Source organism: Phoenix dactylifera, chromosome 8 (assembly GCF_009389715.1).
Source record: "Phoenix dactylifera cultivar Barhee BC4 chromosome 8, palm_55x_up_171113_PBpolish2nd_filt_p, whole genome shotgun sequence".
Lineage (NCBI taxonomy): Eukaryota > Viridiplantae > Streptophyta > Magnoliopsida > Arecales > Arecaceae > Phoenix > Phoenix dactylifera.
Genome location: NC_052399.1, coordinates 5,687,730 through 5,813,170, shown reverse-complemented (window position 1 = coordinate 5,813,170; position 125,441 = coordinate 5,687,730). Strand labels below are relative to the sequence as shown.

Below are 125,441 nucleotides of genomic sequence, written 5' to 3'. Positions count from 1 at the left end.
GAGGTTTATTAAAGTTCCATTGTTTTTTTTGATAGCAATTGCTGTAGAGAGAGTTGGCAATTTCTTCATAGAATTGTATAAAGCTTGTGGATTAGGATGGATTTGCCAAACCTGAGTAGTCTCAAACATTTCCACAATTCCTTCATTTTTCTTCTTCTTCCCTTTCTTTTTTCTGGTTTGAAGATTTTCTTTTTGCATCATGTTTTTTCCCTTTTAAGATTTTCTCTTTTTTTTTTGAATGAAAGGGCCCTTATTAAGAATGATGGAGGAGATAAAACATGTTCTTACATGCAATGAAAAGTCAATGGATAAGCACTCTTTTCTGGAATAAAATGTCCATGGATAGCATTATATTACACTGACAGTCCAAAAGAGAATTCAGAATACAAAAAACAAAGGTTGTATGGATAAAGAGATGGAACCCTCAAACTTGCAAAGGGAAAAGTTTATCTTTGTCCGGTGGTGTTTCCATGTCTAGGTATGGTAATATTTTCCTTGACCAAGGGATATCAAGGAGAAAACTCTAAGAGATTCCTGGATACTAAAAAAAAGTACTTCTTTCCAAAATGACATTAGTACAACTCTTCAACATAATGTATAGACAAGTTATGGATACTTTACTATTAACAAACAAGAAACAGAGCAAATTAACTAACCCTGTGTGAATAGTAAATCCCTTAAGTGAAAATTATTGCCTGACATATTCTTAGGTGCAAAACATGGTTCAATTATTTCAACTTCTCATCACATCGTTGGGTATATTTAGGAAGTCAATTCATGCATTAGGGTGCCTTATTTCTGACATGGTTCACCTGATGTACTTCCATAAAGCCATGGAAGAAGATTATTTTGACTATGCAGATATAGAGACTCCAGGTTTCCTCACATTATCATCAACAGAGCCTAATCTGATGCAGAAGAGCCTACTTTATAAAACAGTGTGTTGCGGAGATGCTGAAAGATATTCAATTTAGTCATAATGCATTTCTTCATTTACAATAAAAGTTGGCATCAAGAATTAGAGAAATTGTTTTCTGTTGCTAGAAAGTCCAGAATATCTCAAATACCTTAAGCAAATAGCATGCTGCCCAATATTCAAAACTTTCAAAAGGTAGTTTTAGAAGAAAAATCTTTAAAAGGTTGCCATGGCGAAGAGTATGTACCTATTGCAATCTTTCTCGTTTTAGTGGAATTGTCTTCTGCAAGAATGTAAATGTTACAGTTAGTGCAAGATTGACAAAGTCACATAGTAAATCAATCAAAGTATCCTATATCATTTCTATTCTTAATTGTAAGGATTGAAGACTTGAAAGTTCTAGTAACGTAACTACAAAATTTTGGCTACCATTTAATTTTTTTCTCTCTTGTAGTGTAAAATGGGATCCATAATGCCACCCATCAACTTTTTTAATATCTTGTTGTTCTATTTGATCTTACGCTGGTCAAACCAATATTTCATCCTTAGATCAAAGACTAATGAAAATGGTGTCAATACTTAGTCTGTGTAACCTAAACAAAGAGGGAAAAGGACCTGGAAGAGTTAAAGAGGGTGCAGATTAAGGTTCGTTTCAGAGGCATCTTGTTCAGCGATAAAGTTTTAGAGGATTGAATTTATGGCTTTGTTTAAATTTCTTTTTGATGGAATGTGGAGGAAGTAAAGTAAACATTTAGACAAGATTTCATCTAATGAAAAGATAAGAAATAGATTCCATATTACAGCCATAAAGAGGGCAGCCTGTTTCTGTTTAAATTTCTACTTAAATATTACAGTTAAGAGGGCCATAATTACTGGTAAGACTGTGCATTCTCCCAATTTAATTCTTATAGACTCCACCCTGTTGTTCTGAATTAATGAACAAGAAATTGCTTCTTGACATAGGTAAACTCCAAATCGCATAAATTCTACATTCAAAGAAGTCAAAATTATGTTAACGGTCTCGGGCATTATAATCTGGTATTCCAACCAAACGTCAGAGACCATTGACTTTATCAAATAATTCATCTAGAATGCAATTTGCTCAAGATGGTCATGGATAGATGGACTAGATTTGAGCTTCTGTAGTTTGTTGAAATTATTGTCACTCTTTGGGAGGCATACAAGCAATGGAAGAAAGCGAAACAAAAGATTAGTTGGATCAATTTGACTGTTCTTCTCAAAAATAAAAAGAGTTGGATCAATTAGATCGGTTGGTTGGTGCAGATTCTGTAACCCTGACCTGCTCTCCTATATTTCATTCAAGACCCTTGCAAGAGGGCTGCTAGAGAAGTCAGAACATCTTGGCTGAAGTGAGAGGCCATGTTGTGCGTCTCAATCCGATCAGCCTGTTCATTCCAACTCCACGCGATCTGCTTCTTTGTTCCGTCTCTCTCTTTTCTACTTTCTTTTGTTTTTTGTTTATTTCTTTAGTGTCTTTTTCCTTTTTTTTGCGCTGTTTACAAGGGATTTTTCTCCACCCTTACGAAACAGTGGTGCTGTATGCAATTTTCTTTAAAAAGAAAAGAAAAAAAAGGGAAAAATATTAAGGTAATCCTAAGGAGCATCATGTGAGAGGGAGGACAGTAGTAAGAAGAAGGCCTCAGTGGAGCATCAACATGCAGGAACTGACACACAACATCGAAGAAGCGATGCAGGAAAACTGGACCTAAAAACGGGGGATTCAGTTAACAGAAGAAGGTCTACAATTGCAGATCCTCACTCCCTCCAAGGAGATGAATGAGAACTCTGGCAACTGGAATCTCATAACTGCTGCAAGATTCTTGATATTAGGCAGCAAGCCTAGAAGCACAGAACAATGGAACTTGAAGATATCATCATGGACTCAATTGATACAACCGAACTTTTTTGATGACATTTCCTGGAAGTGCTCTTCTTAAGTACATGCAGGATATCGTTGCTTCATAGTTATGGTAGAGGAACTCTTTAGGAATCTAGGACAGAAGACTTACTGCAGATTGTGGAATGAGCTCCATCAGCACAGATGCAGATAAATTGCTGTGTCGTGTTCGCATACCCACACTTGCCTCCACTTGTTGCGCACTCTGTGCAATCGGTGACTGTCCAGTCCAAAAGAAATCCGTTCTTCAGAAGGGTCGCATAATCGCTACTATTAGCTCCTGGATAGGCCAAGACTGGTGCAACGACAGTATCACATTGGCTTGATAAATTTATGTGGCTAGGCATCATGCTACCACCAAGAAAGACAGAAGTATTGGTAGAAGCACAAGGTACTCTATACTGATTCGGCGGTGGTTCTGGGCAATAAGAGAAGAGTAGAGCCTTATTGGCCGAGCTGATGGTGAATGATTTGGGATCAACTGAGAGGTTTAGATGGGCAACTGGGCAACTGTCATCTACGTATTCGGCGTTGGCAACCAACATGGATTGGTTCTGATAGAAGATGCTCTGGATGTAATGATCTTGACCGGATATTTGGATGGTGGGCACGTTGTTGTCGCACGTAAGGCTGAAGGAGGGAAAGCCACAGTAGGATGGTTGTCGTCCGGGGAGCCAGAATGGGTATGAGACGTTTGTTTGCCCGCAAATTTTTGGCTCACAGTCCTCCATCCGAGGGCCTGTCCATTGGCTGGCAGCTAATGTTGCTCCTAGTGCAGAGGAGAGGAGGAAGAATGAGGGGAATGCTACCCAGGTCATTGTGGAGGAGAGGCAGTTTGAAGTAGAAGAGAGTGGAGTAAAATATTTATGTATCTCTTGCATCAAAAAAAATGTTTATATTGCTCTTGCATTAAAAAGAAAAAATGTTTATATTGCTCGGTGGAGGTAGGTAGGAAGGAAAAGGGTGGACTAGGGACTGTAGTACGTATTCTTTGGGAAAAGAACGCTGTTTTCGTTCATAAACAATAATGGTTTCGTTTGGTGAGGGCTAGTTGTGCTAGAGGAATGTGGAACGGTCGTCTTCTTGGCGTAAGATGTGGACCAGTTAGAGTCAATATTTGGACTTAGAGATACAGGTTAGATACGGATATTCAGCGCGCTGCCCGGAAGAGTTTAAACGAGACAAGGGAAAGCTCGGACAACCGAGCAAGAAATTTCTGCCCCTGTTCTGCTTTCAAATCACCGTTTTAAACTAATGCAGAAACAAAATGATCCTCCACGGAAGCCAAATTAAGGACGATATGGCGCATGACAGAATGCAGACACTTCTTCAAAATCTAATCCGATATGATTCAGTCCACACGTTCTTGCAGGATTTTTGAACAGTATCTGCTTCAAATTTTGTGTGGATGCAGATCATAGAATAAAAAATCTACAGAGGGTCCACTGTAATGCATCATATATCATGTAGAAAGCTCTCCGTTGCATGCCACGCTATCCAGAAGGATCCCAAAAGGAGTGGAAAATACTAGGCTTCAGTCAATGTAGCCTCGATTCCAAGGAGAGAGATCGCATCTCAACCAAGACCCCACATTTGCCTCTACGGCTCTACCTCTCTCCGTGCCTCTGGCCGCTGGTCACTCGTAGGCCGAGGCGTGGGGGACCTTCTGATAACGTCCTCCATCTACCTCATTGGCCTTGTTTTACTTCCACACCCTCCTCACGACCGCCACTATCACGCCCAAATCCAACACCTGGGTCCAGCTCGCGACACGCCGCACAATTCCTAGAACAAAGCATTAAAAAAAATGCAAGGCCTAAAAATATATTACAACCTCAATGTTATTGAATAATAATAATTTTAATTCATTCCAAACAACAAAATTTGTCTGATTACAAAATTTGATCATCCAACCAGTATCAGTGATGCTCTGTCTAATCATTCCTCCACTCGTGATCTCAACCATAGCATGTACTATGCAACCTGCAACTCTAAAAAAGAGAAAGAGAAAGAGGTTATGAGCTTTACAACCCAGTAAGAATTTTCACACGTCCACACCAACATAACAATAATATAAGTTTGAAAACTGTAAGAAATCGTTGCACACATAATGAAATTACAAACCGACTATCAATAATGCTCAAATAATCAGTATAAATATGTATATCAAAATTCAATAGAAATCCAGTCACTCAAGAGTGATATATCATATGATATTTCATAAATATTCAATAGTATTTTCAATGCTTTTTATTCCATTCCTTTTTAACTTGATTCGGATCAATTATCTTTTTGACTTTGGGCCAAATACCAGTCACATTTCCAGTTCGTAACAAGGCAATCAATAGTATCACATTTTTAGCTTGTGACGGGGCAATCAGTAGTATCAGATTTCCAACCCATGATAGGGCAATCGATAGTACACATTTCAAGCCCGTGATGGGGCGATCGATAGTATCACATTTTCAACCCGTGACAGGCTGATCGATAGTATCACATTTCCAGCCCGTGATGGGGCGATCAATATTATCATATTTTCAGCCCGTGACGGGGCGATCGATAGTATCACATTTTTCAACCTGTGACGGGGCAATCAATAGTATCACATTTCCAGCTTGTGTCAAGGCAATCGATAGTATCACATTTCTAGCCCGTAATGGAAAAATCAATAGTATCACATTTCGAGCCTGTAACGGGGCAATCAATAGTATCACATTTTCGGCCTGTGACGGGGCAACCAATGATAACGAGATAAGCCCAAAGTCTTTGTTCATTTAATCAAGCTCACATCCACACATCAATTCTTTTTTATTTTCAGCTTTAGACTAACCACGGTCACGTTTTCGCCCGTGATGGGGCAGCCAATACAATATGGTAAGTCCAGAACACCAAATCTATTAGTCTAATCAGGCAAGTGTAACTTATGCTTATATATGCATCCATCATACTATCAATCACAAGCATACGAGATCAAAATATGATTACTACAGAAACCATCATAAAACTATGCTTGCTTCTTACTTATCTAGATCATTAGAATATCATACATTTATAAGTAAAACAATATCTATATCATTCATATCAGTGTACAAGGATTCTTACCTCTTTGCTGACAATCTAGACAAACTAATCACTTGTCACACTGCGATCTACGAACCGAGGTGCATAGAACCCTGCTCAATGTCCTCTTGTCCAAAAGATTGTTCTCCTATAGAACCAAATCAATATAAAAAATTATCCAAAGTATCCGACAATCCAGAACTCTCTACATGTCCACTAAAGGGTCCACCATCACGTAGTAATCTAGGACTAGCCTCCGAGTTCCTTTAACCAAAATTTCCTCAGATTATATAACAACCTAAGACCTCACCCAAAATGGCTAGCCGGAAGGTATTATTTGAGTTCCTTGATCCTGTATAAGTATCCAAGATCTACCCAGTGAATAACCAATGTAAGACTAAACACATGCCCGCACAGGTCCTCACATACTTCCCCCATTTAAATCTTGATGTCCTCGTCAAGTTAAGGATTCAAATCCATTTAAATCTAATCACAATCACCATAATTGGCTCATAGTCAACCTCAATAGATCTGTGTTGCAGTGTCCCCGATATCCTCGTCAGGCTAAGGGTTCAAATTCATTTAAACCTAATCACAAACACAACGATCGGCTCGTGTCCCCTTGTTTATATAGATTATGGGTCAGGTCTACTTTGATACCATTTGTAACAACCCAGGACCTCACCCAAAATGGCTAGCCGGAATGTATTATTTGGGTTTCTTGATTCTGTATAAGTACCCAAGATCTACCCAGCGAATAATCAATGTAAGACTAAACGCACGCCCGCACGGGTCCTCATAGATTAAGCTAGAAAATACCAAAAGAATGAAACAGGAAGAGAGAGAAACTAGAGTATAAGATCTCGTTGGGCTTCTTTCTATCTGAATGGCTATAGCCCCAAACAAAACTAGAGCTTGACTATGAAATAGATTCGTTTAGGAAGATATATGAGGCTAGTTAGATGACAATGCACAATTGTTTGAATCGATCAGCGCAATATAACTCAATCCATCTGATCAAGAAACATATATCAAATCAAGAGAATAGATTAGGGGTTATCAATTATGGGTCCAAATAGTAGCTGACAACAGTCGGGTGCAGAATGGACAAAGTCGACTGAGTAGCAGCGTCCGACAATCCAGGTCGGTCCACTCTGGCAAATCAAGCCAGTTAAATTATGAAACAAGAATTAGACCACGATATAGGTAACACAACAGAAATTCATGATAATAGAGTCTAATGGTGCTCAGTGATGGTCAAGGTAAGGCTAGCGCGACAGGTGGCTAGTCCAGAATTCTCTACTGGGGTCAACCTGAGCCTACAATGAGAACACTGGGACTCTCCTGCTAGGACCATAGAATCATGCAAAGATAGAGAGAAACAAAGAAAGAGAAATAGAGAGAGAGAGAGAGAGAAGAGTGAAGGAGAGAGGAGAGAGGAGAGACAAAGAAGAGAGAGAAGACTCTCTTCTTCTTTCTCCAAATAGGGGGAGCCCGATCTCACCCTCTTCTTCTTGGATCAAGGGGAGTGGCTGCCCAAGGTAGTCGGCCTTTAGCTGTAGCACCACCAACAACAGTGGTCGACCAACGCGAAGAAGGGAAGAAGCAGAAGATTGTCAAAGAACCGATCAAACTCGACATGGACCATGGCTAACTCCGTAACCCGTAGCTGCATGATCATAGAGGTCTGTAGGGCTGGCACAACTCGGGCTATTCGGCAGCCAGCGGAGGCGAAACCCGAAAGAGGAAGCCAAAATAAAGCACCCCTGTTTCAGATCAAATTCGAACGATTTGCCGGCTCAAATCAATGTAGCAACAACTCTAAAATCAGAAAAAGTAAGAGAAGAAGGCGAAGAGCTCTCACCTCGGTCCGGCGAGGTTCCGGCGGCCCTTTCCGGAGACAAATCGAGGATAGGTCGACTTCGAACCTGGCCTATTCGGGCTGGTCCATAAGCCCACAGGTCAATTCTAGTTGGGGTCGGGCTGGGCCTGGCCACTCCGTGCCGGCCCACGGGCCCAAAAGAACCGGGTTATTACAGCCTCCACCTCCTCCCTACCGCCGCCCAACGTCCTTCCATCACCGCCTAACAAGCACCTTTCTCCTCCCTCCTTCTCCTCCAACCTTTTCCGGCACAGTCCCTCTGGCATCCTCAGTCGAGCCGCCAACATGTCCACCATAATCATGGAACTGCGGCCACGTTACCATGGATGGGAATGCCCGATAGATCGATTTCAGAAGCGGCGGGTCATGAACCACCCCACCTTCGTGGGACCCATCCCTGCACCACCGATACTCTCCCCTCCGGCCGCTTCTCAAAGACATTCAATCCTCCTCCGCCGCCTCGTCGCTTCCCACTGCACCACCCACGCAAATTCCCTCATGGACTCCTCGAGCGAGCGACCGGATAGCGATGCCGGAGGCGGCTGGAGGTGGCGCGGTTTTGGCCGGAGACAACCAAGGGGTATGGGAGGGAGAGAGGAGGCCAGAGACGAGAGGTGCGGTCTTAGGTTGGATTTCGCTGCTCGAACGAAAGAGTGGTGGGGTCTCTATTGCTGGAACCAACTGTCGACGGCCAAAGGAGGCAAGAGCTTTGGCCGGACATTACCTAGAATATGGAGGGAGGAGAGGAGGCGGCGAAAGTACCGGAGCGACTCTGTCACCGAACTAACGGAGAAGGCGTTAGCCCCGTCTAGCTTCTCATTGTCATGCTTCGAGAGTCGTGCTTCTTTATGCGGCAAACTATAAAATACCGGCTAATGTGATGCATTATAGAGGTCTCTCTGTGGTTCGTTTGGTTAGGATGTCAGATTATAGAAAAATCTGATAATTTTTAAAAATAATTTATCTAAAATAATAATTGTGGAGAAAAATAAATTTTATTATGTACGGAATAATTATTCTAAAAATGGCATTCCAAAAAGAATTAGAGGTTATAATCTTCTATTAAAATATTATCAAATTCTAATAATACTCTTGAATAAACAATTTAAGTAATAATACTTTTTTCTCAACCCATTTGTTGACTGTTTATAGCTCACTTATATAAACAATATTAGCTATTTCAAATTTTTAAATATATTTACATAAGTTAATAAATATTTCTTTATTTTTTTTATTAATAATTATATTTATAGATAAATATATTAATATATTAAATATATTATTATTTATAACTATTGTTAATAAATATATTAATATATTTATAATATATTGATATAATATTAATATAATTAATATTATTTATACAATATTATGAATATAATATTAATATAATAAAGAGAGGATATTTCCATCAAAATAATAATAATTTCAAATTATGTCTATTTGGTAATCCAATGTGGGAAAACAAATACCATCACTTGGTGATATTTGCATTATCTTTTTTCTCAGAAAAATAGACAAGAAATCCACTTTTCATTATCGCTTATTTAAAGGCATGTATATATCGAACTCTTAACCTCAATTTTTTGGATGCCGATTTACCCATAGCTAGGGATATAAACAAGCCAAACTTGAGTGAGATTGAGCTAGCTTGAGATCAACTTGATAACCAAGTAGAACGTCTCAAGCTCAACACAAGGTGGGAAAGTTCAACTTATTTTCAATTCAAGCTAGCTCGAGCTAGATCTGATTGGCTCACTTGGGAAGCCCATCAAGGAAGGAGATGAGGCAGAGATAGAGCGGCAAAGATAGAGGCAAAATCGAGCCACAAAGATCTCAATAGATCAATAATCACAAGGGGAGCTCCAGTGCTAGATATATCATGTTGCTCCCCATCATTAGAGGGGAAGGTAGCATGGACAAATGAGAAAGCCTCTCCTCACTCCTCTTGCAACCATTAAAGAGAAAGAGGAAAGAACAAAGAAGGAAAAATTTGTCTGTGCATGGTAGAATCATGGCTAGCAGTGGTTTCCCTCCCCTTAACTCTGTTTAAAAAGAGTTTCCACTGATGATCTTTCAGTCCAGTGGTCATAGTAAACTTCATAACGTATATTTAATGAAATAACCAATATGATGCAAAATAAGTAAATACTAGAATAATATAATTTATAATTATAAGTGATTATATTTATGATATTTTTCAATTAGGGTTGTACATATATACCCATGTAAATATATGCTTTTTGATCAAGGAGGAACACTTGACCCCTGCATACCAAATTAGCTATCTTGCATACGTCTAGACAAGATTCGGGAACAAGATCTAGTTAGGATTCAATCTCGAACCCAAACCTTTTGAAGCCATAAATTCCAATCTGAAAGGAGTTTAGCAATACAGTACGATTCAAAGTTAATGTAAGATCAAGATCTATCTTCTATCAAATTCCAAATATTTTTTATTTTAAAAATGTTGGCTCTAACTAGGAGAGGAATCCGATCTAGTATAAATAGAGGATCCATATAATAGTTTTATCATCATTAATGAAAGAAAAGATCTAAACCCTACTTTCAAAACATTCTCCTATTTTCTTTTATTCTTTTTAAGAGGTTCGAGTAGAGCCAATTGAGTAATTTCATTTCTTCTTTCCAGTTGAATCCTTATTACATTTGTACTTCTATAAAATCATTATTTGCACATATGCCCATCATATCATCCTGTTTTTGTATGAGGTCCTTCTCACTAGATTTTAGATTAATGTTGGTGCTAATAAGTGACTTTTTTAAGTGTGAAATGATAGTAGCAATAAGTAACTAAAGTTCCATGATCATTGAGGTGCATCTAGAAATCAACATTAATATTTAACAAATCATAATTATGGGGGGGAAAATCTGACTCTTGGAGTGGTGTTGATAAAATTATAAGTGCACTTGATTTCGACCACCTATGCACTTCACCACAACGTCAGAGATAGGATCTTCATCGGGGGGGGGGGGTGGGGGGCAACCAATAAACATTTAATATATAAATAAACCTTGAAATATATCAGATCCGTAGTAATTTCCTAAGTTAAAATAAGTAGTTCAAAACCAATGATGCTAGTCAAATTTTTTATTGATAGGGCATGATTTTTTTAAGTAAATAAATAATAGAATCTAAGATGACAAGTATACATCGGACCCTATCTAGATCTTATAATGGCAAAAGCCTTATACGCTAGGACCACTTTTTTGGTAATATAAGATGGCAAGAATATGTGCATAAAAGATATTAGTAATTTTGAGAATTCTAAATAAAAGGAAAAACATAAATGGGCAAATACTCATCAATTCGATACATTAAGAAATAGGAAAGGAACAATTGGCTCGAAATGAAAAGATTAACAAAAATAAAGCCAATTCTGGTAAAAACAAATAAAGTGATGAATTAAAAATGTAAATGCAAATTTTAAGTAAAAAACAAAAACAAGTATGAAGGATATATCCAGTCAATATTCATCTATTTTCTTTTAGTTGTCTATTTGCTCACTTTGGAGGAGAGGGGAGAACCTAAATTAGTTTTTTTTGTTAGTTAGTGTAGATCTCTAGATTATTTTACCATATTTAAATACTCATGATTGAGTAACAAGAAGCTAAAAATTCTACCAACGAGCATTGGCACTTGTATCTTATATCCTCAATCTGGTTTCTAGGAGATTCTTTATTTAGAATCTTTTTCTATGTTCCTTATTTACTTCTTCAATGTCCATGGATCGTGGTTGTATCGTTTGCATGAAAGAAGATTTCACCTTCCTTCACACTAATCTACTATTAGATCATCTACCAGTCGCATTGGGATCTATGCAAGTGCACAAATGATGGAGTTCATAGTGCTTGAGATCTGTGCATGGGGTGATCCAATAGTGAATTCGTGCAAGAATTTTCCTTTAAGTTCCACAACTTTTGGGGTGGTTGCCCCCTTTCCCTTTGGCTGCAAAACCTCTGCAACCCTAGCTGCAAGAATTTTATGCAGCCCCAACCTTGAAATCCATTGCTGATTTGCACGTAACATGTATCACGGGGGGCTCATGCAAGTTGGCAATATATGAATGTCTCATCTGGTTAGTCTATTTTAATACATTTTATTTTATAAAAAATAAGAAAAACTCTATTTCTTTATTCTCTTCATTATCTGACGGAGCTGAATCCTCTTCCACTTTTTCATCGGAGCCCACAACAAAACTAGCCAAACATTTTAGAAAATATTCATTTGAGACAAAAAAAAATTTAATGTAAATCATTGTTCACAGATTGGAGAATTCTGCTCAGAATGGAGGTGGGAAGTTTCTTTTCTTCGGATCAATACTACGAGCGCTAAAACCATTTGGATGGCAGCTATTCCGGAAAAGGTGAAGGTATTCTTGGGGCTCACTTTCCATAGTAGGCTTCATACTGGGGAAATTCTGGATAAGAATGGTTAGCATGTCAGTTCTGGATGTGGTTCCATTAATCACTTGCTCATCAAATTCCCCTTTTCCCGTAGCATTTGGACAGCCTTAAAAATTCAGCTGAACATCAGGGGTTGGGGCCATCCAATTTGCATAATACTTGGACTAATTGGAGGAGATCTTCCTTTGATTCTTCTACAAGGAAGGCAGCCGACCAGGCTATGTGCTGGGAAACTTGGAAAGAGAGAAATAGAAAGATTTTTCTTCGTAAGAGCTGCTCTGTCTACTCCGAGCTCCAAAAAGTCCTACATACCTTCAAATCTTGGGAGCACCTTTGCACCAGAAGAATTGTCGAGATTTGGAACAAATTGCTATCTTTGGCTCAGGCTGCACCGTGATGATTGGCGCCTCCCCGATGTAACAACCCAGAACTTCACTCAAAATGATCTACCCAGCGAATAATCGATATGGGACTAAACACACACCCGCATAGATCCTCACATACTCTTCCATTCAAGTTCTAACGTCAGTGTCCCCTAGTTCACATAGGTTATGGGCCAGATCGGCTCTGATACCATTTGTAACAACCTAAGACTTCACCAAAAATAGCTAGTTGGAAGATATTATTTGGGTTACTTGATCCTATATAAGTATCCAAGATCTATCCAGCGAATAACCGATGTGGGACTAAACACACTACGTCTCTGCAGCCTCTAACTACCCCCATGCAGGTTTGGTGCCTCTACGACAGCACAAGCTAATGCCGACTCCGATGGGCATGGAAGCTTTGAAAAGGGACTTTGCTTTAACCGTGTTCCTTCATGGATGGCTGGAATCTCTGTTGCATTGAATCTCCGCTAGCATTGTTTTCTTTTTGCTTCTTCTTCTTCTCCTGTAATCTCTCCTTGGTTGGCCAAGGTTGTAGTCTCTCTGTAAATTTCCATCTTTAATTAAAGCCGGGTGGCAGCTTCTCTGCTTCCCTATTCATCAAAAATAAAATAGAATAAAGCCTTGTTTTTTTCTGGTAGATTGATATTTATCTTAGTTCTTGCAATCCTCTCTCCACGATTCCATCTCCGTCCATGTTGTTGTGGCTCCGGCGCTCTTCAGAAACTTGACAGTTCGTTGCTAAGTTGAGAAGTTCATGCGTTAAGAATCTTAAAGGGTTCATTGCTAGGAGTCACTTTGGAAGCCTCTTAGCCAAAATACATCTGGTTGTCTGGATGTAATTTGAGAATGCAAGATTTTAAGCGGAGCTTCTTTTTTGTTTTGTTGATTGGATCTGGAATTATAGTTTTAGTGATGGTCACATCTAATACTGCAAGTTCCAGTGGCAATATTCGATCGGCGAGGTAGGGGCAAAAGATGGACTCCGGCACCATTAACGGAAGTGAAGGGAGAGAAATAGAGAATAGAGCTTCGTCGTAGAATACCCCTCTTGCTGGTTCCTTTTTTAATGGGTGTTACAAAGTCATGGCCTGTGTTCATATACGTATCACGTGAGCCACTCATGACGCGTATCACGTGAAGCTCAGCTATATGCGTTTAAGGTTCGGGCTACAAGAAATTCCTGCAGCCAAGGTTGCAGCGGATTTACAACTCATGATGCACTTCAAATCAATATAATTTACCAGACATTACCGTACTATACTTAAATTCCATGGCCGCTTGCCACTTTCATGGACTTCTTTCATTTTTTTTATATAATTATAGAACCTCTAACAAAACTTGCTGTTCTCAAATCTGAAGTGTGCGACTATGAGCGGCAATTTTTGATCCGACCCATCATCTCAACTCGCAAACGATCTGCTTTAAATACATTCAGATTTTACATAAATGAGTTTAAGCCATGAATATGCTAATTCATCTAGATCTATTTATTAAACAGATCGACCGATTTAATCTGTTTTGATCTATTTAATAACTAGATCAGATCATGACCTATTAACATGCGTAACTCAAGTTTAACTTTTTTTAAATCTATTTAACCTATTTTTGTCCCATTTAACCCGATCCACTTAATTTATTCAACCGGTTGAAATCTATTTAATCCGTCAAAAATTTACTTAGTTTGTTTAACCTAATCCAACCTATTTAGTAAATGGGTTATCCAGGTGGCGTTGGATTATTTATTTGATAAACAGGTCGAATTTAGATGCGAATTTGAACTTGTTTAATAAATAAATTGGATTTGAGTTGACAAATTTTTTATCCAACTTGCATCCGACCTAATCCATATCTAACCCACCCAATCAAAATTGCCACCCCTAATGTGATCTGCTGTCAATATTCAAGTTCTGACAGTGAATTGAGTAACCAGATGAAAGAAACAACTTGCACGGTAAGGTCCGATTGAATACATACCTTGAGGACATGAGCCGTTATCAATCCATTGCGACAGAAGCAGGGTCGATCATCGTCTGAATTGTACCATAGGTTGCACTGGCGAAAGAAGGCAATTGCATTGACAAAGTGAAGAGGAGAACGAGGAGCAAGGGAAGAAGAAAGAATAAGGGTAGAGGAGGGGACTGGAGGGGCATGTTTTTTTTCTTTTTGGGGAACGAACACACTGTTTTCGTTTAAACAACACTGGTTTCATTCAGCATAGCTGGAGCTTAATATTATGCAAGAGGAAATGGACCAGTTTAAGTTGGTCATCGGACTTGTAATTTTCAAGGCTTCGTTCAGATAATTTGAAACGAGATAGGTGAGATTTTGGACCAGTCGCCAGCAAGAATTTCTGCTTCTGTTCTGTTTTCATAACGCGGCTTAAGACTAGCTCAAATGGAGGGATGCTTCTGGGAAGCCAAATTAGCATAAACACCTGACACAGGAATCCGGAAAAATCCAAGACCTGGTAGGATGTGATCTAGCTCAGGTTCTACAAGCATCTGGGGATCATGGCTTCAACCTGTGTGTGGCTGCAAATCACGTGAAACAAATGTAATAAACAGGGCATGTTGGATTTGATCTAGGCTCTGTTATGCGATATGATGGTGTTCGCTGGAATTTGTGAACTGAACTGCATCCCGATATGATGGCCCCGCATGATATTTTATTGTCTAATTAAGGACTAATGGGCATCATAAGGTGTTGACAACTACTTCCTACCGGTCAAGACTCAATTATTAAATTGTTAAGCAGAGTTTTCTAAGAGAAAGCATCTATACTAACCACCATAATCACTTCCCAACAAGTAGTTGCCCATCACTTATCTAGTGATTTTTGTTTGGGCATGTGGAAGTACCAGGCTTTTCTTCTTGGCATACCAGGCTGATCTATTAATTCTACTCAAAACGAAGAAAAACGAATGTTGCTGGATGATTTCAGAATTAAAGTTGCTAAATTCCATCTACCTCTGAGAAGCTACTTAATATTGTCGTATTCTTTTGTCATCTGTAGCCTAAGTGAAGAGGAGCTTGATGTTATAGTGCTGAAGCATCTTTCTTCACACCCTGAATTTTTGTCAGCATCTTCTCTGTTTCCATAGTTCCAAACTCTGTTTTTTTTCCTCCTATTTGTAGCACAACAAAGCCTCTTTTGATTGCTGCTTCCTCTTAGTAGCAGCAGACTTCTGCATTCATCGACTCAATCAATAAAATACGGATGGTTTTAACCTCCCTTTCTGTCACGCCCTGACCATCGTCAAGTACTATTGCACTCTATCATCATTAGTCCATATTATATTATCTGTACCATAGTTTAATTTCTATTTCATGAGTTGAATAGTTTTATTGGCTAGAGCAGACCGACCCGATCATCGGACACTACTATTTAATCAACCCTGTCTTTCCTTCACCCCGATTGTTGTCAATTATCATTGGACCCATAATTGATAACCCTAATCTATTATCTTTTTCTTGATTGGATATATATTTCTTGATCAGATTAATTGAGTTGCATTGTGCTGATCGATGCGAATAATTGGGCATTGTCATCTAGCTAGCGTCATATATCTTCCTATAAGAATCTATTTTTATAGTCGGCCCTAAATTTATATAAGGCTACAATCATCCAAACCAGAAGAAGCCCAATAAGACCTTATACTCTAGTTTGTAAATCGAAGTAAGGCTCTGATCTTTTACTTATTTTTTAATTAAAAGAGAATAGAGAATATGAAAAATTCAAATATTAGAACACTAAAATTAGATAATTAACGAATAATTGATTTATTAATATGGTGAGTGATTGATAAGGGATAAGTTAGTGTTATATTGATATTAAATTGAATAGACATGTCAGGTGAGGATTGGTAGTGTTGTAGTACATTAGATTGCGATAGAGGTAAGAATTCCTATACTCGGTCACCATATATATATATATAGCACTCATAGGTTGATGCATGGGATAGCCTCCACAAGCTTATGCGTGGGATTGTCTCCACAAGCTTATGCGTAGAATCTTTATAGCGCGATAGACTAACATATGGAGATAGCCTCCACAAGCTTATGTATGGGATAGCCTCCACAGGCTTATGTGTGGAATTTTTATAGCACCTTGGGCTGATACATGGGGATAGCCACTACGGGCTTACGCATTGTATTATGTCAGTTTTAGACTGAGTCATAATTTTGGTTAGTCCAAGCCACTACGGGCTTACGCATTGTATTATGTCAGTTTTAGACTGAGTCATAATTTTGGTTAGTCCAAAGCAAGAAGTTAAATAATAAGAAACCTAAAAATCAAGTTAATGAGAACCAAATGGCATGGCATAAGAAACTATTATTAAACAATTGGTTACATTTTATATATATATATATATATATATATATGGTTCTTTAAAAAGATCATAATGAGAATTTATGAGCATTCCGAGTATTGATACGATATTCATTTATCTAGTATTATTAATTTATTATTTTTTTATTATTTATGGTGTAGTGATTCGGAATTCTTATCGAATTGTAAAGCTCACAACCTCTTCATCTTTTTCTTTTTTTAGAGTTGCAGGTTCATAGAACTTGGCTATGGTTGAGATCACAGGTGGAAGGGATGAATAAATATAGCATCACTAATACTGGTTGGATGATTAAATTTTATATTTGGATCAGTTTTATTGTTTATTATGAATTAAGATCATTTTTGTTTACGGATATTCGGGTTGTGATAATTTTTTCTGGCCTAGCATATTCTTCAAGGCACTCTCCTAGGGAGTGTGCAATCGTGTCGCGTTTCAAATCCGGATGCTAGGTTCGGGGCGTGACACTAACTCCGATCTAACTCATTGCCAAGATCTAAATTGTCCACTTAGAAGATTTAAAGAAATTTGCATAAATTCAGTGAATTATTATACTCCACGGATCTTGCCCCTAATTCATTGACTTAACAGATGCTAAATTTAAGAACCTGGAGACCTAGCATTTAAAATTTTGCTCATCCTTTTCATTCTAGCATCCATATGACTTGACTAGGGGGTATCAATCAATGTTCATTTACAAGGAATTCGTGCTCTAAAATCTAGTAATATCCAAGTTTGATATTACCTCAACTACCATCTTTATGATCCCTGTCCACCCTTATCCGTTCTTTTTGATCAACTACCAAGAATACTCTGTCCTTTCACCAAACTATGCCTCGCGGTCCTGCAAGGTCTTCATCTCATTAAAGAGCAAAGATTACTCCCAACTACCCTCCCTCCAAACCAAAATCCTCTTATGCATTTACGAAAAAAAAACATATAAAGTAAGGTTTGTTTTTTTGCCATGTCTCTCTCTTGTAACGTGCATGTTAATACGGAAACTTAAAAGCCATATTAGGACGAAACTTTTTTACTAACGTAAACCATCCATCTCGTAACTTTAAAAGAATACAAAAAATATGATACACGCACGAAGAGTAGAGACCATCTGCCCACTTTCTCTTCTTCCTCATCAAACCACTCTCCAACTGTCTACGAAGCTTTTCTCTTCCTTCCCAAGATGTGTATAGCTTACTGGTTGACTAATTTGCTAGGTGTGTGTCACCAGACCATAGACTATGCATTGGCGAATATCATGTTCTAGAAATTATTTATCGATTTGCCTTGAAATATATATATATATATTGGGTCGTTGTTGAGTATATATTCAAAAAATTCACAACATATATAAAGTTAATGAGTATGTATCATCTGGCCATGTACTATATACCAGTGAAATGATATTTTCGAAATTATGTATCGATTTGCCTGAAGATATCTATTGTGTGGCCATATACTGTGTACTAGTAAATACCATGTTTCGGTAAGTATGTATTGATTCATCTAAAAGTATATATTGAGTCGCTACTAAGTATGTATCAAAAAAGCTTAAAGTATAGATCAGCAAATTATAGAATATGAATTAGTCTCAAACTCTGCATCACATAATTCCAAGTTCTATATCTAAAAAGGAATGCAAAACTTTTGCGATCCTCAAAATAACCTTGCTATTTCCATTTGAATCAAAAATCCTATGGACGGTGGAGAAGGAAAGCCTCGTGGATGGATAGATGGAAAGAAAGTAAACATCAAAGAGAAGAGGATTCTAACTCTTCCCATTCCGTTCAGGGAGGAGTCGGACCGACTGGTATGGGTGCCGACGGGGCGATCCAGGGTACATGCTAGGGACCTCCGGGCGTTGATTAGTAGGGAGCCAGCTCGACAGATGGATAGAGGTTGGATCTGGTGGATGCGGTCCACCCGCGGGTGGCCTTATTCTTATGGAAGGTGACTTGGGGCTGCTTACTGACCTGGAGGATGTTACCAGGGAGAGGTGTTCGGACCACTCCATTCTGCGAGGCTTGTTCGGACACTGAGGAGATCGTGACCCACATCATCCTTAGCTGTCCTAGGGCAGTGCAGATTTGGGAGAGGTCGTCTGTTCCTCTCCCACATACATGGAAGTCAGTGGAGGATCTATTGCATCATTTATAAGAGTTAGAAGGGCATACCTGGCCTATCACACATGGTTGGACAAGAATGCATGCCTCTTTGAGGGCAGTGGTTCGACTCCGAGGACGGTGGCGGACAGGGATTTTCGGCATGCTGCGGAGATCACCACGGCAACCGCGTCGAGATCCTATGAGATGGCCAGGGACATCTGAGGTACCTGTTCCGCTGTCACAACGTCCAGATTCACCCTATTTTTTTGGGTGCCCCCATCCCTTGGTCATCTCAAAGTTAATTTTGATGGTGGCAGGTCGGCGGATGGAGTTTATAGAGGAGCAGGCTTTGTGATCAAAGATTACTAGGGCAGGCTGATTGCGACAGGAGGCCGATGCACCCCTGGTTCGACCACTATTGAGGCGGAGCTTCGGGCATCCTAGGAGGGCGTCTTCTATGCGAGGAGGGTACTTGGTGCAGATGGGGTCTACCTGGAGGGTGACTCCTCTACGGTGATTGATTGGATATGAGGAGTGGATAGATTTGGGGATGGCCACCCACTGATTCGGGAGACCCACAGATTGGTTAGGGAGATAGATTTCTTTCATGCAGCACATGTGTATCGGGAGACAAACAGAGCGGTCGATTGGGTTGCCTCCTTTGTTGCTCGGCATTCTGGAAAGGTTATTTGGACTAGGAATACTGATGCCCCTGATGCTCTGTTTTATTTTCTTTCTGCTGATGTAGCTCGTTGTACTTATTTAAGAGCAATATGAATCACCGTTTTACCAAGAAAAAAAAAAGAGAGAGAGGAGGATGCGGACAAACAGCCTCAACTCCTCATCTGCATTTTGCAATTTCTTTTTTTATTTTTTTATTTTAAATTTACGAGATGCCACAAACTCGATTAGTAAGTGGAGTACTATCCTAATATAGTTGTAAGTTTCAATATTAAGAAGTACCCTATAAGAGATGGGGCAAAAAAGAAAGCTAGCTCTCACCAAGGTATTTTTGTTCCTCTCCCTCCTTGCGTCCATCTCTTTTTCCCTCCCCAGCCTTTTGTTGTCCCTCCTTTTCCTCTAAAACAATGCCTCGCAGCCCTAGAACCCCTCCTCTTCCGCACGTCGCCCTCCTCTTTCTCTTCTTCTTTCTCTCCAGTATCACAACCAGTATTGCAATCCCCCCAAACGACACCAGCATCTCAAGCTGCACGTCCTTCAGCTGCGGCGGCAAAGGCCCCGACATCCATTACCCTTTCTGGATCGCCCAGAACTCAACAGCAATAAAAACAAACACAAACACCTCCTCCTACTGTGGCTACCCAAGGTTGCAGCTGGTGTGCCGAGACCAGACCCCGGTCCTCCGCCTCCCCTCCGGGGATTATGCCGTGACCGACATCAACTACTCGAGCCGCACCATCTCCCTCACTGACCCCAGCGTCCTTCAAGGCCCTGCCACCTGCCCCACGGCCCACGGAAACGTTTCCTTCGGGGCCAATTCTTCACTGCACTTCACCTCCAACGACACCAACCTCACCTTCTACATCAACTGCTCTTTTGTTCTGCCAATCCGTCTGATTGACTGTTTGGGGAGGGGCGCCGGACTTTCTTACATCTTCTGGAATGGGTCGGAGATCCCAGTAGACTATGAATTGGTGTCGAGGTGCGAGGAGGTCGTGGTGGTGCCGGTGCTGCAGGCGGCGCTGGAGGAGAACGTGGGGGTGCTCTCGGACGCGTTCGGGCGGATCTTGCAGAGGGGGTTCGAACTGGGTTGGGAGACGGAGGGTGGGGACGAGTGCCGGAGCTGCGAGAGGATTAGCGGCTTGTGCGGCTACAGCGAGACCGGTGCCGGAGACCGGGCTTTTGTATGCCATCACATGGACGGATCGCAGGAGGAAGCTTATAGGGCAGGGGCCGAGGTCCGGAAATCCGGTACGTGACTACTTCCCTCAAAACTTCTCTTTTTAACATGCATTCAAAGTTTCACAATTTTTGGCTAGTTATTTCTTTTTTTTAAAAAAAAAAGTTTAGCTAGTTGGACTTCCAATGATCAGTCAGCAAAACTCATGTTTCCATGCTAAAAAATGGACCCAAAATAACAACAAATTTTATTATTATAGTGTTAATTAACTGTTCTTAATTGATTAGGTTGTAGATTTCGTTCAAACATGGATGTAACGTACAATTAGAAACTAAGATGGAGTAATTATCTGGGATTTATTGCCAGTCTCCTCGAAACAGATCACCGGTTGGGAGTTCCATCCGCTTCTGTATATTTTTTTACGGGAACAAGTTAAATTTCACTCGTCGACAAATCTGACATCCAAAACTCCCCCAACACCTTTTTCAATATAGAATAAATCATACTAAACTTGTATTTTTCAATACTATTCATATAAAATATTTATCTATTTATGATTGACAAGGTTCTAAGTTAACTTATTAGAGTCACTAATTTGGATTGATCAATTATTAGATATCTGAGCTCCAGCTAGCCTTTGTTTGTAGAAGTCCCAACGTGCCAGCTATTGCCGACAGAGGTTTTTTTTTTCCCTGCAAGTTTAAGCCTAACTCATCCTGCAATGTTTTTTATCAACTCCTATTCAATTGTAATGATATCGTGGAACATACAATTCGTCTAGAAGCAAGATACCGGGTCGTCAGCGGCTGGCTAGGTGCGTGCCAATGTTGTGCACAAACAAGACCGCCGCGCAGTGGCTGTGTCGATTGACGGACGGGCAACGCACGGCACATTCGGTTTAACTAGTCAGAGAAGAAATATCTTAGAGCCAACGCTGCTTTTTTTTGGGGGGGGGGGGGCGTGCCCGACCATGCCTTGACCGGCATGCTTGTCATTTTATGAATAATTTCTTCCAGCCGCCATCTTCTGTTCCACTTTCCCTTCATTTCTCTTTAACCATTGATAAAATGCCACGTACCAAACAACGTAAGAACCAATTCATCTCATTTTCCTTCCATTCCTTCTCTTCGAGGTTGCTCTATAAATTCCTTAAAGCTGCCGAACCAATGAGCCAAAAGCAGGACAAAATACATCTACAGCTTCTCCTTCAACAAATGTTTCTTCCCTTCCTCCTCGCTCTCTTCTTCACTTTGTCGTCGCTGCCGCCTTCTTTCGCCGATGCAACCTCCAAACAATACTTGGATTGTGCTGCTCGGACACCTTTTACCTGCGGAAACTTGTCGATCGATGTGTCTTATCCGTTTCTTGTGGATGGCCGTCCCGACTATTGCGGCTACCCAGGTTTTAACCTCACTTGCGTCGACCAAGAACCCATGATCAAAATGGAAAATATTGAGTACCAAGTGAAGGGCGTCGACTACTCGAACAGACTCCTGACCATCGTAAACCAGAATTATGTCGGCCAGTCCTGCCCCAGGCCAGACGAGAACACCACCTTCGATCACCTCCTCTTCGAGTACTCCGACCTTGACCTGAACATCACCGTGTTGATCAACTGCAGCAGCTTAAAAAATCCTCCGCTACATGATATCGGCTGCCTCTTTGACGACATCACCAGGCTGTACTGGTATTATTGGCTCGACAACTTTAGTTTGCCAGCCGGGTGTCAATCAACTGTGATTCTTCCGATGAATAAGACGGTTGTGGGGCAATTGGTGAGCGGCGGTATATCCTTCGAGGGCGCGCTGCAGGAGGGGTTCGCCTTGAGGTGGATGGTGGGAAGCGCGTGGTGCGGAGGCTGCGTCGGCTCTGGTGGGATTTGTGGGTACGATTCAGACGATGATCGTCCCTGCTTCTGTCCCGACGGATTGCATAACGGCTCGTGTCATGAAGGTATGTATTCGGACCGTACCCTGCAAGTTGTTCTCTTTCAAGTAGCTACTCAATTCGAAAGAACTTGAAGATCTAAGGCAAATCACACAGCTTTAAGATTCGAGAAACATCAGCTTTGTTATAGGTGCCAAATTTATATAAAAAAGATAAAAATAGTTTCAGGAAAGAGCCAAGAAGCCATGGAATTTAGGTATGCTACAGATCAGGTCTAGTGAATTAGGTTGATTTGAAGTAGTTCACTTTAGAAAAAATGCAATTTGCCTCGAGAAATCTTTTTCTTGAAAACCTGACACATGGGTTGGTAGAGATGAAACAAAGAGGGGGACGGAGATGCGTGGGCTCCACTCCTGGAGCTTATTATATATAGAAAAGATATTGGAGTGAATCAAAAACAAATGTTGAATTGCTAGGAAAAGTATTTTAGGGAGATTGAGTGATGATAATTAGAGTTTCAAGATGGGGTTTATGAGCATATTGCCATGAAGCAAGCAATGTTTCTGAGCACAAAGAATTATCTAAAGCCAATTTCATTTGCTATCAGTTGTTCTTACATATCGTCTCGAGGAAAGACAAAAAAGAGTAATGTTAATGGATGTGATGCAATAGAAAAAAGTATAATAATCTAGAATTTAACTTAAAAAAGTTAATTAAATGGTGTTATTTATATTTTTTTAGTTCTATATAAATATCAAGATCTTTTAAGCACATAATTGATATAAGACTAAATACACATTCATGTAGGTACTTACAAAAAATTAAATTAAATCCATCTTCAACTTGCCCTTTCTGGCGTGTGTAACGCTTTTGGACGCCCAAGGTTTCTCCCACCCCAAGCAACACTAGATCACCAGGCCCCTTTACCCAGGACCAATCCAAAATTGATGTGCTCCAGTTAATGGCCTAGAATTAATGCTCCCGGTCGTCCATTTGATAATTCTCCAAATCCACCCAACCATCACCTGCCAGGTGTTCTATTGGTGGCGGCCTGCCGGCCTGGACCGGAGCACTGCGCTAGTCAATTTCTCAACCGGCAACTCTCTAGAGGAACAAGAAATATTAAACATCTCTCGTCACTCATCACCTGCTTTGAACGAATCAACATACCCTTTTCTTTCTTCGTCCCTAAATCCTATCTCTTTCCAATTGATTAAGATTCCCCAACAATTGACTAGGATTCTCCAACCCCATCTACTCATCTAATCGTCTCCTCTAAAGTCTTAATAACTTTCTTCCCATGCCGAGGTTCCCAACATTCAGTAAGAGAACCCGGCCAGGATGTCCCCTTCATACTCTCTCCTCTCACCCATCCTTCTCCTCATGCTTTCCTTGCTTTCCAAAGCCGATAGCAGCACTCTATTCAAGGAGTGCGCTCCCGCTACTTCATACGACTGCGGACGCAATCGTTACAACATCACCTTCCCGTTCCGGCCACTTGACGGGCCCGAGTCCTGCGGCTTTCCAGGGTTCGAGCTCGCTTGCAACAAGGATCGATCCATTCTGACAATTAACATAAGCAAGAAGTCCTACCAGATCAAGAGCATCGACTACGTGAATAGAATCCTCACAATCATCGACCCGGATCTCACGGGAGAAGGCTGTCCTCGCACCTTCACCAACACCATCATCAACTCCTCCCTCTTCAGCTATGCCAGGCTCGACTTCAATCTCTCTTTCTACTTCAACTGCACCTTGGACTCCTTTCCGGACGGCTTCTATAAAATCGCCTGCCCAACCGGAGGGATTCAGCTGGATTCATACTATAGTTTGCTCGAGCAGCCTCTTCAGGAGCGGTCGAACCCGCTTGGGAGGTGCAGCTCGATTGGGATCATTCCTATAAACCGGACGATGTATGATTTGTTATTGTTCGGGAAGAATTTTGGGGAGGCGATGCAGGAGGGAATCAGCGTAACGTGGACGGTGGAGCAGGGAGTGTGCGAAGGTTGTCAAGGTTCCGGCGATGTCTATCGCAATGCCCCGACGGTGGTCGGCAACTGTCCTGACGGCTGTAGGGGTATGTCTTCCCTTCTTTCTTCTCCCTGTCTTGGTTTTTCATCTTTTCAATTAGTTGGAACACAAAGTTGGTTCGGCCCAGGACGTGTCATCTGGGTTGGGTCAGCGTCCAGCCAACGTTTATGGTTAGGTGTATTTGATTTGGGCGTGATGGAGCGTGTGGAGGTGAATTAGGAATCCTAGATTATTTGATAGGATTAGATATTTCTGATGCGTTAGGAGAGTATTAGTTCCTTCCTAACAGAAACAGATGATGCTTTTGAAAGGCTTTTAAAAGGAGCATGAGTTTGACATTGGAGTAGTTTTTTATTGAAACAGTTCGTTGAGACTGACCGGTGTCATTTTAAATAGAGACCGCTGGCAGGGGCAGTTAAAAAGAAAATGAAGCTTACGGACTTGAATAACTTATTCACAACGCGACGGTAGGTGAAGTTCCTATTATGACGAGCAAACTTACGCATGATATTTTGGTAGGTATGCATAGCTGACAATCAATTTCAGAGTACAATTTTCCGAATAGCAGTTGAAGCACTTGAAAGATAAGTTTTCAAGAGAACAAAGTTGTAGGAGACATTGGCATATGAATTGGCCTTAATAAATTTTGTTTCTCCTCACGAACAATGTAACTGAAATTACAAGGGTAGAAAGTCCGAGTAATGATTCTCGGACAAAAGATATAACAATTGGGATGGAAATTCTCAGAATTGTGGCTAACCTTGGGAAGTAATAAAAGACACACCTGCATGCTCTTACGGATGCAAAGGTGTGCAAAACCGCATGCGCATACACATAGAAAGAGGGGGGAAATTTTGTCCTTTGCATGGATTATTTTGTGCAATATCTTTATGTAAATCGTCTTAAGCAGCTATCTTTGGATTTGTCCTGTCTGTCTTCTTTTGCCATCTTTATTTCTTCTTACGTCGTTAGCTCATATTTATGGTAAGATAAATTAGCAGCTTTAAAAATTTCATAAAGTTATTGTCAATGTTCCTTTAAAAAGTACAAGAAGGGTCACTGTCCAACTAATTTGCCATGATTTTTATTTGTTAATTAAGTCTTCCATTATTGAAGGGTAGGCAGTAGTACAATAATAAGGCTGCATAGCAAGAGTGTCACGGGTCTAGAACACGGAAAACTTTCTTTGCATACATACAGTAATGGGGCTACATACATTTTATCCTCTCTAGGTTCAATTGTACCAAAAGCTTGGTACATTAGGATGCCCTTTAGTTAAATATTCCATCATTATTTAAAATATGTACAACCTTATCATTACTGCATTTTATTTACTAAATACTTCTCAGCATTATTTCCATATTTTATTTAGAGGTATTTTGACTGCGATTAATTAATTAAAACATGCTATAATCGTTACAACCATCTTAATTATTATAAGCCCAGATGATTTTTTCCCTCACTTGACTTGTCAAACATCCAACCAATGAAACCTTAACGAGAGTCATAATACTTATATCAGCCATTTTCTATTTTAAAATGTTAATATTGAAATAATTATTAATACAATGAATGTTATAACAGTGTTATAATGAAAAATAACTGATATTAACAAAAGAAATAATGGTGCTTTCTTTTGTTTTGTTTTTACTAGATAAAATAATTATATTTTGGACCATGCAACTATTTTGGGAGAAAAATTTGAGAAAATTTTTTTAAAAAAATTAAAATTTGAAATAAATATTATTGTATATAAAGAAAGTCTAAGTGAAAATAATGATTGTTATTATTTTTATATTATTTATTTCAATGATATAACGTGAGGTGATCGAAACTGTTATGACAACTGTTATAACAGTTATAATGTGTGTGTATTTTTTTTTTGATTAAACGGTCGCTCAAGTTAATCTGGCGTAAGTACAATCAACTAAGTCAAGATACAAAATGTAACTAAAAAAAAGAAGAAGGAAAAAAAAAAAAAAAAAAAAAAGGGTATAACACCGGCCTATGTCCATGAAGCATGTTTGATGTGGTTATTTAATATCATGATCCAGCCCACCAAGGGGCTGCGCTTGCCATGCGCGTGAAGCATGTTTAACGGAGGTTTCCAAATCCTAGCTCAGCGACGATGACATGAATGGTCAAACTCGCAACAATGCGGAGAATGGATTCTTCCATGACAATAAAAGGCGTCTGTCTTGGTGAGTCGCAGCCCCACCGACGCACTAGGAGAAAAAATAGGGTATTCTGCCATCCTTCTGGCCGGTCCCGTGGTCCAGCTCCAAAGAGAAGTCAAACCACTCATCTTTATTACTTTCAAGATCCCACAGCTTGGCCCTGAGTTACTTGTCTGACTTTGATAGATGAATTGCATCCAGAGAACCATTTGTCTGCTGTCCCATTCAAAATACGACTTGTTAGTCATCGAATTGAAAAATTAGACTTCCAGAGACTGGTCAAACCACTCAACCATCACCCACCTTTTAAACTTCGCTCTTTCTCCAGCCCCCTAGGTCTCTGTATCGCTACGCTCATCCCAAATGAATCCCAACCTGCTGCTACAATTCAGAGGGATCTTCTCCATCTCCTTTTTCTTCATCAACATCTACTGTTTGGAGAGAACAGCTATAGCTGCCGATCCAAAGATAGGGGATTGCGAGCCAAAGAGTTGTGGGAGCATCAAGAACATTAGCTACCCGTTTTGGATTGAAGGGCAGCAACCAGACTACTGTGGCTTTCCCACTTTTATTGTGAACTGTTCTGATGACATCCCTTATCTCCAAACGGCCTACGGAGATAGGCAGATCCTAGGCATCTTCTACAACAACGAATCCATTTGGCTTTCAGAGGCCAAGCTCTCAGACTACGTTTGCTCGAATTCATCTTCTATTGACGATTTTTCCTTCGCTGGCACACCTTTCAGTATCAGTGCTGTCAACAAGAAACTTCTCCTCCTCCACAATTGCCGGAGAGAGCAGACCGGTTCCTTCGAATTACCTTGCAATCCTAATAAAAGTTATGCTGCTTATATCGGCGACGATTACTCCAAGCCAGACCCCCAGATATCAGGGGATTGTCCGACCACGAAGGTACCAGTCTTGGGGTTTGCAGGAGCGGAAAGCCGCGATTATAAGGCACTTCTGGAGCATGGATATCTGTTGGATTGGGAAGCACCGAATTGCACGGAGTGCAGAGCAAGCAAAGGCCAGTGTGGATATGATCATAGCGAGAACGCGTTCATGTGTATTTGCCGCGACCGGATCCATCGGATAAGTTGTAGTGAGTTTTTCAGACAACTTTGAGTTCCATTTTAATACCAAGATAACGGCCAATTAGGTTCTAGGTTTTGCTCGGTTTTGTGCATTTTATTAGCAGTTCACAATGATATAACCATCAAGCCCTCTACCAATTATTCAAAACTTAGATAAAAAATAATTTTTTTTCAAGTATGACCGGAGAATTTTAGAAGTAAGGAGATAAGCATTGGAGCGACACTGATCAACTATAATACTTAACATTTTTAATTTATGTTACATGCTATACTTATTGTTTCTCTTAAGAGCCTGTTTAAAAAATCCAGCAGGATTAGAATAGATTTCTTATTGAATTTATGGAGTGGGCAGTCTATTTGAATAGAGCCCATGTAGACAAATACACCCCTTAGCTCAAATTCTGTAGAAGAAATAAGAAAACTTTCATGGATCTTTTTTCTTTCTGCAGTCCAACAGGCTTACAAATAGGATTTAGACTAAGATTAGGATAGGCCTTTATAAGACTATAGGTTTGGATGCCCAACAGGCCCAATTGATACAGAAAATTCGGCCCAATCTTGTTGAATTTTTAAAACAGACTAAATTTTTTTTGTAATCCTCTACTTTCTATCAACTCTGCTAGGATTTTTGGTGGTTAGATGAGTAAAGCACATTTATCCTTTCATTATCTTAATGAATTGATGGTGAGCTCTCCTTGTTTTGCTCAAGCAGAGCTCCTTTTGGAAGTCAATGTTTTTCAGTTGCTTCAATTCTTGTGCATTCATTTCTTTCATAGCTTTCTTTTTTATGAGGAAATAATGTGCACGTCAAGAAATATAATAGAAAGGGTTTAGTACTTTGACATTTTCTGTTTTTTGATGAAAATTACTTTGACATTTTTATATGAAGAAATCAACTTAGCTGATGATGAAAGATAAATTGATGTCTTTTGGGTGTTTTTTGTTTGTTCTTTCTCTACGCAGCAAAATCTTCACAGCTACTTTAACAATTAGACCGTAAATCTTGTCTTTGTTTTATAAATCATGTTCTATTTGACAATAGCTACTTTCACCATATATTGTTATCTGTAAAACAATGCTGAGGGGTCCTTTTATCTTTGAACCATATAAACATCTCTGTTTTACTTCCAGCATTGTTTACCAGCAGATCCTTGCACAAAACTGTTAAGAGAAAAGGTAGATTAGCCATCCTGTCAAAAAAATCAAGAGAATAGGAAGACAGTCTCTATCTCTTTCTATTCTCCCTATCTCCCTATCTCTTTCTATTCTCCTCCTTGCCTCTCCCTGTTTCACTCTCTTTTCTTTCAGACTCTTCTCTATGCTGGTCTTTCCTGCCTTATACTCTCCTATTTTCCTAAAGAAAGCAGGTTACGGTTATGTAAACAGCTTTGGGAAAATTTCTGAAAGATAGAATAACTATTTAGAACATGAAAAGAGAAATGATAGATAGGAAGATACTTCATCCAGCAGCCCAACCAGCACACTGCAAGGACTTCAACTACTTAGAAGAAACCTTTCTATTTTTTGGATGAATTGCTTAGAAGAAACCTGGCAAGGTCCATAAGGTCCTCACGCTTCTTTCCCTCCGCGAAGCCCAGAACATCCCAGAAATTGCTCCATCCTACTACTGCTCAAGTACAGCTTATAATAGTTACATAATAAAATAAAACTACAACTACTACTACATAGTGCTGGAATTCGCAAACATAAGCAGCGACTAACCTTTGTCGTTCTTGGATGTAAGAACAGCATCCCCCAGATGACTCTTCCCTCAGATCATTCTCTCCACATTTTTATGGCATCATCAAAGGCTTCAATGAATAGATATCCTATTATGCTATTAAGTTCCATTTTTTTCTAATTTCAAATAGACAAAGACTCTGATTTTAAGGTGACAATTATGGTAGTCAGACTTTCCTGTCAGGACAAATTGGGTGCAAGGTTTTCTCTGAACGTCCCATCATGCATCAAATTGGGTGCAAGTTTTTCCTCTGGAAAATGATGTGAGGAGACCAGGAGCTTATGGACAACTAGGAAGACTTTGACTAAAGACTTCCATTCCATGATTGCCCACTGACCACTCATGATTCTGTTTTGATTTGTTTTAATGCCTGGTTGGTAGTAAAGATGACAAACAGTTTCTCCATGGTATCCACGCGTTCCCTGCATTACGGTGTACCGCCGCTTTTGCTCTATTGATGTGAAAGGCTTTGACATTTTCCAAGTCTTTTCAATTGCCCAGAAATCTGCAGGATTTCTGAATGCTGTTTATCTCCCCTTACCAAAGTTCAAGAATTTTTAAAAGCATTGCCGAAATTTCCAGGAAGCTCGCCTCTTCTTTCTTTCTAACTCCGACGTGCCAAGCAAGAAAGATTGTTTACACTCTCTGTCGGTCCTCTTTTTGTTTCCCACTTTCCCCAGCTTCTTCGACAGGCTTGTGGAAGTCAAGTAGAAGGACAAAATTTATTTTTCCCCACTTTTCCCCAACTTCTTGGGCAGTCTTGGAGAGGTCTGAACGCAAGGACAAACTGAATGGAAGCTCCTCTCCCTCTCCCAGTTCATTTCACATGGGCGCGGTGGGGTTCAACGTTTTGGTTTTACCACGCGTCTTAGTCCTCCAGTCCAAGTCAAACAGATGGTCTTGCATGGAATCTATGAAACCACAGACTCTCAGCAATCAGGGCAGGGGAATGAGATCCCTTCAAAAAAAAGGGCCGTGGTATAAGAGGGCTGGTTGTTGTTAGTGTGTTGTGCTGCAAAGCTCGTGGTGTTACTTACTATGGCTCTTTCCTTTTCCTGCCTCATAATCCCCTTCATCTTCCTTGTTTTCCCCAATCTTTCTTGCTCGTCCCCATCGAATCCAAAGAGTCTACCATGCGGCAGTCCTTCCTCTGTAGGAATAAGGTCTCCTTTCTGCACAAACACCACCACTTCTGAATGCGTAGGGCATCATAAGGTCTCCTGTAATGGCTCCACACCTATCATTCAATTTCATGGGCATGAGCACTGGTACGTCTTAGAAATAATTGACTACGCTCAAAATTTTACCATAATTCAAGACCAAGAGTTCGGCAATGGCTTGCAGATACCAGACTGCAATTTACGTTATGATTTTGATCCTCCAGTTCATCTATCTGAGAATTTGTTCCTTCCTCAGTCTGTCGGCCAGAACCAATCATTCTTCAATTGCAACCTGAGTGATTATAATTGTTCTACCGACATCTTCCACGAAATCTATAATCGTAGTCTTTGCACAGAGTACCAGCTTCACTTTTCCAATAGATTAGAGGATGAAGGACCTCATCATGCAGCGTGCTGGGCCAGTCCCAGCCCATTGTTCAAATGGAAGCTATCATTCGGGGAAGATCGTGATAACCTTTCCCTATCATCTGCCATTTACTCGCATTTACAGGGGGAGAAGTGGGGATGCTTCAAACATGACACTGGAGGAGATTCCACGTGCCTATGCAACAACGAATGTCAAAGTATATTTCTGTAGAATTTTTGCCGATTTTTACAATATTTTTATGCATCAAAGTATTACGGATAGCTACTTGCATTAACCAATCAAATTAGCTTATGAAGTTGCATCTAGAAGTTTAAGGTTTAGATTACTGGCAATTATTTAGAAACTTGTAAATTTTACTAAAGGAAAATGGGCAAATTTTAAAGGAAACAGATATTTCTGAGAGTTTTAATTTCTGATTAAACTGGTAAAATCATTTTCTTTTTGTACTAAACTCTGTTTGTGATGGATTATCTCGTGCAGAAAAAAAAAGCAAGTCATGGAGGAAGATTGCAATAGGTACTGAACACCAACCCAATCTCTTCAAATGTTTTTCAACTTTCTAAACATCATGAGAAGTCGTTTTTTGGTACAGTATTTCAAGGTTTATAGAGTAACAGTTACTTATGATAACTGGAAATCAGTTCTTCAAAACATAATCTCGGATTGGCTCACATGGTATCAAGATCTCTATTTAAGTTACCTTCGCTTTTCAAACAAAATCACTATAAATTGTTGTAGAATAATCATAATGCTAAAAAACCTATCACTATTCAACTCAGCTGAGCAGCTATATAAATTAATACAAATCCCTGCCTATAAGTTGTATGTCATAATTAACACCTTTGAAGCAAAGCAGAATCCATCACACCATTCTACGTACTCATATTGTATAAGTGGAATATTAGTTTTTTTTCTCTTTTTTTCTGAACAAATTTTTTAAGCATTCTGATACCTCAAAATTCTCCTATTTTTATGAAATAATCATGTAGTTATGTAGTTCCTGTTGTTATCATGAGCAGGAGTTGGTGCAGGCGTGGGAGCCATCATCGTTGCAAGCTTACTCTGCCTTGCCTGGTACAAGCACAGAAAGAGGAAGCAGCGTTCGACGTCTTCAATCCTGCTCGGTCGAACCGCCTCTTCCGAGCCATGCTTCAAGAACGACCCTGAATTGGGCAAAAGTGAGTACCAGACCACCATCTTCACCTATGAGGAACTTGAGGAGGCCACTAATTGCTTTAGTGCCTCCAAAGAACTAGGTGATGGAGGCTTTGGTACCGTCTACAAAGGTACAAACAACTTGGTATCTGACGTCATATAAACAGTTTGGTTCCAGATCTGAGGCTAATTTAGCTGCCCTTCTTATTCAAACTAATTCATCTTCTCCCTTCCTTTGTCTATAAGACTCTATATATTGCAGAAATGTATCCATTGAAACTGATGCCTTGCCTTTGTACAGGAAAGCTCCGAGATGGGCGTGTAGTTGCGGTCAAGCGACTGTATGAACACAACTACAGGCGTGTGGAGCAGTTCATGAATGAGGTCAAAATCCTCTCCTGCCTTCGCCACCAGAACCTTGTGTCCCTCTACGGCTGCACCTCGCGCCACAGCCGCGAACTCCTACTTGTGTATGAGTACGTGTCCAATGGCACCGTTTCAGATCACCTCCATGGCCCTCGAGCACAGGAAGGAGGCCTTACATGGCCTATCCGGTTGAGCATCGCCATCGAAACAGCTGATGCGCTTGGCTACCTCCATGCAGTTGAACCACAAATTATCCACCGGGATGTCAAGACCAACAACATCTTGCTTGACGACAGCTTCCATGTGAAAGTAGCTGATTTCGGGCTGTCACGACTCTTCCCGCTTGACGCAACCCATGTATCCACCGCTCCGCAGGGCACCCCTGGCTACGTTGATCCGGAGTACCATCAGTGCTACCAGCTCACCGACAAAAGTGATGTCTACAGCTTTGGGGTGGTACTGGCAGAGCTCATATCATCAAAACCGGCTGTCGATACCAATAGGACCCGTCATGAGATCAATTTGGCTAACATGGCAACAACTAAGATCCAGAATTGCCAGCTTGACCAGTTGGTGGATCCAAGTCTTGGATATCAGACAGATTGGGAGATGAAGACAATGATCACCCTGGTGGCTGAACTTGCATTCAGGTGCTTGCAGCTAGAGAGGGAGATGAGACCTTCCATTAAGGAGGCTCTAGAGGTGCTGAGAGAGATAGAGAGTGGAGAGTACAAGACCAAGAAAGTGGTGGACACTGATGTTCCAGCGAAGGAAGATGCCAGCTTACTGAAAAATATTCTACCTTATTCGCCGGATGCTGTCACAGAGAGATGGGAAAGCAGGTCGACGACGCCTAACACTAGTGGGTGAGGTACTATTATTCTGGATGCTCTAAATAGTGTGTATTCTGTGTGGATCAACGTAGAGAGAGCTGGAGCTGTTTTACCCTTGCATTTTATAATTGACGGGATTGTACATGTATATAGAGTCTTCTTATGCTATAAATATATCCACATTTCAGGGATAGAATGTCATGGATTAGGCTATTACTTTCTCTGTTCTTTATATTCCAGTATCTGTTGTGTGAAATTGAAATAATTATGTTCTTTGTTGAGTACAATTTGATCCCTGATGTAAGTAGCGTGACTTCCAAAACACAGGGCACTCCCAGTTTAGTCTGATTTCTGTTGCTCTAGTGATGTTTTGGAGTCAACCTGTAGGCAATTCATCTTGTTCCAACAGCTTCAGCTCTCTGGGAAACTTTATCTTAATATGAGTGTATCTTGTTTATAGTGGATCAAGAAACAGCATCATTATCTTATAGGTCATAATATATAGGAAATGTGAAATACAGATAATGTTATCCACAAACAATGTGATGTTTTGGTTGACATTTCGCCAATATCTGTAAAACAGGTTTTAGATAACATTTCCCTTTTGATGACAAAGGACTGTAATGCAGCTATTGAACAAATGATACTTTACCATGTGGATTGGACAAAAAATGCAAACAAAGAGAAACCACAATGGAGTACATTTTACATGTCCAACCCAAATTAAATTGCAGCCTTGTTCAACCGATGTGAAGATAATTATTATCATTATGAGAGCGGGTAGAAAGAAAACAGGTAAACAAAGTAACATGTCTCTGTAAGAAAGAACAAGAAATTTTCTTCAATGAAGAGATGACAAGAGACTGTAAAAGAAACTTTTGATTCTGGAGAAGATAGATGGTTCTCAGCTATTTAAGGTTTCTAGGGCACATCTAGCTAGCATGAGTCTAGGTTTCTAGCATTCTACTTGTTTCTGCCCAATAGTAACTAATAATAGTACAGGATCATACAAACTTAAACTGAAACATTGCTGTCAATTACTTACACTGTATGAAGTTTGATTGCAAAGTCATTCTGATGAAATATAACAGAAACCTGTAAAGTGAGGGTAGATAAAAAGAATGAAATTCTAAATCAATGGGCACATAGGAATCAATCAAATAAAATAATGATGTGCAACCATGTGCTTCATAAGTTTGATGTATTTAACTTAGCATAAATATATATTTTACAAGTTATTCTAGCACCTCAGTTTTCAAATAACTAAAACTATAGAATCTATTCACAATCACTATATACAATACTCTCCACTTCCTTGTTCATAGGTAAATTTCCTCTTCTATGCCTTGGTAGCATAATCTCCACTGAATGTATGTGAAGAATTCTTCTCCTTTTATCTTACTATTCTCTCCAAGCTTTCTTGGTGGTTTTATGTTTTTTAAGGTGAATGGCATGAAGTTGGTGGTTTGGACCCTCTTGGTAAAGGGCATAGTTATATTTCTCCTAATCACATCCGTAACTAATAACTCCACTAAATATAATTATTTTTCAAGAGACTTCCTTTTTTTTGACGTTAGCAAATCAGATCAAGTTGGATATGTCAAATCGAGCTAGTGAAATTGGAACAACTATCTTTCATCAAAAAAAAGGGGGGAAATTAGAGCAACTATCGGAAGGTTAAGTGGTTGGACTGAGTTGTGGATGGAGGCAGAAATCAAAAAAGAAAGGGGTCTGGTAGGGGTTATGATTGCTCAACCCTTTTAAGACTAGTAAAAAAAAAAATGGTAGCTTGTAAGGAGTTCAATCCCTTGTCTTTGTTGTGGAAATATGAAGTGTGTTTTTTTTCCCCGGAGAAAACACTTATTTTTCCCTTTGATCACAAGAGTCTCAAAACTCATGTCCCAGAAGCCTAGTCTCAACCTCAGAAGCAAAAATTAAAGATCTCTTGAGGGGAAACTTGATAAATCTTGAAGAAAGTATCAACTCTAACAAATTTAAGAAATCTTACACTTCTGATTTTATATTCCTAGGAACTGTGAAACAGCAGAAACATGCACACACATGCACAAACATGCACTCACACGTGCAGGAACATGTGTGTCCACACGTGCGTGCTGCACAGAGAGAATGTGTCTGTGTGTATTGATGTTCTACCATTCGTATCCAAGAACCTCATATATTATTTTGCTTCTCTTATTATCCCATGCTTTTTTGCAGAAACTCTTATAACTTTATGCTTCAAAACTTTATTAACATGAATGATTGAAGCCTATCTGTATTTGCTTGTTGCAGAAGGAATATATGTATGCCCTTTCTTTGCAGCTTTCATGGTTCGTTAGCAGCTCCATGCCCTTTTTATAGAATCTCTACCACGGACCTGCCTTATCTTTTAGCTGTTGTACTATTGTTTTCATGTGCTTCAACACTTTGACGCGACATAAATTTCTCCACCAACCACCAAATTGGTAAACATCTTTACCTACATCTCCATCTTCTATTACAATAGAAATGCTTAGATTTGCAATCAACACTCGAGTTTAACTCCATTTTTACAATTCTTTAAAGAGTAAATTACAAAAACCCTGTAGAGATTAGGTGTGAATTACACTTACACCCAATAGTTTGAAATATCTATACTTACCTGAGGTTTATTTTTATCTAACACTTCAACCCATAACTTAACAGAATGTTAGTCAAACCATTAACTTTAAATGGAATCCAAATGACACATCGAAAAAATTTATAAAATGATCAAAATAACCTTAAGTGACATAATATCCATCCAATAATATAAAAAAATGTGTGTATCCTCCTCCCAGCTCAAGAATAATTTCGACTTTTTTATATGAAGTAAACAGTTTTACTAATATTATTAATTTAACTGGGTCCTAGAGAACTCTAGAGTGTAGAAATGTTTCGTGCACACAGCAAAGAACATCTGGGAGAAGCATCCCACTTCCTCCATTCCATTTCAATAAAAAAAAAATAATACTTGTAAGCATTTGATAAGAAGCTCGGATATGTAACACATTGCATATAAAAATTTCTTCATGGAACAAGTCAATTTATTATGATTTGATTTCCACCTCTAACTACAGAGATTGGCCCACTGATAGAAACAACTAACAAGACAGAAAAGTGCTGACCTATTAGAAGGGTGGATTGAGCTGAACTTGAACCAAAGGCCACTTTCCAGAAGATGCCACCATTCCCATCATCATCATCTCCTGAAATCCTGAGATGGCCTGATCCTTCCTTAACAAATTACGTGAGACACTGGCCTTAACATCTGTGTTTTCTAGCGATCCCAACGCACCCAACATCCGCGACCTGACCTCCACTGCTCCTTTTAGCATCTTTCTTTCCCAAAAGCAAATCCCCCATCATGATGCCCTCCTCGTGCCCACGTGGCGCAAATTCACCCCTATCTCCTTAACAAGAGAAAAATCCAATAGATTAACACACAAACCCAACTATTAAAAAAAAAAACAACCAAAGAGTGAAAAGGACTCCATTGATGAAAGCAAAAGAACATGTAGAGAAGAAGAAGAAGAAGAAGCAAGCTATCCAACCTTAGAAAGAGAGAGAGAGAGAGAGATGAGAGCACTGCGAAAATTTAGGCTGCTGGCGATGAAATGCGTGGCGGCGAGTACCCCTCCCGGAAGCCCCGCCGCTGGAGGCGGCAGCGCAACCCGGTCATTCCACTTCCGGCGACGGAGAGCCCCGAAGAAGCCCCACAAGATCTTGTCCCTTCGCCGGTTTCTCTGCCGGGGGAATCAATCCGGCGAGGATTCTTTGGAATTTGGGGAGAAAAAGGCGCTGCTGAGCCACAGCCTGAAGGATTTATTCTCGTCGTCCCCGCCGCCGACGGAAGGGGAAGAAGAGGTTAATTGGGGTGGTGGCGGGGGAGGAGTTGAATTGGAAAGGGAACGCGGTGGTTTGGCGAGGATGTGGGGGTTCGAGGGGCGGAGCGTCGGAGGCGCGAGGAGGTTTGGGTCGGTGGCGCGGCTCCGGTATCGGTTGCTTAGGAGGGCTTGGCGACCCGTACTGGTTGCTATTCCTGAGTGAGTAAAATTTCTGAGGCAGGGTATATTTTCCTGTTTTATTGAGTGTAAATATTTTCTACCCTTTTATTTTTCCTATCTACAAATTATGCTAAGTAATCCTTTCTCGAACATAACGTTATTTATAAAATTTTCTATAAAAATATTTACTAATATTAACATTTTCACTGCATTATAGTTCAAATTCTATATCAGCTAAAAGTTATTTTCATTTGAGGCGGGGAAAGCAGCTGTACGAGAATCATTTCATAAATGAATACATCCAGCGCTATTTCAGCCCTCAACCTCCCAAGACAGAACAACCAAATATATATATATATATATATATATATATATATATATATATATATATATATTACTTTTTTATATTGTTTAAATAGATATATAAAATTTATATATATTTTTTTACTTCTACCATTTTTCCCATTGCCTCTTCATCCAATATCTAATTTTTTTTTTTATCCTTGACCATATCTGGCTCCATCCTCATCAAATATTTTTTTATAAATTTAAAAAATAACAATAAAATTTTTATTTTTATTGTTTTAAAGAAATGACAACATACTAAAACGCGAGCGGAATTCGGCAGCTCAGACGTCCCATCAATATCAGGTGATAAACTAATTCTATTTTGCTTTTATTTTTTTCAGAGAGAAGCCCAGTTCAAAAAGGGAGGCGGTTTTCACTTCAAGCCATCAATTATGGCCGTCCATCTGTAGACTAAGTGTCGAGTGTCACATTCTAAGCCATAGTAATAATTTTGAAAATATCAGAATGTCAAAGATATAGAAGAATTATTTAAAAATATGTGCTCGGTTGAAACTCCAGAGCATCCAAACCAACAATGTTACACATAAAGGCACCTGCTGCTATGATAGAATAGCAGTTAACTTTTCAGCATCCAAATCGTCCAAAACTAATACTTTTTAAATGTATTTCTTTATCATTTGGATAAGTCACATCACAGCATAATCAACTAAGGCCACCTTTTTCTTTCATTATTTTCTATTATTATGATCAGTATGACTATCATTAGCGGTTTATTATTTTGTTCTAAAAAATTAAATCAAATATTAGACTAGGGGATGGTGACAATATTAGTGATGAAAGCGATATCGACCCATATGGAAGACTGATACATGAACGCTACGGGAGTTCACCTCTCCAAGCAAACTATTAAGGCCGTCCACCTAACGATGCTATTTTGCCCTTGATCAAGCATCACGCTCGTTAACTGTTCTTTCACGCAGCAGGCATCATCCAGTCGAAAAGGAAATCAACGAATAAACAAAATGCCAATATCCTTGTGACTAATGAATGTACCTGATGCTGGTATATATCTCATAAAGAATTTTCATTTCACCATAAGTCCCATTGGAATATGGGGTTGCCTTTCACTCACTACAAAAAAAGTGATCTTTCCCGACGTTTTTGATATCTTTTGCCGACGCTTATAAGCGTCGGTAAAGACCCACCCCACGCTATGCAAAGCGTCGCCGAAGCGTTGCCTATACCTGAGTGGGAAAAATTTTTCCCGACGCTTTTGAAAAGCGTCGTAAAAGGTTGATTTTTGACGACGGTGTTTAGCGACGCTTTTAAGCGTCGCTAAAAGTACCAAAGCCAACGCTTAAAAGCGTCGGCGTTAGCCATAAATTTTTTAAAAAAAATTATTTTTCCATAAAGAATCAGAGCATACTCGGCAATGGACTGGGAGAAGAAGTCGCCGGCGGGGGCCTACGGGAAGAGGAGCCGGCGGGGGCTTCGCCCAAGAGGCCAAGAACAGCTACTTCCACCTGCCGGCGCGAGAAGCGTTCTTCGCCGGTTCGCCCTCGCGAGTCGCGCCCCAGCCCCGATGGGAGATGTCCTGCGGCTCCTGCCGAGAGAGGAGAGTCTCTCTCAGAAATGAAAAGCCTCTCTCTCTCAGCTCTCTGGCTCCCCTTCTTTCTCTGGAGAGGACCCAACTCCCTCTCCTCTCTCACGATCTCCTTCTCCAGCTACCTCCGAGCCACTTGATTAGTAACCAATTCCATCCTCAGCTGCTAATCCGAACATAATTAGTAACCAAAAAATAAAGAATCAGAGTCCCCACGAAAAAAAACCTTATGTAACACTCTCCGTCCCCACAGAGGATTAGGGTTTGGGAAGCAGAGGTAAAAGCTGGCTAGCAAATTCCTGCGGAAAAAACGAATCTGAGAAATAGAGGAGGGGGAGATAGCGTGCCTTCTTGAGGGCTAGCGCGAGCCCTCACCCGCACGTTCTGCCACTGCTCCTGCGCATCATCCTCGCCGCCATCGACAACCCCAACCCTTTCCTCCTTCTCCCGCCGCTGACGGTGGGGCGATGCTTCTCCTTGTCGGGCTTCGCCGGCTGCTGGCGACTCTTCTCCGGCTCGCCGTCGGGCTTGAGCTTGGTGCGCTGGATGAGGGAGCTGAGGTAGCGGCTTCGGTGCTCGAGCTCCTCCGAGGCACCCTCCATTATCTTCCGCTCCTCTCTCGTCGGGAGCTGAGGTAGCGGCTTCAACACTCGAGCTCCTCCGAGGCGCCCTCCATCGTCTTCCGCGGATCCGCTCTTCGGACGAGGGAGAGGAGAGATTTTTAAGGAATTATGTCGGCGCAGGATCAGCTAGGGCATCGGGAGGGAAGCGAGCGGTTTTGAAGGGATTTGGCCTCTGACGACGCTTATAAGCGTCGTCTTAGGTCCAGACTTTTTCCGACGCTCTAAAGCGTCGTCGATTCTCAAAATTTACCCACGCTTTTTATAAGCGTCGGCAAATTCAGGCGCTAAACTAAACTTTTACGACGCTTCTCCATAGCGTCGGGAAACAAGTGTCGGGAAATCTCACTTTTCTTGTAGTGACTTCAACGCCAACTTTTACAAATAATAATAATAATAATGATAATAATAATAATAATAAATTAATGCCACAATAAATTACTTGTGCGAATAGAAGATTTGCCCTAGAAGTAGCATCTCAATATTACTCACCAGAATCGAACAGTGGTCTGAGGCTATCCAAGATGTCACACCCGGAAGTCGGAGAACCGCTGGACCCAGCTGGGAATGCTCTGTCTATCCTCTCCCAGACACAAGCCCTTCAAAACCTATTGTTGCAACAAGTGAAATGCGAGCCAATGAACCTAGGGTCGACTAGCCCATTAGTCATGAGGAACTCCTGAACTTCCTAACTTCAATCTTGTTAGTGTAGGGCTTCCCCCCCTCTCTTCTCATCCGAACCATCAATGCGGTTGAAGTCTCCTCTTTCTTAACCCCGGGGAGGTCGGCTTTGAAGATGTGGGCCTCCGGGGTCTCCTTCCAGTCGATGCGGGTGTTGGCAAAGGCGGAGGTCTCGCTGACGAAGCTGGGGCGGGACTCCGCGAGGGCGCGGAAGGTGTCGAAAGGGAAGCTGTGGAAAGGATCCCAGACGTCGAGGGAGAAGGGGTCAAAGATGTTGCTCCGCCTGACAACCGACATTCTTCTAAATGAAACTCTACCGGTTGGCGACAATAAATTTGGCTAAGGATCTCTTCACTTGGAGACGTTTGAATGGCTTCTCGATGATGTGTTCGGGATCGGATACTGGAGTATTTATAAGTGAGGAGGAGGAGAGGTCTTGAAGTTTCCAGTTTCCGCTCTTCCTAATATTCTCCATGCGTGTAGGAGCGCGAAGGAACGCCAGAATTCCGGAAGCCTCTAGTTGACAAGGAAATCCTGGGCTGGCCCGGCTTTGTGGCCCATGGGCCTGTTTCAAGTTCCATCTGATGGTGTAGGGATTGCTAGTGACGTACCCTGGACCTGGGTTTGTCATTCATGTATCGACCATGTTTGCATCCTTGGCCCAGATGGGTATCTGCCATTTAGCAGCTCCCGCCGAGTAACTTCTAGCATCTAACGGTTCATGCTTTTTAGTCTTAGAGGTAGAATGAGGAAGAATTTGGCAAGAAAGGGACGTGTGATTCCACAATTGCAAATATTTTGCGGATGGAGAAAAGTACAAGTTGGTAAAACTATATATCAAGAAAAATTTAAAATCACTTAGAAATAAATCTGTTTTTTTTTTTTCAAACTACAAAACCAGAAAAGGGGAAGTTAAGGGACATAATGTAATTGACAGAGAGGGGAAAGAACATAAAAGAAGCATAATAAATAGAGAGAAAGCCCAAAGCCTATCAGCTCACTTGCAACCTTCCGTGTCTTTGTATCATGTGTACCATACTACTTTCTTGAAAATGATAGGCAGCGCTGTTATTATTATTATTGTCCCAAGAAATTACCAATTTTTTGATTATAGGCATCAATAGCAATTATAAAAAAATTTAAATATTCTTAGAAGATATTTCTACCTGAATAAATGTTACCCAACCAATTCTGCGAGCATTATCTTTATTGTTATAATTTTGACGTAAATATGATGTCAAAATGATAATGTATTTGCACTACTATGTAATTATATTTTTTTTGTTCCATTTTGTAAGGGCAACATATCAAGCTTCCCCTTTTTTATATTTTTAATTTTTTTTCTTTTGAAAAAACTTTTAGTTAGATTAACAACATATTTGGTTCTCAGGAATAAAAAAGAATCGAAATGGAATCAAAACAGACTGCAAATAAGAAAGCATAGAATTCAAGATTTTGACTTCATTGTGTAGATGCGATGGAGAAATGCAAAAAATAAAAGAAATATAAGTCAAATTTATTATTTAGGTTGACTGGTTATTTTTCATTTATTATTGTGATTTATAAGTTTTTTATAATATATATAGTTTTACTTTCTATTTTTAATCATTTTTGCAACATTCCTATCTAATAATTATTAAATTTTAAAATTTATTTATATATTTTTATTAAACTTTTTATTCTTATTTTATTCATACATTGTCATTTTTAGTAACTTCAAAATTTATATTTCTAGTATTTTAATGAGATATTCTATTGCTCTTGATTTTCCTAAATTTCTATTATATATCTTCATCCCCATATATTTCTTGAATTAAATTTCTTAGTATTTGTATAACATATTGTTATTTTTAATAATTTGAATATAAATATAAATTATTTCGGATAGCAATTCTCACAACACGCAAATGTAACTAATAATTAATATATTATTAAAATATATACTATTTGATACTTTTAAGTTTTGACATCATCACCATATTTTTATTGGTTAGATATTAGTTAAATTACTTATTTTATTTTATATCATAATTAAGAATAAATGACTTATATCATGTATATCATCTATTATTTTGTACATTAGAAAGGTTAATAATTAGATTTTTTTTTTTTAAGAATTCAATCTCCACTCTAAGAAAAATGTAACTTTTGAATTGATCTGGTCGAAAAGAAAAAAAAATTCAGCTTAAATCTCTCATAAAAAAAATTTGAAATCAAAACTTTTTTTTTATTGATCTTTCTTTACTTTTTAAATTAAAATATATAGTTATAATAATGTGAGGTCGTAACAATTTGAATCAAATTTTTTTAGTTTAAATAAAATTAAATATTTTAAAATAAATATAATTAATACTCTGTCTTTACTGGACGGATGGGATTTCTTGGTGCCATGAAAAAATTATGACTTTACATTAAATGACAGATTAATATCTTCAAGAAATCCAAATAATATCTTTCGGCTAGTCATTTTAGGTGAGATCCTAAGTCATTACAAATGGTATCAGAGCCAATCCGGCCCATAACCTATGTGGACCCGAGTATACTGCAGCACGAATCCATTGGGGCTGACCATGGACTAATCGTGGTGTTTGTGATTAGATTTGAATAGATTTGAACCCTTAGCCTGACGAGGACGTCAGGGCCTGAACGGAGGGAGTATGTGAGGATCCGTGCGGACGTGTGTTTAGTCCCACATCGGTTATTCGCTGGATAGATCTTAAAGATTCTGAGTCATTACATATGAAATACAGTACAGTTACAATGGTCCACTTCTTTTACGCGTGCCAAAAAAATCTCTAAAGTTTAAATTAGAAGAAAAGAGCGCACTGCCCAGTGGATTACCAATTGAAACCCCCTTTGGTTCTTCACTCTCTTGCGGAAACTAAAAAAGAAAGAAGAAAAAACAAAGAACACGGACAAATCTACTTCCTACCTATATCTTCTTAAATCCCATCAAGAGAATTCCAATATCAAAGATAATTTAAGCCCTGAGTCCCTACCTTAACCCTCTCGCAAGACTAGTTAAACATAAAGAAAAAGTTATAAGAGTAAACTATAAAACGAATCTGAATAGAGTACCAGCTCGTCTTCTCCGCAAAAAAAAAGAAGAAAAAAAAGAAGAAAACACAAAGCAAAAGAAAGAAAAAGCTTATTTATTCCTCTAATTAGTAATTGTCAGTTCTCAGACGCATCCCAGAACACACAACTACAGGTCGCAAGCTATAAAGACGTCTCAAATGAGATAAGAAATTTGATAGACTAATTAAGCCCTCATCTCCATCCAAAGAACGTCTAAGAATGAACAATATCCCACATCACTTAGAGGATGAAGACGGCAACGGAGATCCACTGCCGTCAGATGCCTTCCTTCCCCCGCCGTTGCCCATCATCTTCTTGAACTCCTCAAAGTTCACGCTACCATCGCCGTCCAAATCGACAGACCGGATCATCCGGGAGCAGTCCTGAACAGAGCACTTCTCGCCCAATCTCGTCAGCACCAGATGAAGCTCCTTCGCGGAGATCAGCCCGTTCTTGTCCAGATCGTATATCGCGAAGGCGTCCCTCAGCTCCCCCTCCCGTTCGGCGGCGTCGCCCAGCCCGCTGTGGAACGCGGCAAACTCATTCAGATCCACGAAGCCGTCTCCGTCGGAGTCGAGCTCCGCCATCATGGCTTTGAGTTCTTCGTCGGATACCTCAGATCCGAGGGCGCGCATCACGTTGGCTAGCTCCGACGCCGAGATCTTGCCGTCGCCGTTGGCATCGTACTGCGCGAAGACCCGCTCGACGTCGTTCATGGAGGCCGGCTCCGGGGGCTTCTTCGATTCCTGGGGTTTGGCCATCGCGAGCTTCGTATTCTATTTATAGTGGAGTGGACTAGCGGCAAAGAAGTGCTTATGTTCGCGTACGGGCCTAATATCGGAATCCTAACGGCGCTCTCCTTTCTGAAAATTAACGGCCGGTACATATTTGGACGTGCCTTAATATCTTTATGGCATCCGGTCCATATACATTTAACTCAAGATCCTTGGAGGACGAAAATACCCTCCATGTCCAATCGAATCATAAAAGCCAAAATCCGTCCTCCGATTACCATATAGCTTTAAAACTCTTTTTCTCCATTGTATTAACTTATTAGATCTCACCCCATTATTCTAATAAAGTAATAAATCTTATAATTTATTGAATTGATATTTTAGATTTTAATTATAATATTTAATTTGCTGATAAAAAATTAGTAATCAATTATTCTAATAAGATAATAAATTTTATAATTCATTGAATTGACATTTTATATCTCAATTATAATATTTGATTTGCTGGCACAAAATTAGTAATCAATTATTCTAATAAGGTAATAAATCTTATAATTTATTAAATTGATATTTTAGATCTCAATTACAATATTTGATTTGCTGGCACAAAATTAGTAATCAATTATTATAATAAGGTAATAAATCTCATAATTTATTGAATTGACATTTTAGATCTCAATTATAATATTTGATTTAATGGCACAAAATTAGTAATCCATTATTCTAATAAAGTAATAAATCGTATAATTCATTGAATTGACATATTAGATCTCAATTACAATAATTGTTTTACTAGCACTAAATTAGTAATCAATTATTACTAATTTAAAAAATTCAAACAAAAAATTTGAAAATTGGTTAATCCATAACAACAAATTTAAGTTTGCACTTAGGCTTTTCTAAAAATTGAATTTGTGTAATTTTTAGTGACTATATCTACTAACTAATAGTGTTAAATAAAATCTTATCAAAAAGGCATACGTGCCTAAGAAAGACTGGTACTTAAGTGAGTCTAGTGCTCCACCACCGATCTGGAGCTGATTTGGCTATTAGTTTTTGGATATATCAATTAGACATCCAAAGTTCAATATTAATATTAGTGCAATCTATTGACATAAATTTTTTGCCTTCAATCAGGTTTCTGTCTCTATTCTATAATCCTGATTCTGTGGCCTCTAACACTAATGACCACCTTAGTGCCAAACTAGAAAAAAATGATGGCCATAACTTTAGGAGGTGGCAGAACCAAATGTGGTTCTGGCTCACCACATTAAGATTGATCTCCGCCATAAGTGAGAGCACTATTGAAGTTGATAATGGGTTCAACCCAACTACTTCACGATTTGCTACTCACTAAAACCCAAATCCAAATTGGAGTTCATCCTCCTCCCAAACTGAACCTTCTACTTCTACCAGATAGCAAATATGGTCTTGATGATGCTGGGATAAAGAGGTTCAAGGCCTCCGACTTCAATAATTTTAGAATGGTGGACTCAAAGCCTATGAATGAACAAATTCATGATTTTGAAATCCGAATCCACCAACTTAGGGCCAATGGAACCAATTTGGATGAGTCATTCCAGGTAGCCTGTCTGATAGATAATTACTAAATTCCTGGTCTGATTTTGCTAAGACCTTAAGCCATACCCAAAGAGGTCTCACCCTAACTTAAGTTTTGAACTCCATTAGGATTGAAAAGCAACACAGGCTCAGGAGTAAAACCTCTACTGGACACAAGAATAATGCTTATAATATAGAGCCTCCACCTAAAAAAAAATCAGAACCGCCCCTTCAAAAATAAAAATTACAAAAAGAAACCTTACAACCCTAGAAATCCTAACCACCACAATGGAAAACTTATCCAATCCCAGAAGCAGAAGAGGAATGAGGAAAGTGGTGTTCGTTTCTATTATGTGTGTGGTCGGACCAACCATCTATCTCCCCAGTGCTTCTATAAGAAAACTGCACCTCTTCAATCTAAGAAGAAACGTCCACACACAACCAATGCTCAAGTCAACATGGTGACTTCTGGCGCTGGCTCCTCTGATACTGCTTTCAGGTCTATTTCCTTCACTCCTGAAGTTAACATGACTTTACAAGCACTTGATTGGTAGATTGATACCGGAGCTGGTATTCACATTTGATCGGATCGCTCGTGGTTTTCTTCTTACCAGATCTTAAGTGGAGGAGCTATGATCATGGCAAATAGTACGGACGCACGTGTGCTAGGAGTGGGATGTGTAGACTTAAAGCTAACCTCTAAAAAAGTCCTGTCCCTGCACGGCATCCAATATGTTTCGGTCGTTAGGAGAAACCTAATTAGTGGTTTCTTGCTTGTCCAGTAAGGCTTTCGTCTAGTTTTTTAGTCCAATAACATTGTAATTTCTCATGGTGTAATGTTTATTGGAAAAGAATTCCTAAGTGAAGGATTGTTTAAGTTGAACATAATAGTTTCTTCAATAAATGAAAATCCTTTGATCATAAATATATAACCTCCTTCTATTTGGCATGGTAGATTAAGTCATATAAATTATAATACAATTAAGCAACTAATGAACCTAAATTTAATACCAAAAAGTGATCTTAAGAACTATGAGAAATATGAAATCTGTGTAGAAGTTAAACTTTCTAGAAAGCCTTTTAAATCTATTAATAGGGATTTGGATCTATTAGAGTTGATCCATAGTGATGTTTGTGACTCCGGTAGAACTTCTAGAGGAGGTAACAGATACTTTATAACCTTCATAGATGATCTATCTAAGTTTTGTTACATCTACCTAATTAAAAGTAAGGATGAGGTGCTCAGTAAATTTAAGATTTTTAAGATCGAAGCTGAGAACCAACAAGAAAAGAAAATTAAAATCCTTAGATCAAATTGGGGAGGTGAATATACATCTAATGATATAACTCAATTTTGGGAAAATCATGGAATCATTCATGAAGTGACTGCTCCCTATTCTCCCCAATCAAATGGAGTAGCAGAAAGGAAGAATAAGACTTTAATGGATATAGTTAACTCTATGCTTATAAGCTCAGGAGTACCAGAAAATTTGTGGGGGGAAGCTCTAGTTTCAACCTGTTATATCCTTAATAGTATTTCCTCTAAAAATAATGATCTAACTCCATATGAAGTTTGTAAACATAGAAAACCTAATCTTAGCTAGTTGAAAGTGTGGGGGTGCTTGGAAAAAGTAAAAATACTTGATTTTAAGAGAAAGAAAATAGGGCCTAAAACAGTGGATGTCATATTCATAATATATGCAGCTAATAGTAATGCCAATAGATTTTTAATGATTAATTCAGAAGAAAGTGATATTAGCAACAACACTATCATAGAAGCCAGAGATGCAACATATTTTGAAGACACCTTTCCACTTAGGACTAGAGTAGATAGTGGTATAGCTAGTAGCTCTAGTAAAATAAGGACAAGAGAAATAGAAATAGAAGCAGAACCTAGGAGGAGTAAGAGATCCAGGATAGAGAAAATATTTGGAGATGACTTTTACACCTTTTTTTATAGAAGACTCTCTAATTACTTTTGAGGATGCAATGAAATTCTTGGATTCACCTTTTTGGAGGAAAGCTGTAGACAACGAGATGCAGCCAATTATTCAAAACAATACTTGGGTATTGACTGATCTTTCTTCTGGTTGAAAACTATAGATTGCAAATGGATCTTTAAGAAAAAATTTAAGCCTAATAGCCCTGTAGATAAATTTAAGGCTAAATTAGCTACCAAGAATTTTACTCAGAGACCTGGGATAGATTTGTTTGATGTCTATGCATCTGTAGCTAGGATTACGACTATTAGGATCCTTATAGCATTAGCCTCCATTCATAGATTAGTAATTCATCAGATGGATGTCAAAACAGTTTTTTAAAATGGAGACTTAAATGAAGAAATCTATATGGACCAGCTAGAGGAATTTATAATCTCATGCCAAGAAAATAAAGTTTGCAGACTAGTCAGATCTCTCTATGGTCTTAAACAAACACCAAAGCAATAGCACTTGAAATTTGCTGAAGCCATATTGATATTTGGTTTTGAAATCAATAGTACAAACGAATGTGTATACTATAAGAGAGTTGGAAATAAACTTACGATCTTGTGCCTCTATGTAGATGATATATTGATCTTTGGGACAGATCTTCAGATAGTTGATGAAGTAAAGCAATTCTTAAATCATAAGTTTGATATGAAAGACTTGGGACAAGCTGACTTAATTTTAAACACCAAAATAATTAGAAGTACAAATAGTATTAAATTATTCCAAAGTCATTATGCTGACAAGATTCTCAATAAATTTAAGTATACCGATTGTCAGCCTGTTTCTACTCCCTTTGATCACTCTACATATCTTAAGAAGAACTTAGGAACTCCTATCTTTAAAAGCCTATATGCTCAAATTATAGACTCACTAGGATTCCTAGCAAACTACACTAGGCCAGATATAGCATATGCTATGAATAGACTTAGTAGATATACTGTTAATCCAAATAAATATCACTGGACAGTATTAGAGAGAATTCTTAGGTATCTTAAGATTACCAAGTTCTATAGTTTGCACTTTAGTGGATTTCCTGCTGTTCTAGAAGGTTATAGTGATGCCAACTAGATCAGCTATACCTTAGATGTTAAATTCACCACAGGATATGTCTTTCTTCTAGAAGATGCTGCTGTGTTTTGGAAATCTACCAAATAAACCTTGATATCTAGGAGTACCACTGAATCTGAACTGATAGCTTTAGACACTATTAACACTAAGGCTGAGTGGCTCAGAGATCTACTAATAGACTTTCCTACAGATAAGTTATCTTTACCACCTGTCTTCTTACATTGTGACTGTAAATCTGCAATAGATAAGTGCAACCAAGAAAATGCCAATGTAAAAATGAAAAGGCACTTAAAAATGCGTCATAAATCATTAAGATACAAATTGAAAAATAACGTTATTGCTTTAAATTTTGCAAAATCAAAAAATAATTTGGCTAATCAGCTTACAAAAAGTTTGTCTAAAACAATAGTTCTAGTGTCGTCGAGGGGGATGGAGCTTAGCCCATAAAGATAGATCACCACGGTGGGAACCCAACCTTAAAAGGTTCAATGGGTAGAAACAAACTGGAGTGTGACTAAGAGAAACACTGTTTTATGTTTTTCTCATCCCTATAGCACTAGTGCTCATAAAAGTAAGCGGTAGAATAAGTTTGTTTGTATAACTCTTAATGAGTCCAAGACCCAAGAGGCAAGAACTTTCTTGCTAGTTTTCTTATTAGGACTCACCTATATATGCAGTCGTGAGGCCGCAATTATGAAAATGGGTGATTCTCTAAAAAGCACATGAAAGATACCTGCGCACGGCCATATTAGCGCAACCCGCTTAGAACCTAAATCGGGCTATAATATTTGTGCTGTTGATTTAATCTGAGCCATGGACCGAGGGCGTCGATCTTAACCTTTATCTGTGCATGCCCTGCCCGCCGGAGCTAGTCGAAAACATCATCCAATCGCATTGGCCGGCCCGCCACCGCATCAATCTCAAGCAGGGAATCCTTATCCTAGAACTCATGGGGGGAGGTAGGGTAGCCGCAGCTAAACCACCGTTCAACTCACCGTGTTGATTCTTGAGACAAAGTTGGGGCGCCACTCCTCCATCGCTAGCAATTGGCTGGCCACCAACCACGGATCGTTAGCCAACGTAGCATCCCGACCAACCATGCTCCAGAATCTGAAAGTCGTGAGGCCCTCCGCCATCGGGAAGAAATCGACGTTGCACGCCAGCTTGCCCCGCAACCGGAGGTCGCGCGCCACCCACTGCTGAAACCTAGCAGCCCAAGCTCCGAACAACCATTGCCGACGACGCCCATGCCTCTCACTCCCTCCCCACACGAGCAGCCGGTAGCTCCAACACCTCTATAAAAAGGCTTTGGAGCACCGCCAGTTCCTCCGCTGTGATCTGGTGATTGGTCCACATCTGCCTCCAGGGACCCTGTTCCACCTCCGACCACAAGGAGGTGGCCGTCGCCTTCTCCGGCGCAGTGGTGGTCTGAGCTGCCATCAAATCGGCACGCTTGGTATTCGACCGAAGGGCACACTCAACAGCACGGATATTGATGCAATCGGGTCAGAGTGCCCCAAAGCCCCTTCTGTCTTCAGAGCGTCGTTGCATCCACTTTCTGAAAGTAATAAAATTGCATGAATACTCTTCAAAATTGCTATTTGTATTATACTCTTATAAATATTTATTTTTGCATATTTATTTATTAATGATATTTTGTTATTTTAATTTTAAACCAATAAATAGCATGAGTACATATAAAAAAGAATATCTATATAAAACAAGTATTTGTTGAGGATATACATACAAATATTAATTTAAAAAAATATTTATACAAATATTAATATTTAAAAGAATATGTATAAAAAATGTTATTATATATATATATATATTCTTTGTCACTATCTGTCAGGGCATAGCATCCACGATCACCAATGCTCTGGAAAGTGCGCAGCAGCGCCACTTTTTTCCGAAACCTCTTCATCTGACGACTGGCGGGCCTGCGACGCCATGGGTTGACCAGCCTGATGGATTTACATCTTGAGTTGATTTCAGATCAAGAGGACAATCAGTAACTAGGCAGACGCAGCGATCAGCTTCTGCTTCTATTATTTTAATATTATTTTTTGTACAAGCTGCTCATGACTGCTTGTTGTCCAGTTTTTGGTAATAAGATATAAATCAGATTTTCTCATGCAAGATTCAATTAATGATCCTTAGCAGTGTAGCACCACTAAATAATTTTATAGAAACGAAAAAGAATTATGTAGCACAACCTCCTCAAAAAATTGATTTGATAGTTCAGATTTGAAATCAGCCACTCTTTACAAATTGAATTAGAATTGGTGCTTACCCTCCTTACGACCCTCTTTGAAAGCCAAGTGGAATAAAAGCCTAAAATAGAAGATGGCAACGGAAAGGACAACGCCATAGAAGAAGAATATCCAAATATCAAGAAACCGCTCGATCAAGCAATTCCAAAACTTAGGATAATACCATTTTTTTTTTTCAAAAAAGTTCTAATGCAAACTGATAGGAATAAAAGATTCCAAAGATAATTAAATAATCCTTTCCCATTGCTTAACTCCTCGAACTCCAAATTTTCTAAATGAATAAACAAAAGGATTTTTTTTTCATGAATACCTTTCTAAATATCGAATTTCGCATAAATATCCTTCCAAAATTGATATTTACAATATATACCCTCATAAAACTCGGTTATTGTACAAATATCCTTGTTCTAATGATGTTGAAAAAAATCATATTTATATTAATTAAAAATAAAATAAAATTCTAAAATTACGTTATTGTTTCTATTTGCTTTTCCTGCTATTGGGATTACGTTAAGTTTTTAATATCATTAGATAGCATGGGTACATATGCAAAAATAAAAACAAAAAAAAATGATAAAATGACAAAACAAGTATTTTACGATGGTATACATGCAAATATCAATTCTAAAAAGATATTTATATAAAATCCAATATTTAGGAGAGTACTTATGTAAAAAATCTAAACAAAATACCTTTACGTCTAAGAAATGCATTTTGTTTGCGGTACATGATGAGAAACAGAGAGGAACCAGGGAAGCGTCGTCGAGGTGGTTTCAACTGATCCTCTTTCTTCGACATTTTAGCAAAACCTGAAAATTCATTATTAATTACCTTGATAATGGATTGATTAAAATCTTGTTTTAAAAAGCAAAACAAAATCTTGGGCCTGCCATGATGCACCTTGGACTCCCCTTTGATCAAAGACAAAAAAAGAAAAGAAATTGTTGGGGGGAATAAAGTTTCCCCCCAAATGACATAAATGCCCCTAAGAAGCCGTACAACCTCCGACCCCGGACAGCCGAAGTCAGCGTCCGACCTCGGAACGCTCGGCCACAAGACGACCGACCCCGAAACCTCCGACCTAAGAAAAACCCCGATGTCCGAGGACCGTACTCTAACACCCCTCCGGCATTTATTGCGCATGGCCGCTGTAATCTTCCGGCACACTCAACAATAAATGCGGATCTCCGGCTTACTCCATAATAAATGCGGATCTCCGACTTACTCCACAATAAATGCGCATGGCTCCTGACATCTACGGATCCCCAGCTCTCCACGGCAAATCGACCCAGCAGGGTCTAGTCGACTATGATAAGTCTCTGATCTCGGCCATACCGCCGACATCAGTGCAATGATTCGCCTGACCGAGCGCCGACCTGAACAACATGCCAAGCCGTACTACGGCCTCGCCCTGTTACATCACAGGTAAACCGACCCCCGCATATAAAAGGGAGCCTTGGCCTCTCAAGAGGAGGGAGGAAAAAACATTCATACACCCAAAAATCACCGTTTATCTCCTTCTCCCCACTATTTGCCCCCTCCCTGACTTGAGCGTCGGAGGGCCGGCGCCGGAGAACCCGGCCACCGGTTCGTGTGCAGGCACCCGGACGGAGGACGCCGCCAGCCAACGGATCGCCGCCCCGCTGCGAGGACCTGCTGTTCCTTCTCTCCGACCGGCCCGGACGGAGGACGCCGCCAGCCAACGGATCGTCGCCCCGCTGCGAGGACCTGCTGTTCCCTCTCTCCGACCGCCCTGGACGGAGGACGCCGCCCGCCGATAGACCGCCGCCCCGCCGTGAGGACTAACAGTCGTTCCCTCTCCTCGACCGAAGGTTGCCCCCGGGTCCAATTTCCAGCAACAGTTGGCGCTAGAGGAAGGGACCGAGTAGCAGTCATGAAGTTGAGAAGTAAGGGAACCTCTAACGTCTCCCGGCGTCCCCCGCAAAGTCCTGGACACTCCGTCCAGAATTCTCCAACTCCGGCTGACCCAGCTCCTCAGGTCCAGCCGGAACAGTTCAACGCCCTGGCACAGCAAGTCCAGGCCCTGGCCGCCGCCGTTCAGGGCCTGCGGCGCGTGGAGGCTTTACCGGCACTTCCCCCGCAGGCCCAGGCCCCGCCGGAGTGTCTCCCCAACGGCCCGGTTCTCTCCAGCCAAAATTTGCATGGCTCCTCCAGAGCCAACAATGGAGAACGAGCCTCTCCCCGGAGAGAGTTACCGGGAGAAGGTTTCGACCGGAGACCCCAACTTTCTGAGGCGGAGTCAGCCCCGGATTACCGTGAGCTGGCGCAAACCACAGCGACAATCCCACGGGTGGGGGAGCTCGACCGAAAAGTCGAGCATCTGGAGCGCCAGATTGCGGCACTCCACAGCAAGAAGGCAAGACAGGAAGGGGACTTTGAGTTCACTACCAAGTCCCCCTTCTCCCGCCAGATCGAGGACGAGCCAGTTCCCGCGAGGTTCAAAATGCCTCAGGTGGAGCCCTACAGCGGAATCACCGACCCCCTCGACCACTTGGAGAGTTATCGGGCCCTCATGGCCCTACAAGGGTCCTCGGAGGCCATACTCTGCAAGGCCTTCCCAGCAACCCTCCGAGGGACCGCTCGGCTTTGGTTCTCTGGTCTGAAGCCGAACACGGTGTCCTCTTTCGAGCAGCTCGGCAGGCAGTTCGCCACCAACTTTGCTGCCAGCCGGCGCCAGCGACGAACATCAGACTCCCTCCTGGACATCAAGCAGAAGGAGGGGGAGTCCCTCAAAGAGTACCTGGACCGCTTTACCGCCGCCACATGGGAGGTTCGCGAGCTAGACCAGTCGATAGCCATGTCGGCTCTGAAGACTGGGGTCCGCTCCTACCGATTCCTCTTCTCCATCGAGAAGAGCTTCCCGGCCGACTTCACCGAAATGCTGGCCCGAGCCCGGAAGTACGCCAAGGCCGAGGAGGCAGTCGCCTCCAGGCGGGGGGCAGCGGGGCCGGACTTATCCTCACCAGTCCAGATGGAGTGGTGGCCGAGCAAGCTCTGCGCCTCGAGTTCCCGGCCTCAAACAACGAGGCCGAGTATGAGGCTCTCATCGCCGGGCTCAAGCTGGCGAAAGAACTAAAAGTGGGAGACCTGACGGCCTTTAGCGACTCCCAGCTGGTGGTGAACCAGGTCCAAGGAGATTTTGAAGCTAAAGAGCCATCCATGCAAAAGTATCTCCAAAAGGTGCGGAAACTCACATCTGCCCTAAATTCTTTCAATATTCAGTATATTCCCAGAGCGGAAAACCTCAGGGCAGACCAGCTATCCAAACTGGCCACCTCCCGCATGAGCGAGCTTCCCAAGGGAACAGCGCTCGAGTATCTTCGGGTCCCCAGCACGGAGGAACCCGAGCCCACTATGTGCATCGACTCCGAGCCAAGCTGGATCGACGGGCTCGTCTGCTATCTTCAGGACGGAACTCTACCTCATGACGAGACGGAGGCTCGCCGAATCAAGCGCCAGGCTCCCCGGTATGTCTTGTACGAGAATAAACTCTATCGACAATCATTTACTTCTCCCCTTCTCAGATGCCTCCGCCCCTCCGAGGCGGATTACGCCCTCCGAGAGGTCCATGAAGGGATCTGCGGAAATCACCTGGGGGGTCGAGCCTTAGCCCATAAGATCCTGCGGCAGGGATACTACTGGCCCACACTCCAGAAGGACGCAACGGATTTCGTCCGCAAGTGTGATCGGTGCCAACCAATATCCAGCGCCGACCTTCAGCTCTGCTGACCTCCATCATCGCCCCCTGGCCGTTTGCCCAATGGGGGATCGACATCCTGGGGCCCTTTTCCCTGGCCACCGGACAGAGAAAGTTCCTGGTCGTCTCCATCGACTACTTCACCAAATGGGTCGAGGCCGAACCCGTTGCCCGGATCACCGAGCAAAAGATGCGGGACTTCGTGTGGAAGTCTATAATCTGCCGATTCGGACTACCCCGTATCCTTATATCCGACAATGGTCGACAATTTGACAATGTTCATTTCAGGGAGTTTTGCTCTGAGCTCGGCATTGATCATCGCTTCACCTCGGTTGCCCACCCCCAGACAAACGGGGAAACTGAGGTAACTAACCGAACTATTTTGCAGGGACTCAAAGCTAGGCTTGATCGGTCCAAAGGACAGTGGGTCGAGGACTTGTACAATGTCCTTTGGGCGTACCGGACCACGTTCCGACTGCCCACGGGAGAAACCCCCTTCAACTTAGCATACGGCACTGAGGCCGTCATCCCATTGGAGATCGGCTTGCCTTCTCTGAGGGTGGAGCATTACGACCCCGATACCAATTCTTCCCAGCTCAGGAGCAATTTGGACCTCGTCGAAGAGACAAGAGAGGTCGCCCGGGTGCGCATGGCGAGATATCAACAGCGAACGGCTCAATACTACAACTCCAGAGTTAAGCCCAAGCTCTTCAAGGTAGGGGACCTCGTCCTCAGGAAAGCCGAGGCTTCTCAACCAACCGAGCAAGGAAAGCTCGCCCCAAACTGGGAAGGACCGTATCAAATCGCCCGGGTACAACGGCCAGGGGCGTACAAATTGAAGTCCCTGGAAGGGACTCTGATCCCACGAAGCTGGAACTCCGAGAATTTACGAATGTACTACCAGTGAAACCCCAAGGGGTTCAAGATAATCAGGATAATGGACTCAGCTCCTTTTTCTGCAAATATTTCTCTCATTTTGATGACTGTAATCCTCTTCTAATATTGGGTCGTCTGTGATCCTCAGATCCCCCGGCCAAAATCGGGATGCCTCGAGGCTCGACCGTAGAGTCCCAAACTCCCTCGACCTCGGGAAGAATCGCAGGACGGTGAAACATCGACTGGTGCAAGATTCCTCGACTAAGGTCGAGATGCCCCGAGTGTCGACAGTGCGTGCCCAGACCCCTCGACACTTCGGAAAGACGGGGTAGTACCTTCGCAGTCCCCCGTGGCGCTCGACACCAACAACGGGGTAGTACCTTCGCGGCCCCCCGTAGCGCCTCCTCGACTAAGGTCGGGATGCCCCGAGGGTCGACCGTAGAGAACCAGACTCCCTCGACCTCGGGAAGGCGCCGTGAGGGGTGGAAAGGGTGGCTCCACCCGGGGCGCCACAAAGTGGACCCCCGGGAGCGGTCGACGATCCCCGATCCCCGAAGCGAGCGATCCCTCGACTAAGGCCGGGATGCCCCGAGGGTCGACCGTAGAGAACCAGACTCCCTCGACCTCGGAAAGCGTCGCCGGTCGGTAGAGCGTGCCCAGACCAGCCGACCTGACGAACGATCCCTCGACTAAGGTCGGGATGCCCCGAGGGTCGACCGTAGAGAACCAGACTCCCTCGACCTCGGGAAGGCGCCGTGAGGGGTGGAAAGGGTGGCTCCACCCGGGGCGCCACAAAGTGGACCCCCGGGAGCGGTCGACGATCCCCGATCCCCGAAGCGAGCGATCCCTCGACTAAGGTCGGGATGCCCCGAGGGTCGACCGTAGAGAACCAGACTCCCTCGACCTCGGGAAGCGTCGCCGGTCGGTAGAGCGTGCCCAGACCAGCCGACCTGACGAACGATCCCTCGACTAAGGTCGGGATGCCCCGAGGGTCGACCGTAGAGAACCAGACTCCCTCGACCTCGGGAAGGCGCCGTGAGGGGTGGAAAGGGTGGCTTCACCCGGGGCGCCACAAAGTGGACCCCCGGGAGCGGTCGACGATCCCCGATCCCCGAGGCGAGGGACCCCTCGACTAAGGTCGGGATGCCCCGAGGGTCGACCGTAGAGAACCAGACTCCCTCGACCTCGGGAAGCGTCGCCGGTCGGTAGAGCGTGCCCAGACCAGCCGACCTGACGAACGATCCCTCGACTAAGGTCGGGATGCCCCGAGGGTCGACCGTAGAGAACCAGACTCCCTCGACCTCGGGAAGGCGCCGTGAGGGGTGGAAAGGGTGGCTCCACCCGGGGCGCCACAAAGTGGACCCCCGGGAGCGGTCGACGATCCCCGATCCCCGAAGCGAGCGATCCCTCGACTAAGGTCGGGATGCCCCGAGGGTCGACCGTAGAGAACCAGACTCCCTCGACCTCGGGAAGCGTCGCCGGTCGGTAGAGCGTGCCCAGACCAGCCGACCTGACGAACGATCCCTCGACTAAGGTCGGGATGCCCCGAGGGTCGACTGTAGAGAACCAGACTCCCTCGACCTCGGGAGGTATCACAGGTCAGCAAGGCGTCCACGAACCCGCCGACCTGATGTGAGATCCCTCGACCAAGGCTGAGGTGCTCCGAGGTCCGACCATGGGGTCTTAAGCCCCCTCGATCTCAAAAAGGGCTCCAAATCAACAGAGCCTCCCCAGATCCTCTCAACTCCGGCAGGAGTCGCCGGGTCCATGGGAAGCCCGAGCCCCTTTTACAAGTCAAAAATGACTCCGGAGGTCGACGAGGAAGGGAAGCGACCTACTCCACCATGCGAAGCATGACCCCGAGAATGCAAGAGGTACACCCAACTAGACGCCCTCCTTGTCAAATTTTATCTACATATTGCCGAGCGGGATCTCGTCCAATGTTGGAGTCTTATTTTGCCCCAAAGCCGGGCTTCTTCGCTGGGTCGGCTTAAGACCGACCTCCCAACCTCATTATGCCTGCTCTGTTCGTCAAGTCTCCGTAATCCGTACTAAGGCTTCATAAAGTAGGGCCCAACTCGGCTCTTCTAAGTAAACTCCGACGTCCAGCTGGGAAAGTGGTCCCAGCCACGAATGTACCAGCCAAGCACAGGTACCAAGGCGATCTTTGGGAATCCCAGCCTTGTTCACCGAAATCTCGGCAGGGTCCGAGGACGATAACTATGAAAACCTTCGGCAATAACTTGTTTATTAGCCCGCGCTCCCTATGAGAGGTTCGGAGTTGAGTTCGGAAACCCGACTAAACTCCCCGAATAGCGGCACGAATAGACCTATTCCGGTCCCACTTGAAGGGCTAAGGCCCGACCTCGGTGCCTTAAGATTTTCCTAAAGGCCAAACGTGGCAACTCCCACGACTCTAAGATCCGAGTTATAGGACTTAGAGAAATTTTCTAGAAACCTAAGCTCGGAGCTCCCTTTGGTCGAGACGACTGGAATCCGAGAAGGCTAAGATATAGCCAGGGAAAAGGGCAGCTCCGTTAAGCAGCCCAAAGATTAAAATACGAAGTTAGAGGTCGTCGAGGCGGTTAGCCAAGGTTCTAGCACAAGGGGGCGGGCGAGACCTTCCCCCCAACCTTAGTGACAGACTTTACTTCCCACGTCCGAGCCCCACAAGCCGCTCGAACTCGGAAGTCGGGGGGTAGTGTTGGGGGGAATAAAGTTTCCCCCCAAATGACATAAATGCCCCTAAGAAGCCGTACAACCTCCGACCCCGGACAGCCGAAGTCAGCGTCCGACCTCGGAACGCTCGGCCACAAGACGACCGACCCCGAAACCTCCGACCTAAGAGAAACCCCGATGTCCGAGGACCGTACTCTAACACCCCTCCGGCATTTATTGCGCATGGCCGCTGTAATCTTCCGGCACACTCAACAATAAATGCGGATCTCCGGCTTACTCCATAATAAATGCGGATCTCCGACTTACTCCACAATAAATGCGCATGGCTCCTGACATCTACGGATCCCCAGCTCTCCACGGCAAATCGACCCAGCAGGGTCTAGTCGACTATGATAAGTCTCTGATCTCGGCCATACCGCCGACATCAGTGCAATGATTCGCCTGACCGAGCGCCGACCTGAACAACATGCCAAGCCGTACTACGGCCTCGCCCTGTTACATCACAGGTAAACCGACCCCCGCATATAAAAGGGAGCCTTGGCCTCTCAAGAGGAGGGAGGAAAAAACATTCATACACCCAAAAATCACCGTTTATCTCCTTCTCCCCACTATTTGCCCCCTCCCTGACTTGAGCGTCGGAGGGCCGGCGCCGGAGAACCCGGCCACCGGTTCGTGTGCAGGCACCCGGACGGAGGACGCCGCCAGCCAACGGATCGCCGCCCCGCTACGAGGACCTGCTGTTCCTTCTCTCCGACCGGCCCGGACGGAGGACGCCACCAGCCAACGGATCGTCGCCCCGCTGCGAGGACCTGCTGTTCCCTCTCTCCGACCGCCCTGGACGGAGGACGCCGCCCGCCGACAGACCGCCGCCCCGCCGTGAGGACTAACAGTCGTTCCCTCTCCTCGACCGAAGGTTGCCCCCGGGTCCAATTTTCAGCAACAGAAATCATGCTTTCATTCAAAAAGAGGGAGATAAAATATCCAAGTAAATTCGCAAAGACTCTTCTTATTTCATTGCAAAGCGGCAAACGACTAAATTAGATACCCTTCAACAGACGTTCAGAGACAAGAAGGCGCGCTAACACATGCAAACACTTATACAACGACACATACTCGTTATTCCCTCGAAAGAAAGAGGCTGCAGCATCACCAACGAACGCCTCTAGAATGCACCGCTTCTTGCATGAATTCAGCCAGAGATTTCGATGGCTTTCACCTCGGGCTTCTTCTTCTCCTCTTCTTTCGGCACGGTCACCGTCAGCACCCCGTTCTCCATGGACGCCTCCACCCGGTCCACCTTGGCATTCTCCGGCAGCCGAAACCGCCGGAGGAATTTGCCGCTGCTTCTCTCGACGCGGTGCCACTTGTCGTTCTTCTCCTCTTTCTCCTTGCTGCGCTCGCCGCTGATCTGGAGGACCCTGCCCTCCTCTACCTCCACCTTCACCTCCTCTTTCTTAACCCCGGGGAGGTCGGCTTTGAAGATGTGGGCCTCCGGGGTCTCCTTCCAGTCGATGCGGGTGTTGGCGAAGGCGGAGGTCTCGCTGACGAAGCTGGGGCGGGACTCCGCGAGGGCGCGGAAGGTGTCGAAAGGGAAGCTGTGGAAAGGATCCCAGACGTCGAGGGAGAAGGGGTCGAAGATGTTGCTCCGCCTGACAATCGACATTCTTCTAAATGAAACTCTATCGGTTGGCGACAAGAAATTTGGCTATGGATCTCTTCACTTGGAGACGTTGAATGGCTTCTCGATGATGTGTTCGGGATCGGATACTGGAGTATTTATAAGTGAGGAGGAGGAGAGGTCTTGAAGTTTCCAGTTTCCGCTCTTCCTAATATTCTCCATGCGTGTAGGAGCGCGAAGCAACGCCAGAATTCCGGAAGCCTCTAGTTGACAAGGAAATCCTGGGGCTGGCCCGGCTTTTTGGCCCATGGGCCCGTTTCAAGTGCCATCTGATGGCGTAGGGATCGCTGGTTTTCGTACCCTGGACCTGGGTTTCATTCATGGATCGACCACGTTTCCATCCTTGGCCCAGATGGGTATTTGCCATTTAGCAGCTCCCGCCGAGTAACTTCTAGCATCTAACGGTTCATGCTCTTTAGTCTTAGAGGTAGGATGAGGAAGAATTTGGCAAGAAAGGGACGCGTGATTCTACAATTGCAAAATGGAGAAAAGTACAAGTTAGTAAAACTATATATCAAGAAAAATTTAAGATCACTTAGAAATAAATCTTTTTTTTTCAAACGACAAAACTAGAAAAGGGGAAGTTATGGGACATAATGTAATTGACAGAGAAGGGAAAGAACATAAAAGAAGCAAAATAAATAGAGAGAGAACCCAAAGCCTATCAGCTCACTTGCAACCTTCTGTTTATTATTGTGATTTTTAAGTTTTTTATAATATATATTTTTTACTTTCTATTTTTAATCATTTTTGCATCATTCCTATCCAATAATTATTAAATTTTAAAATTTATTTATATATTTTTATTAAACTTTTTTATTCTTATTTTATTCATACATTGTCATTTTTAGTAACTTCAAAATTTATATTTCTAGTATTTTAATGAGATCTTCTATTGCTCTTGATTTTCCTAAATGTCTATTATATATCTTCATCTCCATATATTTCTTGAATTATATTTCTTAGTATTTGTATAACATATTGTTATTTTTTCAATAATTTGAATATAAATATAAATTATTTCAAATAGCAATTCCCACAACATGAGGATTTAATTAATAATTAATATATTATTAAAATATATGCTATTTGATACTTTTAAGTTTTGACATCATGACCATTATTTTTATTGGTTAGATATTAGTTAAATTACTTATTTTATTTTATATCATAATTAAGAATAAATGACTTATATCATGTATATCACCTATTATTTTGTACATTAGAAAGGTTACTAATTAGATTATTTTTTTATTTAAGAATTCAATCTTCACTCTAAGAAAAATGTAACTTTTGAATTGATCTGGTCCGAAAGAAAAAAAAAATCAGCTTGCTCAACTTGAATCTTTCATTAAAAAAAAATCTCTAAATTAAAATTTTAATTTTTTTATTGATCTTTCTTTAGCTTTTAAATTAAGATATATAAATTCTATTTATAATAATAGTGAGGTCGTAACAATTTAAATTAATTTTTTTAGTTTAAATAATATAAAATATTTTAAAATAAATATAATTAATAAATTTAAGAAGATAAAATTTTACATCTGTTTGATTTTTTTTTCTAAAAATGAGCTTCATCAAAATTCTATATAAAAAATTAACTATTTCTTTTCGAAGCCTAAATAATAAAATTTCACCTAAATTTAATTCTTATAATATTAACCTAAAATTATAGATCTTAAAAAAATATTTAATTTTTTTAAAAAATTTCCAATACTAAACTATAATTTCTAAAAATTTGGGATACTAACTTTTCGAAACAATGAATCTGAACAGAAGTGACCAAAATATTCCCCATTAATAACCCTTCTAAATATCCAAAAAAACAAAAAATGTAAAAGCCAGAGATGTTTCTTATTAAGTTTAGTGATCCCTTTCACATTAAATTTGATAATCCTTACAAACACATCAATCAAAACAATACGGTCCTCATAAATCTCAATAAATTTATTGTAAGACCAACAAATTGAATGAAATAAAAATTAAAATTTCGTTTCAATTTTATCGCTTATTTATGTGAACCATACACCACATCCATGTGGTGGCGTTCTCCTATTAAATCGTCGGAAAAAGCCTTCAAATTAAGGATGATATTCGGAAAGCACAGATTATTTTCCATTATATTAAAAAGGCAACCGTACAGTACCAAGACAAAACCAAAACAATCTTTACTCGGCAAACACTATAATTACACGCCGATGACCAGCCCTTAGAAAGGCAAAAAAAAAAAAACAGGAAGCGCACACTTTTGGCAACATGGCACCTGGCGATCTCCATGGCCTTATTCAAGGAGAATACTACGTCTCTATACTTTCGGACCCAGATTTTCGCACTTCAGCCAGATATCTCAATGGACTTCATCTCGGGCTTCTTCACCGCCTCTTTGGGCACGGTCACCGTTAAAACCCCGTTTTCCATCGATGCTTTCACCTGTTCCACCTTGGCGTCCTCCGGCAGCCGGAACCGCCGGAGGAATTTTCCGCTGCTCCTCTCGACGCGGTGCCACTTGTCGTTCTTCTCCTCTTTCTCCTTGCTGCGCTCGCCGCTGATCTGGAGGACCCTGTCCTCCTCTACCTCCACCTTCACCTCCTCTTTCTTAACCCCGGGGAGGTCGGCTTTGAAGATGTGCGCCTCCGGGGTCTCCTTCCAGTCGATGCGGGTGTTGGCGAAGGCGGAGGTCTCGCTCACGAAGCCGGGGCGAGACTCCGCGAGGGAGCTGAAGGTGTCGAAAGGGTAGCCCTGGAAAGGATCCCAGACGTCGAGGGAGAAGGGGTCGAAGACGTTGCTCCGCCTGATGATCGACATATTGCTTAGATTGTGCTCGTCGGCAGTGGAAAATTTGCTTCGGATTTTAAATGCTTTCTCAAATTGGAACGGCTTCTACTCGATGCGATGATCTGCACCCAGTCCTGGTAATTTATAGATACAGCCATACAGGATGGATAGGTCTCGAAGTCTCCGGACTTCATAGTGCGGACCCGCCTCGGGGACACGTGGATGGCTCTGGAATGCTCGACCACGAACCACAGCTTTCCAGAAGACGCTACCACCTCTCTAGCTCTGCCCTGGCCCATGGGCTTGCGATGGGCTATCCGAATAGGGCCCAAAATATGCGGTCCACATGTCTCTCTTCCTGAGTTTGGGGTTTATCTACTTATTTATTCATTTTATTTTTTTGTAACAAAAGTCTCGATGCTATCTCTGGCTGTGAATTCCGTTCGTCCTAAAAAACTTGCAGTCACGGATGGCTAAATTCCTTTTCATAAATGTGCAACACTGATGGCTCACCAAAACTGATTCTGATTCTAGAACTCTGGTATCCATGTTCGTTTTGGGGAGCACTGATACTCAGATACTCCAAGTTCTTCGTTTCTCGCAATCCAATTGAAACATTAAATAAAGATCCTATGTTACAGATTCAAAAAAAGGGCATATATATTTTGTGGTGGAATTCGTTTGAGAAAAACTTTGCTGATAGAATCAATATTGTGTTGATGAGTCTCACTGTCACGAAATAGAATCCAATACAAACAGAGTCATTTCTACATCACAGTAAACCATGTCGGTTCCGTTATTAAAAGAATTGAATACATTGTAGATTCTTTTAGCAGTTCAATCCCATCTTTTTAGCATTATTTTGTTCTTGGATAAAGCATTTTAAAAACCACTCTTGCCCACCCCCCCCCCCCCCCCCCCCCCCCCCCCTCCTGGCCTTGAGAGGGTTCGAGAGCCATCCTAACCAATCCCACCAAAAGTCCGTCCTTTGGCCATGGGTGTGTTCGAGTCATTCTTTGCACTCCCACAAAAAAAAAAAACAGCATCGGCCTAGAAACTTCAGTACGTACCCATCTCTTGCTATATAAATCCTTCAGAGATCCAAGCTTCCTCCCATCACCAATAATCTGTTCCAATATTCAGCTCCAATCAAAGTAGCTCCATGGTAATAAATTCCCACTCTCTCGACCCTAAATACTGCACAACATGAAAGATACAGATCTCTTCCAAGATTCTTGAGCCGATGCAGCAACAACTTCGGTCCCTTCTCTCTCTCAGCCTCTTAAGATCCCTTCTAAGATTTCCCATTTGAAACTCTCCGGAACTGTTTGATTCAGAGGAAGAAATTTTCTTCACTAGAATATTTTTCTGGAAGCTGATGATTCAGTATATGATGGCTGGAAAAGTAGATTTTATATTTTTAGTTGACTATAGAAAAGTAGCATATTTCAGAATAACTTATATTTGATTGAGCATTTATTTTTTTGAAAAAAATATATAAAATATCTATTATGCTCTTAATAAAGAAAACTTTACCTCATTTTATCTAAAAGGCAAAAGCTTAAAGGCACTTTTGGAAAAAAAAAAATCTCTAATTTTCGATTGGATGGAATTAAATTTTTTTATGTCCAATATGAATTTTTCATTTTCATAAAATATGAAAATCTTATTTTTATTAAAAAAACTAATTTTCTATCTCTCCCTTAAAAATTTCAATGGAATATGAGACATTTCTCCATTTTCTCCTTGGCCATACTTTTCTCTTTCCTCTTCTCCTGAATCAAATGAGTCTTTCCTTCTCTCCCTGAATCACTCTCCAATTTCATCAGTGAGACTTCCACTTTTTCCAACACCTGCATTGAATAGAAGGAGACGCCGGAGGCCCACATCTTCATAGCCGATCCCCATAGAGTGAAGAAAGAGAACGTAAAAGTAGAAGCGGAGGAGGGCAAGAATATCCTCCGGACCAGCAGCAAGCGTAGCAGAGAGAAGGAGGAGAAGAACGAGAAGCGGCACCGCGTCGAGAGGAGCAGTAACAACTAACAAGTTCCTCCAGCGGTTCCACTTGGCCGACAATGCCAAGTTTGACAAGGAGATTGAGGTGAAATCTATATGAGATATTAGGTTCAGTGCATAGGTGCGATTCTAGTCCAAAAAAAGAAGATGAAAGAGAAATAAAGATATCAAAAAAAAGGAAAAAAATCTTTGGCTCAGATGTTTGTTACTGTTTGCTTGCATCCTTTAAGTACTATGAGTGTTGGTCAGACATTCATACTTTTCTGCTAGATTTTATACTTCATTGGGCCGGTTAGTTTTCTATGTTAGGCGTGTAAGAGCAATTTATTCGCATGTCACGATCTTTAGGTGGAGATGAGATTAGCGAGTCTTGACAGCTCCAAAGCATCAACAAACCAAACACTAGCTAACTGTCCTCATGATACTAATCCACAAGCTTGATCTTTTATTACCTTCCGTGCGGGATGGGTGCTGCTATCGAGTTCCGAGCAAGGAGTCCACTCTCAAGATCTGTAAAACCATTCTCCTTGCCATCCGAGAAACTAGTAACTATATTTCTACTTGTAGAAATTCCATAGAAATTTGAATCCTTTGAGGCAAATAAGCATTCATGTAGAGCTTTCAAGTCGAATATGGAAGAGAAAGTACCAGCATTGCCCATCGGCAAACCACCTTATCCGTTGTGGGTCAAGCTTTTCTTCATCGTGCGGGGAAAATATGATAGCGACACACAACGCTTTCGGTCCAACCGTGTATCTTTTCCTGTTTTTGGGACACATGTCGCACCTTCAACCACTTTACAGATTTAAAATAAATATGCAAGGAAAGAACCGCTTAAATAATCCGCTATACATGCCGCTGTTACACGAGTCCGAAAAAAGCTGTTACAGATCAGATTTGGACTCATTGTAACCATCCAGATCAAAATTAATGCCTACGATTATTTTGAAAAAAATATGATAAAGAATCTCTATAGAATCATAACAAAATTCAAGAGACAGTCAATATATGGTACTAATTAATTTCTGCTAGTCACACTAATTCACTTATAATCCTGGCAAGAGAAACCCCTTCGTTGTCTCCTGACATTATCCAATAATTTATTTGCTTTCGGTCCAATTTATAATTTATTCTATAACTGGAATTTTTCAATGATTTTTTACGGATTTTAACTAGATTTTTAATATATTTTTTTGCAATTTTTGCTGAATCTTCGAAAAGATGAAGCTTTCCCTCTCCTGTCATTTAATAGATATGGCGGTTTGGGAGTTCTTTTTTTTTCAGAATTTTTGTGCTATTTATACTTTCACGTAAAAAGCCAAATACCTATAGTCTTCTTATTGTGGGCCAATCACGGATGAGCATACGATAGATAGAGCTCATGGAAAAAAAAAAAAAGATGATTCGAAAAAAAGATGATGGTGTGAGGATCCGTGCGGGCGTGTATTCACTACAAAAGAAAGAAGCAAAGCCGACGCTTCAATGCCGACGCTATGGAAAAGCGTCGGCAAATTTGGCCTCCCCTTGTACTTTTGCCGACGCTTATCATAAGCGTCGGCAATTCAGAGGAATAAACGACGCTTTTAAGCGTCGTCATAGTCCATATTTCCAACTCACGCTCGGAAGCGTGGGAATTGGTTATAGGGCGACGCTATTACGCATTGTTGTTCTTCCAGACCTACAACGACGCTTATAAGCGTCGTCGAATGCGAGCACACCACCCTAACCCAGCGACCGACCCCGATCGAGCCCTTATTTCTCCTCTCCGGCGCTGCTCGAGCTTCCGTGTTCACTTCCGTCTTGCTCCTCTCCGGTGCCGGCCGTCCGACTCCAACCCCTTCTCCTCCTCCCTCCTCTCCGGCGCCGACCGACCGACCAACCGAGGTATTTTTCTCCTCCTCTCTGCGCTCCCTTCTTCTCGCTTGTTCTCCTCCTTCTCCGCCTCCTTCTGCAAAGCTTCCGTGTTGCCGAACGACCGACCCCAGGGCCTTTGAGAGGAAACAAAGGGGAAGCTGGCGAAGCGCCCCTGGATTCGGTTCTTCGTACCATATCCAGAAAAAAAATTCCATTATGGAAAAGAAAGAAAAGAAAAGGGGATTCATCTCTAGGGTTTCAAGTTGGGACGGTAGCAGCCTTTAATTTTAGGGTTTTTTGGGCCACGGTAAGGGTATCGTTTGCTCTCACTTCGCTGCTCCCCGCATTCCCATACCCAATCTCACCTCTTATTCTTCACCCTTTCTTCCTCCCTTCTTTCAATCTTCGCAGGGTTACAGTGGATCGATCCAGAGGCATCACCAGTGGCTGGATTCCGAAGCTAATTACCACATCGGAGCTGTTGGGGAACAAGGGTTAAGATTTTGGAACAGATTAACGGCGTTGAGATCCGAGTTTGAAGCTCGCGAGCCGTTGTCTTCTCTGATCTCAGGTATGCACTTCTTTCTTAGGCAAATGATGTTTCTCGGTTTTTCTGAGGATTTTAATCGGGAAAGTATCGGGTTCCGTGTTGTTCATTCATGTAGTTCAAATATTTTTTGTCCATTCAAATTAATATGAGTTATTTTTGGAAATATATGGGGGAATAGGTGTTAAGAGTTTTTTTGTGTCCTGGAATACTGATGGGAATCTTGATTATAATTGCTGCTATGTGGAACAGTAAAAATAATGTATCTTGTTATATGGTAAAAGTGAGGAGCTTGAGGTCTAGCTTACTCCTTTTTTGTTCTCATATCAGGGATTGATTAAGCTTTTCTATTTGTAAAATTCCTGTCCTTCGAATTCTGGTTTAGAGCCGGATTAGGCGTTTCCCTGGTTGTGGGAAGACCGATTCAATTCCGAGAGTGATTTATTTTCTGGTTGGCTGTGTATGAGCTGCAGATGCGTCTGAAATTTTGATTGCAGGATGCGGTCCAAGTTATGTTCCGCCCCGGCTGTAAAATTGATCTCATTAGATGTTGTTAGGGCTTCAAGTTTGATTCTAGGGCACAAAAAGGTATCTGAGTTTGTGGGATCTAGATCTCTAATTTTGAGTTGTACTGTTGAAGATTGAAGCAGGTTATTGGTTGGGTTGGCGAAAGTATAGAGTTGGCCTTGTGGGTATATAAGCTGGTCGAGATGGCTCATCTCATAGTGCGTTTGGCAGGTTCTGAAATTTGCTGTGAACAGCGTGAAAGAGTAGAAAGAATAGTTTCTTTTGTGGGTTTGCAGGTTTTGATGTTTGGAGCATTATCATGCATTTGAAGGGAGATGGAGAAGGCATAGATGTCTAGGTCCTCTATGAGCTTGTTGGCAGGGACAAATGGGTCGAAGTGGCGGTCGGAAAGAAAGCTGGACTTGCAAATGAGGATGGGAGAGGGGTTGAGTTGAAGAGTTTGTGAGGGGATTAGGGGTAAGACAGAAGGTTTCTTGTATATGATTTCTCATAGATCAACCAAGCAAGCTGAAGGAATGTTACTTTCAGAAACTCTTATAGATTTTTTTCAAATGAAGTGCATCCAAAAAAATATTCTGTTTTATGCTATAGTACTCTATTTCATATTACAGAGCATTGGTATTGGAAGACAGGAAGTGTAGATGTTAAGAAACAGGAGAGAAAAACATCAAAGCTGGAAAGGTGGATACAGGTTATAAATGATGAAGGGGAAAACACACATTATTGGATTTTTCTTAACTATATGTGTGGGTCTGTTGGGCCTTTGGTAGAAAACTAGCCTTATTCAAGTTGACTATGTGGCATCCTTAATTATTCTCGTTTTCAAGACCTTATTAGTAATGTTTTGCCATGTCGATGAGCATTTCAGAGATCTCCCTTGGAGGGAGTGATAAGGACTGTTTGATTCCATTTATTTATATAGCAGGATTACTTTTTTCAAGATAAGTCAAGGGCCATCAAGACCAAACTAAAAGTCTTTTAGCATTGCACATTGCAGTACGGTACAAGTACTGCTGAGCCTTTGGTAAGTAGGAATTACACTGTTTATAGCAACAAGTAAATGCTACGGATATAATTTGCTTGAAAGTGATCGCAAGTTCAAAAGCTTTAACAGGTATAGGGATTTTAAGTTTGAGGAATGTTTTTGAAAAACTAAATGACTAGATGATTAGGACTAGGTTTAATGTGCACAATGGTGTCAGTTCAATTTTAGCCGGACCTTTGCTTGTGGTGAAGAACCTATCTTAGCTTCTTTGTCCTAAACCAGCTACACTGAGATTGTAAGTTTGCTTTATGATGTCAAGGAATGCATACCAAAAAAATGTGGTCCAGGCTTCCAAATATGAATATATGATAAAACTTGCTGACACTGGAGACAAAAAGATTGCCTATGCTTCTTATTTTCTTACTCGTTTTTGCTGAATGCATTTTTGATTATTTTGTTAAGCCCTTATATCATTTAGTCCCTTCAATTTTGTATTGCCCTTCTTTATGTTGATACAGTAATAAAACCTAACATTTCACTTTTCTAGCCAATGATGAATTCAAGTAAATTTTTTTTCTTACCCATGTTTAATCGAAAGAATTTTGATTATTTTGTCATGCCCTTATATCATCTAAATCCTTCAATTTTGTATACCCCCTTATGTAGACCAGTTTCTAAGGTTAGTTTTCATGATTATGCTTTTATATGTTCACCTTTGGTTGTAGTCCTCTGAAGATATTCCTCTGTTCTTTTGTTCCTTCTATTCCTCATGAGAGTATGATGCATTTCTTTTGTTCCTTCTATTCCTTGTAAATTGGATATATGACTTATGAAAGTTGGATTATGATGATTCCAGATTCAAGAGCGTGATGAGGGAGCTCTCAAGTATCTAAAGGATATCAAGTGGTGCAGAATAGATAATCCCAAGGGTTTCAAGCTTGAGTTTTTCTTTGATCCTAATCCTTATTTCAAGAATGCCATCCTGACAAAAACGTATCATATGATTGATGATGAAGAACCGGTCCTAGACAAAGCAATAGGGTATTTTCTTTTCTATTTATTGCTAAATATTTTTCTTATAAGTTTTTCCTTCTCTATTTAAAATCTCATGCCGTTGTTCATATGTTGCAGGACTGAAATTGAATGGTTGCCAGGAAAGTGCTTGACTCAGAAGCTTCTGAAAAAGAAGCCAAAGAAGGGCTCAAAGAATGCCAAGCCCATTACCAAAACTGAAGAATGTGAAAGTTTTTTCAATTTCTTTAGTCCACCTCAAGTCCCTGATGATGATGAGGATATCGATGAAGACATTGTAAGTTGACATCATTACCTGCCTTCCTGGAGAAAAATAAGAAACTATAAGGACTAAATCAAATTAAAACAATGGCTTATCTTTTGCCTCTTTGAACAGGCTGAGCAGCTACAGAGTCAGATGGAGCAAGATTATGATATTGGGTAAGCCCTTTTTTCTCCCTCAAGCAGCCAACCAAACCTACTGCAGGTTGAAGAAAAAACAGGTTAGAGGGAGGTGTTGATTATGGAAAAAAAACAAAATCAAGTTAACATTTGCAGAGGCAGTTTTTGATTATCTCATCTCTGACATTTTGGTTGCTAGTTCTTATAATGATTTGCCTATAAGATCAGGATTGAGATAAGCCTTCTGATTACTGTGTAAGCTCATGCATGCTCCTAGATGATGCTGAGTGGGTGGTGTCATTGTCCTGCAGGTCCACTATCAGAGACAAGATTATTCCTCATGCTGTTTCGTGGTTCACGGGGGAGGCTGTTCAGGAGGATGATTTTGAGGACTTAGAAGAGGATGATGAAGATGAAGATGGGGAGGATGACGAAGAAGAAGAGGAAGAGGAAGGAAGGACCAGGAAGAAGGTATGTGTCTGAGATTTCTAAATTTTACTCTTTTTAGGTCTGAAATATTTGAGAATGGTGTGCTTACTTTTGATCTGCTTTATTGTCCCAAGCAGACAGCTACAACAAAGAAGGTGAGATATCTACTCACCCACTTGATCTTAATCTGCATAGTTCTTAATCTATATTCTAAATGATGGTTATCTTACTGCAGAAGAGTGGAGGGGATGGTCAACAAGGGGATCGGCTCGCGGAGTGCAAGCAGCAGTAAGGCTTTTCTGGAATGAAGTATTTTTCGGGCTTTCTAGAGTGTAGGTTGAAGTATCTGTTTTCAGGTGTTGGCTAAGTGAAGTGATGCGTTCTCATTCCATGCTGTTGTTTTATGTGGAAAATATGAGGAAGAGGAAGTTTTGGTGTCTTCGACATTTTTATACTACCTTTAGTTTATTCTTTTACTCGCCTTGCGGGAGACAGTTGTTAGATTATTTGTATGCCTTTTTGGTCGGGGAAGATTTTTGTACTGCCTTTCTAGCGTATACCCGGATGAACTATTAATTGTTATATTTATATATAATGATTATTGTGCCTTCCTGATTTTTGAATATGATGCTAGTATGCTTTCATGGTTCTGAATGTACTGCAGAGGCTTCTGTAATTTATGTTCCTTCTCAAAGTTGTAGAGGGATCCATGGTTTATGGTGAATGCCTACATCCATTCTGTCTTGAGAATTTTGTAATTCCTTTTTGTGCTGTGGTATTATTGTCTTGAATTTTAGGGAAAAATAAGAACAAGACGATGCATTTTTTTTTTGTTAAAAAATAGTACGGAGAATAATTGATTCAAATAGTTTTGTTGTGAACTGTGAAACATGGATGCCCCTTGAATCGACATCCAGTATATTCTCTTCCCTCCCAGGCACATCTACTGTATTCTCTTCCTCTTATTAGTCATTTCTCATAATATGCCAATAAAAATGCTTTGGAGATTCGTTATCGCGGCCTACCTCATGCTATTGCCAATGTTATGTTCAGCTGCTCTCCAAAAGTTACTGCAAGTTACTGCAAGTTACTCCAAATGTTATGCTATTGCCAATGCTATTGCCAATGCTTTGTATTTAATGTTATCGCGGCCATTTGGATTCTAAGGGAGACCACCCCCAAAAGTTACTGCAAGTTGCTTGGCCAATCTTCATACAGCACTCTTGATGGAGCTCTCAATCTTCCCACCATTATAGAAATCTTTTTGGTCTGGATGAAAATACAGCATGCCCACCTGTCTGGAGGACTGCAAGAAGAACTGCCATGCAACGAGTTTCTCGTTCTAACCCATGGTTAACGACGCTTTATTGCGTCGCTCAAGTAGCATACACCGACGCTTTTAAGCGTCGGCATAGTCCAACACAAAATACGGTGGGAAGCGTGGGTTGAAGTACGCCGACGCTTTTAAGCGTCGGATTTGTATAAAATGAACGACGCTTAAAAGCGTCGGCATAGTCCAACACAAATACGGTGGGAAGCGTCGGTTGAAGTACGCCGACGCTTTTAAGCGTCGGGTTTGTATAAAATGAACGACGCTTAAAAGCGTCGGCATAGAGCGACGACGCTTTTTTGACGCGTCGGGTTAAACCCGACCCACGCCCACCTGCCCGACGTCTGACCCACGCTTTGCGATGCGTGGGCTGGAAATTCGCCGACGCTTAAAAGCGTCGGGAGAGACCAAAAAAAGCGCCGGGAGATATCCTTTCTTTTGTAGTGATTTAGCCCCGCATCGGTTATTTGCTGGGTAGATTTTGGATACTTATACAGGATCAAGAAATCTAAATAATATATTCCGGCTAGCCATTTTGGGTGAAATCCTAAGTCATTATAAATGGTATCAGAGCCGACCAGACCCATAACTTATGTGAACTAGAGGATACTGCAGGACGGATCCATTGGGGCTGACCACGGGCCAATCATAGTGTTTGTGATTAGATTTGAATAGATTTGAACCCTTAGCCTGATGAGGACGTCGGAGCTTGAATGGGGGGAGTATGTGAGGATCCGTGCAGGTGTATGTTCAGTCACACATCGGTTATTCGCTGGGTAGATATTGAGTACTTATACAGAATCAAAAAACCCAAATAATATCTTCCGGCTAGCTATTTTGGATGAGATCCTGAGTCATAACAGATGGAGTACAATACATTTACAACGTCCCCTTCTTTTACGCGTACCAAAAAAATCTCTAAAGTTTAAATTAAAAGAAAACAGTGCACTGCCCAGTGGATTACCAATTGAAACCCCTTTTGGTCCTTCACTCTCTTGCGGAAACTAAAAAAGAAAGAAGAAAAAACAAAGAAAACGGACAATTCTACTTCCTACCTATATCTTCTTAACCCATCAAGAGAATTCCAATATCAAAGATAATTTAAGCCCTGAGTCCCTACCTTAACCCTCTCGCAAGACTAGTTAAACATAATGAAAAAGTTATAAGAGTAAACTATAAAAGGAATCTGAATAGAGTACCAGCTCGTCTTCTCCGCCAAAAAAAAAAAAAAAAAAAGCAAAAGAAAGAAAAAGCTTATTTATTCCTCTAACTAGTAATTGTCAGTTCTCAGACGCATCCCAGAACACACAACTACAGGTCGCAAGCCATAATGACGTCTCAAATGAGATAAGAAATTTGATAGACTAATTAAGCCCTCATCTCCATGCAAAGAACGTCTAAGAATGAACAATATCCCACATCACTTAGAGGATGGCGACGGCAACGGAGATCCACTGCCGTCAGATGCCTTCCTTCCCCCGCCGTTGCCCATCATCTTCTTGAACTCCTCAAAGTTCACGTTACCATCGCCGTCCAAATCGACGGACCGGATCATCCGGGAGCAGTCCTGAACGGAGCACTTCTCGCCCAATCTCGTCAGCACCAGATGAAGCTCCTTCGCGGAGATCAGCCCGTTCTTGTCCAGATCGTATATCGCGAAGGCGTCCCTCAGCTCCCCCTCCCGTCCGGCGGCGTCGCCCATCCCGCTGTGGAACGCGGCAAACTCATTCAGATCCACGAAGCCGTCTCCGTCGGAGTCGAGCTCCGCCATCATGGCTTTGAGTTCTTCGTCGGATACCTCAGATCCGAGGGCGCGCATCACGTTGGCTAGCTCCGACGCCGAGATCTTGCCGTCGCCGTTGGCATCGTACTGCGCGAAGACCCGCTCGACGTCGTTCATGGAGGCCGGCTCCGGGGGCTTCTTCGATTCCTGGGGTTTCGCCATCGCGAGCTTCGTATTCTATTTATAGTGGAGTGGACTAGCGGCAAAGAAGTGCTTATGTTCGCGTACGGGCCTAATATCGGAATCCTAACGGCGCTCTCCTTTCTGAAAATTAACGGCCGGTACATATTTGGACGTGCCTTAATATCTTTATGGCATCCGGTCCATATACATTTAACTCAAGATCCTTGGAGGACGAAAATACCCTCCATATCCAATCGAATCATAAAAGCCAAAATCCGTCCTCCGATTACCATATAGCTTTAAAGCTCTTTTTTTTTCATTGTATTCACTTATTAGATCTCACCCCATTATTCCAATAAAGTAATTTATTGAATTGACATTTTAGATTTTAATTATAATATTTAATTTGCTGGTACAAAATTAGTAATCAATTATTCTAATAAGATAATAAATCTTATAATTCATTGAATTGATATTTTAGATTTCAATTACAATATTTGATTTGCTAGCACAAAATTAGTAATCAATTATTCTAATAAGATAATAAATCTTATAATTTATTAAATTGATATTTTAGATCTCAATTACAATATTTGATTTGCTGGCACAAAATTAGTAATCAATTATTATAATAAGGTAATAAATCTCATAATTTATTGAATTGACATTTTAGATCTCAATTACAATATTTGATTTAATAGTACAAAATTAGTAATCCATTATTCTAATAAAGTAATAAATCGTATAATTCATTGAATTAACATATTTGATCTCAATTACAATAATTGTTTTACCAGCACTTAATTAGTAATCAATTATTACTAATTTAAAAAATTCACAGGAAAAATTCGAAAATTGGTTAATCCATAACAACAAATTTAAGTTTGCACTTAGGATTTTCTAAAAATTGAATTTGTGTGATTTTTAGTGACTATATCTACTAACTAATAGTGTTAAAGAAAAGCTTATCAAAAAGGCATATGTGCCTAAGAAAGGTTGGTACTTAAGTGAGCCTAGTGCTCCACCACCGATCTGGAGCTGATCTGGCTATTAGTTTTTGGATATATCAATTAGACATCCAAAATTCAATATAAATATTAGTGCAATCTATTGACATGAATTTTTTGCCTTCAATCAGGTTTCTGTCTCTATTCTATAATTCTGATCCTGTGGCCTCTAACACTAGTGACCACCTTAGTGCCAAACTAGAAAAAATTGATGGCCATAACTTTAGGAGGTGGGAGAACCAAATGTGGTTCTGGCTCACCACATTAAGATTGATTTCAGCCATAAGTGAGAGCACTATTGAAGTTGATAATGGGTTCAACCCAACTACTTCACGACCTGCTACTCGCTAAAATCCAAATCCAAATCGGAGTTCATCCTCCTCCCAAACTGAACCTTCTGCTTCTACCAGATAGCAAATATGATCTTGATGATGCTGGGGTAAAGAGATTCAAGGCCTCCGACTTCAATAACTTTAGAATGGTGGACTCAAAGCCTATGAATGACCAAATTCATTATTTTGAAATCCGGATCCACCAACTTAGGGCCAATGGAACCAATTTGGATGAGTCATTCCAGGTAGCCTGTCTGATAGATAATTACTAAATTTCTGATCTGATTTTGCTAAGACCCTAAGCCATACCCAAAGAGGTCTCACCCTAACCTAAGTTTTGAACTCCATTAGGAATGAAAAGCAACACAGGCTCAGGAGTAAAACCTCTACTGGACACAAGAATAATGCTTATAATGTAGAGCCTCCACCTAAAAAAAAATCAGAACCGCCCCTTCAAAAATAAGCATTACAAAAAGAAACCTTACAACCCTAGAAATCCTAACCACCATAATGGAAAACCTATCCAATCCCAGAAGCAGAAGAAGAAGGAGGAAAGTGGTGTTCGTTTCTATTATGTGTGTGGTCGGACCAACCATTTGTCTCCCCAGTGCTTCTATAAGAAAATTGCACCTCTTCAATCTAAGAAGAAAGGTCCACACACAATCAGTGCTCAAGTCAACATGGTGACTTCCGGCGCTGGCTCCTCTGATACTGCTTTCAGGTCTATTTCCTTCACTCCTGAAGTTAACATGACTTTACAAGCACTTGATTGGTAGATTGATACCGGAGCTGGTATTCACATTTGATCGGATCGCTCGTGGTTTTCTTCTTACCAGATCTTAAGTGGAGGAGCTGTGATCATGGCAAATAGTACGGACGCACGTGTGCTAGGAGTGGGATGTGTAGACTTAAAGCTAACCTCTAAAAAAGTCCTGTCCCTGCATGGCATCCAATATGTTTCGGTCGTTAGGAGAAACCTAATTAGTGGTTTCTTGCTTGTCCAGTAAGGCTTTCGTCTAGTTTTTTAGTCCAATAACATTGTAATTTCTCATGGTGTAATGTTTATTGGAAAAGAATTCCTAAGTGAAGGATTGTTTAAGTTGAATGTAATAGTTTCTTCAATAAATGAAAATTCTTTGATCATGAATATAGAACTTCCTTCTATTTGGCATGGTAGATTAAGTCATATAAATTATAATACAATTAAGCAACTAATGAACCTAAATTTAATACCAAAAAGTGATCTTAAGAACTATGAGAAATATAAAATATGTGTAGAAGTTAAACTTTCTAGAAAGCCTTTTAAATCTGTTAATAGGGATTTGGATCTATTAGAGTTGATCCATAGTGATGTTTGTGACTCCGGTAGAACTTCTAGAGGAGGTAACAGATACTTTATAACCTTCATAGATGATCTATCCAAGTTTTGTTACATCTACCTAATTAAAAGTAAGAATGAGGTGCTCAGTAAATTTAAGATTTTTAAGATCGAAGCTGAGAACCAACAAGAAAAGAAAATTAAAATCCTTAGATCAAATTGGGGAGGTGAATATACATCTAATGATATAACTCAATTTTGGGAAGATCATGGAATCATTCATGAAGTGACTGCTTCCTATTCTCCCCAATCAAATGGAGTAGCAGAAAGGAAGAATAAGACTTTAATGGATATAGTTAACTCTATGCTTATAAGCTCAGGAATACCAAAAAATTTGTGGGGGGAAGCTTTAGTTTCAGTCTGTTATATCCTTAATAGGATTTCCTCCAAAAATAATGATCTAACTCCATATGAAGTTTGTAAACATAGAAAACCTAATCTTAGCTAGTTGAAAGTGTAGGGGTGCTTGGAAAAAGTAAAAAATACTTGATTTTAAGAGAAAGAAAATAGGGCCTAAAACAGTGAATGTAATATTCATAATATATGCAGCTAATAGTAATGCCAATAGATTTCTAGGGATTAATTCAGAAGAAAGTGATATTAGCAACAACATTATCATAGAAGCTAGAGATGCAATATATTTTGAAGACACCTTTCCACTTAGGACTAGAGTAGATAGTGGTATAGCTAGTAGCTCTAGTAGAATAAAGACAAGAGAAATAGAAGTAGAAGCAGAACCTAGGAGGAGTAAGAGATCCAGGATACAGAAAATATTTGGAGATGACTTTTCCACCTTTTTTATAGAAGACTCTCTAATTACTTTTGAGGATGCAATGAAATCCTTAGATTCACCTTTTTGGAGGGAAGCTGTAGACAATGAGATGCAATCAATTATTCAAAACAATACTTGGATATTGACTGATCTTTTTTCTGGCTGAAAACTATAGATTGCAAATGGATCTTTAAATTTAAGCCTAATGGCTCTGTAGATAAATTTAAGGCTAAATTAGTTACCAAGGATTTTACTCAGAGACTTGGGATAGATTTCTTTGATGTCTATGCATCCGTAGCTAGGTTTACGACAATTAGGATCCTTATAGCATTAGCCTCCATTCATAGATTAGTAATTCATCAGATGGATGTCAAAACAGCTTTTTAAAATGGAGACTTAAATAAAAAAATCTATATGGACCAGCTAGAGGGATTTATAATCTCATGCCAAGAAAATAAAGTTTGCAGACTAGTCAGATCTCTCTATGGTCTTAAACAAACACCAAAGCAATGACACTTGAAATTTTCTGAAACCATATTGACATTTGGTTTTGAAATCAATAGTACAAACGAATGTGTATACTATAAGAGAGTTGGAACTAAACTTGCAATCTTGTGCCTCTATGTAGATGATATACTGATCTTTGGGACAGATTTTCAGATAATTGATGAAGTAAAGCAATTCTTAAATCATAAGTTTGATATGAAAGACTTGGGACAAGCTGACTTAATTTTAAATACCAAAATAATTAGAAGTACAAATAGTATTAAGTTATCCCCTACTGACAAGATTCTCAATAAATTTAATTATACCGATTGTCAGCCTGTTTCTACTCCCTTTGATCACTCTACATATCTTAAGAAGAACTTAGGAACTCCTATCTTTAAAAGCCTATATGCTCAAATTATAGACTCACTAGGATTCCTAGCAAACTACACTAGGCCAGATATAGTATATGCTGTGAATAGACTTAGTAGATATATTGTTAATCCAAATAAAGATCACTGGACAGTATTAGAGAGAATTCTTAGGTATCTTAAGATTACCAAGTCCTATAATTTGCACTTTAGTGAATTTCCTACTGTTATAGAAGGCTATAGTGATGCCAACTAGATCACAGGATATATCTTTCTTCTAGAAGATGCTGCTGTGTTTTAGAATTCCACCAAACAAACCTTGATATCTAGGAGTACCATTGAATCTGAACTGATAGCTTTAGACACCATTAACACTAAGGCTGAGTAGCTCAGAGATCTACTAATAGACTTTCCTGCAGATGAGTCATCTTTACCACCTGTGTAACAACCCAGGACCTCACCCAAAATGGCTAGCCGGAAGGTATTGTTTAGGTTCCTTGATCCTGTATAAGTACCCAAGATCTACCCAGCAAATAACCGATGTGGGACTAAACACACGCCCGCACGGGTCCTCACATACTCCCCCCGTTCAAGCCCTGACGTCCTCGTCAGGCTAAGGGTTCAAATCCATTCAAATCTAATTACAAACACCACGATCTGTCCGTGGTCAACCCCAATAGATCTGTGCTGCAGTGTTCCCTAGTCCACATAAGTTATGGGCCGGGTCCGCTCTGATACCATTTGTAACAACCCAGGACCTCACCCAAAATGGCTAGCCGGAAGGTATTGTTTGGATTCCTTGATCCTGTATAAGTACCCAAGATCTACCCAGCGAATAATCGATGTGGGACTAAACACACGCCCGTACGGATCCTCACAACCTGTCTTCTTACATTGTGACTGTAAATCTGTAATAGATAAGTGCAACCAAGAAAATGCCAATATAAAAATGAAAAGACACTTAAAAATGCGTCATAAATCATTAAGATACAAATTGAAAAATAACGTTATTGCTTTAAATTTTGCAAAATCAGAAAATAATTTGGCTGATCAGCTTACAAAAAGTTTGTCTAAAACAGTAGTTCTAGTATCGTCGAGGGGGATGAGGCTTAGCCCATAAAGATAGATCACCACGGTGGGAACCCAACCTTAAAAGGTTCAATGGGTAGAAACAAACTGGAGTATGACTAAGAGAAGCACTATTTTATGTTTTTCTCATCCCTATAGCGCTAGTGCTCATAAAAGTAAGCGGTAGGATGAATTTGTTTGTATAACTCTTAATGAGTCCAAGACCCAAGAGGCAAGAGTTTTCTTGCTAGTTTCCTTATTAGGACTCACCTATATATGCAGTCGTGAGGCCGCGATTATGAAAATGGGCGATTCTCTAAAAAGCACATGAAAGATACCTACACATGGCCATATTAGCGCAACCCGCTTAGAACCCAAATCGGGCTATAATATTTGTGCTGTTGATTTAATCTAAGCCATGGACCGAGGGCGTCGATCTTAACCTTTATCTGTGCATACCCTGCCCACCGGAGCTAGTCGGAAACATCATCCAGTCGCATTGGCCGGCCCGCCACCGTAGCAATCTCAAGCAGGGAATCCTTATCCTAGAACTCATGGGGGGAGGTAGGGCAGCCGCAGCCAAACCACCGTTCGACTCACCGTGTTGATTCTTGAGACAAAGTTGGGGCGCCACTCCTCCATCGCTAGCAATTGGCTGGCCACCAACCACGGATCGTTGGCCAACGTAGCATCCCGACCAACCATGCTCCAGAATCTGAAAGTCGTGAGGCCCTCCGCCATCGGGAAGAAATCGACGTTGTACGCCAGCTTGCCCCACAACCGGAGGTCGCGCGCCACCCACTGCCGAAACCTAGCAGCCCAAGCTCCGAACAACCATTGCCAACGATGCCCATGCCTCTCACTCCCTCCCCACACGAGCAGCCGGTAGCTCCAACACCTCTATAAAAAGGCTTTGGAGCACCGCCAGTTCCTCCGCCGTGATATGGTGATTGGTCCACATCTGCCTCTAGGGACCCTGTTCCACCTCCGACCACAAGGAGGTGGTCGCGTCCCCTTGCTTGTCCTCCGGGGCCGTCGCCTTCTCCGGCGCAGTGGTGGTCTGAGTTGCCATCAAGTCGGCAAGCTTGGTATTCGACCGAAGGGCACACTCAACAGCACGGATATTGATGCAATCGGGTCAGAGTGCCCCAAAGCCCCTTCTGTCTTCAGAGCGTCGTTGCATCCACTTTCTGAAAGCAATAAAATTGCATGAATACTCTTCAAAATTGCTATTTGTATTATACTCTTATAAATATTTCGTTTTGCATATTTATTTATTAATGATATTTTGTTATTTTAATTTTAAACCAATAAATAGCATGAGTACATATAAAAAAGAATATATATACAAAACAAGTATTTGATGAGGATATACATACAAATATTAATTTTAAAAAAATTTTATACAAATTCTAATATTTAAAAGAATATGTATAAAAAATGTTATTATATATATATATACATATATATATATATATACATATATATATATAGATACATATATATATATATATATACATATATATATATATATATATATATATATATATATATATATATATATATATATATATACATATATATATATATACATATATATATATATACATATATATATATACATACATATATATATATACATACATATATATATATATATATACATATATATATATATATATACATATATATATATATATATACATATATATATATATATACATATATATATATATATATACATATATATATATATATATACATATATATATATATATATATATATATATTCTTTTTCACTATCTGTCAGGGCATAGCATCCACGATCACCAATGCTCTGAAAAGTGCGCTGCAACGCCACTTTTTCCCGAAACCTTTTCATCTAATGACTGGCGGGCCTGCGACGCCATGGGTTGACCAGCCTGATGGATTTACATCTTGAGCTGATTTCAGATCAAGAGGACAATCAGTAACTAGGCAGATGCAACGATCAGCTTCTGCTTCTATAATTTTAATATTATTTTTTTGTACAAGTTGCTTATGGCTGCTTATTGTTCAGTTTTGGGTAATAAGATATAAATCAGATTTTCTCATGCAAGATTCAATTAATGATCCTTAGCACTGCAGCACCACTAAATAATTTTATAGAAACGAAAAAGAATTATGTAGCACAACCTCCTCAAAAAATTGATTTGATAGTTCAGATTTGAAATCAGCCACTCTTTACAAATTGAATTAGAATTGGTGCTTACCCTCCTTAGGACCCTCTCTGAAACCCAAGTGGAATAAAAGCCTAAAATAGAAGATGGCAACGGAAAGGACAGCGTGTAGAAGAAGAATATCCAAATATCAAGAAACTGCTCGATCAAGAAATTCCAAAACTTTGGATAATACCATTTTTTTTTCCAAAAAAGTTCTTATGCAAACTGATAGGAATGAAAGATTCCAAAGATAATTAAATAATCCTTTCCATTGCTTAACTCCTCAAACTCCAAATCTTCTAAATGAATAAACAAATTTTTTTTTTTTTTGCATGAATACCTTTCTAAATATCGAATTTTGCATATATACCCTTCCAAAATTAATATTTATAATATATACCCTCGTAAACTTTATTATTGTATAAATATCCGTGTTGAAAAAAATCATATTTATATTAATTAAAAATAAAATAAAATTTTAAAATTATATTATTGTTTTTAGTTTCTTTTCGTGCTATCAGAATCACGATCTATTTCCATATCTACCCATTAAAAATATTTTAGTCATTTTAATTTGAAACCGTTAATTTTTTAATATCGTTAGTAGCATAGGTACATATGCAAAAATAAAAATAAAAAAAAATAAAATAGTAAAATAAGCGTTTTACGATGGTGTATATATATATATATATATATGAATTTTAAAAAAATATTCATACAAAATCTGATATTTAGGAAAGTATTTATGTAAAAAATCTAAACAAAATACCTTAATCCTTGCGCCTAAGGAATGCATTTTGTTTGCGGTGCACGATGAGAAACAGAGGAAAAGAGAGGAACCAGAGAAGCGCCGTCGAGGTGGTTTCAACTGATCCTCTTTCTTCGACATTTTAGGTCTCTAGTCGACTAACAGCATACAGCCACAAACCTGAAAATTCATTATTAATTACCTTGTTAATGGATTGATTAAAATCTTGTTTTAAAAAACAAAACAAAATCTTGGGGCTGCCATGATGCACCTTGGACTCCCCTTTGATCAAAGACAAAAAAAGAAAAGAAATCATGCTTTCATTCAAAAAGAGGGAGATAAAATATCCAAGTAAATTCGCAAAGACTGTTCTTATTTCATTGCAAAGCGGCAAACACATTAGCTCTTTAACAGACGTTCAGGGACAAGAAGGCGCGCTAACACATGCAAACACTTATACAACGACACATACTCGTTATTCCCTCGAATGAAAGAGACTGCAGCATCAACAACGAACGCCTCTAGAATGCGGCGCTTCTTGTATGAATTCAGCCAGAGATTTCGATGGCTTTCACCTCGGGCTTCTTCTTCTCCTCTTCTTTCGGCACGGTCACCGTCAGCACCCCGTTCTCCATGGACGCCTCCACCCGGTCCACCTTGGCATTCTCGGGCAGCCGAAACCGCCGGAGGAATTTGCCGCTGCTTCTCTCGACGCGGTGCCACTTGTCGTTCTTCTCCTCTTTCTCCTTGCTGCGCTCGCCGCTGATCTGGAGGACCCTGCCCTCCTCTACCTCCACCTTCACCTCCTCTTTCTTAACCCCGGGGAGGTCGGCTTTGAAGATGTGGGCCTCCGGGGTCTCCTTCCAGTCGATGCGGGTGTTGGCGAAGGCGGAGGTCTCGCTCACAAAGCCGGGGCGGGACTCCGCAAGGGAGCTGAAGGTGTCGAAAGGGTAGCCCTGGAAAGGATCCCAGACGTCGAGGGAGAAGGGGTCAAAGACGTTGCTCCGCCTGATGATCGACATTTTGCTTGGGTTGTGCTCGTCGGCGGTGGAAAATTAGCTTCGGATTTTAAATGCTTTCTCAAATGGAACGGCTTCTACTCGACATGATTGTCCGGACCCAGTCCTGGTAATTTATAGATACAGGATGGATAGGTCTGGAAGTCTCCGGACTTCATTAGTGCGGACCCGCCTCGGGGACACGTGGATGGCTCTGGAATGCTCGACCACGAACCACAGCTTTCCAGAAGACGCTACCACCTCTCTAGCTCTGCCCTGGCCCATGGGCTTGCGATGGGCTATCCGAATAGGGCCCAAAATATGCGGTCCACATGTTTCTCTTCCTGAGTCTGGGTTTATCATTTTATTTATTCATTTTATTTTTTTATAACAAAAGTCTCCATGCTACCTCTGGCCTGTGAATTTTGTTCGTCCTAAAAAACGGAAAACATGCAGTCACGGATGGCTATATTCCTTTTCATAAATGTGCAACACTGATAGCTCACCAAAACTGATTCTGATTCTAGAACTCTGGTATCCTTGTTCGTTCTGGGGAGCACTGATACTCAGATACTCCAAGTTCTTCGTTTCTCGCAATCCAATTGAAACATTAAATAAAGATCCTATGTTACAGATTCAAAAAAAAGGCATATATATTTTGTGGTGGAATTCTTTTGAGAAAAACTTTGCTGATAGAATCAATATTGTGTTGATGAGTCTCAGTGTCACGAAATAGAATCCAATACAAACACAGTCATTTCTACATTACAGTAAACCATGTCCGTTCCGTTATTAAAAGAATTGAATACATTGTAGATTCTTTTAGCAATTCAATCCCATCTTTTTGGCATTATTTTGTTCTTGGATAAAGCATTTTAAAAAGCACCCTTGGGCATGAGCAGATTCGGCCTTGAGAGGGCTCGAGAGCCATCCTAAACAATCCCACCAAAAGTCCGTCCTTTGGCCATGGGTGTGTTCGAGTCATTCTTTGCACTCCCACAAAAAAAAAAACAGCATCGGCCTAGAAACTTCAGTACGTACCCATCTCTTGCTATATAAATCCTTCAGAGATCCAAGCTTCCTCCCATCACCAATAATCTGTTCCAATATTCAGCTCCAATCAAAGTAGCTCCATGGTAATAAATTCCCACTCTCTCGACCCTAAATACTGCACAACATGAAAGATACAGATCTCGTTCCAAGATCCTTGAGCCGATGCAGCAACAACTTCGATCCCTTCTCTCTCTCTCAGCCTATTAAGATCCCTTCCAAGGTTTCCCATTTGAAACTCTTCAGAATTGTTTGATTCAAGGAAGAATTTTTCTTCACTAGAATATTTTTGTAGAAGCTGATGATTCGATATATGATGGTTGGAAAAATGGTTTTTGCATGTTTAGTTGAGTATATAAAAGTAGAATATTTCAGAATGACTTATGTTTGATCGAGAGGAGCAGTAACAACTAACAAGTTCCTCCAGCGGTTCCACTTGGCCGACAATGCCAAGTTTGACAAGTAGATTGAGGTGAAATCTATATGAGATATTAGGTTCAGTGCATAGGTGCGATTCTAGTCCAAAAAAAGAAGATGAAAGAGAAATAAAGATATCAAAAAAAAGGAAAAAAATCTTTGGCTCAGATGTTTGTTACTGTTTGCTTGCATCCTTTAAGTACTATGAGTGTTGGTCAGACATTCATACTTTTCTGCTAGATTTTATACTTCATTGGGCCGGTTAGTTTTCTATCACTACCAGAAAACACGCGTATAGTGACGGAGATTCCCGTCACTATACCGTGTTTCCGGTTACTAATATGGAATTTGTGACCGGAGCTCCCGTCACTGACTTGGTTACAAAAACACGCGTCACTAAATTCTCAGTGACGGCGGCGATTCCCGTCACTAACCTCCGTGACAGAACCGCCATCACTAAGCCGTTACAAATTCAAGAATTAAATATTTAAGAAATTATATATTTTCCGTCACTATCTAGTTGCGGAGTTAGTGACGAAGGTAACTTGGTTACTGATTTTGTTACAGAATGCGGTCACAAATTTGGTCACTAATCTGTCACAACCTTTAGTGACAGATTTAGTCGTCACAGACATGGTCACACATTTTGTCACTACATTTGTCATTAATCCCGTCACTGACCTAGTGATAAGTTTACGGTCACTAATTGGTTACAAACGCGCTGAGCAAAATCAATTTTTATTAACCAAAATCCTGTCACTAAGTTTATGACTGCTCGTCACAATACTTGGTAAACAATTTAGTAACCAAAATTTGGTCACCGATCACAATCTAATAACCTGGTACATTTGGTACATTGATTGGCTCATAATAATAATAATAATAATATCATTAATAGCAAAGGCATTCAACATTACGCAAAAGTCATTTTAAATGTCATTCAAAATTGGCATCAACATGTCCTGAATCCATCAAAATCAAAGTCTAAAAATATGTCATAAAGATCAACAGAGATTTCATTCCTCCTAGGAATGCAAAGACCTATCATCTAAGGCAAAAACAATTATAATGAAGCATGATCAGCAGAACCAGAATCACCATTACTCCCCCGATCTGCATGCCTTGGTCCAAAGCCAATATCTTCTCTCATCTTTTGAAGAACCTCCTCTTGCCATTTTTTCTTTTCCTGCTCAAGAATACGTAGAAGGTCTTCATGAGTGTACAGCTCTGGAGCTTGACTTGTAGAGGTGGAAGAGGATGATGATTGCCCAATAATTCCAGTGAGATCCTCTAGGGGACTAAAGCCATAGACATGGCCATGAGTGGGGACACCAGTTGCCTCAAACCACAAGTCATAATCACGTGGAGGAGCATCTGAGGTGGAGGCATCACCATATTTTTTGGAGTATTCAGCTGAATACTTTGCCTGCCAGTTGATTTAAAAGAAGAGAAAAACATTATGGTGGATCAAACAAGAGATAAACATAAGCAAGCTCAATAATATTTATGAATCATAAAAAAATTATACTTACTATGACAGCTTCACTTCTCTTATCTACATATCCTCCCATGCCTTGCTTTGTCTTATGCGTCCGATTAAAAGATTCAACTATTGTTGGCTCCCTACCTAACTTTAATTTCTACAAAAAAGAAAAGAAAAAATTCATTAACATATAATGGGCTAATTTAAGATGATTGAACAATAATATAAAATTATTATAGAAATCTAATTGAATAAAGATATGCACCAATCGTTCGTCATGATTGACAAATGTGATTGATCCTCCACAGTGTTTAGAGATGCTACCATTCTTCATGGTGTTTCTATTATTTTTGTTGGCTTCTGATTTCTTCTTCCATTTTGGGGAGATCCAAATATCAATTAGCTTATTCCAATTTTCTCTAGAGATCCAATTAGGGGGTTTATCACGGGCTTTATTTAAATCTCCTTTTGCTTCCAGAAGCTTTTGGCTTCTGACCCTCCCTAATGAGGTTGTCAACCGTCGCTGACAATGCTTGTCCCAAACTTGATGCACATGATGCAATTGTCCTGGAAGAATTGTGTGTATCTCCTAACAATATATAGGTCGCAAGTAATCAGACTTATTAATTGGCATGTGTAACAAGGGCAAAAGTTAATGATAAGAAATATAAATTAATTACATCACCTCAAATTTGTTCCACATTCCAACTTTAGCATGTGTAGGGACCTCCCTCCATGACAACCACGGACCATTGAAAAATTGGCGCATGATAGCAACAGCTTTGTGACTGACCTCATAATCAAGAAACCTGTAATTTAAAAAATATTCATTAGAAAATAAATTAAATACTTTAAATGCAACAAACACATAAATTCAAATTAGTGATATAACAATCACTTTTCCATTTGCATCAACAGGGGCTTTAAGGGTTGGTTCTCCGCCATTGCTCTGTCTTGGATCAATCCCAAGTTCATCATTCATCTGATCCTCATTCATTGTATCCTCATGATTTTGCACTGCACCATTCATTTCTTCATCGTTTATTTCTTCATTTGTATCCACCTCTTCAATCATGTCCCCATCAGGAATGTAATCATCATCATCATAACAATCCTCGACACGCTCAGGCAACCTAGAAGGTTGAGGAGGAACTTGAGTAGCAGCCAGTATTAAAGCTGCTTTTCCATTACCTCTTGGTTTCCCTTTTTTCTTGGCCATAACTGCACAACAATAAAAAGTTGTAGTTATTTCACAATGTAAATGTCAACAAATCCAATCAAAGTAAAGAACAATCAGTGGACCTGTTGCTTTCCCTTTGCTCTTTCTCATGTCTGCACAATTATAATTTATAAGTCTAAAATTAGTTATATTAGCATTCACAAAGTTGCATGTTGTATTTTAATCTTCCTCAGCCTCATGCTCCTCTTCCTCGGTTTGTTCATCTTCAAAATCTTCTTCTTCATCCTCAAAGTCCTCTTCCATTTGGTTAGTCGTCAACTCAATTTCTGCTGCATCAATATCTTCTGCATCTCTATTAACACCAACCAAAATGTCTGGATCATCAAGCTCATCTGTCATCGAGATTGGGGTAGGAATCCTGTGGTTTTCTTCTTGATAAAAATCAAGAAAATTTTCTTCTGTCACACTAGGAGTGAACCTACCTCTAGCTTTTGTCTTAATTACTGCCCACCACAATCTTCGATTCTTCTTCTTACCTGGGTAACCAGTATAGAACACCTGATGTGCTTGTTGAGCTAATACAAAAGGATCATTGGTTGGAAGTCTTAGTTTGTAATTGATCTCAACGAGGCCATGTTGAGGGTGCACTTTCATACCCTTATCTCTATCATACCAGTCACATTTGAATAACACTACTTTATTACCAACCCCAAAATAGTCTAACTCGATAATGTCAACCAACATCCCATAATAGTCACTCTCAAAGTCATTGTAACTGCTTCCCTTAATGCACACACCACTGTTGAAGGTGCTTTTATCCTTTCCATATTCTTTGGTGTGAAATCTGTACCCATTCATAAAGTAGCCTTTATAACATTTAACTTTATTCCCAGGGCCATATGATAGGTCCTTTAAGCGCCCATCAACATGATTTTTACTGTCGTTAACCTAGCATGATAAAAATAATATCATAAGAATAAATCAAGAGAAAGTCTAATTTATTATTATATTTATGAATTATGTACTCACATATGACCTAAACCAAGCCGGAAACTCCATTTCGCGTCGTCTTTCCAAATCTATTTGGCTTATATTTGGACAAAATTGGCGGATATAATCATCAAAATACCTACAAGACAAAAGCTATAATCACATATATTGTACTCCATATGTATTTTTAAGCATGATTATAATTAAGTACTTGTGTAACTTACTTTCCAAAAGGTTGAACCTCCTCACAATTCAGAAGAACATATAATTCAGCAGCACTAAACTCCTGAGTAGTCAAATGCCTTCCAAAAGGTTTCCCAAAAGGCCGACCTTGATGAGTAAAAATGGATAGACGATCCATGAGATCAAACTCCCCTTCGTCTTCATTACGGGGAACTTGATTTAACCTCGTTTGTATAGAAGGCTCAAAATAATGCGAACAGAAAGTTGATATTTCTTCTATGATGTAAGCCTCGACAATAGAACCTTCAATCGATGCTCGATTCTTTACCTTCTGCTTTATATCATGCATAAGCCTATAAATAAGATTAATATGTTAATTTCTCAAATTTAATGGATACAAAGAAACTATTTAATGGATTTACAGAAATTGTTACCTTTCAAAGGGGTACATCCATCTGTACTGCACGGGCCCCCCAACCTTAGCTTCATAAGCTAGATGAACAGGTAAGTGCTCCATTGAGTCAAAAAATGCAGGAGGGAATATCTTCTCAAGTTTGCAGAGAGTTACCACAATATTTTTCTCAAGAACCTCCATATCTCGGACACGCAGAGTTGTGCTGCATAAATCTCTAAAGTAACAGCTTAATTCTGTCAATGCATCCCACACTGGTGCTGGCAATACTTCACGGAATGCAATTGAAAGCAATCTCAGCATGAAAACATGACAATCGTGACTTTTTAACCCGTAAAACTTATAATCATCCAGGTTAACACACTTCGATATGTTTGAAGCATATCCATCAGGGAGTCTTAACCCTTTCACCCACTCGCAGACCTCCATTGCTTGGTCTTTGGACAATACATAGGAAGCTGGAGGCTTAACTAGCTTTCCATTAACAAATTGAATCCTCAACTTAGGACGCTTGCAATACAGCTCTAAATCTTGCCTTGCTTTCACATTATCTTTAGTCTTCCCTTTTACATCCATACAAGTGTAAAATATATTGAGAAACACATTTCGAACAATATGCATGACATCTAAATTGTGTCGAATAAGTAGTGTATGCCAATAGGGCAACTCCCAAAATATGCTCCTTTTCACCCAATTATGATCTTTACCGAATCCAGGAATGGTGTGCTTAGGGGCTTTCAAACCAAAAGTTATATTAGGCAAGGCAGAGACCCTATTTTTCAACTCCTCACCAGACAGTCGAGGAGGTGGGGGGTCTGTCTCTATTCTACCATTGAAGAAACCATCAACTTGGTATCTGTATGCATGGTCCATGGGCAAGAATTGACGATGGCAGTCAAAAAAAGAAGTCTTCCCACCATGTTGTAGTGTAAAAGTTTTTGAGTTCTCCATACAATACGGGCAGGCCAACTTTCCATGCGTACTCCATCCTGAAAGCATGCCATATGCAGGAAAATCGTTGATAGTCCACAATAAAGCTGCCTTCATTTGAAAATTCTCTTTTCTAAAAATGTCATAAGTGCTGACCCCTACTTCCCACAATATTTTAAGTTCATCAATCAAAGGCCTAAGCAAGACATCGATACTTTTGCCAGGGCTCTTAGGTCCAGAAATGACTAAACTTAGAAAAATGTAGGGTCGTTTCATACATATTGATGGTGGAAGATTGTAAACTGTTACGAAAACTGGCCAACAAGAATAAGGACGAGCTGATTGGCTAAAAGGGTTAAAACCATCAGTACATAACCCAAGTCTCACATTACGAGGCTCGGTAGAAAAGGATGGATGAATGCGGTCAAAGTGCTTCCAAGCCTCCCCACAAGCAGGATGCACCATCTCATCTGAATCACCTCCCTTCACATGCCATGACATGTTTTCAGCCGTTCTGCTTGACATAAAAAGCCTCTGAAGTCTTGGTGTTATTGGAAGATATCGCAACCTTCTATAAGGAACATCTTTTCTCCTACCACCACCATCATTTCTTCTGAGTTTATATCGAGGATGACCACAAATGGTACACTCAATCAAATTCTCTGTTTTCTTATAGAATAGCATACAATTATTCTCACAAACATCAATACTTGTATACTCCAATCCCAACTTCCGAAGCATCTTCTTTGATTGATAGAAATCAGGGGGCAGCTTCTCACTTTCCGGCAACATATTCTTCACTATTTTCATGATTCGATCATAGCAAGATATACTCATATTAAATTCAGACTTGCAATTTAATAATTGACTAATAGCAGATAACTTAGAGTGTTTTTTACACCCTTCCCACAAAGGTACTTCTGCATCTTTCAACAAAGAATAAAAATCTGCAGCATCCTTGTTTGGCTCTTCTTCATGATTAACTTCAAGTGCACTCCTCAAATGAAGTTCCTCTTCTGGGCCCATAGCTTCCATCACCATGGTTCTATATTGCTGACCATGTTCACAACCAACATCCATTGATGTCGATGCTTCTACTGCACTTGTACTTATAGGAGCAACTGCACCAAGTAACTCCCCATGTGCAAACCATGTTGAATACCCCGGTGTAAACCCCTTTCTCAAAAGATGAACATTGACCGTATCACGGTTAAGAAATTTCTGGTTGTCACATCTTATACAAGGGCATCTAATCTTATCACCACTACAATACTCTAACTGAGTAAATGCAAACTCAAGGAACCCTTTAACTCCATCACAGAACTCAGCTCTTATATAACCATTTTCACTAAGTCGGTGGTACATCCAATTACGATCAACTGACATAGTTCCTCTAAAAATCAAAAAAATAAAACAACATAAGAGAGCCTAGAAAATATTAGAGATGATAAAAAAAGAAAACAACATAAGAAAAACCGAACCATTAAAAACACGAAAGGCAAGATCATAAAAAAATGTAAAAGAAACAAAAACTGGTATGATATTTATGAAAATGAGAAGTTATCATAAGCATGACAAAAATAACTCATTCAATCTTGTCCCAGCATCATTGACATTAAAAAAACATTCAATATTTACAAAAAGCTGAACATAAGGAATTAATCTTTACAAGTTATCTGTTCATTCATCTAATAACAGCAATATTCAAAAAGCATTTAATTTTTACAAAGACAAGGAATACAAGTCAAATCATCCAAATTTACATATGGAATACTATCTGCTTCACATAGAACAAATGTCAATATACATGATTGCCTCTGATGCTAGGAAAGATGGTACTTCTTAGCAAGCCTTTTGACCAGCTTCTTGATTGCACACTGAAAATAAGTCACAACCATGAAGCAACACCACTTTCCACCACTTTCCATTTTTCCTTGCAGATGAACAATGATTGTAGTAATGAATAACATAGCAGCCAGTATTAAAATCCATGAACTTTACAGAGTCCCAACCCATCAACCCTCAAAATTACAACAGCTTATTTTTCAACAAAGCTTATTTTAAGATTACAACAGAGCTGGCAAATGGGTTTATTTTAGACATCAAAGGTCTAAAATCCATGAGCTTATTTTAAGATTACAACAGAGCTGACAAAGAAACCATCAAATCACTAAAATCCATGAGCTTATTTTCATATGAAATTACAACAGAGCTGGCAAATGGGTTTAAGATTTTTTAAACAGAGCTGATTTTAGACAAGTCCTTCCACTCGAGTTGCAAGCAAGTTGGGCTGCAAATGGGTCTATAATAATCTCTGATTCAAGCGAGTTGCAAACAGAGCTTAAACAGACCATGATTGAACAGACCATGATTGAACAACTGCTTCCCTTAAACAGAGCTTAACAATAATAACAGAGCTTAACAAATGGGTTTAAGATTGAACAATAACGCTTGCAATACAACTCGAGTTGCATCAAGAATAATTCCAGCATATTAAAAATTAAAATGGGAGGGGGGCGCCGACAGATCCACCTTTTCTTTTTCCATTTTATTTCAGAGGCTGATTTTTTTTCAATCCAAAATATTATGTAAAGGAATCGATAAGAAGTCTCCCAAGCCTGCTGCAGTCCCGAAAGCAGAGACAGGCTTATTCACAATGCAAACAAAGAGATGCAAACACAGGCGGAGATGAACACCATCGTTTCTTTTACTTTGTTATCATGGGGTAAAAGAAAATGGGGTTAGGGTTTACCTCCGGGAAGAACCAGTTTAGGGTTTTGAAAACCCTAGCCGACGAGCAAGAAAGAGGGGGGCGCCGACGGGGTGATGTAGCCACAAGTTTGATCCCGGGTGAGAAGGAGATGAACACAGGAGCCGAGCAAAAAAATAATGAAACCCTCGGTAGGTTAGGGTTTACCTCCGGAAAGCCCAGTTGTGGGTTCTGAAAACTCTAGCCGACGAGCAAGAAGGAGAGGGGCGTCGACGAGGTGATGTAGCCGCGATCGGGAGGCGTGATGTAGCCGGAGAGGAGAGGGAGAGGCCGGAGGTGGAGGAGAGGAGAGGCCGGAGGTGGAGGAGAGGAGAGGAGATGGGAAGCCGGAGGGGAGGTGGAGGAGAGGAGAGGAGGCGTGATGTAGTCGGCAAGGGGGAGTCGGAGAGGAGAGGCCGCAGGCGGAGGAGACGAGAGGAGATGGGAAGCCGCCCAAATCACTAACTCGGGACTCCACTAAGAAGTCGGTCTGCAAGCCAAATTTCATATTAAACAATTTCTAACCTATAAGGCTGTGGGCTAAGTCGGTTTGCAACCCAAATTTCATATCAAGCTATTTTTTATCTATAAAGCTGATTGGATGAAGGAAAAAATAATTTTGAACTATAAAGCATGGTAAAAAAATTCCAGACCTTCTTCCAAAATCCAATCCCATTGCAGGAAAGTTGCAATAGGGGTGCAAATGGGTCATGGGCGACACCATGAGATTTGAAAATGAGAAGAAGGAATTTGAGTTTTTTGGAGAAAAATTGGAATTTGGGTTATCGAAGAAATTTGGGCGGAACGGCGGGCACACTTAGTTTCATTTTAGATTTTCCTCCTTTTATCTTTTTTTTAAAATTTAGATTTACTCAAAAATAATATTTTTAATATTTTTGGAATTAAAAATTAAATTTGGTGACGGAAATTTTTGTTAATAACCTGTCACCGCCAAAAATAATTTTTAAAAATTTATAAATACTTGGGTTACGATATTTGTGACGGCTGCATTTGTCACTGTCTGGTTGCAATTTTGGTTATCATATTGCTGACAGATACCCTGTCACTATGATGGTCGCTAAGTTCTGGCGCCCATCCTACCCGCGCATTCTGTGACCGGTCTGTCACTAATCGGTCACTAAGTTAACACCACGGTGACCAAATTTCTGTCGGTCACTAATCCGTCACCAATAGTGACTGATAACGGTCCGTCACGAATTTTCCGTCACTATACGCGCGTTTTCTGGTAGTGTATGTTAGGCGTGTAAGAGCAATTTATTCGCATGTCACGATCTTTAGGTGGAGATGAGATTAGCGAGTCTTGACAGCTCCAAAGCATCAACAAACCAAACACTAGCTAACTGTCCTCATGATACTAATCCACAAGCTTGATCTTTTATTACCTTCCGTGCGGGATGGGTGCTGCTATCGAGTTCCGAGCAAGGAGTCCACTCTCAAGATCTGTAAAACCATTCTCCTTGCCATCCGAGAAACTAGTAACTATATTTCTACTTGTAGAAATTCCATAGAAATTTGAATCCTTTGAGGCAAATAAGCATTCATGTAGAGCTTTCAAGTCGAATATGGAAGAGAAAGTACCAGCATTGCCCATCGGCAAACCACCTTATTCGTACTTTCACGTAAAAAGCCGATTACCTATAGTCTTCTTATTGTGGGCCAATCTCGGATGAGCATACGATAGATATAGCTCATAGAAAGAAAAAAAAAAAGTGATTCAAAAAAAAGAGGGTGGTGTGAGAATCCGTATGGATGTGTGTTTAGCCCCACATTGGTTATTCACTGGATAGATTTTGGATACTTATACAGGATCAAAGAACCCAAATAATATCTTCCGGCTAGCCATTTTGGATGAGATCCTGAGTCATTATAAATGGTATCAGAGCCGACCCGGCCCATAATGTCACGCCCCGAATTCAGATCATGACACGACCGTGCTATTGCAAAATTAAACATACAATAACACGCAGCCACCTTAAAACTTCAAATCAATTATGAACAATTATATTCCTGAATATCATCAAATGTTTCATGAGTAAAGATTGTTTACAGCGCGTTTAAAAATATCAACATTCAATATTTCATTTTCTTTTCCCTATAACCCTGAAGCATGTCGCGCTCCTTGTTTCTAGCATCTCCTACACATCTGTAAGAATATAAATAAATGGGTGTGAGCTATAAAGCTCAGTAAGTAACCATGCATAATCTTATCAGATCAAGCATAATATTTTTGTATGCCAATGCACTATTTGAAGAACAAACAGTTGTAACACAGAAAGCATTTTCTATAATCAAACCAGACGTAAACCTTTTGCCTTTATTCCATGCTTTGAAAGCCGTACTCATCATTATTCTTGCTTTGAAATCCGTACTTATCATTATTCATGCTTTGAAATCTGTGCTGTTATTATTCATGCTTTGAAATCTGTGCTTGTAACAAAGTAAGCATTTCGTATAATCCAACCAGTCATAAAACTATGCAAGTCCATTCATGCAACTTCATAAATATGATTAAGCATCATAAAATTTTTGCCATTTATGCATCATAAAACTTTTGCCATTAATCCATACTTTGAAATTAATACTCTCAGATGGTAGTGTAGCTATGGTCGCTCTTATTCCCACGGCAAGGTCTTTACCACTGCAGGGTCATCTTCCAGTTACTATTACCCACTGGCGGGGGTCGTAAAGCCAAGTTACTTTTACCCACTGGCGGGGGTCGTATGTCTGGTTACTGTTACCCACCGGCGGGGATCGTACATAGCGATCTGAGAGTTCTTAAAATAAATCATGCTTTTCAAAAATCTTATTTCATAGATATGTTGGAAAGTGAATAATGGCATCATGCTAAATAAAGTTCATGATCTTGCTGAAAACTTTATTTTTCCATGCATCTTTCTACATCATCATAATCATGTGTACATAATATGATAATCATGATGGATGCTATTTATCCAAAATCATGCAATTATTTGCTAACACATGCTTGATCCTAATTTTATGAAAATATAAATAATCATATACAATTTCATAATCAAATAGTTACAAGTATTTGATAAAATATAAGATTATATTAGGGTTACTTACATTTTCCACAATTCATATACACAATTCCAATTCCATAAATAATACTTTTTCATCATATAAAACGTGATACATGATCCATAATAAGATTAAGATAGGTTACTTACCTTAATTTGCTCACCAAATGCCAATTCTCCAATACCTAGCAAGGCCATTAAATTACATGTCACTTGCACATTTAATTTCTATTTATTTATAATCTTAAAGTTATTTACAGCCCATCCATAGGACTCAATTTATTTTTGGGTCCATAGCCTAATTCAATTTCCGATTCAGGCCCATGGCCCAATTTAATTTCTGGTTCTGGTCTAATCTACTTTCTAGTTCGGATTTGATTCCATTTCTGGTTCAAGTCTGGGTCCATTGCATGCTGGTTCAGATCTGACCCAATTTCTGATACAGGTTTAGGTCAATTGCATACTAGTTCAGTTCTGACCGAATTACTGGTTCAGGCTAGGGTCAAATGCATACTGGTTCAGATCTGACCTAATTACTGGTTCGGGTCTGGGTCAATTACATACCGGTTCAGATCTAACCCAATTACTGGTTCAGGCCTGGGTCAATAACATACTGGTTTAGTTAATTCTGTGTTTAAGAATATTGGGCTCGGACCAGAGCCTAGCCCAGCCTCGGGCTTCTAAAGCCAAATTTATTTGAAGCCCATTCCGAAATCAGGCCCAATACGGCCACAACAACTTTTATTTTATTTTTTCTTTCTCCTTCTTCCTTATTTTCTTCTTTTTCTTTTCGTTTCTTTCTTCCCTCTTCTTCCTTCTCGAACCTTCCTTTCCCTGCTTTTCTTTCTTCTTTTTCTTTTCTTTCTTCTCCTCCCTTCCCGACGCTTCTTCTCCTCCTTTCTTCTTTCTTTCCCGAGCTCCTCCCCCTCCTCTTCTACTCTCCTCCCATGAGGCAAGGAGGCTCGATGGAGCGCTCGGGCGGAGGCCGGCCCGAAGCTGGCGCCGCAGCCAAGTGGATTACCAATTGAAACCCCCTTTGGTTCTTCACTCTCTTGCGGAAACTAAAAAAGAAAGAAGAAAAAACAAAGAAAACGGACAAATCTACGTCCTACCTATATCTTCTTAAATGCCATCAAGAGAATTCCAATATCAAAGATAATTTAAGCCCTGAGTCCCCACCTTAACCCTCTCGCAAGACTAGTTAAACATAAAGAAAAAGTTATAAGAGTAGACTATAAAACGAATCTGAATAGAGTACCAGCTTGTCTTCTCAGGCAAAAAAAAAAAAAAAGAAAACAAAGCAAAAGAAAGAAAAAGCTTATTTATTCCTCTAATTAGTAATTGCCAGTTCTCAGACGCATCCCAGAACACACTTACTACAGGTCTCGCAAGCTATAAAGACGTCTCAAATGAGATAAGAAATTTGATAGACTAATCAAGCCCTCATCTCCATGCAAAGAACGTCTAAGAATGAACAATATCCCACATCACTTAGAGGATGGCGACGGCAACGGAGATCCACTGCCGTCAGATGCCTTCCTTCCCCCGCCGTTGCCTATCATCTTCTTGAACTCCTCAAAGTTCACGCTACCATCGCCGTCCAAATCGACGGACCGGATCATCTGGGCGCAGTCCTGAACGGAGCACTTCTCGCCCAATCTCGTCAGCACCAGATGAAGCTCCTCCGCGGAGATCCGCCCGTTCTTGTCCAGATCGAACATCGCGAAGAAGCCCCTCAGCTCCCTCTCCCCTCCAGTGAGGTCGCCCAGCCCCCTGTGGAACGCGGCAAACTCATTCAGATCCACGAAGCCGTCTCCGTCGGAGTCGAGCTCCGCCATCATGGCTTTGAGTTCTTCGTCGGATCCCTCAAATCCGAGGGCGCGCATCCCGTTGGCTAGCTCCGACGCCGAGATCTTGCCGTCGCCGTTGGCATCGTAGCGCGCGAAGACCCGCTCGACGTCGTTCATGGAGGCCGGCTCCGGGGGCTTCTCCGATTCCTGGGGTTTCGCCATCGCGAGCTTCGTATTCTATTTGTAGTGGAGTGGACTAGCGGCAAAGAAGTGCTTTTTGTTCGACATGTTCGCGTACGGGCCTTATATCAGAATCCTTACGGCGCTTACCTTTCTGAAAATTAAAGGCCGGTACATCTTCGGACGTGCCTATCTTTATAACATCCGGTCCATATACATTTAACTCAAGATCCTTAGAGGACGAAAATACCCTCCATGTCCAATCTAATTATAAAAGCCAAGTCCGTTCTCCGATTGCGATATAGTTTTATTTTTTTTATTTTTTTATTTTTTATTTTTTTGCTTAAGCAAAGAAAAAAAAGGAAAGGTGAGGAGAACCTCACCCGTATAGCAACCCCCATTGGGCCCCCTCCTCACTGAAGAGTGTTCGATGCGGGTAGTGTTGGAAAAATTAAATGCGCACGCGGCCATTCTCGGGCTAGAATAGATTTCTTTTGTGTTAAATAGAATTGTTTTGACACCGAATAATTTATACATAAATTATTCCCTTTATGATTTTCTATTAATTGTAATTTTTAGATTTATTTGTTTATTTAGATAATATATTGCTAACAATCAAAGGAAGTGTTTGGTTTATTTTTTTTGTTAGTAATATATAATTCAGTAAATCATTCTAAAAATGTAATAATTTGTTTAACCTTTAAGAGGTTTATCATACCTTTGTTTGGACTCCTCAAGGAGCAATTTTCAGATCCCATTCAAATACAAAATTCGGAAATTGGTTAATACATAATAATTAATTCATTGAATTGACTTATTAGATCTCAATCAATTATTCTAATAAGGTAATAAAATCTTATAATTCATTGAATTGACATTTTAGATCTCAATTACAATTTTAATTTTCTGGCACAAAATTAGTAATCAATTATTCTAATAAGATAATAAATCTTATAATTCATTGAATTGACATTTTAGATCTCAAATACAATATTTGATTTGCTGGCACAAAATTAGTAATTAATTATTCTAATAAGGTAATAAATCTTATATTCATTGAATTGATATTTTAGATCTCAATTACAATATTTGATTTGCTGGCACAAAATTAGTAATCCATTATTCTAATAAGGTAATAAATCATATAATTCATTAAATTAACAAATTAGATCTCAATTACAATAATTATTTTGCTAGCACTAAATTAGTATTCAATTATTACTAATTCGGAAAATTCAAACGAAAAATTTAAAAATTGGTTAATCCATAATAACAAATTTAATTTTGCACTTAGGCTTTTCTAAAAATTGAATTTGTGTGATTTCTAGTGAATATATCCACTAACTAATAGTGTCAAAGAAAAGCTTGTCAAAAATGCATCCGTGCCTAAGAAAGACTGGTATTTAAGTAAGCCTAGTGCTCCACTACCGATCTGGAGCTGATCTGGCTATTAGTTTTTGGATATATCAATTAGACATCCAAAGTTCAATATAAATATTAGTGCAATCTATTGACATAAAGTTTTTGCCTTCAATCTTGTTTCTGTCTTTATTCTATAATCCTGATCCTATGGCCTCTAACACTAGTGACCACCTTAGTGCCAAACCTGAAAAATTTGATAGCCATAACTTTAGGAGGTGACAGAACCAAATGCGGTTCTAGCTCACCATATTAGAATTGATCTTAGCCATAGGTGAGAGCACTACTAAAGTTGATAACAGGTCCAACCCAACTACTTCACGACCTACTACTCGCCAAAATCCAAACCCAAACCGGAGTCCATCCTCCTTCCAAACTAAACCTTCTGCTTCCCTCAACATACCCTGTAAGACACCTGATGAGATAGACTATCATTGCATCCATAGAATCCTAGGTACCCTTTCTGAAAGGCTGTATGACATTTATTACATAGCTAAGAGTGCTAAAGAACTTTGGGACACCCTAGATAACAAATATAGTCTTGATGATGCTGGGGTAAAGAGGTTCAAGGCCTCCGACTTCAATAACTTTAGAATAGTGGACTCAAAGCCTGTGAAGGACTAAATCCATGATTTTGAAATCATGATCCACCAACTTAGGGCCAATGGAACCAATTTGGATGAGTCATTTTAGGTAGCCTGTCTGATAGATAAATTACCAATTTTCCAGTCTGATTTTGCTAAGACCCTAAGTCATACCCAAGGAGGTCTCACCCTAATCCAAGTCTTGAACTCCATTCGGATTGAAGAGTATCACAGGCTCAGGAGTAAAACCTCTACTGGACACAAGAATAATGCTTATAATGTAGAGGCTCCACCTAAAAAAATCAGAACCGACCCTTCAAAAATAAGCATTACAAAAAGAAACCTTACAACCCTAGAAATCCTAACCATCACAATGAAAAACCTATCCAATCCTAGGAGCAGAAGAAGAAGGAGGAAGGTGGTGTTCGTTTCTATTATGTGTATGGTCGGACCAACCATTTGTCTCCCCAGTGCTTCTATAAGAAGACTGTACCTCTTCAATCCCAGAAGAAAGGTCCACACACAATCAGTGCTCAAGTCAACATGGTGACTTCCGGTGCGGGCTCCTCTGATACTGCTTTCAGGTTTGTTTTCTTCACTCCTAAAGTTAACATGACTTTACAAGCACTTAATTGGTGGATTGATACCGGAGCTGGTATTCACATTTGTTTGGATCGCTCCTGGTTTTCTTCTTACCAGATCTCGAGTGGAGGAGCTATGATCATGGCAAACACTTCGGAGGTGTGTGTGCTAAGAGTGGGACGTGTAGACTTAAAGCTTACCTCCAAAAATGTTATGTCCCTGCACGGCGTCCAATATGTTCCGGTCTTTAGGAGAAATCTAATTAGTGGTTCCTTGCTTATCCAGTAAGATTTTTGTCTTATTTTTGAGTCCAATAAAGTTGTAATTTCTGATGGTGTAATATTTATTGGAAAAGGATTCCTAAGTGAAGGATTGTTTAAGTTGAATGTAATAGTTCCTTCAATAAATGAAAATTCTTTGATCATAAATATAGAACCTCCTTTTTATTTGGCATGGTAGATTAGGTCATGTAAATTATAATACAATTAAGCAACTATTGAACCTAAATTTAATACCAAAAAGTGATCTTAAAAACCATGAGAAATGTGAAATCTGTGTAGAAGCCAAACTCCCTAGAAACCCTTTTAAATCTGTTAATAAGAATTCGGATCTATTAGAGTCGATCCATAGTGATGTTTTTGACTCTGGTAGAACTTTTAGAGGAGGTAACAGATATTTTGTGACCTTCATAGATGATCTATCCAAGTTCTGTTACATCTACCTAATTAAAACTAAGGATGAGGTGCTCAGCAAATTTAAGATTTTTAAGATCGAAGTTAAGAACCAACAGGAAAAGAAAATTAAAATCCTTAGATCAAATTGGGGAGGTAAAGTGAATATACATCTAATTATATAACATAATTTTGTGAAGATCATGGAATCATTCATGAAGTGACTGCTCCCTATTCTTTCCAATATGGAGTAGTAGAAAGAAAAAATAGAACTTTAATGGATATGGTTAACTCCATGCTTATAAGCTCAGGAGTACCAGAGAATTTGTGGGAGGAAGCTCTAGTTTCAGCCTGTTATATCCTTAATAGGATTTCTTCCAAAAATAATGATCTAACCCCATATGAAGTTTGGAAACATAGAAAACCTAATCTTAGCTATTTGAAAGTGTAGGGGTGCTTGGCAAAAATGAAAATACTTGATTTTAAGAGAAAGAAAATTGGGCCTAAAACAGTGGATGCCATATTCATAGGATATGCAGCTAATAATGCCAATAGATTTTTGGTGATTAATTCAAAAAAAAGTGATATTAGCAACAACACTATCATAGAAGCCAGAGATGCAATATATTTTGAAGACACCTTTCCACTTAGGACTAGAGTAGATAGTGGTATAGCTAGTAACTCTAGTAGAATAAGAACAAGAGAAATAGAAGTAGAAGCAGAACCTAGGAGGAGTAAGAGATCCAGAGTAGAGAAAATATTTAGAGATGACTTCTATACCTTTCTTATAAAGGACTCTCCAACTACTTTTGAGGATATAATGAAATCCTTGGATTCACCTTTTTGGAGAAAATCTGTAGACAATGAGATGCAGTCAATTATTCAAAACAATACTTGAGTATTGACTGATCTTCCTTCTAGCTGTAAAACTGTAGGATGCAAATGGATCTTTAAGAAGAAACTTAGGCCTGATGGCTATGTAGATAAATTTAAGGCTAAATTAGTTGCCAAGGATTTTACTTAAAGATCTGGGATAGATTTCTTTGATGTCTATGCACTTGTAGCTAGGATTACGACTATTAGTATGTTTATAGCATTAGCCTCCATCCATAGATTAGTAATTCATCAGATGGATGACAAAACAACTTTTCTAAATGGAGACTTAAATGAAGAAATCTATATGGACCAGCCAAAGGGATTCATAATCTCAGGCCAAGAAAATAAAGTTTGCAGACTAGTCAGATCTCTCTATGGTCTTAAACAAGCACCAAAGCAATGACACTTGAAATTTGCTGAAACCATATTGACATTTAGTTTTGAAATCAATAGTACAGACGAATGTGTATACTATAAGAGAGTTAGAAATAAACTTGTGATCTTGTGCCTCTATGTAGATGATATACTGATCTTTGGAACAGATCTTCAGATAGTTGATGAAGTAAAGCAATTCTTAAATCATAAGTTTGATATGAAAGACTTGGGACAAGCAGACTTAATTTTAAATACAAAAATAATTAGAAGTGCAAATAGTATTAAGTTATCCCAAAATCATTATGCTGACAAAATTCTTAATAAATTTAATTATACCGATTGTCAGCCTGTTTCTACTCCCTTTGATCCCTCTATACATCTTAAGAAGAACTTAGAAACTCCTATCCTTCAAAGCCTATATGCTCAAATTATAGGCTGAGTGGCTCAGAGATCTCCTAATAAACCTTTCTGCAAATGAGTCACCTTTACTACCTGTTTTCTTACATTGTGACTGTAAATCTGCAATAGATAAGTGTAACCAAGAAAATGCCAATGTAAACATGAAAAGGCACTTAAAAATATGTCATAAATTAAGATACAAATTGAAAAATAACATTATTGCTTTAAATTTTGTAAAATCAGAAAATAATTTGGCTGATCAGCTTACAAAAAGTTTGTCTAAAACAGTAGTTCTAGAGTCATCGAGGGGGATAGGGCTTAGCCCATAAAGATAGATCACCACGGTGGGAACCTAACCTTAAAAGGTTCAATGGGTAGAAACAAACCGGAGTGTGACTAAGAGGAGCACTATTTTATGTTTTCCTCATCCCTATGGCGCTAGTGCTCATAAAAGCAAGCGGTAGGATGAGTTTGTTTATATAACTTTTAATGAGTCCAAGACCCAAGAGGCAGGAGCTTCCTTGCTAGCTTTCTTATTATGACTCACCTATATATGTAGTCGTGAGGCAGCGATTATGAAAAATGGGCGATTCTCTAAAAAGCACATGAAAGATACCTGCGCATGACCATATTAGCGCAACCCGCTTAGAACCCAGATCAGACTATATTATTTGTGCTGTTGATTTAATCTGAGTCATGGATCGAGGTTCAAGGTTAAGACTACCTTGGCTCCACAAATGTAATCAATTGTCACTAAATGAAGGTTCAAATCGAAAAGTACCTACACCTATTACATAATATAAGATATCCAGCATTTTGTTTTGATTTTAAAATTATTTAAAAATTAATTTTTTGGAGGGATTGTTGAAAAAATTAAATGCGCACGCGGGCCAGCTTCCCCCACCTGGACCCCTACAGGATACTCTAAAGGAGTCGAGTCATCTCCCGATGCCACAGAGCATTTGGGCCCGCCTCTATCTAGCTTACTCCCAGGGGACCCAAAACACTCACGTCACCAACTACTGGGGGCACGTCCACCTCCTTCCTCTCACGCAAGGAGGCGACTCCTCCAGCCGGCGACCTACCTGGGTCGATGGTTGCCCCCATCTCCAAGCAACCCCGGTCATCCCCTACTCGCGTCTAGTCCCTACCGTCACCCACGCCGTCCATCACTTGCTAACGAGGAGAGGTGTCGCCGGCAGCCCGGTGTCGGACGCCACCGCCCCCAGCCTTGTCGACCCTAGGGCACATGGCCTGCCGCCCACGAGCACCGCCGGGGAGAGGCTCCGGCTTCGAAAGTGGCGCCTCTCACTCCCCGAGGTCACGGGATCCTCTCCCGGCACTGGCGGTGCGGGACACTAGCATGGCCCGCACCCTGCAAGCTCGACCTTAGGAATCCTAGTCGGGCTCCTGGCTCGCTTCAGTGGGCCGGGCTGACCCCGCCGCCGCCCCCTGCCCTGCCGACCCTGGGGGACGTGGGCTCGCCGCCCACGAGCACTGCCGGGGAGAGGCTCCGGCTTCAGAAGTGGCACCTCTCACTCCCTTAGGTCGCGGAACCCTCTCCCGGTACGGGCGGTGCAGGACCATGGCACGGCCCGTGACCCGCAGGCCCGGCCCTAGGAATCCTAGTTGATCTCCTAGCACGCTTCAGTGGGTCGAACCCATGGTGAGGACCCACTACGCCTAGGCCGGTCCTGCCTCCTTGTGCCCTGCCCATCTTTCCCATGTCAGCCTCGTTGCCCAACTTGCTCGCCCGACTCGGATGAGCTGGACTCGGAACTGCACCAAGTTGGGTCCAACTCGCCTCCTCCTTGTGCACCATCAGCTCTCTAAGTCCGGCGGTGAGGTGGGCGAGGTCGGGCCATTCTGAGAAACACTTGGCCACTGTTGGGAAGGAATCGGATCCGGAGCCGACGTCCTTGGGCTGGCGGACATGACTCGTGGCCAGCCACGGCCGGCCGATGGGGGCGCCCTTTCTCCGTCGATCCCGACACCGCCGAAGGGGAATTCGGAGTTCCCTCCACCCGCGACGAGGCCGAGCTGCTGAACACACCACACTTCTCAGGCTCCATCCTCGGCCCGGGGTGGCTGCAGTCGCCTTCCAGGTGTCCAAGCCGAGCACAAGCAAAGTAGAAGCTCGCAGGTCTTCATAGATGAAGGCCTACCATACCTTAGTCGTCTGCCCCTGAATGAACACCTCAAGTTTGAGAGGGCTGAGGGCGTCGATCTAAACCTTTATCTGTTCATACCCTGCCCGTCGGAGCTAGTCAGAAACATCATCTAGTTGCACTGGCCCGCCCGCCACCGCAGCAATCTCAAGCAGGGAATCCTTATCCCAGAATTCATGAGGGGAGGCATGGTAGCCACAGCCAAACCACAGTTCGACTCACCGTGTTGATTCTTGAGACAAAGTTGGGGCGCCACTCCTCCATCGCAAGCAATTGGCTGGCCACCAACCACGGACTGCTGGCCAACGTAGCATCCCGACCAACCCTGCTCCAGAATCTGAAAGTCGTGAGGCCCTCCACCATCGGGAAGAAATCGACGTTGTACGCCAGCTTGCCCCACAGCCGAAGGTCGCGAACTACCCACTGCCGAAACCTGGCGGCCCAAGCTCCGAACGACCATTGCCGAAGACGCCCATGCCTCTCACTCCCTCCCCACACGAGCAGCCGGTAGCTCCAACACCTCTATAAAAGGCTTTGGAGCACCGCTAGTTCCTCCGCCGTGATCTGGTGATTGGTCCACATCTGCCTCCAGGGACCTGTTCCACCTCCGACCACAGGGGGGTGGTCGTGTCCCCTTGCTTGTCCTTCGGGGCCGTCATCTTCTCCGGTGCAGAGTGGTCTGAGCTACCATCAAGTCGGCACGCCTGGTATTCGACCAAAGGCCACACTCAACAGCACGGATATTGATGCAATCAGGTCAGAGTGCCCCAGAGCCCCTTCTGTCTTCAGAGCGTCGTTGCATCCACTTTCTGAAAGCAATAAAATTGCATGAATACCCTTCAAAATTACTATTTGTATTATACTCTTATAAATATTTCTTTTTACATATTTATTTATTAATAATATTTTGTTATTTTAATTTTAAACCAATAAATAGCATAAATACATATAAAAAAAGAATATATATACAAAACAAGTATTTGATGAGGATATACATACAAATATTAATTTTAAAAAAAATATTTATACAAATTCTAATATTTAAAAGAATATGTATAAAAAATGTTATTATATATATATATATATATATTCTTTGTCACTATCTGTCAGGGCATAGCATCCACGATCACCAATGCTCTGGAAAGTGCGCAGCAGCGCCACTTTTTTCCGAAACCTCTTCATCTGACGACTGGCGGGCCTGCGACGCCATGGGTTGACCAGCCTGATGGATTTACATCTTGAGTTGATTTCAGATCAAGAGGACAATCAGTAACTAGGCAGACGCAGCGATCAGCTTCTGCTTCTATTATTTTAATATTATTTTTTGTACAAGCTGCTCATGACTGCTTGTTGTCCAGTTTTTGGTAATAAGATATAAATCAGATTTTCTCATGCAAGATTCAATTAATGATCCTTAGCAGTGTAGCACCACTAAATAATTTTATAGAAACGAAAAAGAATTATGTAGCACAACCTCCTCAAAAAATTGATTTGATAGTTCAGATTTGAAATCAGCCACTCTTTACAAATTGAATTAGAATTGGTGCTTACCCTCCTTACGACCCTCTTTGAAAGCCAAGTGGAATAAAAGCCTAAAATAGAAGATGGCAACGGAAAGGACAACGCCATAGAAGAAGAATATCCAAATATCAAGAAACCGCTCGATCAAGCAATTCCAGAACTTAGGATAATACCATTTTTCTTTTCCAAAAAAGTTCTTATGTAAACTGATAGGAATGAAAGATTCCAAAGATAATTAAATAATCCTTTCCCATTGCTTAACTCCTCGAACCCCAAATTTTCTAAATGAATAAACGAAAGGATTTTTTTTTCATGAATACCTTTCTAAATATCGAATTTCGCATAAATATCCTTCCAAAATTAATATTTACAATATATACCCTCATAAAACTCGGTTATTGTACAAATATCGAAAAATAAAATAAATATCCTTGTTCTAATGATGTTGAAAAAAATCATATTTATATTAATTAAAAATAAAATAAAATTTTAAAATTACGTTATTGTTTCTATTTGCTTTTCCTGCTATTGGGATTACGTTAAGTTTTTAATATCATTAGATAGCATGGGTACATATGCAAAAATAAAAACAAAAAAAAAATGATAAAATGACAAAACAAGTATTTTACGATGGTATACATGCAAATATCAATTCTAAAAAGATATTTATATAAAATCCAATATTTAGGAGAGTACTTATGTAAAAAATCTAAACAAAATACCTTTACGTCTAAGAAATGCATTTTGTTTGCGGTACATGATGAGAAACAGAGAGGAACCAGGGAAGCGTCGTCGAGGTGGTTTCAACTGATCCTCTTTCTTCGACATTTTAGCAAAACCTGAAAATTCATTATTAATTACCTTGATAATGGATTGATTAAAATCTTGTTTTAAAAAGCAAAACAAAATCTTGGGCCTGCCATGATGCACCTTGGACTCCCCTTTGATCAAAGACAAAAAAAGAAAAGAAATCATGCTTTCATTCAAAAAGAGGGAGATAAAATATCCAAGTAAATTCGCAAAGACTCTTCTTATTTCATTGCAAAGCGGCAAACGACTACATTAGATACCCTTCAACAGACGTTCAGAGACAAGAAGGCGCGCTAACACATGCAAACACTTATACAACGACACATACTCGTTATTCCCTCGAATGAAAGAGGCTGCAGCATCACCAACGAACGCCTCTAGAATGCAGCGCTTCTTGTATGAATTCAGCCAGAGATTTCGATGGCTTTCACCTCGGGCTTCTTCTTCTCCTCTTCTTTCGGCACGGTCACCGTCAGCACCCCGTTCTCCATGGACGCCTCCACCCGGTCCACCTTGGCATTCTCCGGCAGCCGAAACCGCCGGAGGAATTTGCCGCTGCTTCTCTCGACGCGGTGCCACTTGTCGTTCTTCTCCTCTTTCTCCTTGCTGCGCTCGCCGCTGATCTGGAGGACCCTGCCCTCCTCTACCTCCACCTTCACCTCCTCTTTCTTAACCCCGGGGAGGTCGGCTTTGAAGATGTGGGCCTCCGGGGTCTCCTTCCAGTCGATGCGGGTGTTGGCGAAGGCGGAGGTCTCGCTGACGAAGCTGGGGCGGGACTCCGCGAGGGCGCGGAAGGTGTCGAAAGGGAAGCTGTGGAAAGGATCCCAGACGTCGAGGGAGAAGGGGTCGAAGATGTTGCTCCGCCTGACAATCGACATTCTTCTAAATGAAGCTCTACCGGTTGGCGACAATAAATTTGGCTAAGGATCTCTTCACTTGGAGACGTTTGAATGGCTTCTCGATGATGTGTTCGGGATCGGATACTGGAGTATTTATAAGTGAGGAGGAGGAGAGGTCTTGAAGTTTCCAGTTTCCGCTCTTCCTAGTATTCTCCATGCGTGTAGGAGCGCGAAGCAACGCCAGAATTCCGGAAGCCTCTAGTTGACAAGGAAATCCTGGGGCTGGCCCGGCTTTTTGGCCCATGGGCTCGTTTCAAGTGCCATCTGATGGTGTAGGGATCGCTGGTTTTCGTACCCTGGACCTGGGTTTGTCATTCATGGATCGACCAGGTTTGCATCCTTGGCCCAGATGGGTATTTGCCATTTAGCAGCTCCCGCCGAGTAACTTCTAGCATCTAACGGTTCATGCTCTTTAGTCTTAGAGGTAGAATGAGGAAGAATTTGGCAAGAAAGGGACGTGTGATTCCACAATTGCAAATATTTTGCGGATGGAGAAAAGTACAAGTTGGTAAAGCTATATATCAAGAAAAATTTAAAATCACTTAGAAATAAATCTGTTTTTTTTTTCAAACTACAAAACCAGAAAAGGGGAAGTTAAGGGACATAATGTAATTGACAGAGAGGAGAAAGAACATAAAAGAAGCATAATAAATAGAGAGAAAGCCCAAAGCCTATCAGCTCACTTGCAACCTTCCGTGTCTTTGTATCATGTGTACCATACTACTTTCTTTAAAATGATAGGCAGCGCTGTTACTATTATTATTGTCCCAAGAAATTACCAATTTTTTGATTATAGGCATCAATAGCAATTATAAAAAAATTTAAATATTCTTAGAAGATATTTCTACCTGAATAAATGTTACCCAACCAATTCTGCGAGCATTATCTTTATTGTTATAATTTTGATGTAAATATGATGTCAAAATAATAATGTATTTGCACTACTATGTAATTATATTTTTTTTGTTCCATTTTGTAAGGGCAACATGTCAAGCTTCCCCTTTTTTATATTTTTAATTTTTTTTTTCTTTTGAGAAAACTTTTAGTTAGATTAACAACATATTTGGTTCTCAGGAATCAAAAAGAATCGGAATGGAATCAAAACAGACTGCAAATAAGAAAGCATAGAATTCAAGATTTTGACTTCATTGTGTAGATGCGACGGAGAAATGCAAAAAATAAAAGAAATATAAGTCAATTTTAATATTTAGGTTGACTGGTTATTTTTCGTGTATTATTGTGATTTGTAAGCTTTTTATAATATATATATTTTTTACTTTCTATTTTTAATCATTTTTGTAACATTCCTATCTAATAATTATTAAATTTTAGAATTTATTTATATATTTTTATTAAACTTTTTATTCTTATTTTTTTCATACATTGTCATTTTTAGTAACTTCAAAATTTATATTTCTAGTATTTTAATGAGATATTCTATTGCTCTTGATTTTCCTAAATTTCTATTATATATCTTCATCCCCATATATTTCTTGAATTAAATTTCTTAGTATTTGTATAACATATTGCTATTTTTTAATAATTTGAATATAAATATAAATTATTTCGGATAGCAATTCTCACAACACGCGAATTTAATTAATAATTAATATACTATTAAAATATATACTATTTGATACTTTTAAGTTTTGACATCATCACCATTATTTTTATTGGTTAGATATTAGTTAAATTTCTTATTTTATTTTATATCATAATTAAGAATAAATGACTTATATCATGTATATCATCTATTATTTTGTACATTAGAAAGGCTACTAATTAGATTATTTTTTTTTTTAAGAATTCAATCTCCACTCTAAGAAAAATGTAACTTTTGAATTGATCTGGTCGAAAAAGAAAACACAAAGCAAAAGAAAGAAAAAGCTTATTTATTCCTCTAATTTGTAATTGTCAGTTCTCAGACGCATCCCAGAACACACAACTACAGGTCGCAAGCTACAAAGACGTCTCAAATGAGATAAGAAATTTGATAGACTAATTAAGCCCTCATCTCCATCCAAAGAACGTCTAAGAATGAACAATATCCCACATCACTTGGAGGATGACGACGGCCACGGAGATCCACTGCCGTCAGATGCCTTCCTTCCCCCGCCGTTGCCCATCATCTTCTTGAACTCCTCAAAGTTCACGCTACCATCGCCGTCCAAATCGACGGACCGGATCATCCGGGAGCAGTCCTGAACAGAGCACTTCTCGCCCAATCTCGTCAGCACCAGATGAAGCTCCTTCGCGGAGATCAGCCCGTTCTTGTCCAGATCGTATATCGCGAAGGCGTCCCTCAGCTCCTCCTCCCGTCCGGCGGCGTCGCCCAGCCCGCGGTGGAACGCGGCAAAGTCATTCAGATCCACGAAGCCGTCTCCGTCGGAGTCGAGCTCCGCCATCATGGCTTTGAGTTCTTCGTCGGATACCTCAGATCCGAGGGCGCGCATCACGTTGGCTAGCTCCGACGCCGAGATCTTGCCGTCGCCGTTGGCATCGTAGTGCGCGAAGACCCGCTCGACGTCGTTCATGGAGGCCGGCTCCGGGGGCTTCTTCGATTCCTGGGGTTTCGCCATCGCGAGCTTCGTATTCTATTTATAGTGGAGTGGACTAGCGGCAAAGAAGTGCTTATGTTCGCGTACGGGCCTTATATCGCAATCCTTGCGGCGCTCTCCTTTCTGAAAATTAACGGCCGGTACATATTTGGACGTGCCTTAATATCTTTATGACATCCGGTCCATATACATTTAACTCAAGATCCTTGGAGGACGAAAATACCCTCCATGTCCAATCGAATCATAAAAGCCAAAATCCGGCCTCCGATTACCATATAGCTCTAAAACTCTTTTTTTCATTGTATTAACTTATTGGATCTCACCCATTATGATTCATTATATTGACATTTTAGATTTTAATTATAATATTTAATTTGCTGGTACAAAATTAGTAATCAATTATTCTTATAAGATAATAAATCTTATAATTCATTGAATTGAAATTTTAGATCTCAATTACAATATTTGATTTGCTGGCACAAAATTAGTAATCAATTATTCTAATAAGATAATAAATCTTATACTTTATTAAATTGATATTTTAGATCTCAATTACAATATTTGATTTGCCGGCACAAAATTAGTAATCAATTATTCTAATAAGATAATAAATCTTATAATTTATTAAATTGATATTTTAGATCTCAATTACAATATTTGATTTGCTGGCACAAAATTAGTAATCAATTATTATAATAAGGTAATAAATCTCATAATTTATTGAATTGACATTTTAGATCTCAATTACAATAATTGATTTAATGGCACAAAATTAGTAATCCATTATTCTAATAAAGTAATAAATCGTATAATTCATTGAATTGACATGTTAGATCTCAATTACAATAATTGTTTTACTAGCACTAAATTAGTAATCAATTATTACTAATTTAAAAATTCAAACAAAAAATTCGCCATAACAACAAATTTAAGTTTGCACTTAGGCTTTTCTAAAAATTAAATTTGTGTGATTTTTAGTGACTATATCTACTAACTAATAGTGTTAAAGAAAAGCTTATCAAAGAGGCATACGTGCCTAAGAAAGGCCGGTACTTAAGTGAGCCTAGTGCTCCACCACCGATCTGGAGCTGATCTGGCTATTAGTTTTTGGATATATCAATTAGACATCCAAAGTTCAATATAAATATTAGTGCAATCTATTGACATAAATTTTTTGCCTTCAATCAGGTTTCTGTCTCTATTCTATAATCATGATCCTGTGGCCTCCAGCACTAGTGACCACCTTAGTGCCAAACTAGAGAAAATTGATGACCATAATTTTAGGGGGTGGCAGAACCAAATGTGGTTTTGGCTCACCACATTAAGATTGATCTCAGCAATAAGTGAGAGCACTATTGAAGTTGATAATGGGTTCAACCCAACTACTTCACGACTTGCTACTCGCTAAAACCCAAATCCAAATCGGAGTTCATCCTCCTCCCAAACTGAACCTTCTGCTTCTACCGGATAGCAAATATGGTCTTGATGATGCTGGGGTAAAGAGGTTCAAGGCCTCCGACTTCAATAACTTTAGAATGGTGGACTCAAAGCCTATGAATGACCAAATTCATGATTTTGAAATCCGGATCGACCAACTTAGGGCCAATGGAACCAATTTGGATGAGTCATTCCAGTTAGCCTGTCTGATAGATAATTACTAAATTTCTAGTCTGATTTTGCTAAGATCCTAAGCCATACCCAAAGAGGTCTCACCCTAACCTAAGTTTTGAACTTCATTAGGATTGAAAAGCAACACAGGCTCAGGAGTAAAACCTCTACTGGATACAAGAATAATGCTTATAATGTAGAGCCTCCACCTAAAAAAAATCAGAACCGCCCCTTCAAAAATAAGCATTACAAAAAGAAACCTTACAACCCTAGAAATCCTAACCACCACAATGGAGAACCTATCCAATCCCAGAAGCAGAAGAAGAAGGAGGAAAGTGGTGTTCGTTTCTATTATGTGTGTGGTCGAACCAACCATTTGTCTCTCCAGTGCTTCTATAAGAAAACTGCACCTCTTCAATCTAAGAAGAAAGGTCCACACACAACCAATGCTCAAGTCAACATGGTGACTTCCGGCGTTGGCTCCTCTGATACTGCTTTCAGGTCTATTTCCTTCACTCCTGAAGTTAACATGACTTTACAAGCACTTGATTGGTAGATTGATACCGGGGCTGGTATTCACATTTGATCGGATTGCTCCTGGTTTTCTTCTTACCAGATCTTAAGTGGAGGAGCTGTGATCATGGCAAATAGTACGGACGCACGTGTGCTAGGAGTGGGACGTGTAGACTTAAAGCTAACCTCTAAAAAAGTTCTGTCCCTGCATGGCATCCAATATGTTCCGGTCGTTAGGAGAAACCTAATTAGTGGTTTCTTGCTTGTCCAGTAAGGCTTTCGTCTTGTTTTTTAGTCCAATAATATTGTAATTTCTCATGGTGTAATGTCTATTAGAAAAGAATTCCTAAGTGAAGGATTGTTTAAGTTGAATGTAATAGTTTCTTCAATAAATAAAAATTCTTTGATCATGAATATAGAACCTCCTTCTATTTGGCATGGTAGGTTAAGTCATATAAATTATAATACAATTAAGCAACTAATGAACCTAAATTTAATACCAAAAAGTGATCTTAAGAACTATGAGAAATATGAAATCTGTATAGAAGTTAAACTTTCTAGAAAGCCTTTTAAATCTGTTAATATGGATTTGGATCTATTAGAGTTGATCTATAGTGATGTTTGTGACTCCGGTAAAACTTCTAGAGGAGGTAACAGATACTTTATAACCTTCATAGATGATCTATCCAAGTTTTGTTACATCTACCTAATTAAAAGTAAGGATGAGGTGCTCAGTAAATTTAAGATTTTTAAGATCGAAACTGAGAACCAACAAGAAAAGAAAATTAAAATTCTTAGATCAAATTGGAGAGGTGAATATACATCTAATGATATAACTCAATTTTGGAAAGATCATGAAATCATTCATGAAGTGACTGCTCCCTATTCTCTCCAATCAAATGGAGTAGCAGAAAGGAAGAATAAGACTTTAATGGATATAGTTAACTCTATGCTTATAAGCTCAGGAGTACCAGAAAATTTGTGGAGGGAAGCTCTAGTTTCAGCCTGTTATATCCTTAATAGGATTTCCTCCAAAAATAATGATCTAACTCCATATGAAGTTTGCAAACATAGAAAACCTAATCTTAGCTAGTTGAAAGTGTGGGGGTGCTTGGAAAAAGTAAAAATACTTGATTTTAAGAGAAAGAAAATAGGGCCTAAAACAGTGGATGTCATATTCATAATATATGCAGCTAATAGTAAAGCCAATAGATTTCTAGTGATTAATTCAGAGGAAAGTGATATTAGCAACAACACTATCATAGAAGCCAGAGATGCAACATATTTTGAAGATACCTTTCCACTTAGGACTAGAGTAGATAGTGGTATAACTAGTAGCTCTAATAGATAAGGACAAGAGAAATAAAAGTAGAAGCAGAATCTAGGAGGAGTAAGAGATCCAGGATAGAGAAAATATTTGGGGATGACTTTTACACCTTTTTTATAGAAGACTCTCTAATTACTTTTGAGGATGCAATGAAATCCTTGGATTCACCTTTTTGGAGGGAAGCTGTAGACAACGAGATGCAGTCAATTATTTAAAACAATACTTGGGTATTGACTGATCTTTCTTCTGGCTGAAAACTATAGATTGCAAATGGATCTTTAAGAAAAAATTTAAGCCTAATAGCTCTGTAGATAAATTTAAAGTTAAATTAGTTACCAAGGATTTTACTCAGAGACCTGGGATAGATTTCTTTGATGTCTATGCATCTGTAGCTAGGATTACGACTATTAGGATCCTTATAGCATTAGCCTCCATTCATAGATTAATAATTCATCAGATGGATGTCAAAACAGCTTTTTAAAATGGAGACTTAAATGAAAAAATCTATATGGACCAGCTAGAGGGATTTATAATCTCATGCCAAAAAATAAAGTTTGCAGACTAGTCAGATCTCTCTATGATCTTAAACAAACACCAAAGCAATGACACTTGGTATATTATAAGTGTCAATAGTACAAACGAATGTGTATATTATAAGAGAGTTGGAAATAAACTTGCGATCTTGTGCCTCTATGTAGATGATATACTGATCTTTGGGACAGATCTTCAGATAGTTGATGAAGTAAAGCAATTCTTAAATCATAAGTTTGATATGAAAGATTTGGGACAAGCTGACTTAATTTTAAATACCAAAATAATTAGAAATACAAATAGTATTAAGTTATCCCAAAGTCATTATGCTGACAAGATTCTTAATAAATTTAATTATACCGATTGTCAACCTATTTCTGCTCCCTTTGATCACTCTACATATCTTAAGAAGAACTTAGGAACTCCTATCTTTAAAAGCCTATATGCTCAAATTATAGGCTCACTAGGATTCCTAGCAAACTACACTAGGCCAGATATAGCATATGATGTGAATAGACTTAGTAGATATACTGTTAATCCAAATAAATATCACTGGACAGTATTAGAGAGAATTCTTAGGTATCTTAAGATTACCAAGTCCTATAGTTTGCACTTTAGTGGATTTCCTGTTGTTCTAGAAGGCTATAGTGATGCCAACTAGATCAGCGATACCTTAGATGTTAAATCCACCACAGCATATGTCTTTCTTCTAAGAGATGCTGCTGTGTTTTGAAAATCCACCAAACAAACCTTGATATCTAGGAGTATCATTGAATCTGAACTGATAGTTTTAGACACTATTAACACTAAGGCTGAGTGGCTCAAAGATCTACTAATAGACTTTCCTGCAGATGAGTCATCTTTACCACCTGTCTTCTTACATTGTGACTGTAAATCTGCAATAGATAAGTACAACCAAGAAAATGCCAATGTAAAAATGAAAAAGCACTTAAAAATGCATCATAAATCATTAAGATACAAATTGAAAAATAACGTTATTGCTTTAAATTTTGTAAAATCAGAAAATAATTTGGCTGATCAGCTTACAAAAAGTTTGTCTAAAACAGTAGTTCTAGAGTCGTCGAGGGGGATGGAGCTTAGCCCATAAAGATAGATCACCACGGTGGGAACCTAACCTTAAAAGGTTCAATGGGTAGAAACAAACCGGAGTGTGACTAAGAGGAGCACTATTTTATGTTTTCCTCATCCCTATGATGCTAGTGCTCATAAAAGCAAACGGTAGGATGAGTTTGTTTCTATAACTTTTAATGAGTCCAAGACCCAAGAGGCAGGAGCTTCCTTGCTGGCTTCCTTATTATGACTCACCTATATATGTAGTCGTGAGGCAGTGATTATGAAAAATGGACGATTCCCTAAAAAGCACATGAAAGATACCTGCGCATGGCCATATTAGCTCAACCCACTTAGAACCCAAATCGGGCTATAATATTTGTGCTGTTGATTTAATCTGAGCCATGGACCGAGGGCGTCGATCTTAACCTTTATCTGTGCATACCCTGCCCGCCGGAGCTAGTCGGAAACATCATCCAGTCGCATTGGCCGGTCCGCCACCGCATCAATCTTAAGCAGGGAATCCTTATCCTAGAACTCATGGGGGGAGGTAGGGTAGCCGCAGCCAAACCACCGTTCGACTCACCGTGTTGATTCTTGAGACAAAGTTGGGGCGCCGCTCCTCCATCGCTAGCAATTGGTTGGCCACCAACAACGGATCGTTTGCCAACGTAGCATCCCGACCAACCATGCTCCAGAATCTGAAAGTCGTGAGGCCCTCCGCCATCGAGAAGAAATCGACGTTGTACGCCAGCTTGCCCCACAACCGAAGGTCGCACGCCACCCACTGCCGAAACCTAGCAGCCCAAGCTCCGAACAACCATTGCCGACGACGACCATGCCTCACTCCCTCCCCACACGAGCAGCCGGTAGCTCCAACACCTCTATAAAAAAGGCTTTGGAGCACCGCCAGTTCCTCCGCCGTGATCTGGTGATTAGTCCACATCTGCCTCCAAGGACCCTGTTCCACCTCCGACCACAAGGAGGTGGTCGCGTCCCCTTGCTTGTCCTTCGGGGCCGTCGCCTTCTCCGGCGCAGTGGTGGTCTGAGCTGCCATCAAGTCGGCACGCTTGGTATTCGACCGAAGGGCACACTCAACAGCACGGATATTGATGCAATCGGGTCAGAGTGCCCCAAAGCCCTTTCTGTCTTCAGAGCGTCGTTGCATCCACTTTCTGAAAGCAATAAAATTGCATGAATACTCTTCAAAATTGCTATTTGTATTATACTCTTATAAATATTTCTTTTTGCATATTTATTTATTAATGATTTTTTGTTATTTTAATTTTAAACCAATAAATAGCATGAATACATATAAAAAAGAATATATATAAAAAACAAGTATTTGATGAGGATATACATACAAATATTAATTTTAAAAAATATACAAATTCTAATATTTAAAAGAATATGTATAAAAAAATGTTATTATATATATATATATATTCTTTTTCACTATCTCTCAGGGCATAGCATCCACGATCACCAATGCTCTGAAAAGTGCGCTGCAACGCCACTTTTTCCCGAAACCTTTTCATCTAATGACTGGCGGGCCTGCGACGCCATGGGTTGACCAGCCTGATGGATTTACATCTTGAGCTGATTTCAGATCAAGAGGACAATCAGTAACTAGGCAGATGCAGCGATCAGCTTCTATTATTTTAATATTATTTTTTGTACAAGTTGCTTATGGCTGCTTATTGTTCAGTTTTGGGTAATAAGATTTAAATCAGATTTTCTCATGCAAGATTCAATTAATGATCCTTAGCAGTGTAGCACCACTAAATAATTTTATAGAAACGAAAAAGAATTATGTAGCACAACCTCCTCAAAAAATTGATTTGATAGTTCAGATTTGAAATCAGCCACTCTTTACAAATTGTATTAGAATTGGTGCTTACCCTCCTTAGGACCCTCTTTGAAACCCAAGCGGAATAAAAGCCTAAAATAGAAGATGGCAACGGAAAGGACAACGCCATAGAAGAAGAATATCCAAATATCAAGAAACCGCTCGATCAAGCAATTCCAAAACTTAGGATCATACCATTTTTTTTTCCAAAAAAGTTCTTATGCAAACTGATAGGAATGAAAGATTCCAAAGATAATTAAATAATCCTTTCCCATTGCTTAACTCCTCGAACTCCAAATTTTCTAAATGAATAAACAAAAGGATTTTTTTTTGCATGAACACCTTTCGAAATATCGAATTTCACATAAATACCCTTCCAAAATTGATATTTACAATATATACCCTCGTAAAACTCTGTTATTGTACAAATGTCTGTAATATAACTGTTGTTCTAACAGTGTTGAGAAAAATCATATTTATATTAATTAAAAATAAAATAAAATTTTAAAATTACGTTATTATTTCTATTTGCTTTTTCTGCTATCGGGATCACGATCTATTTGTATGTCTACCCATTAAAAATATTTTAGTCATTTTAATTTGAAATTGTTAAGTTTTTAATGTCGTTAGATAGCATGAGTTCATATGCAAAAATAAAAACAAAAAAAAGGACAAAATGACAAAACAAGTATTTTACGATGGTATACATGCAAATATCAATTTTAAAAAGATATTTATACAAAATTCAATATTTATGAGAGTATTTATGTAAAAGTTCTAAACAAAAAACCTTTACCCTTGCGTCTAAGGAATGCATTTTGTATGCGGTACATGATGAGAAACAGAGAGGAACCAGAGTAGCGTCGTCTAGGTGGTTTCAACTGATCCTCTTTCTTCGACATTTTAGCAAAACCTGAAAATTCATTATTAATTACCTTGATAATGGATTGATTAAAATCTTGTTTTAAAAATGCAAAACAAAATCTTGGGCCTGCCATGATGCACCTTGGACTCCCCTTTGATCAAAGACAAAAAAAGAAAAGAAATCATGCTTTCATTCAACAAGAGGGAGATAAAATATCCAAGTAAATTCGCAAAGACTTCTTATTTCATTGCAAAGCGGCAAACGACTACATTAGATACCCTTCAACAGACGTTCAGAGACAAGAAGGCGCGCTAACACATGCAAACACTTATACAACGACACATACTCGTTATTCCCTCGAAAGAAAGAGGCTGCAGCATCACCAACGAACGCCTCTAGAATGCACCGCTTCTTGTATGAATTCAGCCAGAGATTTCGATGGCTTTCACCTCGGGCTTCTTCTTCTCCTCTTCTTTCGGCACGGTCACCGTCAGCACCCCGTTCTCCATGGACGCCTCCACCCGGTCCACCTTGGCATTCTCCGGCAGCCGAAACCGCCGGAGGAATTTGCCGCTGCTTCTCTCGACGCGGTGCCACTTGTCGTTCTTCTCCTCTTTCTCCTTGCTGCGCTCGCCGCTGATCTGGAGGACCCTGCCCTCCTCTACCTCCACCTTCACCTCCTCTTTCTTAACCCCGGGGAGGTCGGCTTTGAAGATGTGGGCCTCCGGGGTCTCCTTCCAGTCGATGCGGGTGTTGGCGAAGGCGGAGGTCTCGCTGACGAAGCTGGGGCGGGACTTCTCGAGGGCGCGGAAGGTGTCGAAAGGGAAGCTGTGGAAAGGATCCCAGACGTCGAGGGAGAAGGGGTCGAAGATGTTGCTCCGCCTGACAATCGACATTCTTCTAAATGAAACTCTACCGGTTGGCGACAATAAATTTGGCTAAGGATCTCTTCACTTGGAGACGTTTGAATGGCTTGTCGATGATGTGTTCGGGATCGGATACTGGAGTATTTATAAGTGAGGAGGAGGAGAGGTCTTGAAGTTTCCAGTTTCCGCTCTTCCTAATATTCTCCATGCGTGTAGGAGCGCGAAGCAACGCCAGAATTCCGGAAGCCTCTAGTTGACAAGGAAATCCTGGGGCTGGCCTGGCTTTTTGGCCCATGGGCCCGTTTCAAGTGCCATCTGATGGCGTAGGGATCTCTGGTTTTCGTACCCTGGACCTGGGTTTGTCATTCATGGATCGACCAGGTTTGCATCCTTGGCCCAGATGCTCCCGCCGAGTAGCTTCTAGCATCTAACGGTTCATGCTCTTTAGTCTTAGGAGGTAGAATGAGGAAGAATTTGGGAAGAAAGCGACGCGTGATTCTACAATTGCAAAATGGAGAAAAGTACAAGTTAGTAAAACTATATATCAAGAAAAATTTAAGATCACTTAGAAATAAATCTGTTTTTTTAAAACGACAAAACTAGAAAAGGGGAAGTTATGGGACATAATGTAATTGACAGAGAAGGGAAAGAACATAAAAGAAGCAAAATAAATAGAGAGAGAACCCAAAGCCTATCAGCTCACTTGCAACCTTCCGTTTATTATTGTGATTTATAAGTTTTTTATAATATATATTTTTTACTTTCTATTTTTAATCATTTTTGCATCATTCCTATCTAATAATTATTAAATTTTAAAATTTATTTATATATTTTTGTTGAACTTTTTTATTCTTATTTTATTCATACATTGTCATTTTTAGTAACTTCAAAATTTATATTTTTAGTATTTTAATGAGATATTCTATTGCTCTTGATTTTCCGAAATTTCTATTATATATCTTCATCCCCATATATTTCTTATTTGTATAACATATTGTTTTTTTTAATAATTTGAATATAAAGATAAATTATTTCAGATAGCAATTCTCACAACACGAGGATTTAATTAATAATTAATATATTATTAAAATATATGCTATTTGATACTTTTAAGTTTTGACATCATGACCGTTATTTTTATTGGTTAGATATTAGTTAAATTACTTATTTTATTTTATATCATAATTAAGAATAAATGACTTATATCATGTATATCACCTATTATTTTGTAGATTAGAAAGGTTACTGTTGCTGGTGGTCCAAACCGAGAACGATTGATACGACGGTGTGAACGGGGTTCCGTCTGAGTTGCCTTGGTTGGTGTTGGTTGCGCTCCACCTTCCACCGGGAGACCTGCAAACAAGCCTCGCACCACCACTGGGGTAGTGGGGGCCCTCCGACGATCAAGTCAGAGGAGATTGGAGGAGGAGGAAAGATGATAATCGCAAAGGAGAGAATGCTCTGGGAGATGTTGCTTACCCCCCCTTTCTCCCCCCAGCTGCATATATATCTGGCTGGGGGGTCCCTCAGGGGGGTTCGTCATCGTGGGGCACGATAGAATGGCCACTGACATGGCCGTTACAGGGCGTCGTGGAGCAGCGCTGGGTACGGCCATGACAGGGCGTAGTGGAGTTCCGCTTTGTACGGCTGATACAGGAGATCGTGGAGCAGCATCGGATACAGCCGTTGCAGGGAGTAGTGGAGCAGGAGGCCGCAGCATGCCTCTGGGGAATAGCCTGTCGTTATCAAGAGATCTCCGACTCGGGGTCGGAGTGCTGGATCAAAGGGCAGCCGACTCGGGGTCGGGCTGCGGAGCCGAAGATATCCGACTCGGGGTCGGAGTGCTGGATCAGGGGGCAGCCGACTCGGGGTCGGGCTGCGGAGCCGAAGATATCCGACTCGGGGTCGGAGTGCTGGATCAAAGGGCAGCCGACTCGGGGTCGGGCTGCGGAGCCGAAGATATCCGACTCGGGGTCGGAGTGCTGGATCAAGGGGGCAGCTGTGGTCTTCCTGGGCGTGCGTGCCGGTCACGTGGAGCATGGTGGCTAAGTTCCCCCGTAACAGTAGCCCCCCACTTCCGAGCCTGGAACCAGAAGGGGAACAGGTGAAGGAAGTGATGTTTCGAGATTGCCGCCATCCCTCGGAGAGGCGCGCGCGCTTCGAGCTCCCCGTCCTTTTTATGGCGTATGGCGGTTGTTGCTGACCTGGCAGTCTGAGGATCTCGGCGGACATCCTTCCCTAATGGTGTCGATTCGCCTTTGGGGCGCGAGCGACCTTTCGGCAGCCAGGCGTCCTCTGGCGTCATCGAGGCGTCACCCGCCTTTCCGCCTATTTAACCGGGGGCCCTCCCCCGTCCGTCTTCCTCTTTACAGATATTTTCGGGTTTCTCCTTTGCGCTGCCGTTGTTGCCGTCGGACCGTTCGCTTGCTTTTCCTATCGTACGGTCCTATCGTCAGAGGCGGTACGGGCCTATCGTCAGTCTGACGAGTTCGTCCGTGACGCATCGGACGCGGGGTCCGAATCCTTCATCTTAGGCTTCGAGGAAGGCCTGGCAAGGGTGTCGGCTAAGTACCCCGAAGTTGACCTGAGCGGGATCTCCCTTCTCGACTCCTCTCCGGCGCCATTGCCTGCTGATTCTCCAACCGTCTCCTTACCCCCTGCGGACGAGCCCGACGTTCCCGACCCGGGGGTTCCTCCAAGCTGACCTTCTGTAGTTTTCGTTGTCCTTTTCTTTGTATGTCGGCGTTTTGCCAAGTTGTATGGGTCTCGGCCCTGAAACAATGAAAGTTAATGCAAGTTGAATGTTTTTCGTCTCGCTTTCATCCTTCCTCTTTTTAACTCTTGGTTGCGTCTTGCCGACTTCTGATTCCCGGAGTTCTTCCGGCGCTAGGCCAGGCATCCGAGGGTTAGGCCTTAGGAAATTCTTCCGGCGCTAGGCCAGGCATCCGAGGGTTAAGCCTCAGGAAACTCTTCCGGCGCTGAGCCAGGCATCCGAGGGTTAGGCCTCAGGAAACTCTTCCGGCGCTAAGCCAGGCATCCGAGGGTTAGGCCTCAGGAAACTCTTCCGGCGCTAGGCCAGGCATCCGAGGGTTAGGCCTTAGGAAATTCTTCCGGCGCTAGGCCAGGCATCCGAGGGTTAGGCCTCAGGAAATTCTTCCGGCGCTGAGCCAGGCATCCGAGGGTTAGGCCTCAGGAAATTCTTCCGGCGCTGAGCCAGGCATCCGAGGGTTAGGCCTCAGGAAATTCTTCCGCCCGTTGGTCGGCCAAGGCTGGCGCAAGCCGAGGCGACCGGTCGGGGCTTCAGGCTAGTCTGCTCCCGGGATGATCATCGGGTTAGCCTGGCATCCGAGGACCGAGCCTCAGAAAATTCCGCTCGTTGGTCGGCCAAGGCTGGCGCAAGCCGAGGCAACCGGTCGGGGCTTCAGGCTAGTCTGCTCCCGGGATGATCATCGGGTTAGCCTGGCATCCGAGGGCCGAGCCTCGGAAAATTCCGCTCGTTGGTCGGCCCAAGGCTGGCGCAAGCCGAGGCGACCGGTCGGGGCTTCAGGCTAGTCTGCTCCCGGGATGACCATCGGGTTAGCCTGGCATCCGAGGGTTGTCAAGCCTCAGGAAATTCCGCTCGTTGGTCGGCCAAGGCTGGCGCAAGCCGAGGCGACCGGTCGGGGCTTCAGGCTAGTCTGCTCCCGGGATGATCATCGGGTTAGCCTGGCATCCGAGGGTTGTCAAGCCTCAGGAAATTCCGCTCGTTGGTCGGCCAAGGCTGGCGCAAGCCGAGGCGACCGGTCGGGGCTTCAGGCTAGTCTGCTCCCGGGATGATCATCGGGTTAGCCTGGCATCCGAGGGCCCAGCCTCGGGAAATTCCGCTCGTTGGTCGGCCAAGGCTGCGCAAGCCGAGGCGACCGGTCGGGGCTTCAGGCTAGTCTGCTCCGGGATGATCATCGGGTTAGCCTGGCATCCGAGGGCCCAGCCTCGGGAAGTTCCGCTCGTTGGTCGGCCAAGGCTGGCGCAAGCCGAGGCGACCGGTCGGGGCTTCAGGCTAGTCTGCTCCCGGGATGATCATCGGGTTAGCCTGGCATCCGAGGGCCCAGCCTCGGAAAATTCCGCTCGTTGGTCGGCCAAGGCTGGCGCAAGCCGAGGCGACCGGTCGGGGCTTCAGGCTAGTCTGCTCCCGGGATGATCATCGGGTTAGCCTGGCATCCGAGGGCCCAGCCTCGGAAAATTCCGCTCGCTGGTCGTGCGCCTGTCGCTTGCCGCCCGACGGGGTTTCTCCGTGGCCAGCTGCGATCGTGTTTCTCCTCTTCTCCAAGCGTTGTCTGGGGAACACCAGAAAGGCATTAAACGCTAATTAATGCGTTACCTGGGAAATCGGATCACCAGTTGCTGCTTGCGAGGAGTGTCAGTTAAGCGGCCGCAATACACGCGTTCTTCGAGGCGGATGCGGCCTGAGCGCGAGCGGAGATACGTGGACCTAGGGGTACTTGCCACCCGGAGTGTCCTGCACAAAGAATGTTGTTAAGGAGAATGACGCTTAGGAAATCGCGGGAAGATACGCCTCGAGAGCCGGAACGGCTCCGGATTCAATGCGCCCGCATTTATGGGAGCCACCCGCATCGGAACGACCGGGGGGCCGCCTTTTGGCTATAAATACAGGTGCAGGCGCGATGGAGTTTGCCAAGCCGGAGGTGTTCAGGTTGCCATGGATCGTGGACCTCCTCTCTGGCGCATGGCGGAGAGATTCCTGCCGAAGGAACGGGAGGCGCGCCCCTCGGAACTTCAGCCAACTAGCCGTTTCATCTGGGATCAACAAGGAGGGTCTCCCCGGCGGAACTCCGCTCTAGGCGTTTCATCCGGGATCACATCTCCCCTCCTTGAAGTTCAGCCTCCCGATTGAGCTCTGCGCCAGACGCTCGATCCGGGGCCGCGCCTCCATATGCTCTTCTCCCTTGTATTCCTTCTCTCCCCTAACACTGGGGAGGACCGGAATATCCCTTGGTGGTGGCGTTCCCCTGGAGGCAGCGGGAGCTTCTTCTGCGGCGGCTCCTCGTCTTTTTCGTGAGATGTCGATGGCGCCTCCGGTTAGAAGCGCCCCACTCCCGGTGGGTTGCAGCCGCTTTGGGTTGAGGGTTTGGGATCGCGGATCCTCAGCTCCACGGAGTCTCCACCTCTTCTCTGCTTCCTTTACTCCCTAATTTCCCTCTGGGAATTCCTTGTAATCATACGAGCACACCGTTGTAACCAGAAATTATTGAAATGAAAAGTGTTATACATTTTCAAACTGTCTTTCTGGCCTTGTCGTTTTACTGGTAATACATCCGCAGGTTAGCGGAATTCCAGCTCCTTGGAATTTCTCGGCCATCTAGGGCTTCCAACTGGTAGGAGCCAGGTCGGTTTACCCAACGAACCCTATACGGGCCTTCCCAATTTGGCGCTAGCTTCCCACCTTCCGTAGGTTGAGATGCTTTAGCTCGCCTCAGCACCAGATCTCCAATTCTGAAGAGCTTCGGTCGAACTTTGGAGTTGTAATATCGGGCTACTCTCCGCTGATACATTGCCATCCGAACCTGCGCCATTTCCCTTGCTTCTTCCAAGAGATCCAGGTTCCCTCGGAGTTGCTCCGAGTTGGCCTCGGGTCGGTGTGTGGCCACCCGAGGTGAGGGAAGTCCGAGTTCTACGGGGACAACGGCTTCCGTGCCGTAGGTTAGGCTGAAAGGCGTCTCCCCGGTAGGAGTCCGATGCGTGGTCCGATACGCCCAAAGGAC

At 40.9% G+C, this 125,441-nt stretch overlaps 14 protein-coding genes and 2 long non-coding RNA genes across 23 annotated transcripts; 2 read left to right on the top strand and 14 right to left on the bottom strand.

The window, feature by feature from the left end:
- Nucleotides 1–2,657: 2,657 nt before the first annotated feature.
- Nucleotides 2,658–3,652, bottom strand: LOC103720968 (LEAF RUST 10 DISEASE-RESISTANCE LOCUS RECEPTOR-LIKE PROTEIN KINASE-like 1.2). The gene is made up of 2 exons (XM_008810951.3): nucleotides 2,947–3,652; nucleotides 2,658–2,776 (listed from the first exon to the last, which is right to left on the bottom strand). Exons 1-2 carry the CDS (start codon nucleotides 3,650–3,652, stop codon nucleotides 2,658–2,660), a joined length of 825 nt encoding a protein of 274 aa, XP_008809173.3.
- Nucleotides 3,653–20,072: 16,420 nt separating this feature from the next.
- Nucleotides 20,073–34,390, top strand: LOC103720965 (LEAF RUST 10 DISEASE-RESISTANCE LOCUS RECEPTOR-LIKE PROTEIN KINASE-like 1.2). 5 transcript variants are annotated; one of them, XM_039128791.1, is made up of 4 exons: nucleotides 20,073–20,972; nucleotides 31,860–31,895; nucleotides 32,399–32,665; nucleotides 32,836–34,390. In XM_039128791.1, exons 1-4 carry the CDS (start codon nucleotides 20,129–20,131, stop codon nucleotides 33,768–33,770), a joined length of 2,082 nt encoding a protein of 693 aa, XP_038984719.1. In that variant the 5' UTR covers nucleotides 20,073–20,128; the 3' UTR covers nucleotides 33,771–34,390. The 5 variants fall into 5 exon arrangements, with proteins under 5 accessions (XP_038984719.1, XP_026665765.2, XP_038984721.1 ...); XM_026809964.2 differs by lacking the exon at nucleotides 20,073–20,972 and adding an exon at nucleotides 21,929–22,854; XM_039128793.1 differs by lacking the exon at nucleotides 20,073–20,972 and adding an exon at nucleotides 23,017–24,865.
- Nucleotides 28,955–29,901, bottom strand: LOC120111547. The gene is made up of 2 exons (XR_005512752.1): nucleotides 29,813–29,901; nucleotides 28,955–29,717 (listed from the first exon to the last, which is right to left on the bottom strand). It is a non-coding gene; the product is annotated as an uncharacterized LOC120111547 (long non-coding RNA).
- Nucleotides 34,391–36,709: 2,319 nt separating the features above from the next.
- On the bottom strand, nucleotides 36,710–41,494 carry LOC120111546. 3 transcript variants are annotated; one of them, XR_005512749.1, is made up of 3 exons: nucleotides 40,783–41,494; nucleotides 39,494–40,365; nucleotides 36,710–37,164 (listed from the first exon to the last, which is right to left on the bottom strand). It is a non-coding gene; the product is annotated as an uncharacterized LOC120111546 (long non-coding RNA). The 3 variants fall into 3 exon arrangements; XR_005512751.1 differs by lacking the exon at nucleotides 39,494–40,365 and having other exon boundaries at nucleotides 40,783–41,487; XR_005512750.1 differs by lacking the exons at nucleotides 39,494–40,365; nucleotides 40,783–41,494 and adding an exon at nucleotides 37,306–37,853.
- A 2,612-nt stretch (nucleotides 41,495–44,106) lies between these two features.
- LOC103698957 (probable calcium-binding protein CML18) lies at nucleotides 44,107–44,996 on the bottom strand. Its single transcript, XM_039128789.1, has one exon. The coding sequence runs from the start codon at nucleotides 44,808–44,810 to the stop codon at nucleotides 44,286–44,288; it is 525 nt and encodes a 174-aa protein (XP_038984717.1). The 5' UTR covers nucleotides 44,811–44,996; the 3' UTR covers nucleotides 44,107–44,285.
- Nucleotides 44,997–59,923: 14,927 nt separating this feature from the next.
- Nucleotides 59,924–61,343, bottom strand: LOC120111545 (16.9 kDa class I heat shock protein 2-like). The gene has a single exon (XM_039128788.1). It carries the CDS (start codon nucleotides 60,606–60,608, stop codon nucleotides 60,135–60,137), a length of 474 nt encoding a protein of 157 aa, XP_038984716.1. The 5' UTR covers nucleotides 60,609–61,343; the 3' UTR covers nucleotides 59,924–60,134.
- Nucleotides 61,344–62,711: 1,368 nt separating this feature from the next.
- LOC120111544 (18.1 kDa class I heat shock protein-like) lies at nucleotides 62,712–63,531 on the bottom strand. Its single transcript, XM_039128787.1, has one exon. The coding sequence runs from the start codon at nucleotides 63,426–63,428 to the stop codon at nucleotides 62,958–62,960; it is 471 nt and encodes a 156-aa protein (XP_038984715.1). The 5' UTR covers nucleotides 63,429–63,531; the 3' UTR covers nucleotides 62,712–62,957.
- Nucleotides 63,532–70,164: 6,633 nt separating this feature from the next.
- LOC120111543 (nucleosome assembly protein 1;2-like) lies at nucleotides 70,165–71,961 on the top strand. 2 transcript variants are annotated; one of them, XR_005512748.1, is made up of 5 exons: nucleotides 70,165–70,369; nucleotides 70,460–70,637; nucleotides 70,737–70,780; nucleotides 71,053–71,325; nucleotides 71,406–71,961. XR_005512748.1 is itself a non-coding variant. In XM_039128786.1 (4 exons), exons 1-4 carry the CDS (start codon nucleotides 70,329–70,331, stop codon nucleotides 71,222–71,224), a joined length of 435 nt encoding a protein of 144 aa, XP_038984714.1. In that variant the 5' UTR covers nucleotides 70,165–70,328; the 3' UTR covers nucleotides 71,225–71,961. The 2 variants fall into 2 exon arrangements, 1 of the variants encoding a protein (XP_038984714.1); XM_039128786.1 differs by having other exon boundaries at nucleotides 71,053–71,961.
- Nucleotides 71,962–73,836: 1,875 nt separating this feature from the next.
- LOC120111542 (probable calcium-binding protein CML18) lies at nucleotides 73,837–74,741 on the bottom strand. Its single transcript, XM_039128785.1, has one exon. It carries the CDS (start codon nucleotides 74,443–74,445, stop codon nucleotides 73,921–73,923), a length of 525 nt encoding a protein of 174 aa, XP_038984713.1. The 5' UTR covers nucleotides 74,446–74,741; the 3' UTR covers nucleotides 73,837–73,920.
- Nucleotides 74,742–83,108: 8,367 nt separating this feature from the next.
- Nucleotides 83,109–83,879, bottom strand: LOC120111541 (16.9 kDa class I heat shock protein 2-like). Its single transcript, XM_039128784.1, has one exon. It carries the CDS (start codon nucleotides 83,789–83,791, stop codon nucleotides 83,318–83,320), a length of 474 nt encoding a protein of 157 aa, XP_038984712.1. The 5' UTR covers nucleotides 83,792–83,879; the 3' UTR covers nucleotides 83,109–83,317.
- Nucleotides 83,880–84,831: 952 nt separating this feature from the next.
- LOC120111474 lies at nucleotides 84,832–87,523 on the bottom strand. The gene is made up of 4 exons (XM_039128528.1): nucleotides 87,403–87,523; nucleotides 86,983–87,306; nucleotides 86,813–86,874; nucleotides 84,832–84,865 (listed from the first exon to the last, which is right to left on the bottom strand). The coding sequence occupies exons 1-4, from the start codon at nucleotides 87,484–87,486 to the stop codon at nucleotides 84,832–84,834; spliced, it is 504 nt and encodes a 167-aa protein (XP_038984456.1). The 5' UTR covers nucleotides 87,487–87,523.
- Nucleotides 87,524–88,116: 593 nt separating this feature from the next.
- On the bottom strand, nucleotides 88,117–94,773 carry LOC120111473. The gene is made up of 5 exons (XM_039128527.1): nucleotides 94,565–94,773; nucleotides 89,505–91,805; nucleotides 89,112–89,423; nucleotides 88,927–89,026; nucleotides 88,117–88,845 (listed from the first exon to the last, which is right to left on the bottom strand). The coding sequence occupies exons 1-5, from the start codon at nucleotides 94,771–94,773 to the stop codon at nucleotides 88,117–88,119; spliced, it is 3,651 nt and encodes a 1,216-aa protein (XP_038984455.1).
- A 2,752-nt stretch (nucleotides 94,774–97,525) lies between these two features.
- On the bottom strand, nucleotides 97,526–98,326 carry LOC120111540 (probable calcium-binding protein CML18). Its single transcript, XM_039128783.1, has one exon. The coding sequence runs from the start codon at nucleotides 98,230–98,232 to the stop codon at nucleotides 97,708–97,710; it is 525 nt and encodes a 174-aa protein (XP_038984711.1). The 5' UTR covers nucleotides 98,233–98,326; the 3' UTR covers nucleotides 97,526–97,707.
- Nucleotides 98,327–107,747: 9,421 nt separating this feature from the next.
- LOC120111539 (16.9 kDa class I heat shock protein 2-like) lies at nucleotides 107,748–108,610 on the bottom strand. The gene has a single exon (XM_039128781.1). The coding sequence runs from the start codon at nucleotides 108,471–108,473 to the stop codon at nucleotides 108,000–108,002; it is 474 nt and encodes a 157-aa protein (XP_038984709.1). The 5' UTR covers nucleotides 108,474–108,610; the 3' UTR covers nucleotides 107,748–107,999.
- A 1,861-nt stretch (nucleotides 108,611–110,471) lies between these two features.
- On the bottom strand, nucleotides 110,472–111,112 carry LOC120111772 (probable calcium-binding protein CML18). The gene has a single exon (XM_039129671.1). The coding sequence runs from the start codon at nucleotides 111,071–111,073 to the stop codon at nucleotides 110,549–110,551; it is 525 nt and encodes a 174-aa protein (XP_038985599.1). The 5' UTR covers nucleotides 111,074–111,112; the 3' UTR covers nucleotides 110,472–110,548.
- A 7,933-nt stretch (nucleotides 111,113–119,045) lies between these two features.
- Nucleotides 119,046–119,922, bottom strand: LOC120111538 (16.9 kDa class I heat shock protein 2-like). Its single transcript, XM_039128780.1, has one exon. It carries the CDS (start codon nucleotides 119,710–119,712, stop codon nucleotides 119,239–119,241), a length of 474 nt encoding a protein of 157 aa, XP_038984708.1. The 5' UTR covers nucleotides 119,713–119,922; the 3' UTR covers nucleotides 119,046–119,238.
- Nucleotides 119,923–125,441: the final 5,519 nt, after the last annotated feature.

What these genes read in the sequence shown, in the direction of transcription:
- LOC103720968 (XM_008810951.3), bottom strand. Translation starts at nt 3,652, where the DNA reads ATGACCTGGGTAGCATTCCCCTCATTCTTCCTCCTCTCCTCTGCACTA. An exon ending in AGCTCATTCCACAATCTGCA is followed by an intron (nt 2,777 to 2,946) that starts GTAAGTCTTCTG and finishes CTGTGCTTCTAG; the next exon opens with GCTTGCTGCCTAATATCAAG.
- LOC103720965 (XM_026809964.2), top strand. Translation starts at nt 21,969, where the DNA reads ATGCCACGTACCAAACAACGTAAGAACCAATTCATCTCATTTTCCTTC. An exon ending in ATGGAGGAAGATTGCAATAG is followed by an intron (nt 31,896 to 32,398) that starts GTACTGAACACC and finishes TATCATGAGCAG; the next exon opens with GAGTTGGTGCAGGCGTGGGA. An exon ending in CTTTGGTACCGTCTACAAAG is followed by an intron (nt 32,666 to 32,835) that starts GTACAAACAACT and finishes GCCTTTGTACAG; the next exon opens with GAAAGCTCCGAGATGGGCGT.
- LOC103698957 (XM_039128789.1), bottom strand. Translation starts at nt 44,810, where the DNA reads ATGGCCAAACCCCAGGAATCGAAGAAGCCCCCGGAGCCGGCCTCCATG.
- LOC120111545 (XM_039128788.1), bottom strand. Translation starts at nt 60,608, where the DNA reads ATGTCGATTGTCAGGCGGAGCAACATCTTCGACCCCTTCTCCCTCGAC.
- LOC120111544 (XM_039128787.1), bottom strand. Translation starts at nt 63,428, where the DNA reads ATGTCGATCATCAGGCGGAGCAACGTCTTCGACCCCTTCTCCCTCGAC.
- LOC120111543 (XM_039128786.1), top strand. Translation starts at nt 70,329, where the DNA reads ATGATTGATGATGAAGAACCGGTCCTAGACAAAGCAATAGG. An exon ending in GTCCTAGACAAAGCAATAGG is followed by an intron (nt 70,370 to 70,459) that starts GTATTTTCTTTT and finishes CATATGTTGCAG; the next exon opens with GACTGAAATTGAATGGTTGC. An exon ending in GAGCAAGATTATGATATTGG is followed by an intron (nt 70,781 to 71,052) that starts GTAAGCCCTTTT and finishes ATTGTCCTGCAG; the next exon opens with GTCCACTATCAGAGACAAGA.
- LOC120111542 (XM_039128785.1), bottom strand. Translation starts at nt 74,445, where the DNA reads ATGGCGAAACCCCAGGAATCGAAGAAGCCCCCGGAGCCGGCCTCCATG.
- LOC120111541 (XM_039128784.1), bottom strand. Translation starts at nt 83,791, where the DNA reads ATGTCGATCATCAGGCGGAGCAACGTCTTTGACCCCTTCTCCCTCGAC.
- LOC120111474 (XM_039128528.1), bottom strand. Translation starts at nt 87,486, where the DNA reads ATGCGCCAATTTTTCAATGGTCCGTGGTTGTCATGGAGGGAGGTCCCT. An exon ending in TCAATCATGACGAACGATTG is followed by an intron (nt 86,875 to 86,982) that starts GTGCATATCTTT and finishes TCTTTTTTGTAG; the next exon opens with AAATTAAAGTTAGGTAGGGA. An exon ending in AATCGGACGCATAAGACAAA is followed by an intron (nt 84,866 to 86,812) that starts GCAAGGCATGGG and finishes ATATTGGAACAG; the next exon opens with ATTATTGGTGATGGGAGGAA.
- LOC120111473 (XM_039128527.1), bottom strand. Translation starts at nt 94,773, where the DNA reads ATGGGCAATGCTGGTACTTTCTCTTCCATATTCGACTTGAAAGCTCTA. An exon ending in GCACCCATCCCGCACGGAAG is followed by an intron (nt 91,806 to 94,564) that starts GTAATAAAAGAT and finishes TTTGATTTTTAG; the next exon opens with AGGAACTATGTCAGTTGATC. An exon ending in CGGCTTGGTTTAGGTCATAT is followed by an intron (nt 88,846 to 88,926) that starts GTGAGTACATAA and finishes TTATCATGCTAG; the next exon opens with GTTAACGACAGTAAAAATCA.
- LOC120111540 (XM_039128783.1), bottom strand. Translation starts at nt 98,232, where the DNA reads ATGGCGAAACCCCAGGAATCGGAGAAGCCCCCGGAGCCGGCCTCCATG.
- LOC120111539 (XM_039128781.1), bottom strand. Translation starts at nt 108,473, where the DNA reads ATGTCGATTGTCAGGCGGAGCAACATCTTCGACCCCTTCTCCCTCGAC.
- LOC120111772 (XM_039129671.1), bottom strand. Translation starts at nt 111,073, where the DNA reads ATGGCGAAACCCCAGGAATCGAAGAAGCCCCCGGAGCCGGCCTCCATG.
- LOC120111538 (XM_039128780.1), bottom strand. Translation starts at nt 119,712, where the DNA reads ATGTCGATTGTCAGGCGGAGCAACATCTTCGACCCCTTCTCCCTCGAC.